The sequence below is a fragment of the Aedes aegypti genome, chromosome 3 (assembly GCF_002204515.2).
Source record: "Aedes aegypti strain LVP_AGWG chromosome 3, AaegL5.0 Primary Assembly, whole genome shotgun sequence".
Taxonomy (NCBI): Eukaryota; Metazoa; Arthropoda; class Insecta; order Diptera; family Culicidae; genus Aedes; species Aedes aegypti.
Window position 1 is genome coordinate 379576234 of NC_035109.1, and position 144179 is coordinate 379720412.

The window sequence follows — 144179 nt, forward strand, 5'->3', positions numbered from 1 at the left end:
CAACCCTGTTCTTATTCGGACCACCCTTAATTTCATTGTTTTTGCTATGGTAATTATAAAATAAAACTCCGATTTGTTTGGTATCAATGCTTATTAAACTTTTTCTGTAAGCTCAAGCATACAAAATAAACTCAATGCGTGAAAAATTTCAAGTTAATTCGAGTCAGAACTAATTCAAGTAAAATGTTAACTACTTAGAAAAAACAAGGGTGAAATCTGAAACTGGTTCAAAATGAGGTACAGTCAACTATCCCTAACTCGATTTTAAACGGACCATCGTTTATAGGAGATATAAGACAAAGAACACATATTTATTGTGCACACCCGCGAAAGCGTATTTGTGCGCCACCTATATGCGGAAACACATCGACCGACAGCATCAAGCATTTGTCGTATTGTAAATTTTGCACCTTATCGGACGCGACGATTTGTAATCGTCGCCCATGAAACCGTCGCCAAAATCGTCGCCAGCCAACCAGCCATTGCGAATTTGACGTTTAACCAGTCTTACCATCATAACGGAAAATCACCACCTTTGATTTATTTGGTGGCGACGATTTTGTCAGTCTGTTTGAAAGTTGGTGGCGCGTTTTGTTGTCCATGTAACAGACAATATCGATCATGACGCCCTGTAGAAATATGCGTTTTTCATCGATCTCGCTCTATCCGGTCAACCATGACAGAATGGACTAACCCACTATAAAAGACCGACGGGACTTCATGTTTGGTCTCTTTTAGCTTTACGACAACTCGACGTCATCGACCACCATCAGCATCAACGAAAGTGACACATCAACAAACCAGCGATAGAATTACCGCCCACTGTAGGTGATTAAAATATATGAAGTGAACTCGAATGAAGTAATTTCAGCTAGAGTAATAAAGTGAATTGGACTATTGAACTTACTTGTGCCGTGTTAGATACTCTGTGGTTCCTGAAAATAAATTGGAAATTTAAAGAGAACATTATTCTTACCTGCGGTATGAATTTCGTCCCCGTTGTGCGACGTGTTGTATAGTGTTTTAGCACAGAATCGCTTTTCTCGTCAGCTCATCGAACATTTATTTATTTTGGAGCTTTTCGCTATTTTAACAAAATTCATTCAAGAAAGCCATTTTAGCTTTGAATATAGTGAAATTTCAACACATTATTTGAACTTTGCATGATAATAAAGGGTAAAAAAGGTGGACTTGTAGGGAAAACTGAAATAGACAGCAAGGGACATGAAGGGACATCAAGTTGTAGAAGTATCAACTTACATTTCAGGATCAAAGTACGCTATATTAAAGTGATTATAAAACGAAGCCAAACTTCAAATTTTCAAGCTCAAAACACATTATATCGAGTAAGGAACTGTATTTTTCTTAGCACTCGTAACGTTTCTTGTATCGTAGTGTTAAAGTATTTTAAAAAGCTGTATCCAAAATAGGTTGAAGTAGGTAGTTTATTGATTCCTTTATATTTTAGTGGTCTACCGTATTTCTTGGATTTTTTCGAAGACTCTTTCTTGACCGCATCAGAAACAAAGACATCATCGATCAATATTACAACTTCTGTGATTTTCTACCAAGCCGAGAAGACTTTCAGCATATCAAAAACACTCAAATGTGGTTGAAATCAACACAAATAATAAAGTGGGTCTGAAATACACTCCTCATAAAAAGTACACAAAATGACATAATTGTAATCACAGGTTACAACCTACAACTAAGTTTTCAACATTTCGATTCACAAGATTTTGAAATCAGCTCATTAGCTTCCCTCAGTTGCCAAAAATCGAACATATCTGAGACATGTACCGCAAAGGCGGCCTATCAAAAATCTTTACCGAAAACAACTACCTTCTTACTAATTGGCATTAGCAGATATAAAAGTTTCAAATTTTCAATCTTCACTACCACCACTAGCTTGTTAAGTTCAGGACTATGTGGCAGAATATCGTAATAACACATAGTCCTGAAACTAACGAACAATTTTGCTGAAAACATTGGCTAAAAAGCTGTTTTGCATCTTGAAATATGTTACGTTCGCTAGTGCCTCCTACAGGTAGAATGTTTAACATGTTAGACATGCAATATATACCCGTTGACCTAAGTATAACTCTACCCACAACAACAGCCTTCTATCAAAACAACATTAACCAATATTTAAATTTTAAATTTTCAATGATCGCTAGCGCCTCCTAGTTAAAGAATATCCAACTAACCAAGCATGCAGCACACACCTTAGATCTAGTAACAGAACGTCATTGTGTATTAGGGTAATCAGAAAACCATGTTTGATAGCTAGCGCCATCATGCGGTGGAATTCCCAACTAACCAATGTTGGTTGGTTGGTTTGACTTTATTAACGAGATTTTTAGCCCTGGGCTAGTTCATCTCGGGACCAACGGCTTTACTTCCCTTCCGAAGGAAGTCGACACTATAACTTTTTACGTCAGAAGTGACTATGTCGGGGGATGGGATTCGATCCCAGGTCCTCGGCGTGAGAGGCGAGTGTTCTAACCACTACACCAGGTCCGTCCCCACACTAACCAATGTTTAATAAAGTGGCCCTTTCCCTGTTGCGAATCTTCACCAAAAAAAAGTATGATTTTATATTGAACTCCGTCTAAATTCGCTCTTTTTAGACCGTTTTTCACAAAAACCCCTCCCTTGATGAACCATCCCTCTTTTGAATATGTTTATATTTTCCAGTAAAACTCAATTAAATTTGTTTTTCGAAACTGCATAAAAATCAGAAGTCCGTTCAAATTTGGCGAAGCTATTGTGATTTGAATTTAGGGTCAATACGACCCCAAAATAAATACCACGTAATATTTTTTCGCACAGACAGAAGGTTAAAGTAGAGGTTTTGTTTCCGTTTTTGCTTCCAGTGGACGATATGCCCTTTGCCCTTTAGAGGAAGCACCACACTAGACAACGGACTAGCATGCAGCGACCAGTGGTACAAACGAAAATCGTTCCTGACGAAAAATTTTCCGGACTGAATTGAACACACACCCCTTCACTCGATGCGGCTAAATGCTTGATAACACTAACCGCACGACCACGAGGCCCACAGTTGAGTTGACGTATAGACCCATCTGAGAAGCTAGAGAGGTTAATCCTTAACAGGCTATATGGGGCTAGGTTGACCAGAAGCTAACAAGATAAAAACGGAACAAATATAGGCAAATAATTTTGGTCCATTCAAAATTTATATTTTTAGGAAAATTCTCATCAAACTTCGAATATTTATTGACTTTGTTATGCTGTGCCATTAATCAATTAGGACAACACCCCATAATAATTCCTTTAAAGGGTCCAAAATACGACCGTACCCCTAGTTGTTTCTGTAAAACAGAGTTTTTTAAAGTTAACAGAAAGAGCAGCCTTTACCATAATAGAAACTTCAACAAAAAGTCTTGCATTTACCAATCCAGTTGCCTGCGTAGTAGTGCATTGTTGACCAAATTTTCTTTGTTTGGTTTGCGAAACATCCCAACATTCATTTGCTTGTTATGAGAAATTAAAAATAAACATTCCTTGTTAGACTGACATTAACCAAAAGTGAAAATGACTTCAAACAAACATCGAAACTTTTTCATTTTGAAGGTGATTGATGTGTTAATTTTTGTGGTACCTTGTATGGAGACCTCTTTTGCAATGCTCCGTAAATAGAAGTCGATAAGATACTTTAAGCTGTTGTTGTTTAAATAATTCACTTTTAAAAGTAAATCTTATCACTTACACGAGGTTCTTGAGTTTTTCAAACATATGATCTTGTTCTATTAGATAAAACATTGGTAATGTTTCACGCACAAACAATGATCCACTGATTTTTTAACTTTGTTTCAATATAATTAGTCGAAATTTCAACTTTGAGTCTATTGAACAACCTTGATGTTTACTTCGTCGAAAATGTTTGTTTTTTCACATAAAATATTCCTTTTGACATTGTGAGAGACATACGGAGAATACAAACCACCCTAAATGAGAGTTTGATTCTATACATGTGGCACAATCCCAAGAAATAAAAGAAAATATTGTGTGGACTTAAACCAATGTATTTCTCAAGTAGTCGATAGCGTTTGGTTAAAAAACGTTAGGGCTTTACGACTCAATCGAAAAATAGTCGCAAACTTTTATATGATGACATCAAGAAGCGTTAAGAGGTAATTCTAATGATTTCATCTGCCAAACTTTGGAGGCAAATTGAGAATAAATTCTACTACCTACTAGGTTTCACTGAGAACTTAGTGTATCCGAGATTGATAAAATTTTATAGCCGAAATGAAGAAAATGTGTCAATTTCATGTCAAATTTTCATTGCAAAAATGTCAAATATACATTATTAAATCATATGCATTTTTATGCTCAAAATTTATGCCTATTCGAGGCAGATTTTCAAAACTCAGGTTTCATTGAACAAATGCCATGAACTGGACTTACATTTTGAAATCAACCACACACTAGCGAAAATTATATCTTGTTAGGAATGATAATAAATCTTCGAGGGGACAAAGCTGGTGTAGTGGTTAGAAAACACACCTCTCACGCCGAGGACCTGGAATCGAATACCATCCCCGAGATAGTCATTACCAATTTCAGTGACGACTTCCATCGGAAGGGAAGTAAAGCCGTAGAATACCTATAAGTAGATGAAAAAACTGAATTTAGTACTATACCATTTAATTCCACTAGAGTTTGTATCCTTTGACAGATACGCGTATTTCGACCTCAACTGTAAGGCCGTCTTCAGTGTCGTGTACTAGACTCGCAGTATGATCAAGACTCAATAATGACAAATTATCCTTATGTCCCATCAAAATGTGGTCTTTGGCGAAGTTGTAGCTGGGATGATTTCACGTGAGTAGCTTTTGATCACTTTTCCATAGATGATTATTATAAGCAAGGTTAAGGTTTGCCTTTTCTATAGTAATTTTCATTCAAATGATGTGTGCACAACCAAATTTCTTCCAATTAATTGACACCGTTTAAGCATAGGGGAGAAAAAACTTAAAAATTTGCATCAGTCTAATGGTGACATGCGTTCATGTACAGAAACAAACAAAAAAAAATCGAAAATATTTTTTTGCCCAAGAAATAATTCAAACCTAGAAAACATTTGGTCATTTGCCCTTTCGAACTTTTATACCTCAACCGTAAAAGTTCCAATCATTTGCCTGAACTGAAGTCAATACAAAAATACACTCAGATATCACCTTTGTTAAATGAACTAAGTCGATTGTGTGACCCTCTATCGAAATTTATTTTCTAGTGTGCAAAAACATACAAAAGTATTTTGTCCATATCTCTGTGATTACACGTGCAACTAAAACTCTCTATGGAGCATTCGATTTTTTTATCAAAAAGCACCGAAGAAATATGGCTTGTTTCCTCAGCAAAATTGTAAATAAGTACGTTATTAGAACCGTAATGTAAATATTCTGTAAAGAGTACATGTACAATTTTGGGAAAAAAATCTCGAATAAGTTTTTTTTAATAAAATATTATAAATAATACATTATTGTAATTATTGAATTATAGTCTATCGAATGTAAAATAAGAACAGTCCTTTAAAATTCCCCAAAACCTCTAAGAAGTGGCCACATTTGATGAGAATAAAACACAATTTGTGTTATGCTACAGCAACATAGTGCCAAAGTCATTCCATCAAAAACTCATATCGCACCACAAATCCCTTCTGACAGCTTTGGCCAGCAAACATCGGCTCTTGGCAACGACAGACAGGCTTACTGGCTGCAGCTGAATTAAATTATTCCTATACCAGCAGCCTGTTGTTGCAATTAATACTGTAAACTTAATAATAACACGGTAATAATTATTCCCTTCAAGACAGTTTAATGCCGAGTAATTAATTTTCAGCCCGGTTTCTGTTGATACCGGGGGACGAATAATGGGCTGCGACTTTGCATGCTCTTACAATGACTGCACTTCTGGTACCTTAGCTGAGTTGCAGTCACTACGGTCAGAACGGTCTTCGTTGTCGTCCGGACAGATACATGCTGCCAGCCAGGCCACCGCCCGTCAGGAACCAACAAGACATCGTCCTCAGTTCGCCGGTGTGCATCCATCTTTTCTTCCTTGTAAAGATATGCGATATTTCGAATGATTCCATCAAATACTGTTTGAAGCGGAATTCCTAAGAATAACGGGTGTTCAGTAAAAAATTAGAATGATTTCAATACCTATCTGTAATCAAAGTATTGTTCGTTTTTTTTAGAAATGGATTGTCGTGCAAATTTTCCACGTGGGGAATAAAATATTCACAAGTCAATTTCTATGGCAATTTAGCAGAAGCACGCACCTTGCATCAAATGTACAATCCAACAGTGAGCGTTACATATGCGTTACATGTGGGTTTTGTAGGCTGTTAACTCTACCAAAACATAGTCAACATCACTGCACAAGAAAATTTCTTCTGTTGATTTAACCAGAGTTGTAGTATTTTTGACTAGAAACATTCTTGATTTGAGAAGTTTAGCATCATACTTTTGACCACACTGTGTTGTACGGTGGGTGTCATGGATTGAAATACAATGCTTTGTAGTGGATGCTACTATGGACATAGTCAAATTTACTGCACTGCTCAGTGATTTTCACCAGATTATAGTAAACTAAACAGATTTTTGTAGTCGGTTGAAAATCGTTGGTGCAGTTCTTAATTCTACCATGGATTCAGTAGATTATACAACAAAATGTGTTTGCGTGTACGACGCCATCCAATATATGGCAAACATAGTGTCACAATATTTTGGTGAGACAAAATTTTTAAAGTGTGAGTCTATTGGAGGGCAAAATTCCCAATAAAGAGCAACTATTGAAATTAGAGCGGCCCAACTCATATTCGACCGAAATTTGGTTGAAATGATGGTTTACTACACGTACTGTGGACACTTGGTATGAAATGACCCATATCGCACACCCTTACTTCTTTGGATGCACTAGCGCGCGTTCTTACTCCCACACATCCAACAGCGCTCAACCCTCTCATCCGGAACTCCCCGGAGATCCACTCGGTTCGGCACGGAACATCAAGTAAGACACGCGATGTGAAACTCCGTACTGACCCTCATTCCACCCCCATCGGAAAAAGTTGCCCCAGTAACTTGTGAGTGTGAGCAGTGCCGTAGCGTGCGGTTGGCCAGGTTGGCACCCGCCAAGGGCGCCAGCCTAAAGGGGGCGCCAAAATGCTTGAATCACTTGGTCAAATTTTTGATTAAAGATGCATTTTGAATTAAGAAGCCCTTATTAGTAACAATTGAAAAAACAGACACAACAAAAAAAATATAAAACAACTTCTGAAAGGCTTTTAACAAAATATGCAATAAGCATATTGTTTTTTTAGTTTGAAGCTTATTGTTTTTTTAGTTTGAAGCTCAGATAATAACATATAAATTAAGTTTGTTAATGAGAAGAAGCAAAGATTTTTATTATTCAGATTTGTATGTATGCTGGAAGATAGACTGCATGTTCTGATCGCTCGACTTATTAATTAAAATTACAAGAAAGACCTTCCCACATACTACTCTTCAAGAAGATGACAGGCTAAATTGAAAATCTATTAAGCCTTGATCAAGGCTGCAGCATTATGACTAAATTCGTAGAACATAATCACACTGAATTCCTGCCCGCATAAACCGGAACAATACAGCCACAGTTTCCGAAACTATCCGCAACTATTTGCGACAATTTATGAACAGTTCTATATAACGTCCAAAATAACAATAAACCAACCGTACCATGAACGATTTTTACAGTTCGGGAAATGGTATTTGGGAAAATAACAATGTGGGAAATAGGCGGTTAAGTTATGTAACCATTTGAAAACGACGATTTTCTCGAACAAAATTTTTCATTTACTGTTTGCCAAGATGTTGAAATACTATCCATTTATTGGCCAATTTACTGTTATCAAAACAGTCGTGATAAAGTTGAACAATAAAGTTTAATTAGAAATGTACACTATACGTTATGTTGTTGATGTATGGTATGGTATGGTATTTTTAACGTATGCTGTACTGTTCTGTTGTGGTTATATCATATGAAAATAAATGGTGGATACAGATTCGCATAAAAAAAATGGATAAATCAAAGTGCAGAAAGTCAATTTTTAACTACTTTGCCACATTGCAGCGCTTTTTACAGTACTATTGCAAACATTAAAAAAATCAATCAAACATAAATTTTCACACTTTGATTAATCCATTTTCCTACGCGAATATTTCGAACTAAATCAATAAAACATACATATAGGTCGAAAAAATATCTATCACAATTTAATTATCCGATCATATTAAGTATATAACTGCATTTTATTAGGTTCTGTCACACGTTCCGAACGTAGCAATATATAGAAGTAGCAGTAATTAACTGACCGACACTGTCACTATTTTAATTTATATTACACTATTTTCACCACTCTATAGTGATAAAAACATCATAAACACTATTATTCATCACATGATCCTAAATTTATCATGCACCAGATGCACCATCACTGTAGCTCTTCGTTCGAGAGAAAACCTTCCACCGGGCCGGGCTCTCAGGTCGATGCGCGCATAAAACTTCCAGCTGAGCCGTGTAGCGAGATGAGCTTTGAACGACATCCGGCAGAATACATCACAAAAAGGTTTCCAGCTGGACCAGTCCTGCGGATTTGACAGATGGTCAGTTGTTACAAAAATCTAAGTTACCAAAGTGATTACCTGCCACTGGTTTTAGTTGGTCCAATTCCATTTTTCCTATCAACGATCGATTTTGTTGCTGACAGAGCTCATGCAGACGACAACACAAGTCATTTTGCAGGCTGGTTTTGCAGCAATTTGTTTGCTTCCAACGGTGGTACCTGCGTTGCATTTAAGATGAGGAATTCAGCAAAATACTGTTTGTCACGTAATCGTCCACAAGGATGTATTCAGATAACTTTAAACTTATTTATTCCATAATTCTACTAGGATTTGTAAAATCGACCGCAAAAACGTTCAAGCGGTTGATGTTTTGTTTTTTTTTACAGGCTGTCGAAAACATACACCCGCAAAACAATTAACACAGTTTCATATTCATTAAATGCATGAAATTTTTATTGCATAGAACGATTTTTTAAAGAAAGAAGAACAACGCATATTATTAATTAAAGCAAATGTTTTTTTATTGTTCTGAAATTTACACAGCCAATATGCATGTCATAGCCGTAATAATAATGATAATTTGTTGGTGAAAATTTTTAAGCGTTACATTGAACGCAATAATGTATGTAACAGTTTGCCAAACTGTTGCAAAAAAGTAATATATCTCGAAAACTTATTCATACAGACTCAAGTCAAGAAAGTATACAAACTTACTTTATCGATCCTACGTTTTTCGCCGACGAAATTCTACACGTTTTGCTCTGAACCAACTCGATTTTTCACTTTTAGAACGTTTAATTTCCGGATTTACAAAACGACGAAAGTAAGATTTTCAACTTTCGCAACCTAACCACTACTTTCGTCGCCCCACAGTATGGAGAGACAAAGTGACTTAACCACGAATCAAAACAAAACACTTCTTCAGTCGATTATACACTGGTAGAAAAACGTCGCAAGTAACTGAATAAAACGGCTTATAATCTTGTCATTAAATTCTCGTGTGAAATAATAGGAACTCCATAGTTTTTGAAAGCGAGCTCATTGTTTGCAAAATTTAAGCGATGTACACGGCGAAAAATTGTTAAAAAGGTTATTCATTTTAAAACAGTTTTAGAAGACAGGTTGTGATTCTTCTTAATTAATTTTCTCAAAACCGTATGAAAGTTACTTACGTCGATTTGAAAAAGTAATCGAGATATAGTTAAGTGTCCCTGAATTAGTATGTGACGAAAAATCAAGCCCAAACCGTTAGACAAACTGTGATCTTACATTTCAACTATACTTCGCGAATGTTAAGCTCCATATTATCCAACAATAAGTGGACATTGCAACAAAGGATTACTGTTTGGAATACGTTATAAAAATCATTTTATACAGTCAAAAGCTTTTGGTTCTATATTGTTCAACATAAGAGCAACTGCTTGTGATACATTAACATTTACAGTTAAAAGAAACATACTGTTTGGAATGAAAGACAAACTGTATTTTTCTATGCGGGTGGAGGGGTCTTGAAAGAATTTTTTTTACAGAATACTGAACAATAATCTAACATTATCCTAAGCGTGATCCACGAAACTCTGAACAGAATTTCAACAACAACAAAAAAATGGGCAAGATTCTCACAAAACCAAGGACAAGATTCTGCGCAGAGCTCTTGCTTTATCTTGATTAGTCTTTCACATAATTATAGGTGTGATTCTGACAGAATGTTGTGTAATTTTTTGAAAACTCTTACCATTTTTTCAATTATTTTGCAATAAAACTTGTAGAGAATACCTTGACTAAACCAAAATGAAATTTCTTGAAAATATTTCTTAATCTTAGTGAGTTATCTTTGATTTTTCTATGAATTTCCTAAAATATTAAATGGAAGAATTTAAACCATCCTATCATATCTCAAAATCCTGTCTTTGTATAAAATTCTTGATTTTGTAAAAAGTTGCTATGACTTTCGGATCCTATTTCAGGCAAAAGTTCCTAAATTCTTTCCAGTCTTCAGGACAAAAAGTTTTAAAATTCTGCCTGAAAACAAATGGTTGTGTAGGAGAAATTCATATTCGCCAAAATTTGCAACGAAAAACTTTGTTTGAAATATCTAGTAGATTCAGTAGATTTGTTTCTAGCTATATTAACTGTAAATTTCTTCAGAATTTTTCAAAGCTTCTTTCAGTTAACATTCAAAAGTTCTCACAAGGGAAGGTCACGATGGTGTTACACGGGATTTTCAACCGGACTATTTTTGTTAGATTCTACATGTCGAAATATGAAAAACCCCAAAGCCTTTCGGGTGATGGACCAGTGGTGTAGCCAGGAGGGGCTCTGAAAGGGGCAATTTTGTACGTATATTATATTATTAAGCTAATTGGAAATTTTACAAAAATATTTTTTTATTATCTATCGTGAAGGTAGAGAACAGAATTGACATTAATGTATGTTTAAAATGTATTTTCCATGCCATTGGCGTAACTAACATGGAATATGGACAGCAAAACAAATTTGGTTTTATTAGAATAGTATACCAATACTAAACCCATCCCGATTGCGCCTATGGCATGGAAAATACATTTTAAACATACATTAATGTCAATTCTATTCTCTACCATCACAATAGATATTAAAAAATATTTTTGTCAAATTTCCAATTAACTTAATAATATAATATACGTACAAAATTGCCCCTTTCAGAGCCCCTCCTGGCTACACCACTGGTCCATCACCCGAAAGGCTTTGGAGTTTTTCATATTTCGACATGTAGAATCTAACAAAAATAGTCCGGTTGAAAACCCTGTGTAAGACCATCGTGACCTTCCCTTGTCAGATAATTTAAAAATAAAAGACTAAACATATTTTCTTACAGAAGGTTAGTCAGTTATTTAATGTGTTCTAAAGTTAAGAAAGTATTTTAACTATTGATGACACTTTTGATGATTTTCATAAAAATTCTTGTAGCTCAAAATTTTTCAAAAAAAAAACATTTTAACTTTTAGGATATGTTTCGATAAGCTTTGACTAAGGGGCGCTAAAATGGAGGTTCGCCAAGGGCGCCATGAGGCCACGCTACGGCTCTGAGTGTGAGGTAAAAATATACGACTTCTGGTCGTTCCGGAAACGAAGTAGCAGCGTCTCGGAAGGAATTTTCCCATAACCGAAGCGGAACTCGAGAGGACCATCACAACGTTGGATTTATGGATCATACCAACAAGCACACCGTTTGTGCCTCCGGGGACTTTAGGCAGGAGGCTTTGGAAGCAATTTTCGAGCGGCAAATAATTCGACCGATTAAGCACCGACGATTTGGGTTCAGGGCCCGGAATGGGCCCAGTTGCTTACATGGCGCAATAAATATGTCGAGAAGAAAGTATCTGCGCAAATCTATTAATTTCGAGTTAAATCTTGCGGAGAATTTGCGACACTAACCAGCAGATGGGTTGCAACTGCGAGGGGTGCCCATTTGTTCAATGGCGACTGTTTAGGATTAGTGGAGGTGAACGTGATTTGTGTCAAACGATTTGATTGTGGTTTAATATAAGGATGCTGAATGGGAAAGATGAGATTGGGAAAAAACGAGATTAGACTGAATAAAACCAAAAGTGTTAAAATTTACGTTATCAAAGTCATAAGAAGAAGAAGTTAAATATATAAACATTTATTGTTAAGTTTTAGACAAAATCTGCCTAACTTGTTTGCTTCAAGTTACAATAGTAAACAAACTGGTTTGTTATGAATAATACTTTTTTTCGCTTTAAGATTTCAACTTCTACATAAAAAAAAACCTGATCAATTCACCTAGCACTAGAGGTGTCTCCCTATGTGGCCTAATTTATGATAACAAAGTTGATTTGACAGCTGCTACGGATTCGACTTTGTACATGGAACGAAACAAAATGCGCTGATGAGCTCAATACATCTTCTGGTTATCTGAGACACCTCTCACTCTAAGGACCTGGAATCGAATTGTATCTCCGTGATTCGTGATCAAACGTCAACATCCCACCGCAAAATCGCTAGTGTTTGGAGGTGATTTTAACCTCCAAATTGCGAAATCATCACCTCCAAGTTAGTTCTAATACCCTCCGTTATATGAATTATGGTGGCGCGTCGATCGTCGCAAGTTTCTCGTTAAACAGTCAATAGTAGCACAGAATTTATGTTACCCTGCGAATTCCTTCGGAAGGGAAGTAAAGCCGATCGTGCTAGCCAAGACAGAGCATCTCTTTAATAAAGATAATAAACGATACTATCGGTTTCCATTTCCAGTCTAAGCCACAACTTGATCATAGGTAACTTGAAATCATTTCAAATAAGTATAAAAAGAACAGCCAAATTGTGATCAACGATTTGACCATTGACAACACCTTTTCAACCAGCCAATCGCCAGCAATGACACATTGCGCTGATGCCCAAATCCCAAGAAAGCACATCCAATAAACAAATACCTTTATTCTTGTTGTCCGTTGCTTTCATTTGACCAACCGATACACCGATTTTATTGGCCATGTTGCTTACGTCGAATCCCTTTATATTTGATGGCTGTCCGGTCTGGCAGTCCAATATCGGAGTGACCCCGGGGAAACGATACCCATCTGTGAGGCAAATGGACAAATAAATGTTTACAACCTCCTCCTCTGTCGGCAAAAATGGATCGGGGTTTTTTCGATGACGTCTCGCAACCAACGGTACGCGAACGGAGGTAGGAGTCGGCGCATCATCTCCCTTTTGCTTTAGCGACATCGATGATGTGCCCTTATCCAGGGAGGGAGAAACCAATACAAAATTTCTCTACGTCACAGTGAGCCGAGATTTTGCTGTCACGAACTGTCACTGTGAGCCCGGATCTTGAACAATGGACAAACATGATAAAAGCGCGTAATTAGCCTAAGCATATTTTTGCATTTCATCAAAAGTAGCAAAAATCGAATTAGAATCAATTCATGCACATTCAAAAGTAACGTCACGAGAGCACCGTTTATTCTTATTGAATGTAACGTATTGGAATAAGGCTCTTTTTACTGTTTTCATTAAAACTGAAAATTAAACGCATAGAAAACTGTGGCCCTTTTTCAATGTTTGACCAGCAAAATCGAAGGTACACAACAAATGAAAACTAGCGATTTTCACTAAGCCTGCCTTGATTGTCGTTGGCAAACTGGAGTTATCTTGCAATTTGGAAAACAATTGTATCCAATTTCGTGTGTAGTATCGGTGCCTCCCTCCCAGCCCTTATCCAATCAACATCTCGACAGACGGTTGTGGGTTGTATTACACTGGGCACACCATTTACGTAATCGGTTGAGGGAAATTATATAGAATCACAACCTGTGTGAAACTGGTGTTACTAGAATGGAAGTCCCGCTCTCGGAATTCAATGTGTATGAAATTTCGGAGATTGATGTCGATTAGACTAAAAAAGAAGATTGTATTACATTCTATTTCTGTTCTGGGAAACAGGCATTCACATCTACAAGCTCAACCAGTGCTCTCTTGAGGATTTCTGAAAGCATTTATAGCTAAACAGGCTCTCCAAAATGTAAACTGTCCAGTTTTGAGTTCAACTACCATCAAATATAATAAATCTACGAGCTGTTTTATGGAATACCTATAAATGAAAACCAAATTTAGTACACCCCAACCTCTTTTTACGACCGTTATCGGGGGGTCGTAAAAAAATCGGTCGTAAAAAAAAATCAGGGTTATAATTATGTTTTTGAAAAATGCCATGTCTAGATGCGGAAATACTGATTTGAGATATTCGGCAAAGTTGAAGCATGGGTTGAGAACTTTCCAAAATGGCCGTTCAAGTTTTCATATTTTGGTAATAGATGGCAACACTGCTCGATTGTTATCAAAAGAGCCAATTTTATGGGGGTGTGATATGCAAATACCAACAAATTTTAAAGATAACGATACCGAATGTTCACCAAAGTTGAAGGAAGTGTTGCGTGCCATACAGTCGGCAGAATCACAAATGTTCATGCGGCTGGCAACACTGTTTAAGAAGAATAAAGAAGGGATCAAAACCATAAAACTTGAACGGAACAGAAAAATAGAATGCTTTGCAACATAGCAACACTTTTCAACTGTAATCCAGTTTTTTCATGAAAGGTTCAAAATTTCGTCGTAGCTGGCAACACTGCTTAAGTGAAATTGCATCACCAGGCAGTACAAGTGTGCATGCAACTTTTGTTTTGCGGATATCTCAGAATCCTGACCACTTAGAAAGATGGCGTCTTCGGCAAAGTTGTTCAGTAGCTCAAGGACTATAATTATTCTAGTCAAGAGTTTCGAGATTTTGCCACCAGGCGGCGCTAGTGAGCATAGAACATTTGTTTTACGTATAGCTCAGGACCCTAAACACTTAAAAAGATGGCGTCTTCGGCAAAGTTGTTTAGTAGCTCAAGGACTATAATTATTCTAGCCAAGAGTTTCGAGATTCGCTAGTGAGCATAGAACATTTGTTTTACGTATAGCTCAGGACCCTAAACACTTAAAAAGATGGCGTCTTCGGCAAAGTTGTTTAGTAGCTCAAGGACTATAATTATTCTAGCCAAGAGTTTCGAGATTTTGCCAACAGGCGGCGCTAGTGAGCATAGAAATTTTGTTTTGCGGATAGCTCAGGACCCTGACCACTTAGAAAGATGGCGTCTTCGGCAAAGTTGTTCAGTAGCTCAAGGACTATCATTATTCTAGCCAAGAGATTCGAGATTTTGCCACCAGGCGGCGCTAGTGAGCATAGAATTTTTGTTTTGCGGATAGCTCAGGATCCTGACCACTTAGAAAGATGGCGTCTTCGGCAAAGTTGTTCAGTAGCTCAAGGACTATAATTATTCTAGCCAAGAGTTTCGAGATTTTGCCAACAGGCGGCGCTAGTGAGCATAGAAATTTTGTTTTGCGGATAGCTCAGGACCCTGGCCACTTAGAAAGATGGCGTCTTCGGCAAAGTTGTTCAGTAGCTCAAGGACTATCATTATTCTAGCCAAGAGATTCGAGATTTTGCCACCAGGCGGCGCTAGTGAGCATAGAATTTTTGTTTTGCGAATAGCTCAGGATCCTGACCACTTAGAAAGATGGCGTCTTCGGCAAAGTTGTTCAGTAGCTCAAGGACTATCATTATTCTAGCCAAGAGATAAGAGATTTTGCCACCAGGCGGCGCTAGTGCGCATAGAAATTTTGTTTTGCGGATAGCTCAGGACCCTGACCACTTAGAAAGATTACGTCTTTGGCAAAGTTGTTCAGTAGCTCAAGGACTATCATTATTCTAGCCAAGAGATTCGAGATTTTGCCACCAGGCGGCGCTAGTGAGCCTAGAACTTTTGTTTTGCGGATAGCTCAGGATCCTGACCACTTAGAAAGATGGCGTCTTCGGCAAAGTTGTTCAGTTGCTCAAGGACTATCATTATAAAAGTTATGAGATTCGAGATTTTGCCACCAGGCGGCGCTAGTGAGCATAGAACATTTGTTTTGCGTATAGCTCAGGACCCTGACCACTTAGAAAGATGGCGTCTTCGGCAAAGTTGTTCAGTAGCTCAAGGACTATCATTATTCCTGCCAAGAGATTCGAGAAGACGCCATCCTTCTAAGTGGTCAGGATCCTGAGCTATCCGCAAAACAAAAGTTCTATGCTCACTAGCGCCGCCTGGTGGCAAAATCTCAAATCTCTTGGCTAGAATAATGATAGTCCTTGAGCTACTGAACAACTTTGCCGAAGACGCCATCTTTCTGCGTGGTCAGGATCCTGAGCTATCCGCAAAACAAATGTTTCATGTTTACTAGCGCTGCCTGGTGGCAAAATTTCGAATCTCATAACTTTTATAATGATAGTCCTTGAGCAACTGAACAACTTTGCCGAAGACGCCATCTTTCTAAGTGGTCAGGATCCTGAGCTATACGCCAAACAAATGTTCTATGCACACTAGCGCCGCCTGGTGGCAAAATCTCGAATCTCTTGGCTAGAATAATGATAGTCCTTGAGCTACTGAACAACTTTGCCGAAGACGCCATCTATCTAAGTGGCCAGGATGCTGTGCTATACGCAAAACAAAAGTTGTATGCTCACTAGCGCCGCCTGGTGGCAACATTTTGAAGCTCATAGCTTTTCTTATGGTTGCGCTTGAGCTACTGAACAACTTTGCCGAAGGCGCCATCTTTCTAAGTGGCCAGGATCCTGAGATATTCGTAAAACAAAAGTTTCATGCTCACTAGCGCCGCCTGGTGGCAAAATTTTGAATCTCATAGCTTTTATAATGATAGTCCTTGAGCTAATGAACAACTTTGCCGAAGACGCCATCTTTCTAACTGGTCAGGATCCTGAGATATCGGCAAAACAAAATTACGATGCTCACTAGCGGCACTTAGTGGCATAATTCGGCAATTCAGTGACCACCATTTGTTAGCCCTTGAACTACTGAACAATGTTGCTGAACATCATATACCTCTATTTTGAATACTTATTGAGATATTGATCATTTATAAAAACGGTCGTTAATCTGAATTTCGGTCGTAAAAAAGTGGTCGTAAAACGAACCGTCGGTAAAAAAACGGTCGTAAAAAAAGGTTGGAGTGTACTACACTTAAGCCTCCAGTTGATGTTCCCTCGAGCAAAGCTGGGTAACAAAAAGACAACAAGTTGTGGCAACATAACAAACGTGATAACAAAAGTTTATATTAAAGATATCATATACATATCTCATTGTGTCATCATTTGAAACACATTGATAACAAGTTGTGTTATACAGCCAATTCCCTTCATTGAGAACTCATTATATTATCAATTAGTTATAAAGATCGAATTATGATGATAAACATTAGACGTCATTCACCCGTCGATGGCATCCTCGATCTGACAACTAAAAATTCGTTGAAAACAAAAGTCTTTGTATTGATGGCTAAAAATAACAAAATGAACTCATGATGTATAATATCTTGTTATCACTATTTTATGCGGTAGTTATTCGACTTTTCTCGGGACCATGACTCGATATCGACTCATGGAACCATGCTTTGGTTTGACTGAATACCATTTAATTCCACTAAAGTTTGTATCCTTTGACAGATACGGGCGTCTTTAGGTGAAAATACATCGAAGCCAAATCTCGAATTTTGAAGATCACAAATCCGGAGAACCGGATAACTGTCGCTTGCTGGTGGTAACCAATCGATCACAATTTCAGCGCCGAGCATTGTTTGTTTGTTTTCTCCAGATTTGTGCTCTTGAAAATTTGAGCAGTGGATTAGATTAATTTTAATCTTCAGTGTCATGTACTAGACCCGACTTAGTCGAGACTAGTACATGACACTGAAGGCGGCCTCACAGTTTAGGCATAGGAAAATACGTGTATCTGTCAAATGATGCACTAGGCTTCGATTTCTGCAAAAAATCGAAATCGGTAATGTGCCTAGTAAAAATTATGGTAGGCAAAAATAAAAAAAAATCGTTTCAACAGTTCCGTATAAAAGTGATGCGAATACAGCTGGTTGGAACACGACTGCCTTCCATCTATCGAATCCGACCCGTTAGTTGGAACGACTGATAGCTGGTGAAAATGCTCCACACTAACGCATCTGGAGAGCAAATCGTCACGATACTTCAATGCGACAGTATTATTTTTTGCTGTGGAACGGATAAGTATATAATTTGTATTTTTTTATTTACTAAGGCACTCTGTGCTCGTGGCCACTACTGTGCCGGAATCATCTGATCTGTAGCTTCTTTACCGATACAGATCTATTTTCAACTTATCTATATTTACATCAACTTTCACTCTCTCCTGCTCTTTTACTCTCACACCGAGCAGGTAGGAGAGAGCTCTGCTGTTAGTGAGGCTAGCTGCCTGCGAAGAGGGTCAGTTTGTCTCAGTCACCATCTGATACTGACGGAGGATGGATGTGCTCTCCAAAGCACAGTCCACCGTGAGGCGTCTTCTGGTGGCTGGACGGGTTTTTTGTGGAGGGGCTGGGAATCGAACCCATGACCTTCCGCTTATGAAGCGAAAGCGTAACCTCAAGGCTACAGACCCCCCTAATGCGACGGTACTTAGACGTCAAAGTCAGTTTGGCATTTTCTGGTGACATTTGAGTGCTTTTTAGTTGGAATATTTTTCAACCAGCGAACATCCAACAATCGAGTCATTCCATGTAGTGGACCCCCAACGAGCGAATCCCCATTGTAAATGGGAGGAGATGTTAAAAATGAATTTTTACGTTACGTAATACGTCAACGCTCCCTGCGCCATCGTGTATCCCCTAAACTTGTCAACAACTCTCCTGAAGACACTATACATCTAAATCGTGAAAATCATATCCAAATTTTACATTAAAATTATTGACCACCCCTTTTTGCTCGAGACTGCTTGCGCCAAGTTGCCGAGCTAACAATCATTGGGCAAAGTTTTGTCGAACTTGAAAATTAAATAACTTCCGTACTATTGATATGATCAAATTCGTGTCTTCGACAAAAACTTTCGCAAATGTGTGCCCGATTTTTTCCAGGGGCAACCGGATTTTAAGCGTTGCTTTTAAATAATGCTTTTTGATGATTCTTGTAAATGCATCTGTTTCCATACTGTAAAATTGAAATTCCCATACTAATCTTCAAGTCGATAGCGCACAAGCTAAACGATGTTTTAGTATTTTTATATTTTGCAACGATTTTTTTTTTAATTTTTACCTATCAAAATTTACTAGGTACATTACCGACTTCGATTTCTCAAGAATTATGAGCCAGGTCGCTACCCATGCGTGTTCGTTCAATTATATTTTACCAAAATTTCAGTGCATGTATCCTCCTAAAATGTTTTTTTTTTAATTGTAAATATTCCCTGTAAATAGTTTTTTGTTCATTATTATTATTATTCTTATTATTGTTATTTATATTATTAGTATTTCGCTTATTGCTACTTGTATTACTATTATGACTTTTATTATAATTATATATGGCTGCTTAAAAATAATGAATTTAAAATTGAAATATTAAAAAAAAATAATATAAACTGAAATCAATAAAAAGAAATATCGAACGCACTCCCCTTGAACATCCCTATCCCAATCATAAGGCTTACTACCCACACACCTAGGGGATGCGGACTCGACGATTTAGTTTGTTCATAATCAACCCCATAATCAATTTTGTTCATACTTCATTCTTATGGGAGATATCATTGCGATGTTTCATCGAACGCGGTTGTTCCTTTCCTGGACCTTTCGTCGCACGGAATTTTGAGCAAATGCACGGTGTTTTATATCCAGCGGACCAGTCAATATTTAGCACGCAATAAGCGCTTTTTCGCGGATTTGCGTTACTTATAATACGGCATAACTGATAATATAAAAATAATGTATTAAAATATTTATTTAAACCGTAATATATAAAAATATTTATTTAAACGGGTTTCAATGCGATTGATTTTTTTTTTCATGAACTTTTAGATAAGTTTTCAGCACTGTTCTCAGGAGAAAGCATTAAAAAGGCCAAACATCCAGATTAACACTATTTTGAATTCAAATGTTTATTGATTAACTTATTTTGTCATGGAAATTTCCAATAGGAAAAGATCCTGAACTGACCGGGAATCAAACTCAGACACCTTTAGCATGGATTTGCTTTGTAAACTGTGGCTAATAAAGACCACGAATCATTCATTTGACTGAAACTTGAAAGATTATATTTGTTTGAGCCTGCATGAGCATTAACCTTACACCATGTCCAATACATTCTCATAGGGAAGGTGTACCGGTATTCGCCATGTACCAGTTATTCGCTACCCCCGGATTGTATACAGTTTTACGACATATATGGTTGCCAAATGTTTAGTGTTCGCTAAATTGCTTTAAGATGATACGGAAACATTCTTGGAAACAGCAACATTTTCTCAAAAAACAATAGATAAAAAAATTTCCTTAAAATTTTTGCTCCTTTGCACCTATTTTTCGCCATGGTGTTCCTGATTCGCCACCCTTCATAAGAAATCATCGTAGGTGGCGAATTCAGGAACCGAAATTAAAATCGTAGCCAATACTGGTGCAAATTGACTTCGCCACCCCCATTTTTAATACACAAACAAAGTTTCTGGTTAGTTTTTATATTTTTTCTACTGAGCATGGATTGAAAGCTTTTGTTTAATGTATTGACAGTAGCCAAAGGTCTTTTTATGTATGTATAAACAATATTTTTCCTTAGTGTGGCCAAAACTGGTACACCTCCCCTACACTTTTTTCTTTCTGCGTCGTCGTATAACGAAGGATCATTTATCATCAATGTATTGGTGTTAAGTTGCTCTACCTTTGCACCAATGAATGAGCACTGTGTATGCTTTTCTTAATTCAGTGTTCACTTGTTATCGACAATAGAAGAGTTTCGGGCTGACACGTTTGTGCCTGGGCGCTCTTTTCAAAAATTACTCGTCGAGAAATGTGTCAGACAGAGATAGGAACATTCCACGGTTTCAAAGCGCTGCTCCAGTGATAATTTGGGGAGGTATTTGTAAGCGCGGTAAATTACCACTCGTTTTTATAGATAAAGGTGTTAAATTCAATGCCGTGTATTATAAAACGGAAGTTTTGGAGAAAGTTGTGAAGCCAAATGATAAAAAAATGTTTGGAAGAGACCATTATGCCTTCCAACAAGATGGAACAACCTCCCGCCAGCAAATCTCGTTCAGAGCTGGTGCAGGGAGAACTCAACAGACTTTTTGGCGAAAGATGAATGGCCTCCCAGTTCACCAGGTCTGAATCCTTTGGATTACTTCGTGTGGTCATATGATGTCCAAGGTTAACGAGCACAAAGCGTCTAACTTGGCGCAATTCAAAAGCGTAATCCAGCGTATTTGGAATGAAATGCCCATGAAAGTCGTGTGTGCCGCCTGCGACACTTTCGAAAAACGCCTTAAGCTGATTGAAAGGGTTAAAGGTGGAGTTATTCCAAAACATTTGCTCTGACTGATCTACTGACTGCTGAAGCGCAATAATTGTGTTTTTCATTTGTATGAGAATATATTAGACACGGTGTACTTATAAACCTCCAAGAGGTCTCTGGCTAAATTCAAAGGACATTACTTAAAGAAGGTCGGTTAGTAGGTGGTTGGTAAATGCTTGGCATGGCGTACCATTGGTAACTCGCGTAGCTGAAGGAAAAATAGACCCCTTTGAGAGGTCCTTAGTCCTCTGCATAGCAACTCCTAACCTCACCTCCTCACGGGGCACTTCTCCGACTTTCTGGACGTCAGGAACTATCGTGGCGTTAACATCGACTATAACCACTATCTGGTGATGGCTAAACTGTGCCCAAAACTCTCCGTCATTAACAACGCACGGTACCGGCGACCTGGTGGCTTAAGCACTGGGATGCATACGCATAGCACCTCGAGGCTGCATTACCAGAAGAGGGTGAGCTGGATGAAGCCCCTCTTGAGGACTGCTAGAGAACAGTGAAGGCAGCCATCAACAATGCAGCTTGAAGCAACGTCGGGTACGAGTGACGGAGTCGACGGAACGATTGGTTCGACGTGGAATGTAGGCAGATTCTGGAGAAGAAGAATGCAGCTCGGGTGGTCATGCTGCAGCAAGAAACCCGGCAGAATATGGATCGTTTTAGAAGGAAACGGCTACAGCAGACCCGCCTCTTTTGAGAGAAAAAAAAACGCCATGGCAAGCCGCCTGGAGGAGACGGAGTGTGAGGAGATGAAGAAGCTGTGCCGGTCTCAAGAAACAAGTAAGTTTTATCAGAAACACATTGCATCTTACAACGGCTTCATATCGCGAGCCGAGATGAGCAGGAATACGGATTGGAGCATCTTGACGGAAGAGCGTGAGGTGATCGAAAGGTGGAAGCAGCACTTCGACGAACACCTGAAGGGCGCTGAGATCACAGGCAATGAAGGTCGAGACAACGGAGGAAATGCCTTCATCAGTATTGTGGACGATGGAAACCAACCAGCCCCCACTTTGAAGGAGGTTAAGGATGCCATTCACCAGCTTATGAACAATAAAGCTGCTAGAAAGGATGGTACCGGAGCTTAACTCATAAAGATGGACCCGGAGAGACTATCCATTTGACTGCACCGTCTGAAAGGCACAATCTGGGAATCAGATCAGCTACCGTATGAGTGGAAGCAAAGGGTAATATGGACCATCTACAAGAAAGACGACCAGTTCGATTGTGAGAACTTCCTAGCGATCACCATCCTAAACGCAGCCTACAAAGCTTTATCCCAGATCATCTTCCGTCGTCTGTCACCTGTAGTAAACAAGTTCATGGAAAGTTATCAAGGTCGACAACGGACCAGATCTTTACCGTACGGCAAATCCTTCAAAAATGTTGTGAATACCAGGTCCCAACGCATCACCTTTTCAACGACTTCAATATACATACGATAGTATCTGCAGCGTAGATCAATGGAAAATAATGGACGAGAACAGCTTTCTCGAGAAGCTCATAGGGCTAAAAACGATGGAAAGTATGCACAATTGCCTGACTATTTCAGGCGAACATTCCAATTCGTTCGAATTTCGCCGGGGACTATGACAAGGTGATGGACTTTTGTGCCTGTTGTTCAATTCGCGCTAGAAGGTGTTATGCGAAGAGCCGGGGTAAGATTTTCACGAGATCCATCAATTTGTTTGTTTCGCGGATGATATGGACATTGTAGGATGAGCATTTGAAACGTGGAAGACCTGTACGCGAAGGCCTGAAACCCGAGGCAGCAAAAGTTGGCCAGGTGGTGAATGCGTCCAAGACAAAATACGAAGGCGCATCACCAGTGGAAGTCAGGTCTACTATGGTCTCCACAAGAAGCTACGGTCAAGATTCATCCGCACTAATGTACCATGTACAAGACGCATATAAGACCAGTAGTTCCCGTTGGGCATGAAATGTGGACGATGCTTGAGGTGGACCTGCTGGCACTTGGGCTCTTCCAATGCCCGGTGGTGAAGAACAGTACCTAAATGGAGCTACAGACTTACGTAAATAGACGCTTCAGTGTAATGGTGGATTCTCACAAGATGTAAGGGCCTACATCTGTCCTTGCAGCAGCCCATACGCATTCCTCCGTGTAGGTCACCAGGGTATCATATCGGAAATAAATGAAAATCTATTTGGAATTGTGTCTTATGCGATGTGTGTGCGTGATTGTATCGATCCCGGTGCAAACCCAAGCTGTCTGGGGTAGTAAATGGGGACCGGAATAATGGTGATTAGATAAGTTTCCCTACGCCCCAGTTATCGTAGCCGTCGGAGGTGAACGTTTTGGAAATGGTTTCGATTTGCCGTAAAAATGGAATTCTGTTCCAAAGACAGAGCCCTTAGGTGAGGGAAATTTGACCTTACCGAAATCACCGGCAGCGTCGTCTTGTTTGGGTGGATTCTGAGAGAAGGTGGATCAGTATGGGGGGGACAACCAATGGCGCATTGATATCAATTTCCAAGCGAAAGTTAACGAATGAGCCAATTGGGAAGCACTTTGGGTGAAAGAAAAAGCTGGAGATAATTGAACTGAGCAACATCGGAAATTGAAGGCCATCGGAGCGTGGTGTGATTTTGATAGGTGAAATGGGTAGTTGATTTTCAATTTCGAGGAGATTTAGGCTATCGCAGTTGGGAATGGTCTTGGATAAGCAAAATTAAGGTTTGGGCATTTGGTTACTCAAGCTGATTGTGATTCTAATCATGTCCGTGTTACATTTCAAATATCCCATGAAGCGATTCTCAATCCCATCAGCTCCACTTTCAATTATTTTCGAGCCGACTGTAGTACATATGAAACATATATCGATGGTAATCTTCATGTTAACATACCTTTGTAAGCAAAACATGATATTGACTAAGCTCTCGAAGCGTCAACTAATTCCATTGTTGAAGCAAGAGGCATTGCAACACCAAAATGTGAAGTAAAATTCGAATCCGTGATTATAGACGATGATCCGTCTTAGAAACGTTAGGAGAAGGCAATTTCAACGCATTCGCGATCCTGCTATAAAAAATATTTGGCAGGATCTGCAAGAAACTTGGCATCCCTTAACCCTTTGGGGCCGGCGCGGTCATATATGACCGCAGTACAAAAAAGGCTTTTAAAAAAGAACCAATGAACAAATGTGTATACTGTCTTCGGCAAAGTTGTCCCAAATATACTCTTTTATCAGAGAAAAATATGAAGTATATGCCTTTATGACCTAATTGACAACCTAGAACACCCTGAACATCCTGAAGTTTGGAAAATTGAACTATAAGTACATACGAAGCGTGAAATGCTGTTTGTGAACATAAATGATGTTCAGGCTAGATAATACAGAATTACTCTTTTAACGAAAACACTATTTCACTTGCTTTGCTATGTCCTGGGATGTTCTAAGACGTCCAAACTGTCCTGAAGCACACTCTTTGAAATCTACAAGCGTAACAGTAATTGTTTGGGTTAAAAACAATAACATTACAAATTCAAATAGAATCTACCAACCTCTGAGAATCTCAAGAGCTATTTCAAGGAACGTTTGGGATATTCCAGGCCCTCCAAATTACCCTGGAGTTCAGAACTTCATGTCTACACTTGTTCCAGTAGTTATTCTCGCTAAACTGAGTGAAGTTATATAATCTACAATGTTTACTGAACCTTGTCACGGATCAAAAGGCTACTTCAAGAAACGTTTGAGGTATTCCAGGCCCTCCATTTACCATGGAAATCTGAATTTCATGTCTACATTTATTCCAGTAGTATTTCTTGCTAACTGGGTGAAGTTATATAATCTACCATGTTCACTGAACTTTCGCACGTATCAATAGGATGTTTTAAAGAACGTTTGGAGTATTCCGGGCCCTCCAAATTACCCTGGAGTTCAGAACTTCAGGGCTACACTTATTCCAGAAATTTATCTCGCTAAACTGAGTGAATTTATAAAATCGTTCCTGTTCACTAAACCTTCTCATGCATCAATAGGCTGTTTCAAGGAACGTTTGGGATATTATAGGTGCTCCAAATTACCCTGGAGTTCAGAACTTCAGGTCTACACTTATTCCAGTATTTTTTCTTGCTAAACTGAGTAAAGATATATAACTTACCAAGTTTACTGAACCTTGTCACGGATCAATAGGCTAATTCAAGGAACGTTTGGGGTATTCTAGGCCCTCCAAATTACCCTAGTGTTAGTAACTTCAGGTTTACATTTGTTTCAGTAATTTATCTCACTAAACTGAGTGAAGTTGTATAATCTAACATGCTCACTAAACCATCTCATGGATTAATAAGCTCTTTGAAGGAACGTTTGGGATATTCCAGGCCCTCCAAATTACCCTGGAGTTCAGAACTTCAGGTCTGCACTTGTTCAAGTAATTTATCTCGCTAAACTGAGTGAAGTTATAAAATCTAACATGTTCACTGAATTTTCTCACGGAGCAATAAGCTGTTTCAAGGAACGTTTGGGGTATTCCGAGCCACTCAGATTACCCCGGAGTTCAGAAATTCAGATCTACAATTGTTCTAGTAATTTTTCTTACTAAACGATGAGGTTATTTAATGTTCACTGAGCTTTCTCACGAATCAAATAGATATTTCAAGGAACGTTTGGAGTATTCCAGGCCCTCCAAATTACCCTGGAGTTCAGAACTACAGGTCTTCCCTTGTTCCAGTAATTTTTCTTTCTAAACTGAGTGAAGTTAAATAATCTACTATGTTGACTGAACCTTCTCATGGATCAATATGCTGTTTCAAGGAACGATTGAGGTATTGCAGATCCTTCAAAATTTCCCCAGGACTTCAGAACTTCAGGTCTACTATTTTTCCAGTAATATTTCCTTCTAAACTGAGTGAAGTTATATAATCTACCATGTTCACTGAACCTTCTCACAGACCAATTGGCTATTTCAAGGAACGTTGGTGATATTCCAGGCTCTCCAATTCACCCTGGAGTTCAGAACTTCAGGTCTACCCTTGATCCAGTAACTTTTCTCGCTAAAATGATCCCTTTGGGGCCGGCACGGTCATTTATGACCGCAGTCGGAAAATGGCTGTATAAAAAGAACCAATGAATAAAATTTAGTGTCCTCCGAAAAGTCCTTGCAAATATACTTCCCTGTCAGGGAAAAATTTTAGGTGTATGCCTAAATGTCCTACTTGGCAACCTAGAACATCCTGAACATGCAGAAGTCTGACAAATTGAATAATTAGTATAAAAGTAGCTTAAAATGCCTTTTGTAAATACAATTGATGTTCGTACTTGGTAATACATACCTATTATGTCAAGAAAAACGCTGCTTCACATCCCAAGAAACAATTGTAGGCGATTAATAAACTTGTCTGCTTAACTAAAGCTTTACAACAGCCGTGGTAGTTGAACAAAAGTATAAGTTGTATAAAGTGATGATCAAATGTTGCATATATTCTTAGCAGCGCTTTAGTTCCAAGTTCATGAAATTTTAATAGTAAGTAGAACTAAAGTTGAAGCAACGTTGGTTGATAATTTAGTTTGGTTGTGTAAAAGCCTCTCTGTTATAATTGAAGATGAGTTGTTTCTATAAATCCGGACTCTGTTGTTCCATATGCGACATACAATTGAACAACAAGCTTTTACAATTTTAGAAACACTTGTTTCGTCACTTTTTCAACAATACTTAAATGGGTCGAAACGGTAGTGGTGATATATTTACTTTGAGAAGCTTTGAATTCGACTTTTCAACCACCCGTAATATAAAAGCTCTTAAACACAGTTGTAGGCTCATCGTTGTTCAAAAATTGCAGAACTGCGGTAGTAACCATTATTACCGATTAAGATTCAAATACTTAATCACAAGTGTTGTTCAACTTACCAAGAAACAATTTCTCCCTTGAGAAAAGTTTCTGAGAGCTGATTTATTCAGCTATTGGTTGTTTAATGATTGACTTAGGAAAAATAAAACTGTTATTCAAGCTTCAATCGCCCAGAAATGGAGAATCTATTCAATAATAAACCATTTGATTAACGTAATACAGTAGATGTCTATTCAATGACCTTACATCGGCTGTTAAACAGTAATAACATTTTGAATAGACTCTTCAATGTGTATTCAACAATAACACAACTAGTTATCCATTGAACATTCAGAAATGCTTGTTCAGCGTTTGTCTAACAGGGATTTATAACGAGTAATAACTTAATAGTGGAAGAAAAGTTGAAGAAATCCTTATTACTTATAATCACCATCATTCCAAAAAAAAAACCTTTGTACAGTGTTAATTCAACACCATATTTTCATAAGGTGATTATTCATCTTCTATTAAACTGTAATAACGCTTGCGTTTGAGACTTTTTCACAAGCAATGTTCAACAATGATGTTTACATACACCGAAGGCAAGCAAAATACTTAGACAATGTTTAAACAACCTATGTACGATAATCTGTTCGATTATCTTATTATCTTTAAATACTGCACTTATCCTGCTGATCTATATAACCTTGGTTGGAGCAGTGGAAATGCATGCGCCTGTAAATCGGAAGGTCCTGAGTTCGAGCCCCGACATCGCAACAATGTTTGATTAATTGAAATTTAATAATGAAGCGTCAAATTCCTAGGCATCCAGAAACGAGTATTAAATAAAGTGCGCAATTAACTATCAATGTTTTTGCTGTTTACATTATAAAATAAATGTTGAAGAAACATCGAACAAACCTCTTTTTGTACGTTTATACAATTAATTCTATAAATAAATATGATGTCTAATTTAGTTGATCAAAACACTTAAACAAACTGTGCTCAGCATGTGTTGTTGTTGAACGAATGCTGAACAAAGTTTACTGTTTTGTACGCTAGTTATCATGAGTAATAATGGTATCTACAGCTTTTCTTCGACAATTTAGAAAAAAATAAAACGTCATGAAATCCTGTCAAACAAACGTCTAATAAGCATCTCTGGATGTGCTCTGTTTACTTGGTGGATTAAATGTTGAATAAACATTATAAAGTTTATTTATAATGTTACTACTGTTTAACAGCCGATGTAAGGTCACTGAATAAACATGTATTAGATTACGTTAATAAAATGGTTGTTGTTGAACAGATTCTCCATTTCTGGGCGAATAGGGCTTGAATAATAGTTTAATTTTGACTAAGTCAATAATTAAGAAACTAACAGCTTAATAAAACAGCTCTGAGAAACTTTGCTCAAAGCAAAAATTGTTTCTTGGGATGCCTTCTCATGTCCTGGGATATTCTACGACGTTCAGACTATCCCAAAGCTCAATTCTCGAAATTTACAGCAGTAGTTGCTTGCGCTAGAAATAATCAGCGATGCCAGATTTCTTTGGAAATCGTTCCGTAGACGAAAAGTGATAAGTGGGGGGAGAGATCCCCCGCATTGCAATTCCGTAGATTTCCGTTGAAAAAATCCGTAAATTACCGTAGAATAATGAGAATTTCCGTAGCTTTCTGTAGAAAATATACATTTTCCGTAGAATTATCTTACGGATCCGTAGAAAGTGCTCAATTCAGTAGATCTACGGAAATTTCCGTAGATCTGGCAACGCTGCAAATAATAATATTTTCAACTCAAACGGAATCTATTGACCTCTGAGAATCTCAAAAGCTTTTCCAAACTATCCTGGAGTTCAGAACTTCAAATCTGCCCTTGTGGCAGTGTTTTTTTTTTCGCTAAATAGAGTTCAGTTATATAATCTACCAGGTTACATAGGGCCCCCATAGCCGAAGCTGTAAAGACGCGGGTATTCATCATGACCATGCTGAGGGTTCCGGGTTCGATTCCCGGTCGGTCCAGGATCTTTTCGTAATGAAAATATTCTTGACTGCCTTGGGCATAGAGTAAAGGGTGTCCACGATGAAATTGCCACACACAAAATTGATTCGCAAAATTCGAGTTTTCATCCGATTGCCATCAAAAAACTTTTAACAAACACTGTTGTGACAGGTTGAAGTTTGTATTTACAAAGGGGCTATCTTTGGCCAGGACTTGCACGCTAACCCCCAGCTACCTAGTGGCTGGGTGAATCGTACCCATTTTTTGTTATTAGGAGTTGTAAAAAACTGCATAACGCTTGAACCCAGATTTGTTAAATTTAGGAAATCGACACTTTAAAAATATGGCGAAAGCATGGTAAAAGACATGAAAATATAAGAAACAAAAACATGATTATCTACTCGTATTTACGGATGCTTTGCAGTTACAGAAAATTTACTGTACAGCCATACAAATCCCAACTGTTTACTTCTTTCTTTCTGACTGACTTTTTTCACGCGTGTAAACATTAGTGCATTAGTGACATGCCATACGGCTTCATTTGATTCGGTTGGGAAACGGTTTGAAACGAAAAACGCACTACGATGCATTTTTCAGCCGAATAAAATGGAGCCGTTTAGCATCTAAACAAAGCCACCAAGTGCCCTATGGAAGACTCTCAACAAGATTTGGATGAGAGTGTCGTGAAACTTCTAAAGCCTCTCGGCTATGGGGCTCTGCACGAAAATCAGTCCCTCTTTTTCACTCTTCCTTGAAATTAGTAAACAACAAGGCCAGTAAACGTCAAAATCCCATAGAAAATCAAAACAGTGCAAAGCCCTATACGGAGCGACGCCGAATGAGAGAAAGAGGTGGAGATAAATAATGTCGTCACTGCGCAAGCTTCCATTGAAGTGTTAGCATATGCGTGCGAAAAAATTTGCACCCTTGGCAAAGAGTGTACCAAGTGCTTAACGGACAATAAGGCCATCCATGAGACAGCTGTGATCAGCTAAACTTTTTTGTTTACCATGAATTTTTGACAATCATCGCTTGGGGAACAAAGGAGATTGGTAAGCACTGATGACGCTTAACGAAATTTCGGTAAGTTTGTGTTCACTGTGCTTGCACTTTGAGCTGTCAATCCAATCGCGAAGTGTCCTCATGGATAGTCTTATAGTCCACACTGCTATCTGTTGCAAGAACCGTGCGAAGCACTGTCTGCCATGATGGATTTTTAGTTGACGTTTGCCTAACACGCACACTACTACACGAATTGCCTGTAAGTTTTGTTCGCATCATTCAGCAACGTGTACACTATCAAAAGTCAAAGCGGTCGAACACTAGCGCCTCTGGTGGAACGATCGCGTCGGTCAAATGAAATTCAAATTCATCGTTAAACGCATGTACCATGAGCTTCTCAAGAGTGTTACATCTGTTTGTCTGTGACAGTACAGTAGTGACGCCTCTACACGGATAGTCGTGTTGCACGATTGCAAAAAAGAAGTAGAGCTCGAGATTTGTATGACGATTACCGGATCTTTTCGTAAAGGAAAAAGTCTTGACTTCCTTGGGCACAGAGTATGGGCGCATGCCTGCCACACGATATATCCATGCAAAAAGGTCATTAGCTGAGAAAGATCTCAGGTAATAAATGTGGAAGTGCTAAACTAACACTAAGCTGAGAAGCCAGCTTCCTCCCAGTGTAGGCTGACCATAAGCCAACTAGATAAAAACGGGACAAATAAAAAACAAAAACGGGACAATTTTAAAAGACATAGATTATGCGATTGTGCTACTTTTCCCCGAATGGTCCGTTTCTCCAAAGCCATTTCCCCGAATGACCCTTTCCCTTGTAAAGCAATGCAGCTCAAAAAAGTGCAATAATAGACTTTACCCGAGCAGGCGAAAAAAGCTAAGTAATACCAAATTTTGATATAGACTTACAAAAGTGATATTAACTTGAAAGATATAAGAGATAAAAGATCCGAAAATAATATCTTAAATTTATTCCTAGAATACTATTAGCATATCATATTTAGCTTTTATAAGATCTCACCAATATCAGCGAGCTATTCCTTAGATCTTCCAACATCAAATTTAGCTATAGTTTAGAAGTTCCAGGAATAAAATTTTGATATTATCTTCAAATCTTTTATCTTTAATGTCAATCAAATCAATATCTCGATTTAATGGTCTGAACTTTGCTTCTGCTCGGGTAGTAAGATAGTGTTGAGTTAGAAAGATCGATAAGCTACCAAAGAAGGAGATAATTGATAATTGTCGACTAAATACATATTGCCAAAAATACATATTGTTCACCACCTTGAAATGCGAAAGGTTATGACAATTATGAGTGTTAGAACTTTTTGGAGAACTGAGCTATTCGGGGAAACGGGGTTTTTGGGGAACTAGCATTCTGAGAACGATATTCGGAGTACCGTCATTCGAGGGAAAGTAGCAGAACCAGATTATGCAATCCCAAGCTACATGTCTGTATGATTCAATGAAAATCACTTAAGAACCTTGATGCGCATTTTTTGATTTCCAAGAACTTTCCTAAAAAAAATCGTTACACTTTTCAATGTTTCCAACTCAAACGTAATTTTTTCTAATATGTCATTACCTTATTGAAATATCCACTTTTTAAAGAGTTAATTCAATCAATTGCGTATCAGAAGTAAACACATAGTTGTACTTTTTCATTTTAGGTATTATAGAATAATTATCTTATAAAAATCCGTATTTTGGAAATCCACCAAAATTTGGCATAAATATGAGTAAAGAAACGCAAAAAGTTAAGCAGAAGCATGTACGAATCAAGTTTAACTCTGTTTGAGAAACTAATGATTGCTTGGAAAATAGATGAGTAAGACAATAAACTCTGAAATATTCCTAAAAACTGTTGTTTGTTTTTATTGTTTTACTGAGGTTGAAAATTTTGTGCCAATTCTCCATTTCCTAAAATACGGGACAATTCGAGCATTTTCCATAAAACGACGGGACAGCCCGTCGAGGAGATGAAAACGGTACTGTCCCGTTAAATACGGTACGTATGGTCAGCCTATCCCAGTGGGAACGATATGCCAAGAAAAAAGAAGAAGATTCGTCGACAAACACATATATTCAAAACATGTTTCTACTACATGTTTTCACAAATTGTTCTCAAACAAAAGGTGAAAAGCAGGGGAGTTGAAAATAGTATATTTTTACGTGACATAATTTATGGATGCTTCCCAATAGATGTCGCTAATCATGACTGGAAACTTTGTCGAATACACCATGTTTCGGAAGTGCTTCGTTTCGTGGTTGTTAATTTATTACCACTAAATCCTGACTCTCATCGCGTTGTAGATCTTATGTACTGAACATCCCGACAAGTTAGATAATCTAGAACATTCGAAATGATCTGATAATATTTGCTGAACACTCAGAAGGTTCAGAATGTACGGTAGATTACAGTTCATCACCTTGTATGATGATTAAGGTTGTTATTACAAGCATAGACTTCAAGTTATAAACTCAAGAGCAGTTTAGAAGACCTAGCACCTCCCAAAAAAAATATTTGTCATCATTTCTTGTTATGTTTAGCATTTTGAGCACCAAAACTATTGAAAGGCGTTCAAAAAACTGTATAATAGTTCTTGGAAAAAATCAGGCCCCAATGGGTTAAAGAAATTGCTATATGATACCGACCTGATCAAACCCGCTCCTGTATTCAATTTGACCCCGGATTACGTTAGTTTATATTAACGTATACCAACAAATTAGATAGAGATTTGAAGAATCAAAGTAGGGTGAAGTTTGGGTCTTTGCCCTACAACAACATGATACAAGCTTCAGAATAATCTAACTGAATAGTAAAACTTAAATAATACTAATAATTACAAAGCAGAAGAATTGCCAGGGTATGATAGCACCTACCATAAACCATCTTATCCATTTTCAATGTCGATTTGACGCTCAAACGACAGCAAACTTAGAGCTATGCAATTGACCAACATCTCACGTTCATCGCATACCGAAAACCTTATCATCACGCGAATTGCATGCCTTCGCCTCAAAACACTGAACTGCAAAACGCTGTGCTCGTTTGGTGCCTCCTACCCTTACCTGGTTAGGATTTAGTAGGTTTGTTTCTACTCATGTCTGCCAATAAACCGCAGGCGTGACAGATCGCTTTACAACCATCTGTCACGGAGCGAGATTTTCGTTTCGTTTGGAGACCGTAAAACTGTCGTTTGATGATTGACGGTCGACCGGCTGGGATGCGATGTGAGATGTGATGATATTCCACGCCAGTGGCAACGATGGCAGTAAACAGAACTGCAATTCCACTGAGTTCCAGCCCACACCGGACCGAACAGAAGATAAACAGTGCTGGATTGAGGTAGGTGCTTGGTAGGTGCTCAGAGTGAATCTCTCTTATGGCCGAACAGCAATTAGCGTAGATGAGGATGCTAATGATGTGGGGATTTTTTTTGGAAATGCAACAATTTAGTAGCTATCAGTGCGAAAATTTTCCACTGCATCAGCTGATTACTCCTCAACTTTTCACTCATAGCCACATATAAACATGCATGTTTAATAATTGCAGAGACAGATAAATGAAATTTTGTCCTACTAGAAGCTGCAAAGACGCTCTTTAAATTTTAATATACGTCAATGTTCAGCATCACAAGTGCTTAGATTAGATTAGGTTAGTCAATGATTAGCATAATGAATTGGAATAATAAACAATTTAAGCAACATTTATTAGAAGTTTAGAAACGTTTGTATAGATTTTTTTACTAATGTTTTATTCATTTTATAATTGAACAAAAAAAAACATTCTAGGTATTAAAATCTGGTCAATGAGCTACGTATGTTTGTCTGTCATGCATGTTACAGGTTTCCATTCTGAATGAATAATCATTGCAATGTATTAAGTTCATTGTTCACACCACTGAAAATATCAGTTACAAGTTATATCATATGTTTTGTAATCAGTAATATAACGTTTATATGTATACATCGAAGAGAAACTCCTGATCCCAATAATAAAGGATACGACGCTCTGTATTGGAAAGCAAAACGAACTTCTGTTGATTTAATCTCTCTAATTAACTTTTTCCGTTTACGTGATTTTCAATTTCATTTAGCAGTTTATCTGCCAACCATCATCCCCTTCACTTACCAACTCGACCACCCCCACGGGATTTATACTTTTCGATGCAACACGAACACGAACGAAACTTCCATTCCAATCCGAGATCCGGGATAATCTATTTTGGGTTTTCGGTTTCCCTCAACCGAATAAGAAATTAAACGTTTTCAGGTACAGGCGGTCTTCCCTCGGAAAAGTCATACAATATTCACCAGCGGCGTGTCGGTCAAATCGAGTTAAAAGTGCAAAAGCTCCAAGAAGCAGAAACCAACAGTCAAAGAACTTGTAATGAACCCGTATTCCGGGCGTTCGAATTTTCCATTTATCATCCGCCGGGGCAGTTCGAGTGTGATCCGGTTTGAGTTGAGGAAGCCAAATTCCTTTTCGGTCCCGGCGAAGAAGCTCAGAGTGGCTTAACTGACCAACTCGACCGTGGGATCTGGAGAGTCTGCGAAATTGGAAAACTGTCTCCTTCAATCCGGGGGAAAAAGTTGCACGAAAGCGCAGAAAAAAAATAGTCAAGTGGTACAGACGAACAAAAATGAACAAGAATGTCCTCTTCAACGTGGATTGCCTTTTGTTTGGAAGGTACCGTAAAACGGTGTATTTTTGATAATACAGTGTGTTCAAATTAACTTTTTTGAGTGACTCAAGGATCAAATCATGTTTCTTGAATTGGGGATTGCTCAATCTGATGCCGCTCTCAGAAATTCTCCAGCACTCCACAAGCTGTACAAGGTGAATTTCATTCCGTTTATAAGTAGCGGGACCTAAACTGGTTACGTAGTCTGTAAATGTTTCTTGTTTTTTGTAGGTGTTTTCATCGGCTTTTTTCGGTGAAATTAACGTTAAAACTTGGCATTTACCAAACGTTTTGACCTACTTATGGATTCGGTCATCCTCAGCGGTTCCTTAAATATTTATTTCTTTAGCAAAAAATAAAATAATCATAATTTCCTTCTCCTTTAAATTTAATGTAGAATGTTTCCGCTATTATTCGTGTGTCTGTTCTCGGTATTTCGTTCGTAATTGAAGCAATGTCCTTCGTTAATTGCTTGTTGAACTAATCCAGTGCTTCCTATTTTTTTTTAGTTTTAACATCATTTTTGTGTTATTCTAATCGTTTACTTAAAAATTGACTTGTTTGACCAATATATGTTTTGTTTTCGCTCACTCCACCTTGTGGAAAGAGTTTCTTCATAATGTACAATAACACTGTTCGACAAAACAAGTCGATCTGAATGCACAGAGACCGGACACCCCGGGCTGGAAAGTATAAAAATAAACAAAAATAATGGCGTTTTCAGAATTTTCGTGTCTGCCCTAGGTCATTTTTAAAATATACTTGAACATTTTGCATTTTTTATTTAAAAATCTAATCTAATCAATAACATAACACAGTGTTTTATTTTCAGGACAGCAGAATTCAAATGCCATATTATGTTAAATTCAATATGAAGAGTTGTATTAAGACTTGCATGGACTCCACCCCCCCCCCCCTTTTTGTACCCTTCCCATTTTTAATGATGGAATATTTGATATAAATGGTTGAAATAAGCGATACAAGTGATTCTACCATCCACCATAAATATCGTGGTTTATGAACAACCCCTTTACTATACTATGGAACCGTCTATAAATTGCGTGTTCATTTAAGGGGGGGGGGTCTGTTCAAAGGTTACGGTTCATGTAAATAAAAATAAAAATTTAAAGTTGACCACAAGGGGAAGGGGGATGAAAACTACCAAAAATATAACCACGTGGTTCATGGAGGACCCCTTGCTGGTTACTTTGTTGCTTGTTTACAAACAAACAATACTTGTGCCTCCTGGCCAACGATTTACAGGTAAGATCAATTAATAAAAACAGGCTTCTGGCACCACAATACTACCCCATGGGAAAAAACGAGCCACCATCTCTGGTTCCCACTGGGAAGTGGTTCCTCAAGACAATTTAATGTTAGTAAACAAATAGTCGTTTCGGGAAAAAAAAACAATCTAGAATGGCGAAAAAAGTACGCTAATTTAAGCAGACACACAGTTGCAAACGCTTGAATTCAATACAGAGTCAGAATTAGGGCGAATGGGAAAATTTATACATTCTCAGTAAAATCGGTTTGAAGTTATAAGCGGATATAATTTCAATTCTATATTATGTATCTGATCGATTTAACAGCATGGTGCATTTTTGTATGATCCATTACAATATTACTTTAGTAGTAAACCATTTGATTTATTTTCATATTATGAATAACATGTTAAAATAAATGAAAATGCATCATGCGCCATTCATCAAAATTTAGAATGGTTGCGCTCCTTGATTTTTCGTCTCCTTCAGTTTGACAGCAGCGATTGTGCCTTTAGACCTCATCTTTCTGGTTTGACTATCATCAGCTTCGCCATTTTGTTACGCTCTTTCACACAAACCATCATCACTATCGCCCTTCTGCACTCTTAGTTTCAAATGCGCCCTGCTGCCACACTCAATCTCAAATGCGCCCGGGGAGAAGATGGGCGAAATTGACATCGTATGGAAAGAGAAAACGAAATCCGCCTTTATGTTTTTCTCATCTATTTCGTATAAAACGTTATTTTTAAGAAACAGATGTGCATTAAATGCTAGGTGAATAAAACTCATTTCAGGCCGTTATTCTAGTACTGTATTGAAATATGCAATGGACCGATGCACGAGTTCACTAATTTGACGTTTGAGCGGTGCCGAATTCACTAGTTGCCATGGTCACGTAAATAACACGGCACCGCTCAAACGTCAAATGGTGAACTCGTGCATCGGTCCATACTGAATAAAATTGTTTTTCTATGGTGAGCCTCGCAAACAGTTTGATGCTCACTACAAAAACATGCCTACTTAGCAATGGGCTGTTAAAAAACGGTTGATGTTTTTTGTTGTCAAGCATGCTTTTATCGAGTGGGTAGCTAAAAATCATCTTTTCAAACATCACCGTACATTCGGCCGTGATATGTTTCTTCATTCAAGTGAAAAACAAAGTGAAATATCAATGCAAGGTGAAAATGGATAATTCAAAATGTGATTTGGTTAGAAGTCTTTTGTGTATCATTTGTGGTTTTGACATGCCAAGATACAAGCAAATAAACTTCACTCCACTGGTAATTGAGAAGTACAAGCAGTACTTTAGAAGGGATCCACAAATCAAAGATTTGTCTAAAATTAATCATTGTGTTTGCGATTCTACCCCTTTACTCTGAATGCCGAAATTCTAAAGTGACGGAGCATCTGAAGCGACGGTTTTAAGGAAAAAAACGTCAATGTAATGGGAACATATTGTTGGGGATTAGTTCGACAAAAATATTCAGAATAACATAAAAAACAATCACCAACCAAAACGAAATATTTCGTTGTTCAATACATGTAGAAAAAAGGTTAACAAAATGTATCATGAAACATATGTTCCATTTTGTTTTCTCAATCCGAAATTCTAATTTACATTGTAGCAAAAGTATAAAAACGTGATGTACAAAAAATAATGCAGAAGATAATGTAGCTGCAAATAAATTCTACTGTTATCTCAAGGAATTGTAGATCTCCGTGGACAATAAATAAATTCGTTTTGAAAATGTATATTTTTGATATTTGTGAAAATGCTTAAAATTCCAATAATAATTAAAAGGCATTTTTTGTGACCAAATGAAGTATTATCAGTCATTATAGTAAACAATACACATAATAATCTGCAAGGTGTCCTTCATGAACCACGTGGTTATATTTTTGGTAGTTTTCATTCCCCTTCCCGTTGTGGACACTCTGCAAATTTTAATTTTTATTTACATGAATCGTAACCTTTGAACAGACCCCCCTTAAATGAACACGTACTTTATGGACGGTTCCATAGTATAGTAGAGGGGTTTTTCATAAACTACGATATTTCTGGAGAGATAGCTGGTGGATGCTAGAATCACTAAAATCGCTTTTTTCAACCATTTATATCAAATATTCCATCATTTGCAATACTTTAAAAATGGGAAGGGTACAAAAAGGGGGGTAGGGGAGTCCATGCAAATCTAAGTATAATTCTTCATATTGAATTTCAAATTTAAAACATAATGTAGCACATGAATTCTGCTGTCCTGAAAATAAAACACTGTGTCGGGTTATTGATAAGATAAGATTTTTAAATAAAAAATGCAAAATGTTCAAGTATATTTAAAAATGACCTGGAGCAGACACGAAAATTCTAAAAACGCCATTATTTTTGTTTATTTTTATACTTTCCAGCCCGGGGTGTCCGGTCTCTGTGCATTCAGATCGACTTTTTTTGTCGAACTGTGTAATTCGTAATGACGATTTGTTGTTCGAATGACTGTTGATCTCCGCCAGGAACATCTCATCCTACCATCCTCATCTGTTTCCTTATATTTCCACCGTCTTTGATTTCTAAGGCGTATCGCAATACGGTTCATGTTCTTTTGATAGCTAAATAAAATAATTATTTAAAATTTGTTTCAGACATCTCTTTTTTATTCTTATAATATTAAACAGTGAAACTTATTTTTTGTATTCGCCATCAATATTACCAACCAAACATTTCCTACAATATGTCTATGATTGTTTCTTGAGCGTTCGTCCATTATTCTTTCTTGAATGTTATGATATTCCTTTCAATTTAAGTCAAACATTTCAGGCTCCATTCAAATTCAGAGACTAAAGAAAATTAATTTAAAGGTATGAATATGATTTTAAAATAAATATTAGATGTGGTTGTAGTTCGATTATCATAGAATCACAAGGTTTTATATTCTAAAAATTGCAAAAGTAAGAATTTCATTCATTTCGCGGAATACTGGACATTCAAATGAACCAAGACAAGCCACCTACAATTGGGCTTTTCCTTGCCTGCAGTATAATTTTTATGGTTACATCTCAACAAACTGTGACAAGATGGAAAATTTATGAAAACAGAAAAATTTAAAACATTCTTCAACCTTGACTAAGATGAGTTTATTTTTACTGAATAATTTATTGTTTTTAAAACTTATACTTCATTTTCAGCGATAGAAGAGCTATTTATTATAGATTGTGAGGTCCATTATGTATTGGTTCATGGCCAATACCTGGATTTGACTGTAAGGCTTGAAAAACTTTTTTATATCTCGTCAACTGAATGTTATACCCTGCCAGCGTTCACGCATTTCTACATGAAAAAAAAATAGATAAAAGTAGCTTTGATTAATCCAGTACGTAGCAACTATAAACAATGTATTTTCAAACAAAAAATATCTAACAATTTTTAATATTATTCAAACAACAAGTTTTAACGACACACTTCTTCTTGGCATTAACGTCCTCACTGGGACACAGCCTGCTTCTCAGCTTAGTGTTCTCATGAGCACTTCCACAGTTATTAACTGAGAGCTTTCTTTGCCAAAGTTACCATTTTCGCATTCGTATATCGTGTGGCGGGTACGATTATATTCTATGCCCAGAGAAATTTTCATTACGAAAACATCCTGCACCGACCGGGAATCGGACCCAGACACCTTCAGCATGGCTTTGCTTTGTAGCCGCGGACTCTAACCACTCGGCTAAGGAAGGCCCTTTAGTACTCTACCATTTAATTCCACTAGAGTTTGTATCCTTTGACAGATACGCGTATTTCGACCTCAACTGTAAGGTCGTCTTCAGTGTCGTGTACTAGACTCGACGAGTCAAAAAATTACAAAGAAATCATGTAAAAAATTAACCTAACTCAAAAGCTGTCAAAGCTATTCCATTCTACAGTACCGTCATCCACGCGCTAATACCCTGCCCCTCAAAGTTGCAAACATTCAACCAACAGTTCGGAAATCGACTTTTAGGGGGGGGGGGATGCTGGAGTGGCTGGCAGAAAAGTTCGATTCTTTCTTTGCAATTTTCAAGAACCGGAAACCAATCCGTGTTTCGGATCTGGATCGACAACTTGCTGGCGATTTATCGCATGGAGCAGTGGATGGAAATGTGCGGGTTCATTTTCTATTCTGAATCAAAGTTTAGAGAGAGTGAGTTTTTGGAACGATTCAGTGCAGAGTGTTGCAAACAATGGAACGTGACCCATCGAAAATGAAATCGTATTTTTTAAATTTTTTTTATATATAACGAAATTAGATATCCAAACTAAAATTGTTCTCACGTTTCAACAAACGAATTATCAAAAAGCAGATCTGAGTATTTTTTACTATTTAATTCTACCCCAATTTTCGATCTTATGATGTAGAATTCTGGGCATGGCGTTCCATTAATAACTCGCGTATCTGAAGGAATAAAATAGACTCCATTTGTGTGGTCCTAATTATCTTGCCCAGCAACTCATATCACTACCTTCTCGCGGTACTGACCGGGGTTCGAGCAACCTTAAAAAAAGATCGGGTAACCAACCCCGGTGGGAACTTTGGAAACACGGAAGTTCTATCATAAGCTCAATGCATCCCGCAACGGCTTCGTGGCGTGAGCCGAGATATACAACGATGAGGACGAGAGCATCTTAAATTAAGATTCTTAATGTACCAACAGAGATGTTCAAAAGGTGGAACCAGTACTTCGATGAACACCTGAATGGAACTGAGAGCACTGAAATGCCTTCGTCAGTACTGCGAACAATGGAAACCAACCATTTACCAGCTCAGGAACAATAAAGCTGTTGGTAAGGGTGGTATCGAAGCAAAACTCATAAAGATGGGCCCAGAGAGGCTGGCCATTTGTCTGCACCGGCTGATAATCACAATCTGAGAAACAGAACAGCTACCGGAGGAATGGAAGGAACATCTACAAGAAAAGCGATTAATAAGAGCAACGAAAATTGTGTTAAGGTTTCAAGCGAATATTCCAGTTCATTTGAGTTCCGCCAGGGATTATGACAAGGTTATAGGCTTTTCTTGCCTTTTGTTAAATGTTGCGCTAGAAGGTGCTGTGCGGAGAGTCCGGTTTGGCAACCGGGGTACGATTTTCACGAGATCCAGTCAATTTGCCAGCTTCGCGGATGATAAGGACTTTGTTGACATTTGAAAAGTTGGCAAACCTGTACACCCGCACAACGTCACGCATATATCATTGAACACTATTTCTATTAAAGAAGCAATCGATCGGAATCCATCAGATATCAGTTTGCGAATCACTGCTCCAGTGAGAATAAAAATAGGCACTTACATAAGGAAAACAAACAAGTAACAATGGTAGTTTTACATTTATTACAGTTCACTTGTTCGTCCATACTGTGAGGGGATCCACAATCTTCAGGGTAGCTTGAAAGTAGACGCAAATGAAACAAAACATAAAACAAAACAGTTTTTAAACTTGACCGCTACCTTGACCCTTCCATTACTTCATAAAAATAGTACTTGTAGACATTATTTAATTCGTACTCTTTAAAATGCGTCGTAGGCTACTGTTCGACGAAAATAGGGGATGATTGCGAGGGGGCTTTTTTGCTGGACAATACTGCCGAGAATGGTTTGAATAATCACCCTCGTCCGAAAGCCTACATTGTAATATTAGCAGCCTCTTAAATGCAACCGTACAATACATGGATGCACCATGGCATGTTTAGGAACAAAAAAACGCTTATAATATCATAGAACAGTGTATTTTGTATGGTTCACATTGTGAATTTCAAACGGTTTAATTTTCCATCGAACAATTTTTAAAGCTCACTTATTTGACTGCCAAGTCCTGTAATTGTCACAAAAACCCTTTCCCGTAATAATCATCTGGTTGGAATAGTAATAATGGTGAACATAGGAGGAAGCCCCGTCAATGCGCTCGTTTCGATTCAGATGCAGTGCAAGTTTGCTATTTGCACAATGCTCGAAAGTAATAATGCCTCGTACCATTAGGAGATGAACTATGATTGAAGGAAGACTAACTGTGATTCTAATTTGTCCAGTCGGGAAAAATAAAAGTAAATGATATTCATCGAGAAGTTTTCAATGACAAATAAAATCGGATTGGATTGAATAGCTTTTGAACCAATACTGTTGAAAGTATAGAGTGTGAAAATGGCATGTCTTTATCTGTATTAAATATCCAGCAGCAGCTATTCTAGAACGAAGCACATAAATAAATACGATGACTCCAAAATCCTTAGCTTATCGTACTAACCCAATATCCCTTCCATGACAACTGCAGAGATGCAAAGGTAGGTATACTCGATCTCTAGTAGTAATGTAGTCGAAAGGGATTGGATCGCAATATCAACAAATGCTTTTGAAAACGATTACCAAATAATTTGGTGTAGGGAATAGATGTAATAGATGCATGAAGATGTTTTGAGTAACTATAGAATGCTGAAACAGTATAATCAGTCGACAGAGAACTCGTGAGAAATAGTTCAGAATGTATAAAGAGTAACTTATTTACACTATTGAGCATTTGTTAATCAGAGTGTAAAACCAAATAAAAGGCTTTTGGAGTCGCGAGGGTTTGAATGCGCACAGGGCCCATAAAGGGTTTAAATGCGCCAAAAGACGTAAACAAATCAGTTTTGAAACGGATTTACGTGAGAACGGACGCATCGAGTGGAAAGTAGGTGCTAGTTTATTGTTCCGGGAGCTCATAGTTAGCCAAATTCACGACAATTCGAAATCCAACTCTGGTGTGAGTTGGTCGATGGGTCGGAGAAGCCATCGGACCTTGTTGGGTCGAACGAACTTTGAAATCCAACTTTGGAGTGAGTTGGTCGATGGGTCGGAGAAACCATCGGACATAGTTGGATTAAACGAAATCAAACAATAGCATGACTAGAATCAGAGTGAGCTATTTGTAATGTGTGAGAATATGTGAAATGAGATAAATTGTTGGACATTTTCTGATTTTGCTGCTAAATGGATGCTTCGAGTCTGGTAAGCTCAATCCGGAATAACATGACTAGAATCAGAGTGAGCTATTTGTAGTGTGATAGAACATGTAAAATGAGATGATTTGAGGAAATTGTTGGACATTTTTCTGATTTTGCTTCTATGGAAGTGGACTAAGCTTCGAATAAATGCGAACATTGTAGTGTGATAAATTTAGATGATTTGAGAAAATCTTGCGAAATTTATTTTGCTTCTAATCGCGGAGCATCGAGCGGTAGCCAATCCAGAGAATGCATGTACTAGACATCAGAGATGAGCTATTGTAAGTAGTCGCCTGAGAGTAGAACAATGTAAAATGAATGATTTGTAAGTTGTTAGCCGCTCGGTATAGTATCCCCACCGAGCAAGGAGCACTGCCTCTCGGTGGAAGGCATATAAATATCGGATCAGGGATGAAGATCCTGAGAAATGAGGAGGAATCGCTCACGTATCGCTCTCTGTAACTATCATAACCTGCTGCACATTATGAGAGACTGTTTATCGTATGCTGCTACAACTTTGATCAGATTGGGGGGATAGTTGTGTATGATAAAACCCCTCTAAAATGCTCCAAGCCTGGGGGACACTATTGCTATTGGAAGTTCGTGGATTGTTTATCGTGCCAGTAAAGAAAAATACCTATCCCCAACGGTAAACAAGCGAGTAAAATGGGTTTTATCATCGCTCTTTCTTTGGGGCTCTCGCTCGCTGCTTCCATTTATCAGACTTGTTACACCTTGCGATACAATGACGATCGTGGACCGCAACAGATGGGATGTTTTTCTTTGCTTGCTTTGATCGTGCTTCATACTCAAATGAGAGCGAATTCTGCAAAGCCTGATCGCGATAGTACAAGTCAAGAGTTCGTTATTCGTCTGCCCCTTCGGGACCAAAGTAAATCACAACATAGGGCCTGGTCAACCCTGGACGAAACATTTTGTTGGACATTTTCTGATTTTGCTTCTAAAGGGATGCTTCGAGCGTGGTAAGCTCAATCCAGAATAGCATGACTAGAATCAGTGTGAGCTATTTGTAGTGTGATAGAACATGTAAAATGAGATGATTTGAGGAAATTGTTGGACATTTTATGATTTTGCTTCTAAAGGGATGCTTCGAGCCTGGTAAGCTCAATCCAGAATAGCATGACTAGAAACAGAGTAAGCTATTTGTAGTGCGTTAGAATATTTAGAACGAAATGATTGTAGGATATTGTTGAATAAGCTCAATCCAGAATAGTATGACTAGAATTACATTATTAATAAGAGTAGACGAGAAGGTGAATGTAGGAAATAGATGTAATAGTGTATAGAGGGAATAAAATTGTGCTTTTTGTATGAGGAAAGAATATACAAAAGTGTAGAGAATAGATGCATGAAGATGTTTTGAGTAACTATAGAATGCTGAAACAGTATAATGAGTCCACAGAGAACTCGTGAGAAATAGTTCAGAATGTATAAAGAGTAACTTATTTACACTATTGAGTGTTTGTTAATCAGAGTGTAAAACCAAATGAAAGGCTTTTGGAGTCGCGAGGGTTTGAATGCGCACAGGGCCCATAAAGGGTTTAAATGCGCCAAAAGACGTAAACAAATCAGTTTTGAAACGGATTTACGCGAGAACGGACGCATCGAGTGGAAAGTAGGTGCTAGTTTATTGTTCCGGGAGCTCATAGTTAGCCAAATTCGCGACATTTGGATTTACTTTTTAAAACAATAAAATAAATACAAATTTTAATAAGTAAATGAGAAACAGAATTTAGTACTATACCATCTAATTCCGCTAGAGTTAGCTTCCTTTGACAGATACGCATATTTCGACCTTAAGGTGAAGATGCATCGAAGCCAAACCTCGAATTTTCAAGAGCACAAATCTGGAGAACCAAACACCCGTTTGAGCTGAAAACTTAATCGATTGGTCACCACCAGCTAGTGACCAGTGAGTAGCATTTTCAGCACAAACAGTTGTCTGGTTCTCTAGATTTGTGCTCTTGAAAATTCGAGGTTTGGCTTCGATGCATCTTCACGTTAACTGTAAAGTCGTCTTTAGTTTCGTGTACTAGACTCGACATACTAGAGCTCGAAGATTAATTATCGAATTATTATGTTTATACTGTAAATGTTCTGTGAGCTATCATAGATTTTCTATAAAATGAATAAAACCTTTAATTCTCCCTACTAAATATACCACAACATTTACCTTCAAAACATTCACCACACTCGCCTTCCTATAGCATCCACGACCAGATGATCTAAGAGGGACACCAAAGGAAGCGTAAAATTGTCACTCCACCGCAGCTTTTCTTGGCTTCGTTCGCCAAACAGAAGTGAAGGAACATTCATAAAAAAAAACAGAACGAAACCCAACCTCATTCCGGCACAGTTCCACTGGAACTATTTTCATGCTCCACCGAGAAATTACCGCCAGCCAGCCTCAACTCTGTTCTGAAGCCAAAACAGGCCAACAGCCTTTCCTTCAGCCACCCCTTAGGGAACAACGCCATTCTGGACTCGGCACAATCGGAACGCAGCCAACCGTGTCATATTCTTGTTTTCCATTTTTATACACATATTCTTGGGGACAGAGATATTTCCATACCTTCCGAAAGGCGACGGTCGGTTCAAGTCTCCCTCCCACACACACGCTCCGATGAATCCGAGGACCAGGACGCCACCAAAGGACCCATTTATCTTTGGCCATCTCTCTCCGCTTCGCAATCGCGTGCGCAACTCGGTTCCAAATCGAAAGATTAGCTGAACGCCTGAACAGAAGAATTTGCACCCTGTAACCGATAAACGAGAAAACAGGGGGAAAAAAGATTCAAGACGGTTTCGGAAGAAACGGGTGCCAAAACGAAAATCGCCTGAAATAATAAATTTTGACTCCGGTCATAAATAACGGGTTTTAGGCAATCTTTCCGATGGGTTGCGGAGGTAGATTGATGGGGTGGATTACAAGAGTCCCATAGAAGGTAGAAGCATTTGGGATTGCGTGGAGATTAACAACAGGAAAATCTCATACAAAAGCAATACCCCTATCCTTTTCCTAACCTCTGGTTCCAAGTGGGTCAGATTCCACTAATGTGAATCCACAATTATTCATTGAAATTTGCTATGCAGTTCGAAATCGTGCACAATTTATATTTAGAACTCACTCGTCCAATCGCAAATCAAATTTCTCAAGATTTCGACATTCTTCATTCGAAAATCGGTATCTTTTTCGGGGCGCTGATTTTGAAGAAAAGATAACTTTTATTGAAAAATTCAAAAATATAAAAGGAATTTTTCACATTCCTATCCAGAAACTTACAGAAAATGGCTTTCATTCTTAGTTGTATGATTGCAGTTGGCATATTTTTTTTCCAAAATATAGAAATATGCTAAGGTTAGCACCAATTTCAAAATCAGACTTAAATAAAGTTTTACCAAATAGAGATAATAGTGTTGCATAACACAGAATAAAAAATAAATAAAATGATACAAGTTAGAATTTAAATATCTTACTTAAATTTCAAAAAAAAAAATTAGTAAACTAACAATAACTGCATTCAAATGGTAGGTGACATGCATTTTGAAACCAGTCGTCATTAGTGCTGCACGTGATGCACTACCTATCATCCTCTGCAGCTGCCATTCATTGATAAATTGTTTTATAACGCGGTCATCATCGTCGCCAGTCAACACCCGGCCCGGTTCGTCGGATTACAAGTCCGTAGTCTAACTAAGCCGTCTGATTGCCGTCCGACGCTAAATGCTTACGCAAGCAACTATTTCCACAAATCACAGCACGTCAATTGCGCCCTGACGACGAATCCCGGTCCCTGTGATCAGATCACCTCTTCTCCGGGGGGGAGACATACTTCCACACCCTGAACTGCGTTGCCAACACACGGTTGATAAGTCAGTTGTTTGTTCCGCGCTCGAAAATAGACGTAAACAGGCGGTGGCTGATGGGACACTAGGGCGATTCACTTAGGACATAAAACAAGCTTGAAAATAATTACTTACAATTCTCATGATAAAAATAGAGTTTTGTTGAAAACTTTAGCATTTTTTGTGGAGATGCAGAGGTATTATCGGTCTACAGTAGCAACAATCAATACAAACTTACATTCCCTTCCTATTCTAACTGTCAGTAAGGACTTGGCCGGCGCCGTTATTGATTAAGTATTTGACAACAGCTGAAACGTGCACTTTGAAGGCACGTATAAAGACCCATCCCTTATTTATTTGAATCTAAGTGCAATTTGTACCAGTTCCATACATTGTTTTACATCTTTGGGCACCTCTAAATTCCCTTAGAAATGAATCAAAAATTGACAGAACTTCATTATTATCACAAGGATGGGATCAAAATATATCAGATATAAACATATATGGCAAATGAAATGCTTTAACTCTTCGGAATTTGAATTGCCCTAATGAGGCTTACGTCCATCGACGTCTCCTCATCCCTCATCCATTCGACCAAGTTCCGTTGCGTTGTTTGTATTATGGGCGTCACTTATTTAGTCACTGATACCCGACGACAGAAAGTACGCAATCGCTTAAGATGACGAGACAGTCTAGAGCAGTGTTTCCCAAACTGTGGGTCGTGACCCTCTACTGACTTTGTGGAATACTTCATGGAAATTTTTCAACTGTTAACAGAGTGCTTCGTGAAGCCTAAGCAGGACGGTTCGATTTTGCGTCGTCGGATAGATTTTGCTCACTGTTTCGCGCGTGTTTTCGTTGCCGGAAATTTTTTTTTTTCCTGTTTTGGAGCGTCTTGCTAGGTAGTTCTTCGTTAAGCCCAAGCAGGACGGTTCGATTCTGCGTCGTTAGATAGGTTTTGCTCACAGTTTCGCGCGTGGTTTCGTCGCCGAAGTTTTTTTTCTGTTTTGGAGCGTCTTGCTGGGTAGGTATTAGGGAAGGCACAAGCAAGACGGTTTGTTTTCGGGACGCCAAGAAGTTTTGCTGTCAGTGTCAGTTTTGTGTTCAGTCGAAGTTTTTTTTTTTGTTTTTTTTTTTCTTTTTTTTTAACTATTTATTTCATTATATCTACAAAGTTCTTGACATTGATTAAGACTATTTACAAATACTTACAATAAATACATGTATTGTTTGAATTGACAATCGAACAGTTTTTTGTTATTCCAGCGTTTAACACTTAGTTGCTGTTTTAAATCTGCTATACAACCAGTTGAATGATTTTTAATACAATAGGTTAATGTTTCTATGACTAACCACAGAGCTGCTTTGAATTTACAATTTTTAGGTTTTATACCAAACTGCACTAAATCTATCGCGTCTTCTACATTTATTTTAAATTTTGATTTCATTACACCATTTAACCAGCTCCATATTTTTTCAGATCCCGAACAATTTTTGATCCTATGCTCAACAGAGTCGATTCTTCCGCAAGAATCGCAAGTTGGAGAATCAATTCCCCTCACTCTGTGCCTATATAGTTTAGATTTGCATGGAATTATGTCCCGAAACACGAGAAATAAAATCGACTTGGACTCACTGCATACAAAGTTTTGGTTAACATTTTCATACAAGGTTTCCCATTGCAAATGGGGCTGTTTATCGTGCTGTTTAATTTTTATATTTTTTTCTGTAATTAAGTCATCGTAAATTTGTTTGCTTGTTTTTAAATTCCGCTCTTCAAATTTAACTGCAAGTTTAATCCACTCTCTCGTGTTTCGATTCAATTTGTTATTCATTATTTGCTCATAAATTTATCAGTAGTGGCTTGTTTTCCGGATAATAGTAAGTTCTTAATAAAAAGTGCTTTGGCTTTCGATTCCACACATGTAAGCGAGAGACCGCCCTTAAGAGCAGGAGCATATAATTCATTCCGCTCCACTTTATAAAAATATCCTTTCCACAAAAAATCCTCACATTTTTTCCTCAACACCGCAATATGCTTATTTTCCGGTGGTATGATTTGTGCTACGTACCACAATTTTGACAGAATATAGGTATTTAAAATCCATATTTTTTGAACAACATTCAGTCTTCTTTTATACTGCAGAGATAAGCAGTAATTGATATTCCTAATTAATTCATTGTAGTTTGAATCGATCATTTTTTTATAATCTTCATCAAATGTCAGTCCAAGTATCCTAATGTCTCTCGCTTCACTAATAAGCTGAGGACCAAGAGAACAATTGTTCAGTCTCAAATAGTGTGATTTATTGAAATTTATTTTAATTTTTGAATATATACTAAAGTAATTTATCAGTTCCAATGCAATGCTGAATTCTTCGTCATTTCTAATGAAAATATTCAGATCATCTGCATAAGCAATGACTCTTACGAAAACATCATCAATAAGTACACCTTTAATATGTTTGTCAATCATCCTCAACAAAGGCTCAATGTACAGCGAAAATAGTGCCATGCTTAATGGACATCCTTGTCTTACAGAACATTTAATTGGAAACGAATTTGTCAAAAATCCATTGAACAGAACTTTGGAGCTTGCGTTCTTATATAACTTTTGCAGACACTCAATAAATCTATTCGGGATCTCAAAAGTTTTCAAAATATCCCAAAGATATTGATGATCAACTCGATCGAAGGCCTTTTCCAGATCTACGCACAATATAATACCCTTGAATTTCCTAGATTTGTTTGCTTTAATAATAATGTTTCTCAATAACGACAAGTTGTTTATACAAGAACTATTTTCAATACTTGCTGTCTGCCCTGGGCCTAGTAGTTTTAGGGGCGGCAGCAGGAAGGTGTGAGCATTTAAATAGTGTTAAAATTAAAGCTCTGAACCGTATTTCTCTTAGGTACGACAAGCGTTAAAAACAAAACGTAGGATGTACGGAGTATCATAATGGTTATATTATATTGTAGTTTATTGTACGAGACCTTTTAGAACAATAATTCGTCAAATTGGGAAATTCGGATATGAAGTGGTGTTGCACGAAAGTAACATCAGTAGCAACAGTGTTATCGTTTCATACAAGGGACTAGTGTGTAATGTTATTTTATGTTATATTGTGTAGCGTTGTACTATATCTACTGTTCATAGGTAATACATAGGTATACAAATAATTCCTTTGGCTCATAAAATAACAGATAATTCTTATTCCTTATAGCTACTAGTCCAGTGGAGGTGCACGAATTACTTATTTATAATTGTTTTGTTATACTAATTCATTGGCAGAAATTTCAGAAGCATCATGGAGTCATCGGAGATACTAACATAATCACTGCTATTAATATTTCAGCAGTTCTATTCCGAAAATTGTAATTCGTCCTTACTTTGGAGACTACCTAACGAGGTTCAATTCATCACAATTTAAGAATGGAAATTCTGAAACATCTATATTCATATCATATACAACTATAAATTCCATTTTATATATTTTATCATAGTTATTTCATTTATTATATGCTGGGTATTGAGAGGGTGCATTAGGGCATCAGAGAAGTCACAGATGGACGATGTAGTAGGGTGTCAGCCGAAATCTAGGAGAATATGCCGTAACATCCTTACACTACATGCTGCTACTTATAAAAATACTTTAATGTAATTATCTTTGTTTAGTACAGTAGGCTACAGAGAATGAAACGAAGCGTCGGATATATTATTATTTTGTTTGTACTCCATGAACATATGGAAGCTGGAATTTTGTTTTTGATGTATCCGGAAACTTTATCAACATATCCCTGATTTTTTTATTTTTATTCAAATTATTTGTTTATTCTTATCATTCTTCTGTCGACCAGCCTAGGAGCATCTGTAGCACAAATATTCAAAAGAAAATTATATGTCGGCCGATATAATACTGCATGCTGTGTCACTGCGTCATAATTTATTGTAACTACCATTTTATTTTCATATTTTATTATCATATTATTATATATATATATATATATATTATAATCTTATCTACTATATAACATATCAATATAATTGAATTTTTCATGTTTTGGAGAGGGAGAGAGCATCAGGGCATCATTGAAATTACAACTGGACAATGAAGTGGAGTGCCAATCGGAGTCAGGAGGAAAAGTGGTAGTCGTTCACGTCTAGTACTTTTCTTTCCAACAGTTGTGAAAGATTTGACGCGCCCTTCTTCTAACAAACCTTTCCGTGGAAAGCTCAACAAGTAAGGCGGCGTCCATTTATTACGTAACGCTAAAATTGGAAATTTTCGACCCCCTCCCCCCCCTCCGTAACGCTTTTTGTATGAAAATTTTAAAATTTTTGTATGAGTCGTAACAGATCGAAGTTATCTCCTTTTTTTGGAATCAAAGCGATAATTCCGGAGGAAAATAGTCCAGGAGGATATTCTCCATCAACAAAGTAAGAATTTATAATGTCTGCATATCATCTTTAAGTAGATCAAAAAACGTTGAATAAAATTCATAATCGATACCATCCGGACCAGGTGAACTGTTTTTGGATGCTTCTTTGATTGCATGTTCAATTTCAATCATTTCAATCGGTTTAATCAAACGCTGTTTATCGTTTTCGTCTACCCGCCTGTCAAGATATTCTAGGGTATTTCCACAGCCATTTCGCACATTATCATCGATCTTAAATTTTTCATAAAAATAATTAAAAATTTCTTCTTTTAGCCGCGATGGATTCGAGGTGACTTCATCATCCAATTTCAATTTCAACAATTTTGAGTCTGAAGATTTGTTTATGAATGATGTAACATGGAAAAAAGACAACTTTTCGTCCGAGTGCAAAGAATTCGCTTTTAGTTTACTTCTGAACCTGTTCAAACGACTCTGTTCCAGGTTCATCAGTTTAGACTTTGCCAATTTCAATTCTTCTGAAACATCTATGTTTAAAGCTTGATATTTTGCTGCATCATTGAAGCATTTGTATTAAAAACTTTTTTCACGAGATAGTTGCTGGTTCATCTTAAACGATTCACCCTTAAAAAAAATTTTAATCCCTCTTTTCAAATCATTATTCCACCAAAAGCTGATGTTTTGAAACGAATTTCTGGTTTTCAACTGGGCATAATAAGATTCAAATTTTTCTTTTATAAATTCATCCGCAAATAGGCTAGAATTTATCTTCTAGTACCCTCTACCATAAAAATTCATTTGTTCACTGTTGATTATTTCCACCGTCACAACTACACTGTGGTGGTCGGAAAATGGAACTGCAAGTATTTCAACTTTTCTTACGCGTTCTACGAAATTTTTCGTACCGTACAATCTGTCAAGCCTGGATTTCGAATCACCTCTCAGAAAGGTAAAAACGCGATGCGAATTTTTTGAAAGTTCAACATCTAAAAGATCGAGTTCACCAACCAACTTTTTCAGTCCGTTACAAATGTTTTTCACTGCGCCCGTAGAGTCCTTTTTATCAATTATACAATTGAAGCCTCCAAGAACGACGTTCTCTTTGAATTCGCCCAAGTGCACTAATATTTCATCAGTGAACAAATTATCTCTTTCTCGCTTGTACTTCGAACCGGAATGCGCGTAGACGTTGATGAAATTTACACCGTCAATTACAAGTGATGTGATTCGACCGTTAGGGTTCATTACAAGATTTGTGTAACTGATGTTGTTACGTAACAAAATCCCAGTACTTTTACCATCTTCACTGATGTTTACCACAGCTGTGTGTGTTGGTACAAATGAAAAGTTTTCAAATGCCACCTCCTGCATGAATACTACATCAAGATCATAATTCCACACAAACTCCTTCAGTAGGTGTTGTTTCACTCGACAGCTAATAGCGTTCAAGTTAATTGTAGCTATTTTTCGAATGTATGGCATGTTCACTCTACACTACGATACTCAGTAATAGAATGACTACAGTCTAAATAGAACTCCACCGAAACCATCGAAACCAGGGCTATAAACAATTCACCCAAAAACGTCCAATATTTTCACACATACCGTCACTATTTTAGTCGTGTTATATTCCATCAGAAGCTTCCACGAGAGTTACCACGCGAGCGGCTTCTGCTAGTATTCGATGAATTCCCGGTGTGCTGCTTCTTTTTACGTCCACGTCCTTTACCTTTCCCTTTCTCCACATCTGAACTATCGTTTTCGCTGGTGGTCGCCGGTGGTCTTTTCACACCGTTCTCCTCCGTGTGTGCGCGTGATGTATCATCCGTCTCCATCGAACCAGCATTGTCTCCGTCGTTAGTGTGCGAATCTTGCACATCGATTTGAGTTGGCTGGATTTCAGCCACGTTTTCAGCACTCACTTGCTCTGCACATGTCCCTATTGTTTCCCTTGGCGTCGCTTTTTCCCCTCTCTCCTGGATCTTACCTGCACTTGGGTGCCTCGGAACTTGGAGCACCGTCATCGACGAAGACGGCCTGCTCTCATTTTCACTAGAACTAGTTGCTATTCGTAGATTTGCTGGAACCTGACTGTACATCCTGCTGTTGGCTGGACCAGAGACTCCTTTTTCCTTGATTTCCGCTAGCTTAGGACAGTTGGCCTTATTGTGTCCCTCCGCCTTGCAGAAGAAACATTTATTCTTCAATCCCTCGCAATAGCATCTTGCACGAAAGTGGCCGATGTACAAATTCGCCGGAATTTCCTTTTCGATCTCAATGTGGACTCCTCTTACGCCACTGAACACCTGGTAGCCATAGTCTGCAGGATATCTCTCACGCACGTGTTGCCGAATCCTTCCGAACTGTCCCAGGACTGCTGCGATATCTTTGTCCTCTGTTTCCGGGGGCAAATTGAAAATTCGGACATACTTGAACTGTCTGCTTTCGAGTTGCACTCGGATCTTTTCCCCATCTGCATATTCAAACCAGTACTGTTCCTCCATTGTACTGCTGAACCGGTTAAAGCTGTTCTCGTCGATGAATTTTACGTAGAAACACTGATCATTTTCATCTTTGTACACCGAGTGTACATCGGTCGCCGGAATCTTCAACACGCGCATCATGAACCGAAGAACGTCCAGATGTATCGGAACCCTTGCTGACGTAGCAAAAACCAGTTTTACCGTATTCTTTCTAGTCTCCATTCTATCTATTCACTTAATAGATTCCGCTTTTAACAAAAGAAAAAAAAATCACACTAGGTGTGAGCAAAACGTTTATAACTTGACAAGCACTCTCGAGTACGTGTTCACTCTACAGCGTCCGAGTATAAAACTGAGAGGTTGGATTACCAACTGGTGAGTTTGTTTCATGCTTGTAATAAATCATTTTTTCTTGAAAGCGTAAATTTCGAGTAATATTAAAACAAACTTCGTATGGTTCGTTTCTATAAGTGTCGGCATTAGGCTTTTTTCTTCTACAATTTCAATATACATATATTTTTATCTTTTTGACATTATTAAAAATTATCTTTTGAATTGTTCGACATTGTGAATGTTGACGTATTTTTTAAAACTTCTAACATATCGAGACAAAATGCACAGTAATACTAATATGTAATTTTAAAGCAAACTATGTATAGTTCGTCACTACAAGTGTCGGCATTATTCCTGTTTCGTATAATTTAAAATATATACATGAAATTTTCAGTTTTCGTCATTAATAAAAACATCTTTTGAATGGTTCGACATTATAGATGTTGACGTATTTTTTAAAGCTTCTACCAAGCTTGTCCATGGATCGCATCATCGACCAGAGGTGACTCCCAGATCTTTTCCTCCCTCACTAATAAACACCCTTCCCGTGGTGATTGTGAAGATGCAGAGGTATTCTCGGTCTCTAGAAGCAACAATCATTACACCCTAACATTCCTTCTCCATCCCAACTGACTGTAAGGACTTGGCCGGCGCCGTTATTGATCAATAATATTAGATCTGCTAAAATTGCACTTCGAGAGTAAGCGTAAACTCCCATCCCTTATTAATTTGGATCGTAGTGCAATTCTTACCAGTTCCGATCAATCACGGAGTAGCAACCATTGACATGTACAGTCAGTCTTTGCTATGCTTGCTATGCTACTTCATGGAAATTTTTCAACTGTTAACAATTGTTACCATGGCAATAATAGTAATTCGATTTGATTAGGTTTAAAACAAAACTAAGCAATTCCAACAAGCATTTCCAACAAGTTCATATAGTTTTGACTGGTTAAAATATTCTGCGAAGGATCTACTCATCGATTAATTAAATTATATTTGAGAAATTCCCACATATTTTAGTGGGCTGATAAATTTTTCATTTATATTTTTAGCAATACATAACCAAACCAAAAATTATCCAAACATTTTGAGAACTTATAAGTTGAATAGGTTGTTCTTGCTGTTTAATATGTAGGATCACAAACAGTGGGTTAGGCAAGTGATGCATCCGGAAAGTTTGGGAACCAATGGTAAAGAGCAATCACTCACCCCAATGGACGAAACGTGATCAGCACGCGTTGTTCATTATTGGAGTACTTACGCTCGAGGATGAGTTCGCTTTAGACAGTGCGACTGCCAGCAAAAAATAGCCCGCCACGCTGTGTGCTGATTAGCTCTGATTTGCATGTTGGTTGGTTTGACTTTATTAACGAGATTTTTAGCCCTGGGCTAGTTCATCTCGGGACCAAGTACGTGTAAATGAGAGGGGGCAGTGGAGCAGTATGAGATTTAAAATTCAAGGCTAAGGGTTATCCCCTCTAAAGGTTCCTGTGCTGTACAATTCAAAAAATAAATTCTGCGATTCTGCGATCCCAAATTGTTTGATAAAACGTGTTTTTTTTAAATAACGCGATTGAGCGTGTTTTTGCTACTATTTTAGCAGATTTTCCCACTCAAATAACGGATACAACATATTTAAACTTTAAGTTCAATATTTAGTCCAAGTTTGAACCTTTAAACTTTTGATCATGTTTGACGTTCACTTAGTCGACAAAAACGCCACAGAGGATAAACTTTTTAACACTGGGGCTGTTCCTATCTGACATTTCGGAAGGGATACGGAAAGCAAAAGACACTGAAAGTTTGAGTTTTAACCAAGGGTATGACAAAATCTCAAAAATCAGGTAGAATGTTTTGTGGCCGTGAACCAACGAAAAGCATCCAACAATTGAGTAAACATGTGTATTTGGCCTAAACTTAAGCGTTTGGTACTGAAATTAAGATAGGGCTTTAGGACTCTATTTTCACAAATTATTGTTTCGTTGGCAAAATAAGATAAGATAAAATGGAATGGAGTAGTTCTGTGTTACAATGCATTTAAAAAACCATAGTTTATGTACCGTAATTTCGAGTGAAATCGAAAATTTTTCAAGTTCTGCTTAAATTTTGTTAAATTTCAAGAATTACGGGGAATACTATTTCCCAAGGAATTTCCTGATATCTAACAGAAATTCAATTATTTCAACCGTATGCCTAAATTGGCACGAGTTTTTAAACGTAAGAGCTACATTTCAATAGGACCTAGATAGTTTTGCATTAAATTTAACTGTAATAAAGACCAATCTTATTTTCAATAGCCTTTACAAGAAAACTAATTCCCAATTGGAAAATGTAAACAAACTTAAAAGATGGTGATATTTTTATTGTCAATCTGAGCATTTAGAATCCTGTTTCCTCAATTTTGTGAGTTTGATCTGTCTTGTTGTAGCCTTCGCGTGCTATAATTAATAGAGGTTATAAGTCACGTGTAAAATATGAAGTAATGCAGGGATTCTTCGTTATTCAAAGTATATTTACCTTGAAATCAATGTAACACAGTGTTTAAACCAGCAGCAGCTTCTGAAGTTCTTCACAACTCAAGCGGGCGCCATCTTAGGATTTGCGCTCAACACCGAACGTACGTACAATATGCAGATGTCAAAATGAACTTAGGCACCTACGTGAATTTCACGTAAGTGAGATAGGTAACCTCAGTAACAATTACCGATTCACTATTTGATGGTTATGAATGGCTTAGTGATCTTTATCTTAGTCAGGTGAAGTGGAGGCAAAATGAATTTGGAATGATCTACATGATTTTTACCGTAGCAATGACGTTTGGATTTTTTTGAGTGTATGATTCACGTGAGAGCTACGTAAAAAGTGCGATGGAAAAAAATCACGTATATTTTCACATACCAATGACGTTTGGATTATTTTGAGTGCACGAATCTGGAAACTGATAGCGACAGAAATAAAAACGATACGATGAATTGAGAATACGGCAAGATGCAGTTTCATTGCATTATTTACAATAAAACGATCAAGATTTATTAAAATCTTATTGTGCCAAAGCCGTTTTGGGAAAGAATAGTTTGGCAACGGTTTCTATCAGCATCATTCACTGCAATACTGGGAAAATTGCAGGTTCCCACTGATCAAAGCTTAATACGATGGATACTAGCACATCACTCTACCTTTAGTACGCTCTACTGGTTTCTACGCGAACCAGACACGATCCTGATTTCGTCGCTCGCCCAGTAGCAGCATGCAACAGATTCAACGGATCAAACACTTATCCCTGTAATATTGAATATCAACGACACCCCTCCTACTCGAGTCGCCTGTATACAACACTGAAAACTAAATAGCATGTCACTTGCGAATATTTTTCCCTTACAACTGCACGTCGATGACCATTGGATCCGGGTCCAGTTCCTGGATCCGAAGCGCATTCAAATGACCGACAACCGATTCGAACGTGGTTGGATGGCCGCTATATATCAACAACCTACAGTAACTGGGGCCACATTATGGGCCAAGATTTTTCACAGACCAAACGAACCAATTCAAAATCCGGACTCTCTTCATAGGAAAACTGCAAGAAGACCAGTTGAGTGGTCCGGGAATCGATTCCGGGCACGTTCCTCCTTACAGTCACTGTGTACACACAAGGCAGTTCGTTGGCCGACATCACAGAGCTCGTGTCCAGTCCTTCGTCGCTCACAGGAGTAACTGGAACAAATTTGTGGCCATAATTTCAAAATTTCAAGAATTTAGAATTTCGATCCCGACCATTGTTTTAACACTTGGTTTGATTGTATATTTAGAATACTTGTTGTTTTATTCGTAATCCTCCGAAACATCACTGGTAACGCTTGCTGATAGTCGTTGAACTCAAAACATGATCAAAAAACTTAACTATATAAGTCTGTAAGAATATTATCCTACACTCAGGCAAAAAAACTTAATGATTTCTTAAGAAATAATTATGATTTGGCGCCACAACGATTATTGTTGAATTTTATAAGTTTAACTTATGATTTTGGTGGAAAATGTTGTTACTAAATTTCAAAAGTCAATTAATTAAAATCTCTAACTAACGCAATGATAATTACCTACCTAATTGAATTATCAATCCATTAATAATGTTAGCCTTTTATTTCAAGCGTTTTCAAAAATTGACATGTTTTGAAAACATGTGGTCAGCTTTCGATTTGCTTGTACCCAACATCGAAAGTGGAGCAGTTCTTCTAGCGATTGCTATGGAAATCATTTCAAGTAATGGTTCTTAAATAATTCAAAGTTTTCACTTATGAAACTTATGCGCCCATTTGTGAAATGGGTAAGCGTTCTATGAAACCATAATTTGACTGGTTCATAAGTCATAATTTATGTAAAACCTTAGTAGTTTTGCCTCAGTGTAGTTTGCAAGGTTCTGAAAAGTCACTCTTTACGTTTATAGATCTGATGTTCTGTTTTTGAAAAGTTCTTTAGTAATCTTGAACAGCCGTTGAACTCAAATCTTGATAAAGTATAACTGAATAAGCCCGTATAGGTATCAACCTCGTTCATAATCCAGATCATCAAAGAAGATTCAAGCAAACAATTTTCAACATGATTGACCCAAATTACTCCTATGTGCATCGTAGAATTCAGATCAATGCGCTATGATGTACATGTGGGCCGACTGATGGTGTGTCCTTCCAGAATCTAGGGTTTTTAACGGACTGGAGGGACCTTGAGGTACAGTGGGCGGCGGGCAAAGGAATTGCAAAGTAAATTTGTCCAGCTTTGACATTCTCGGGAGGCCACCGGAATCGGACTGAAATAAGGGTTTATTTAAGGAGGAAGCCTGCTTTTCGTCGTCCACTGGTCGAATGGATTTGAAAGTACGGGCAGTGGATGATAGACGAATTTTAAAATTCTATCGTAAACGTTCGTGTGCTTTTCGTTCGTCCGTTCGCTCTTCGAAAGGGTAATTGTATGGAAAGTCTGAAAGGGTATGGTATGAGTTTGCTTCGTTTGAATTCTTTTTCCAGCAAATAGATTCTAAATCGTTGGTAATGTATTTGTCATCTCTTGACATCTTTAGATTGGCATCGACAGTCGAATGTTGAAATTTATTTGGAAGTTGAATTCTAATGCATTCCAATGAATCAATTTTGAAATGTAAAATATTTATCATAATTGTTGAATGCTGCAAATGTTGTAATAGCTGCCTGCAATATCTGAAGAAGACTCTACAGAACATTTAATATAAAATTCTGAACCTCCCTCCCTCGTACTAATTGCATATGTGAAAATATCGAAGCAAATATCGAATATAATTATCAATAATTTTAAACAAAATCTTCTATGACTTTATGTATTTAGGTTAACATTATTTATTTTTATTATATCTACATCTTTCAGCAACATGATATAGCGCGGTAGTTTTAGGTTACAAAGCTTTCCTAGAAATCGATTCGAGTAAATTTGTTCTTTCCAGATAATTTAACCTCCCATGGTGATGGCAAACATCTTGGCAATAACTTCCCCGCTAAAACTGATCACTGTCGATTCCATTTATGTTTCCCGGAATAGCAAGTAAACACCGCCGGTCCGATGGTCGCTCGATGAGAAAAGAGCGATAAGGCGGAAACCCACCCCGTCAAGAAAAACAAGCCGCACACAAGAGCCACTGCGTCTTCGTTCCGTTTTGCAAATAACACGTCTCCAGGAAAGATGTTTGCCAATATATCTTACCTAATTCCTGGCGGGGATTTGTGCCGTTTGACAACTTTGAATAATACATGGGAATCCTTGTGCACACAAAACCTGTCTCTCCGGTGGAGGAGCAAGACCGTTGCCGACCACAAGATGAGGACAACCCGATGGATGAAAGCCGAGTGAGAACCTGCGGCACTCTGACAAAGAAGCTTTCTGGCTTCCGGTCTCAGGAATGGAGCTGGCAACAACAGCATGCCAAAGAGATTAAATGTTGAGGATTTTCTTGGGAAAACGCTTCCCAGGGGAGGACTTACCTACAGGTTTGTTTAGAGATTCACACAATTAAGACTTTGAGTTTAACTATTGTTTGAAGGTTACTGTTAACAGTTTTTCAACATGCCCTGTAATAAAGAATTTCTTAACAATTCAACATAATTTAATTGAAAAATGGTGAAACTTTGATTTTATGAATACAAGAAACGATATAGAGTCTAGTACAAGACACTAGATTGTCCATCACGAGACATCACGGGACAAAAAATCCCGGAATTTTAGAACATTCGGGGTTTGCCGTTTCCCGGGATTTAATTTAGGGAATCCTGAAAATTGCAAGAATCCCGGGATGAATAAGAAGTTCAATGAAATGCAATGCATTATAATACTGGACAATTTCAATTTTTTGTTGAGGTCTGACATCGAAATTAATATACCTTCATAAAGTAATATTTAGATCGATATCCGGAAGACATTTTTTTAGTTCAATTTAGTCAGTGCCATATTTACAATACATCACACTTAGAAAATTTCACCGACTCCGGTATTTTTTACCGAAATATAAACCGCTGAGCGATCAGTAATGCTTTCGGTAAAGTTAAGAATCACCGAAAAATCAGTAATTAAAACCAAAACACAGCTGTCAAAATATTACAAACTGTTCGGTAATGGTTACCGAGCGAATTGTAAGATTATTACCGAACACATTGTTATTATCAGCAGGCAGTCTATATTCCTTCGGATGATTGAAAGTCATAAAAATAATGAAATTCATTTTGACAGTCGATACATTTATTTCGGTTCCGTATCTTTGTCTATAAAATTATAGAAATGTATGGACATTTGGTATGTATTTCCACAGCCACAATCTTCTAAAGCACAACAGGATTATGGAATCGCTTCATTCTTCCGACCATCCTTATACGTGACGTTGTAATTTGGAACGTGATTTGGCTCTTGCATCCTATAACGAAAACATTTTACATTTAAAATAAGCTGTTCAATGAAAATCCACAGGCCATAAGTACCAGATGCACTTCTTGCTGCGTTAGTTTTTCAAAGTATCCTTGAACACAGAATTAAAAAATAACATCGAAGACAATCCAAAGCGTCGATTCGCACTTCAAAACAAATATGGCGGCATGTTTGCTGATCTCGAAAATGCTGATCTCGAATTTATGCTATGTACTGTTTTTTCGGTAAAGGTAACGACGATGTCGGTAAAAGAAGATGAATATATTTTCTATCTCCTTGTCTTTTCAAGTTTTTTCGGTAATTTTCGTTTGCAATACTGAAACTTCAGTAAATTATTTATTCAGAGTTTAATTTCGGTAATAATATTTACCGAACAACGAAAACAAGTCTAAGTGTGATGGAGTTATAGCGATAGATAAAACTTAATGTACAAATTATAACAAACTCCAAACTCATCCACGCTCTTTTGTTTACGCTTTTGCGGTACGTACACAGAAATAAAAATCCATGCAAATTTAAGCGTAAAATCATGCACATGAAGGGAATGCCAGATATGTCGCAAATTTACACGTCACATCGTGTAAAATTACAATAACATCATATAAGTTTCCACTATACATCGTGTAATCTAGCATGGACTCTAACCGATTACGCGACAATTGGCATGAACTTACATGATGTTGATGTAATTATACATGATGTGTCATGTAAATTTGCGACAAATCTGGCATTCCCTTTATGTGCACGATTTTACGCAGAAATTTACATGGATTTTTATTTCTGTGTATCTCATGTATGAACGGACGGAAGGCACAGCAAAGCTATTGTCGGCATGCAGTCTATTGGTTTTATCATGTGACAGATCCGTCTTTGCACTTGTTTACATCGTGACCGGTGCTAACACGGGAATGTCATAAACAGACAAAAAAAATTTAAATTAAAATGTAGCGTAAACAGAAGAGTATAGTAACAGCAAATCAAATTCATCTATTGTTACAGCATCACGTTTAATTTTCAACTAAAGATGGTTGAATGTTACATTATCGTGTAAATTTAAAGTACATTCGATTGAAAAATAAGCGATTTTTCATTGACATTTCAGTTTATTTTGATGCTCCAAATATGTACAAGAAACAAACTGAAATTTACAACATATTTTTAGCTGTGTCGTCGCTCTTTGACAGATCTTCCCGATCAGCTGATTTGAAACGTCTTGTGAATAGGTCTATGGACCGATGCACGAGTTCACTATTTGACGTTTGAGCGGTGCCGTGTTATTTACGTGACCATGGCAACGAGTGAATTCGGCACCGCTCAAACGTCAAATTAGTAAACCCGTGCATAGGTCCATTGTCCATTCTTTCCTTCGCGTTATAGTAGTCCATTATCAGCATCCAAATTAGACCGATGCAGAAATTATCATTTCTACACTTCTCCTTAATTTCGCAATTGTAGACTCGCTATCATTTTCTTGGACTTAATCCTTGGTAATGGATTTTTTTCTTTTCTGGGTGCGTATGGTTCTCACCACATTTTCATCCAGCTTTCAGCTCTGGATCCTCCCTTACTCACTGACAATCGCCGCGTAGGTTGTTTTGTCACTTGCCTCAATGACAAGAGCATCGCCCTCGAACCTCTCACGAGGTGACCGTCGCTTTGCTTTCTTCCACAGTTCTTTTCTTTTTCCATTCCTCTCCATACGTGCTGCGTTCATCTCTTTTTGGCCTTTCCCGGTGCGCCATTCGCTGCCGTTATTCTGCTCGCTGACGCACTCATTGTCAGTGCTGGAAAAGTTCGCATCACGAAGCAGCTCACGAGTGTATACCAACGCATAACAAACATCACAGACTCGGGATCTGGCTAGGTGTGAGTAAGCCCGCACCCGTCTGCTCGGAGAACATGTCAAAAGAAGTAGCAACAAGTTACTCGCGAGTAACCGAGCAAGGTGTGATTTATTATGGTTTTGACAGACAAATTAATTGTATAACCATCATATCGACAGTAAACTACTCGTTTGTAGTCAAAAGTCCTTGAAAACCATAAATCTCGGAGGGTAAGCAGCTTTTTCCCAAAAGCACAATATGACTCTGAGCAGCTTCGAACACGATCGCGAATCACTTTTAGCTTCAGTTACTCGGGAGTCGACAGATGCGAGTAAGCCAGCGCTCTGACGCTCGGGAGCGTTTGGTTTTGTTTTTGTTCCTGATCAGATGAAGCGTTCGCCACTTTCCATCACTGCTCATTGTCGCTTTTCTGCTTTTTGGGATCAATGCCTTTTCGGCTTTTCCGCTCTAATCCCCAATTTCTGTCCGCGTTCTGCAGCTTTAAAGGCTGACTTGATGCAAGTGACCAGCAGCTTGATCCTGGGATGGGCATTGTTTTTGGTCTTGACGTACTCATAGAGTTCGTTGACATTCCACTTTACTTTCAACAACTCTGGCTTTTCATTTTGTCGATCATCTTGAACAGTGCTACTCCCCGACTTTGGTGTGAACACTTGACTCAGGAAGCCTGCATCCCGCTGGTTTCCCGGTGGCTCATTCGGTGTGCTGCATCTGCTAGTGATGGCTGCTATCGTCTGTGGTGTCACTGGCGATCTATGCAGCTTTTCGCTCCTTGCGAATACCCCCTTTCGGGACGCTATCTTCACTCGTTGTATATAGTCGCCTCTCGTGATCTCATGGTTGTCTATGCAAGCAAAGAGGCCATGCTAGGGTTGATGCAATCCTTCATGGTTTTTTTTTCTGTCTTTATTAACGAGATTTCTAGCCCTGGGGTAGTTCATCTCGGGACCAACGGCTTTACTTCCCTTCCGAAGCACGTCGTCACTAAAACTTTTTTGTCAGTGACTATCTCGGGATGGGATTCGATCCCAGGTCCTCGGCGTGAGAGAGGTTCATGGGAATTGTGTTCAGAGCCGAATCAGTGTCAGGACTGTTACATCTGAGCCTACTACTCATCGAGGTTAGTGACGATTTTCGAACTACACGAAGGCCTATCAGGAGGGAGGCAGTCTCTTCATAGTCCCAACTTGCTGGCCAGAGCATTGAAAAGGCAAAAAGGCAGCCTTCAAACTATATTTACCAAGCTGTGTTTCAACAAAAACACCTAAAGTTTTGAAGTTTCCTAGGGTAAATCCATTTGAATTTTTCTTAAACAGTGTTGCCAGCCACATGGAGGGATCTGAGATCTGGCCGGTGAGAATATCAGCTTTTTTCCTTTTTGTTTTCCACGTGTTTGGATCGCTTTTAAATAAAATATTGTGGAAAAGAAAAAATGGCAAACATCGACTTCGATCAGCTCAACGGACGACTGCGGAAGTGTTTGGATCCCACTTTGTGAATTGCGGCGGATTACAGAGGAGCTTCGAAAGAGGAATTTGGTGAGTTTGTACTAATCAGCAGCGCATGATTGCAATGCGTAAATAATTCATTTGTCTGCCAACGTCTACCAAACGTATCCCATGGCACTACCCTTTTCATCAACATTCCACAACATCCCGTAACACCTATGAGAGGTCGTAGAGTTCTCTGCATCTTTCTTAAGTAGGTGTTCAATCATTCATCCTTTCTCATTCCCCAGCTTTCGCAAGGTCGTGGCCAGGACAGCTCTCGATTATTGGAGGATACGTCAATCTTGTCTAAAAGTTAGAGGTTAGTCCCAAATTTCTGACTTTGGTAACGGACGAGAAGGAGGCAACCCTCATACAATGGTCTAGGACTGTACCACCTACGAATTTGTGCGAAATGCTTAATGCTAATGCTAAGGCTAACAGTGTTGCCAGCCACATAGACATTTCTACTTCGGCCGATTGTATGGCATGCAACACTTCCTTCATCTTTGGTTAACATTAAAATTCAATCGAGCAGTGTTGCCATATATTATCCGAATATGAAAATTGGATACTTCTCAAGCATTTTTCATAATTTTAGCCTTGTTTTTTACGGCCGATTCTTTTCATAATGGTAATGAAAAGGGGTCAGAGTGTATATATTAATCAAGCTAACGATGAACTACTCTCTGGAAGTTCCTTGAGAAGTATATAAAATACCATCCTCGCAAATGGCTCTAACATTTTTATTTGTTTTTAGTAATACTTTTTGAGGTTATGAAGCTTTTTTTTCAAAACTTTAGATAACTTCCGGGGTGTCAGAGTGAAATTGTAAAAGTAAATTTTTGCAATACCGTTTCATATAAGCCTACTTTTCATCAAGAGGATGAACAACTAAGGGGTCCATTTTGTAAATCGAGCAGATTCGTGTGACTCATCTGTAATCACTGTCGATCAAAGTAAGCATGTATATTTCAGATGTCACCCGTCGACTCCCATAGTAATCCAGTCACTTAGAGTGACAACAGTCGAAATAGGGCACTTGCAGCCTTTGTTTAGTGTGCCCAACGGACCCCTTTGATTTTGCTGGGAAACGTTTCGTAACGTGTTTTCCGTTTCAAACCGTTACCCAGCAAAATCAAAGGGAGCCGTTGGGCACACTTTTGTTTGCTGCAAGCGCCCTATACTCGAGTGACACACGCTAACTTTCAAGTACCCATTAAATGAGTTCTAAATACCCATTTTTATTATTAGTAGGGTGCAGAACCACTTGGGCACTTCCATGATTCACTTTGGCATGGGGGGTTTTTCTCGGCCGAATTGTCTGAAACTTTGCAATAAAGAGCATTTCTCTACGACGCATATTGTGGCCAAATATGAGCTTTGTAGTTTATAAAAACCCCCACTGCCGAAGTGAATCAAAAATGCCAAGAATTGGGTCCGACTCCCTACTGAGTTATCAGAAAAAAGGGTATTTTTTAAATGTAATAAAAAGGGTACTTATTCCCCATTATGCAATTTATATTCGTTAAACAATAATGGGTATTTAATACGCCAGAAGCCGGATCTATTGGTAATGCAGTGTAAATTCGTGTGTAATGTTTCAAGGTAAGTGCTAGTCTAAGGTTCAATATCTTCGTTTACAACAGATGAGACAACATTCTCAACAGTCCTTACCTCGAACATTCGCCCGTGTCAAATGATAGAATGGATTTATACCTGACGTGTTGGAGACTAAAACATATTTTGGAATAAAAGGCGCTTTTTTGGAGAGCTGTGGTTAAACCTTCAAATAAGTGTGATAAGCGACTCTATTTTGTTAAAAACCTTTGAGCCAGTATTTATCCAATTTGTATCTAACCAAAGAAATAAACATCTTCAAAAAACTCCTACAAACCTCTATATATGAGGTTTCTATTAACATATAACAAAATATAAAGGCACATCAAACCCATAAGATGCAAATGCTCCTGAACCTGACACTGGCAAAATATTTTACTACGATCCCGAAAAACACGTTCTATAAGATGTCTTCCATCCTCTTATATCAAACAAACTAAAAAGTGTGATATTCGAAGGTGGAAAGTTTATCACTAGAATATACGATGCTTTTTCTGATTTAAACCAAAGCTTTTTAGCTAGAACACGAGGTGGAAATACCTGTGCCCCATCTCTTGAAGACACGCGCATGGAGTGACATTAAATTTCTTAGCAACGTCGCTCCCAACCATTTAAAATTGGTCGTATCACTTGCTTACAGTGAATCCTAGACCATTCCCTTCCCTAACATCCAACTCTTTGACATCTACAGTACCGGACAGAATAAAGTACGCATTGGCCGTTTTTCCATACAAAATGATCAAGTTTGGAGTCCTACACACTTCGAAAAATTCTTGTAATTTTGTGTCATTGATGCCCGACATATTAAAGCGAGCATAATGACACAAAATTAGGTTCTATCTTATATTTACACGATGGTTTAAAACGATATTTTGTAATTTTACAGCAGTACTGATCGTGCTTGTAATTTTACTGTACAGAATATTTTGGAAAACATAACCTCAATCTAGTCGTTACCCACAATTATCCAGATCCCACCACAATTTCTTTACACTTCTCGGTAGAAATGAAGACACAATTGGATTCAATTTCAGTTTATTTATCTATTCCCGTTAGCTCACAATAAATATCCACCATTCAAACTTCATAATTACACGCAGAAATGTCCTTTCCTTAGAGATTTTTCAACGCCAGAGCACACGTCTTTCCATTTCTTCTGATGGTGGCTGATTTATGCTTCACTCGATCGAATTCGTTGCGTTAAGAAAACGTTGCCAATGCAATTTTCCACTGAGAAACAGAAAACATTCTCACTATTTGAGTGACTTACTAAGTAACATGATTTATTATGCGGTGCGCATCTTATTTTGAACAAGTTTGACGTTTCGTTAGCGCGTGGACTATGAAGGCGTCATCACGCTTGTAAATTTATGTCACTTCAAACCTAAAAACCTGTCATGAGTTATAATTTTTCGTGTTTGCGCTAGAAATCACAGAAAAACGTTTCAAGCTATAAAAAGACAGTGCTTACGTTCTTAATGACAGAAAAATATGTCTGTTTTCAATTTCAGTCTTGGTCAATTGAGTCAATTTATTGAATTACATCACATTTATTATTCAGATTTTCTTAGTGTGTATATCTCGGTTTCTAGTTGTCCGATTAACCTGAAATTTTCACCGCAGCTTGAAAGTAACCTCAAATTTACTAGGCTAGAAATTCATAGTTTTTCATTAACGATTTTTAAGTTATCGCAAATCTCAAATTTCGAGAAAAATTACAAAATTTTATAGTAAAAATAATTTTAAAATGAAAATATTTAGAGCAATATGTCCTTCTGTAAAAATGTACAATTTGATAAGACACACAAGTTTGCAGAACATCATTTTTCGGTAAAACTGATTGTTTTCAAAATATTTTCAAAATTAAATTTTGCAATTTTTGCAAATTGAGAGATTTTCAATAATTTAAAAGATTGTGTTTCAAATGCAGTGATATTTTAATTGAGTAAAATCTATGTTATATCTAGGCTGTGGTGAAAATTTCAGATCAATCGGACCACTAAAAGCTGAGATTCAGATCTCCAAACTTAACCATTTTGTATGGAAAAACGGCCAATGCGTACTTTATTCTGTCCAATACTGTATGAGGGCGCCGGTGAGTCGCTGGCCTCTCTTCAAGTAGGTGTCATATCATCATTATCCTTCCTTTCCTCGTAACACGAAAGATGGATATGGCCAGCAATGGAAATAGTCATGTCTTTTCATCTCTAACTCTAATTTATTCAACGTGGCTTGCCGAGTGCTGTAAAAATCGAGTTCTGTAACGAGTTGCGTAAAATATTTTTTGCAATTTCATAGAAGACCACTTGAGAAAAACAGAAACCGTATCATAATGCTTCTTCTTCTTCTTGGCATTACGTCCCCACTGGGATAGTGCCTGCTTCTCAGCTTAGTGGTCTTATGAGCACTTCCACAGTTAACAATCGAGAGCTTACTTACTTACTTACTTATTTGGCTTTACATCAATTATCTTGATAAAGCCTCGCCAACAATATTTCGCCAATTCCCTCGGTTCATGGCCGCTTCTCTCCATCCTCGACTGTGACCCACGCTCTCCAGGTCCTGGTGTACCTGATCAATCCACCTAGCTCGCTGCGCCCCACGCCTTCTTGTTCCGACCGGATTCGTGGCGAACACCATCTTTACAGGGTTGTTGTCCGGCATTCTTGCAACATGCCCTGCCCAGCGTATCCTTCCAGCTTTAGCTACCTTCACGATACTGGGTTCGCCGTAGAGTTGAGCGAGCTCGTGGTTCATCCTTCGCCGCCACACGCCGTTCTCCTGCACGCCGCCGAAGATCGTCCTTAGCACTCGGCGTTCGAAAACCCCAAGAGCTTGCAAGTCCTCCTCGAGCATAGTCCACGCCTCATGCCCATAGAGGACTACCGGTCTTATGAGCGTTTTGTACATCGTGCATTTGGTGCGGGGGTGAATCTTTCTTGACCGCAGTTTCTTCTGGAGCCCATAGTAGGCACGACTTCCGCTGATGATGCGCCTTCGTATTTCCCGACTAACATTGTTGTCAGCCGTCAACAAGGATCCGAGGTAGACGAACTCGTCCACCACCTCGAAGGTATCCCCGTCTATCGTAACACTGCTTCCTAGGCGGGTCCTGTCGCGCTCAGTTCCGCCAACCAGCATGTACTTTGTTTTCGACGCATTCACCATTAGCCCGACTCTTGTTGCTTCGCGTTTCAGGCGGGTGAACAAATCTGCCACCGTTTCAAATTTTCTCCCAATAATATCCATGTCGTCCGCGAAGCAAACAAATTGTCCGGATCTCGTGAAAATCGTGCCTCGACTGTTAAGTCCGGCTCTCCGCATGACACCTTCAAGCGCAATATTGAACAACAGGCACGAAAGTCCATCGCCCTGTCGTAGTCCCCGCCGAGACTCGAACGAACTGGAGTGTTCGCCCGAGATCTTCACGCAGTTTTGCACACCGTCCATCGTTGCTCTGATCAATCTTGTGAGCTTCCCGGGAAAGCTGTTCTCGTCCATGATTTTCCATAGCTCTATGCGGTCGATACTATCGTATGCCGCCTTGAAATCGATGAACAATCGAGAGCTTTCTTTGCCGAAAATTGCCATTCACTATGAGACATTCACTAACGAAAACAATAAAAACAATCCTTGTGTATGCTAAATTCATGATCAAATAATTTCCACATTTTTGTTTTGAAAGTATGCTGTATATGTCATAACGAAATGCATAAAAAGACTAACAAATTTTGAAAACTGTGAGGAACTTACTCATTCTCTGCTTAATTAAAGTTGAGCGTTTATACAAACCTGTATTTCCAATAGGGTTGAATGGCTTAAAACATCTGTGAGTAAATATATGATATCCACTCAGCAAAAAAAATGCATTGAACAGCTGCACTTCACAATGTAACATTACTATGAAGCTTCTCGACTGAATCGGATCACTCCAGCTGACATCGTTGAGAGCTTCCCATTCTCATGCTTAATGCATCAACAATTGCGTTTCGCCCGATATGGATACCTACCCATCTACACTCCGGAACATATTGCCAGTTAAGCTCCAAGCACAGAAGGCTTTTATTTTGTCAGAGCTTATCCTGGTGCAACCAGCACAACCTACGAAACATACTGCTTTTCAAATGGTGTCGTGCTCTTTCAAAACACTGAATGAAAACATTAGCACATCTCAATGCTGAACAAAAGCAAAGTGCTTCTGATCGAGAAATGTCGGTCTGCTGGTGTGTTGGTGTCACATGTAGACTGTCGCATGAATCATAGGGCTTGATATTATTCGAAAACTCAAAAAGATATTCCATTGAAAAACATGAAAATGACGTGGTTGTTTTTAGACGTTTTATTGGGCAGATTCTATACGAAGTAGCAGTTGACTCTCGATGCTAAACCACAAATTTATCAATAAGAAATTCTTTCGGGAATACAAATTGACATCAAAGAACTAAAATATCTTAGAGTATTTGGATTATCCGTGGAATCAATTTCCCAGTGTCCCCCTAAAAGAAGTTGTCATGAATATAGCTAGTTAGTTACATCCTTCACAGCAAACCAACCATTTCTCAGGTCGTAACTCACACACAATAGCGAAAATACCAAAGTTGATACACTTCATTCATTTCTGCCTTGCTTCCATTCGGGCAACTGCAAGTAGCAAATGCCACAAAATGCTGATGCACTGGGAAAAGTTCATCTTTGTTCGTTCAGCTGGGTGCAGACATGGGAGCTGTAACCTCAACTTCGAAACTGCTCCGTATGTGACGCAAGTGTGCCCAAGATTAGGGTGGTCCCTCCGAAGGACATAAATTTTGGGTACATCTCCCGCACTCGAACGGGGACACGAATTGAGGATTCTTCAACTTTAGGGCTTCCTTTGGTACCCCCTGATGGAAGGAGAAAGCTTTTAGCGATGGCATAACATCAACCGGCGAGCTCTCGACAAGGATTCTCGATGTTTGTGTCAAATGAATGCAACAGCAGCACAGTTGGCACTTCTCCGGGCGGTCGTCTGCCTTGTCGAGTGAGTTTGAGAGCGAAAACATATCCCTCCTCCTCCTCTGACTACCCCACACCAAGACAGCACAAACAGGATGATTAACAATGGCGGCACATTATAATGTGCTTATTTGGAGTTTTTACTTTGAGTTCTACAGAACTGGTTATGCGCTGGAAAAGCGAGTGAACGAAGCCACAAGTTGCAAGATTGAAATTCGTAGAATCGGTAACTGGTGCTTTCTACGGTATGATGCTTAGGAGGAACACTGTTCGACAAATTCTAATTTTTTTGCTCGTGCCGTTTGAAGACCAACGCCGTAGCAGCTACCAATATTTCGGATTGTACAACTAACTCCAAAGTTCACTTTTGGGTTAAATCTAATTTCTGTGAAACTTTTCCGCTGACTAAGAGAAAACTATGGATATCAACAGATTCTCTACAAAGTAACTCATGAATTTAACAACAACTAGAATGCAAGTTCCAATTCGAGAGGGATTTGCGATAAGGGCCTATCTGGCAAATCAATAACAATGAGAAAATAACCAATGAAATTTTTATGAGCAATTTTTAATCCCAATTGGAGAAAATATACTCAAACTTTAACCTTTTCACTTTAATATACATTTCATAAACCTAGTTTCAAAATCCTCATCAATACCACACGCATCTCCTACAATTTCCCTAGCTATTTCGTAATAAAAAAAATATTATAAGGTTTCGCCTTAAACGCACTCAAAAATGCCTAAACAAAACATGCAAAATCACAAAAACTGATATTACTATAGTAAAACTGCACGGATTAAGTTGAAATTTGGCGTGATTACTCTGCATTATATGAACTTGAAGATAAGCATGGTATATGGATTTTGAAAGTACTTCAAATCGAGAAAAACAAGATTTTCATAAAAAAAAATAATGATTTTGAAATCGATTTTTTTCTTTCCAACCCAACTAGGTCAAAAAACTAAATATGACGTTTTGTAGGGCAATTAATGAGCTTTCATTTGAGATATAATTCAGACTTGCCGTTTCAAATATTTTCGATTTTTTTTTTCTTCGGAAGATGTTTGAACTTGAGCCATTTTGCGAGTACTGCAACCAAGGGAGGTTGTATTGATGTTCTCCGATCGAGCTGAAATTTACAGGAGTTGTTTTCCTATATAAATGAAGATATTTCGCAAAATTTCAGAATTTTATATTAGGGGGAAGTGGTACAAATTAACCACTAATGATTTAATGCAAAAAAAAACATACAAAATCAATTAAACTGGTATAGCTATAGTAAAAATGCACTGATTTGTATGCAATTTGGCATCTTTACACTACGTTATATGAACTTCAAAATGAACATGATATTTGGATTAAAAATATGTTTCAAATTGTGAAAAAAAAACGTTTTTTATATTTATTTTTTCGAATCGACTTATTATGATGTTTTGTAGGGCAACTCAAAAGCTTTAATTTAAGGTGTATCATAATGAATCAAAATTGGAACGGTACCAATTACCGGACACTCTGGTAATCTTAACCAATAAAAATTGAAGGTCTATATGTTTATGTTTATACTAATTCTTTCCATGTATAAAGATGATTGATTATATTACACGCATTGTTTACCATTGACAAATAATTAACAGAGATAAAAAGGTTACTCCAGACGAACTTCTATTATCCGTGGTGCGACTTATTTTAGTGATAGTGCCGACGAATACGACCACAACGTTTACACAACTATATTGAATGAAAAATATGCTTTTTATGTAGTGATTGTAACATAATAATATACGAAGTTATAATTGAAAGGTTAGTGACACCACATCGCAAAAAAGTGCTGTAAATGCAGTTTAAAATAGCAAAAAGGGGCTGTAGGGAATTGGAGCTAAATGCTTTTAAATCCGGACATTGTATTGGAATCTTATGTATCGATGCCGTAAGTAAACAATTTTCAAATAAAACAGAAATAATACTTTGAACATCATCAACACATGAGTAATATGTAATACGAACAATACTGTGCGTCGTTCAATGCGGTTTCATTGAACCAATCAGTGATGATTGCATTTTAAACCACAAACTTGTCTGTCCAAACAACTAATCACAAACATTGCTTACATTTTTATTTTGAAATGAATACAGAACACATGCATTCATGATTTGCTACAAGTGTTCGAGTTAAAGGTCACGGTAATCTAGGAACGCAGTTTCAAGAAATACCTTAAACAAATAATTTTTCGTTGTAGTGTTTGAACTAAAACAGGTAACCAAGTTACAATAAGCACAACCTTGAAGCTTGTTAACTATCTCATTATAATCTATAGTTTTTACTATTAGTTCATTATTAAAAAAAAACATTTGGCAGAACTACACTTTTCCTAAGGAAAAAGTGGGTCAAAATTACCCCAATATGTTTGTGTCGGAAAATACACAACATCACGAGAACTACTGTAACGTATAAACGAATTTACAGAAAATATTTGTTTTGGTAAAAATGAATAATATTCGTGAAAAAAAAATGCAATTTTCAAAAATCTTTCTCTCTCTTTCACTTTTTCGTGAAATTTGCAAACATCAATGCCAGTAAAAGTCAACATTCTATTCAAGATATAAACAGTACAGTGTTTCATAGCAGCCATATGTGCAGTCAGTCTAAACTAAGCTAAACTTAATTATTTACAAAATGATCTGTAGCAATGATGATGATGTATATACAAGGTACACATACATGTGGCCCTCCCAATCGAACCTATAAAAACACAAGCCAAATAAAAAAAAACGCGGTAGTTGATTCCCAACCAAATTGCGTGAGAAGAAACAACACATACTACTGAATCGCCGAGGCTGCTAACGAAAACATTGGTGCAATGCTTTATTGCTATCCACATCATCACTTTTGCAATGAAGTGACATTTCTTTCAGATATGGCAGTGGCAACACGGTATGATATAATCGGTATTACAACTACCGGCAAGACGCCTCCAAACACTGCTTATACCGTCGGGATTTCCATTCACCACGATAGACCGCAGATGAAATCCCTTGAGTTGCCTACAAAACTTCATATTTAGTTTTTTGACCTGGTTCGGCTGACAAAAAAATAAGTCGATTTGAAAAAAAAAAATATAAAAAACAGGTTTTTTTCGATTTGAAACATTTTTTAATCCAAATACCATGCTCATTTTGAAGTTTGAAGAAAACATACCAAATTTCATACAAATCCGTGCATTTTTACTATAACTATTACAGTTTAATTGATTTTGCATGATTTTTTTACCTCAAATCATTAGTGGTTAATTTGTGCCACTTCCCCCTAATATAAAGTTCTGATTTTTTTTCTAAATATGTTCTTTTATATAGGAAAACAACTCCTGTAAATTTCAGCTCGATCGGAGAACATCAATACAACCTCCCTTGGCAAGGGGGTTGCGGTACTCGCAAAATGGCTCAAGTTCAAACACTACCCGAAGAAATTTTTTTTTTTTTAGAAAATGTTAGAAGCGGCAAGTCTGGATTACATCTTAAATGAAAGCCTATGAGTTGCCCTAAAAAACGTTATTTTTAGTTTTTTGACCTTGTTCGGTTGGAAAGAAAAAAAATCGATTTGAAAATCACTAAAACTTTTATGAAAAACTTGTTTTCCTTGATTTGAAGTACTTTAAAAATCCATATACCATGCTTATCTTCAAGTTCATATAACGTAGAGTAATCACGCCAAATTTCAACTTAATCCGTGCAGTTTTACTATAGTTATATCAGTTTTTTGTGATTTTGCATGTTTAGTGACATGAAATCATTGGGGGTCATTTGGTCCCGCTTCCCCCTAGTATAAAAATCTGAAATTTGGCGGAACATCTCCTTTTATATAGAAAAACAATCCCAGAAAATTTCAGCCTGATCGGAGAACATCAATACAACTTCCCTTGGAAAGGGGGTTGCGGTTCTAGCGAACTGGCTCTTAAAGATAGGGTTCGAGAAACCGGCCAGGATAGGCTGCATTCCACCTCAGTTGGTTGATGTTGATCTCGCGATACCCTGAACATCTTCCACGTTACACTGCATATCCAACTGATTAAAAATGTTGTTGAAAACATCCACATATTTTTCATCAGTAGCTTTGATTGCAAATCAGTTGATGCCCCTCTATTGTAGCTTGACGAGTTCGTAGTTCAGCTCTTCGATATGCTTTTCATTGGTTGTGCATGTACCGTTGATTTTGGTGACGTTCTTGGAGAGAGAATTTATCATCGATTTGTTATTGGAGATATCACTTTTGAGATGCTCAAATTCATTGGACAGGAATTCTTGTGATAATATTATGGACTCTACATCCGATTTCAGTTGCGAGACAGCATCGTATATTTCACTAGCCAGCCCAATCAATCGTGTTTGCAATTCTTCATTAGCATTCGAAATATCACGTTTAATGAGTTGTAGAAAATGATAAATATGAAAACTTTGTAGAACATAGTAGGCCAATAAAACAAAAAAATAAAACACTTAGGAGCAAAAAACGATTTTTTATAAAAATACTTAATTACCTCGGCTCTTAAGCAAAACCGAGAAAAAGTATGTTCGGCAAAGTTGTTTCTATGATCATTTGCTACAACTTTGCTGAACATACCAACTTACGATTCGTTATAATAAAAAAAGTTGGCGTATAAGTCACTTTTGCGATCACCGTAAATTTTTTTTGATCCGTACATTTTGTAGTACTGAAAATTCTGAACATATTCTAAGAAGAAACTATGGCTCTAAAATCAATAAATCTTGACGAAAACCTCATGTCCGCCTAAATTAGCTTCCTGGACCAGTGTGCATTGCTGCACCTGGCGCGAAAGATAGCACACACAAATCATGGCTACTATGTTTTACTGCATATATCCAGTAGGTTGCCAATGAAAATTGATTTTTCGAATTTCAAAACATGGTAGTGCTCAAAAGTTTTGTCTCCTCGAAAAAAGTCCCCACGCAAAATTTGAGCTCAATCGGATTTCATTAAGTGGACCCTCAAAGCGGTCAAAGTTTGGCTTTTTTGACCCATGAAATTTCCAAAATCGAAATTTTTTTTTTGATGCCAGATGTCTTAGAAATGCATGAAACGTCGAGATCTGGTGCTATTTGGAAATTTTTTTTTTTTTTGAAAAAATCGACCTTCTGGGACTTAGTAAATTTTTGAGTTGGGGGAGTGAATTGAATTTGAAATGAACGATTTGAATTCAATTGCTGAGAAATTCAAGGCAATAGTATTGAAAAATATCCTATATCATTGTTGGCCACTGAAATCATATTATATGTGATATTTCATTAGGGTGGTTCATTTACTTTCCATTAGGGTGGTCCTTTTTGTTAAAAAATAAAAAAAAAATAAAAAATAGAATTTTAATTGAATATTGAAGACAATAGTATTGGAACATCTCTCACATTATCGTAAGCCATTTTATACATTTAATATTTGGTATTTTATTAGGGTGGATCACTTATTTTCCATTACGGTGGGCCTTTCTGTCGAAAAATCATAATTTGAATGGGATATTAAAAACAATAGTATTGTATCACCTCTTTCATCATCGTAGGGCATTTCCTTCATTTGATTCGTGATATTTTATTAGGGTGGCTCACTTATTTTCCATTGGTGTTTGCCGAAAATTAAAAAAAAAATATCAAGAAATTTTGAATTTGATCCTTTTTTCTAGCACAATAGTATTTTAACACCTCTTTTATAATCGTAGGCCATTGTCTTCATTTTTGTTTAGAGAGGCTTCAAATTCCTCTGAATTCATGCGCCTCTAGTTCCATTTGATATGCGACATCATCGTAGGACACTGTTAACATATTTCATTAAGGAGTTTCTCTCATTTTCCATTAGGGTGCATCATTTTTTGTATAGTTTGAAACCATGATTCCTCGCAAAAGTCTCGTCCACTTTCCTTAATTATGGTGTCATTGTAAAAATTTCAACCTCAATATCTACAGACCGAAAGATTATAGTGTGGACTACTACATAATATTTGCGTAATGTTCGACGAAAAATGTAAAGGTAACTTAGTTAACAACAAAAGAGTTTTCTATAAAGCCTCTCATTGTTAGAAAGGTCCTTTTGAAAAGTTTTGCGTGATTTTCATTCGGAATGCAACACTTCACTAAGCTGAACCAGTTCGGAGTCCTCGTCTCATACAAAATCCGCTTGCTACTTCGTGATTTCAGATGCACTCATCTCAGAGATCAAGCATTGAGCCTCAGTGACCTTTCCAATTTAGTTTTGCAAATTCCGATGGAAATTCCAGAGAAAATTCTGAAGGAAATTCTACAGGAAATACCGAAGGAAATTCCAAAGGAAATTCCAACGGAAATTCCAGAGGGAATTACAAACGAAATTCCATAGAGAATTACGAAGGAAATTCCAGTGGAAATTCAAAAGGAAATTCCAGTGGAAATTCCGAAAGAAATTCCAGAGAAAATTCCGAAGGTAATTCCAGACAAAATTTCTCAGGAAATTCCAGATGAAATTTCGCAGGAAATTCTAGAGGAAATTCCGAAGAAAATTCCAGAGGAAATTCCGAAGGAAATTCTAGAGAAAATTCTGAAGGAAATTCCAGAGAAAATTCGGAAGGAAATTCCAGAGAAAATCCCGAAAGAAATTCCAGAAGAAATTCCAAAGGAAATTTCAGAGATGATTTCGAAGAAAATTCTAGGGGAAATACAGAAGGCAATTCCAAAGGAAATTCCGAATGAAATTCCAGAGGAAGGAAATTCCAGAGGATATTCCGAAGGAAATTCCAGAGAAAATTCCGAAGGAAATACCGAAGGAAATTCCAGAGAAAACTAAAATTACAGAGGTACTTCCGAAGAAAATTCCGAAATAATTTCAAAGCTTCAAAAGAAATTCCAAATCAAATTCCGAATCAAATTCAGCATGAAGCTCCAAAAGGAATTCCGAAGGAAACTCCAGAAGAAATTTCGAAGCAAATTGCAAAGTGAATTTCGACTAAAATAACGTAGAAAATTCCAAATCAAATCCCGAAGGTAGCTCCAAAAGAAATTCCAAACAAAATTCCAAAGCAAATCCCGAAAGAAATTCCAAAGCAAATTCAAAAGGAAATTCCATAAAAATAAATCCGAATGGATTTATGAAGGATGTTCCGAAGCAAATTCCAAAGAAAACTCGGACGAAAATTGCGCAGAAAATTCCAACTGAAATTCCGAAACCAGCTTTAAAAGGAATTGCAAAGGAAATTCCATAAGAAATTTCAAAGGAACTTCCGAAGCGAATTCCAAAGGAAATTCCGAAGGCAATTCCAGAAGAAATTCCGAAAGAAATTCCAAAGGAAATGCCGAAGAAAATTTTGAAAAACTGAAGAAGGAAATTCCGAAAGTAATTCCAAAGAAATCAAATATAACTTCCTGAAGCAACTTACTGAAAGAAATTCATGAAGAAATTCCAAAGGAAATTCTGAAGTAAATGAGATATGCAGTTCCGAAGAATAAAAAGGAATTTTAAAGGATACTCCTAAGAAAATTCCGAAAAAACAATTCGAAGGAAATTCCAAAGTAAATTCCAAGAAAATTCAATGGAAATTCCGATGAAAATTACGTAAAACAGTCCAAAGGAAAATTCCGTAAAAAATTCCAATCAAAACTTCTAAATAAAATTTCAAAATCTCTATAGGAAATTTCAAAAATTATTCCAAATGAAATTCCGAGGAAACTCTATAACAAATTTGGAAGTAAACTTCAAACGAAATTCAGAAAGAAATTTCAAAGAGAGTTTTGAAGGAAGTAATAAAGGAATTTCAAAGGAAATTCTGAAGAAAAAAATTGATAAGTAGCCTCAAAGAAAACTGCAAAGGAATTTTAAAGGATACTCCTAAGGAAATTCCAAGGTTAATTCAGAAGGAAACTAAAAAAAAATCCAACGAAATTTCCGAAGCAAATTTCAGAGGAAATTCTGACGAAAATTGCGTAGAAAATTCAAAAGCAAATTCCGAAAAAAAATCCAGAAGGAATTCCGAAGAAAGATCCGTGGAAAATTCCAAAGGAAATTCCGAAAACTCCATAGGAAATTCCAAAAAAAATTCAAAGAAAATTCCGAATGAAATTCAAACAGGAATTTCTAAGGAAATTTCGAAGAAAAAATCACAGCTCCAAAAGAAATTCCAAAGGATTCTGAAGGAAGCTCCAAAGATAATTACACAGGAAATTCCGAAACAAACTCTAGAAGAAATTCGGAAGGAAACTCCAAAGAAAATTCCAAAGCAAATTTCAAAAGAAACTCAAAAAGAAACTCCGAAGTAAATTTCGAAGAAAATTCCAATGAAAAGTTCAGAATGAAATTCCGAAGGATACTTCATAGGAAATTTCGAAGGAAATACCACAGAAAATTCATACGGGCACTTCTAACCGAAGAAAATTCCACAGGATATTCAGAAGCAAATTCAGGATAAATTTCCAATTTTGATGAAAATTCCGTAGAAAATTTCAAAAGAAATTTCGTAGAAAAGTCCAATAAAAAATTTTAAAAGGAATTTCTGATTAAAATTCCAAAGGAAACTCCAAAGAAAGTTCCGTTGAAAACTCCAACGAAATAATCCATATGAAATTCCGACGAAATTTCTATAAAGAACTTTGTTACATCTTTGAAGAAATAACGAGAACTGATTGTTAAAACTGGAATTGCCTACGTCGTCACAACCGAATCGGGTGTACTATAGCAAGCAGAAGGCAACGTACTTTTGTTTCGGGAATGAAGGAGCCCAAGGCTCTTTTGAAAATATAAACTAAACACTTTTGTTGCCCTTTATTGTCGCCCATCAATAGCTTGATCATAATTTGAATACGTCAAAAATTATTTCATTCCTTTTTTATCTGTATTTTGATTATGGCAGTTAGAGTTGTGCTTCACTGAATTCACTGATTATTGTTATTGGAACGTTTTATTTCAACTATTCAAAAGAAAACCTTAATAAAAATATCTTAACGAAGAGTTGCATGTCAATGAAGAATCATGATTCAAAACTATACAAACAAAGTTGATTTTTTAGATCTGTTGAGAATATTTTTTTTAAATTTACAAATTAAATGATCACCCTAATGCAAAACTGAGACAATAGCCCCAATGAAATATCACATATTATATGTTAACAGTGGCCTACGATGACATAGGAGATGTTTAATTACTCTTGTATTTACTATTCCATTCAAATTCTCAATTTTTTTTTTAAAGGACCACCGTAATGGAATATAAGTGAGCCACCCTAATAATATATCACGAATCTAATGAAGGAAATGCCCTACGATGATGAAAGAGGTGATACAATATTACTGTTTTTAATATCCCATTCAAATTATGATTTTTCGACAGAAAGGCCCACCGTAATGGAAAATAAGTAAACCACCCTAATAAAATACCACATATTAAATGTATAAAATGGCTTACGATAATGTGAGAGATGTTCCAATACTATTGTCTTCAATATTCAATTAAAATTCTATTTTTTTTTTTTAACAAAAAGGACCACCTTAATGGAAAGTAAATGAACCACCCTAATGAAATATCACATATAATATGATTTCAGTGGCCAACAATGATATAGGATATTTTTCAATACTATTGCCTTGAATTTCTCAGCAATTGAATTCAAATCGTTCATTTCAAATTCAATTCACTCCCCCAACTTAAAAATTTACTAAGTCCCAGAAGGTCGATTTTTTCAAAAAAAAAAATTTCCAAATAACACCAGATCTCGACGTTTCATGCATTTCTAAGACATCTGGCATCAAAAAAAAATTTCGATTTCGGAAATTTCATGTTCCCAGCTTTGGAGATTTTTCATGGGTCAAAAAAGCCAAACTTTGACCGCTTTGGGGGTCCACTTAATGAAGTCCGATTGAGCTCAAATTTTGCATGGGGACGTTTTTCGAGGAGACAAAACTTTTGAGCACTACCATTTTTTGAAATTCGATGGCAAATTTTTTCCCATACATTCCATTGGCACCCTAATATCCAGTGATGCCCGCAGAACAGTCCAATAATTATAGACAAAGTTTTACAACTCATTCAAAAATCAATAACTAATTACTGGGGCGTCCGATTTAAAAACGGTCGTCGGCAAAGTTGTAGCTGACCATTGTATCTCACAGTATCCACGTAGTTCTAATCCCCAAGAGCACATGGGCAAACACTATGACCGATTGAATGAACTGCTTGCTTTTCCAATAGTAATTCCCATATAAACTTCAAAAGGCTTGTGCATTCTTAGTTTTCATCCGAATGAGCTCAAATTTTGGGATGACGCTCAGAATTTGATCTAGGATCGAATGAGTGGTGTGGAGCAAAAACGATTTTTTGAACCACTCTAATGACATATATGACATTGCATCCACGTCATGCCTCGTTGCCAATTTCGGTTGATTCAGAATCTTAAATAATCGCGTCTAGTCACTCGCTCTCTTATTGACATGCTCCACCCGAACATCACCACATCCTCAAATAACGTGTAAAAGCCCTCTGCTAAATAACTCTACAAACAACTGGTCGGTGTTCAAACAGACTGAACCAAGTGCCTTTTATTGGTTTCAGGAAAAAGTACCACAGGCATTTGAAATGTAGAAATATTGACATCATTCGTTGTAATAATGTAACTTATCTATTTGATAATACATCTGTATCAAAACAGCCCCGTAAAAATAAAAATTCATGGAATCCTTAACGTATCTTTAGAACGCCAAAATATCATTTAGTCCGGTCTGTCTGAACACCGACCAACTATAATCATATTACGCGGTTTATTCGTTTCGCCTCTTTTATTATAGCATGTTTCGATTCAATTCAATTCTTCTTTTTGGAGAAACACAAATACAAGGTTTGTTTTTCCATTGACGTTTGCGAGGCAACGCCAAACTATCATAATGATTAATATAAAGATCTTTGGAGAAAAGAATTTCTTTTAGTATAACTTGAATGTCAGATATCATTTTCGTCGCCCAGTGTAATGTAGCTTACCCTTCAATTTGCAGACTCAGTACTTATTTTCCCCCAACATACATTCGGTTCGTTTAGGAACCGGCAACATACTAAACTGCGAACCGAAAGTGCAACAACAACAGAGATGCCATGTCGGATCCATGCCAGGCGTATCCTTTCCGCACTCCGGCAAAAGGCAAAAGAGTTAGAAATTCTAAGCGTTGAATTTTATTGAAATTTGTAGCTCGTTATCGCCATTGTCGACTTGCTTCCGGCCGGCGATGTGGCGAGCTTACCCGTAGAGCAATGCGGGGCAAAAATTTGCCCTTAACATTTCACTAAAGTCATCTATTGAACTAAGAGCGTTGAAGCTCCGGCTAGTAAGGCAAATTATATCGCAACATATTACCCCAGCCAAACAGGAGATACACTTAGAACAACATTCATTAAAATCGCCCAGTTTATTGTACGAAATACTGTTTTGTGCAACAAGCCCATCAGATGGCGGTAGTGTGAAATGTCAAACACGAAGAAATAAATATGTGCGCGCTTCTAGATGTGTGGTTTAAAACATAGCAAATTTGAAATGATCGTTAAATGAATAGTCGATGGAAATTTATACAGTGTGACTATATTTATCTGTGATATTACCTTGAAACGTATTAATATAACTTTAATGTTTTAAGAAATAAGTATACAATTTAATAGAACAAGTTAAACCTTTGTCCCACAGAGGAGACAAAAATTCACATTTTACGGGGTAGAAGTTCACACTCATTGAATGACAATGTTATGGGGTGAAAATATTTTGTGACGGCTATCATAAGACTCATCTACTTTCTTTGGCCACGGAACATCAAGAAGATTTTCTTGACATAACGACTCAACAGGGGCACAGGCTGGTTTTCGGCTTTTATATGCTATTGCTCAGGTACTCATGGAGTTTTTTCTCATGAAGCTGAAAGTGTTACATTCGTTATCACAAAGCCGAGATAGCAGCACAAATGTTTTCTACTACACACTCAATCTCAGTTTATCTGTTCGGTAATATTTTTTACGGTGTTGGCACTGTAAATTACAACAAAATACCGAACTTTCACCATTTTTATTCGGACTCACTGATGTTCAGCAAAATATTTATCACTTTACTGAATTCGGTAACCAGTTTAGCTGATCGTTCAGTGATATTCTAAAAATACCGTACGAACTCAGTGAGTTTAAAAAGTCAGTAAAATCAAAGTACTGACTTTCAGTGATAATTATTTATTACCGACTTTTTTCGTTAAAGTGCAAAGAAAACAAAAAAGCGCGAGAGAGAATTTGACACAAAAACAATTATGGATAGATTCTGAATCAGAAGTTGGTATGTGCGAGACTGATGAGCTGCTTCCAAATGAAAAGCAGTTTTACTTCCTGAATGCTGATTCCTGTGGGCTCGGTGCAAGGTAAGGAATTGCTTATCGGCAGTATATTGTTATCTATTAAGATAATAGACACCGAGTATTCATTGAGGTTTCAAAAACCTGTAAATTATGGAACTCAATCACAGCACCAATTTGTTAAGGTTGGGTAAGAAGCCGGGATGTTCCCGGCACAACCTATGACAAACAATTTGTTGACGATTTTTAATTCCTTTCAGAAGTAACGAGTTTCTACATATAAAATCATGATGGAAATGGTTTGGATGTTCAGGGTGATGAATTGGGACCAACAAAAATATGGAATGAAAAAGGGGACTCTGCTCAAAAGCAGAAAAAATCAGCAAATTATGGTAAACAAATAAATTTTATTTTCCGAAAAATCCAGTACATGGCTGCAGAAAGATGTACTGACTTAACCAGCATTTTTAATGACAGCTCGAGAATCTTGTCGATTTACGGAGTTTTCAGTTCTTATGGAAATTACCGAGAAAACTCTGCTGTTCAAAAACCCAGTAAAATTTTACCGACTTCGGTAATAAAATCTTAGTGTGTAAAAGCACTTAAATAATTACGTAAAATTGAAGATACCCCACAATCAATCATAATATAACAAATTTCTAGCATAAATAAATTATTATTGAGAAAAAAAATCAAATATTAGATCAGAACAGCCCAAAACACAACCTTATTGATAACTTCGTAGTACTTCGAGGAAATTGTTTATGTTTATATCTGTGAACAGCTGACCTTGTCAAACCCAGACAGTGTTGCCAGTTATCTTCCTCATGTGCTAGAAAAGACCCATTGTGCATTTTGCCCCGAATTACACTAGTGATGCTAACCAAGTTTCGAAGCAGCTGCGTTACCCTCCAGTTTTCATTCAGTCCTTTCGAACTACAAACCCGACTTGTATGGCTTGTAGTGGTTAGTTACTAACTGAGAAGGACCCGCGCATAAAACTGCATTCATGCCTTCTCAGCTGGTTTGTGTGTATCTCGGGTTTGTTAGATGTGGTATTGTTTCAAGTCGATGTGCAAATGCAATTTTCTCGCTCTCTCAGCAATTGGAGCACACGCTAGATGCTGCGGAAGATCTGTCTATGCACATTCATTGTTTCAAGCGAGATATACGAAGTGGTTGAATTATGACCACTGACAACAACGTTGCCTGGCAAATAGGTACCTATCTGGAGCTTGACGGTTGCTAAAATTGGCGTGAGAAGATCGTATCTAACTAACTTTTGAGGTTTTCCGAAAATTCGCTGCTAACGAGGGGCGTGAATGGTTGCTGAAATTTTGAGTATGAAACTATTATGGTGATGATATGTTATTTGGCAGGCATAAGCTTGTTAGTTATTTACTGAATTGGAACAAAGCTGGAAAAGCCCGATTTAAGCTGTAGTTGGATGTGATGTTGTCCTTAATTTAATGTTAAGAATTTATAATATTCTACTTGGTCGAATTGTGGATCATATTATATTATTTTTTTCACTTGCCCATCGATTCGACGTAGAAGATGTCGAAAAAATGTTCTGCTTCCCACTGTATTACTGGTTCATCTAGAAGCAGTAAAATAACTTGTGCAAACTGCAGAAAAGGATTTCATTTGAAATGCGTTGGTTTATCATCCAACCAGTTCAAAGCGATACGTGACTTCCCCGGCGCAGAATGGTTCTGTCCAGCATGTCGAAATTCGCCACTCGATCTTCAGCAGTCATCGATCAATCCGGTGCTCAATTTGATACTGGATCGCCTTGCGTCGGTTTTACGTCTGGTTGGAGTACAAATCGACGTGACTCGCTCGTTATGTCGGGCTCTGAGCGAAAATATCCGTCGCACAAGTATAAACAACAGAAACTCGGTACCTGCTCAAGCCTCCCAGTATAGGAATTTTGAGGATGCCCTAAACAACCTTCAACTCGAATTTTCGAACGTCTTCGGCTCTTTCATCGATGCTGATGATAACTCTGCTGCCAAACGGGATCGTACAAGCAGCCTATCGTCTTCGCACCTTGTATCATCTAATTCTGGAAAGCGAATGAGAGTTGATGTTCCGATAAGTACGTCCGATATAGCAAATATTATAGTTCCTTCAATTGCAGACGCCACTGCTGTGAATATTGCCTCCTCATCGGAACCCGTCGAAGCTTGCAGTTCTGACATCAATTGCATTACATCAACCGAAAATGCCTCCGCCGCCACCGTCACATCTATCACCACTTCTGCCACCCCTACCGCCTCCACTACCGCCTCAACTACACCATTTACCAGACTAGCTCCACCACCAGCCAATTCAAGCCACTATGCCACTTCCACTGTTGCTGTACTAAGACCCGCCACCGCCTGCTCTGCTACCCTCGCTGCTACGCAAGCTGTTTTTACAACTGCCACACAAACTTCGCCTTCGTCGGCTACCGCTTACAAAACCTCCGTCACCACCGAACAAAGCACGCAAACCAACTTCTCTGCATTACCAAAGCCACCACGCACCACTCAACTTATTCTCCAATCACCAATGATCTCTGCTCCAGCTTCATCAGCAACTTGTAATACAACCAACACGGTCTGCAAAAATGTTCTTCCACCAGAGGATCGTCATCTACCGCAGTCCAGGCCATCAGAGTCTGTCGACTTGACTGTCCCTCCTACCATGGTGAGTTCATCCGAAACGACAATCCCTTGCTATCAATCATCATGTTCTCTAGCTAGTATTCAAACTAAGAACAATTGTAATTCTTACACTAGACCGTCCCTAGCAATAGCTCAATCTGCACCAATAATCTCAGTCAATAGCAATGATAACTGGTATTACCTCACAAAATTTTTGCCACATGAAACAGAAAGCAAGCAATTAATTACATTGCTCATCATACGAATTGTAACCCTTCACATATAGTGTGCCAGAAACTGGTTCGAGCAAATAGTGACACGAGACCGCTATCGTTTTTGTCGTTTAAAATTAAGTTTCCTGTTGGAATTGAAAATGTCGTGCTTGCCAATGGATTTTGGCTACAGGGAGTTACTATAACCCCTTTTTTAGACAGGCGATCCAACAGCCGCAAACCTGTAGGAAGTCAGACACAACTACGCTCAATTCTTCGAAATCCACGTTTACTCAATCAACGTTCACCCTCGCTTCAGTCGAATTCATTGCACAATCTTCAACCGGTGAAATACCTAGCTCCAGTGCAACGGAAACAAATACCTTCGCCAGGGTTCAAAGCTCCGAATTACAGAGTAACTTTAGTTTGAATGGCCTACTTTGCTACTATCAAAACCTCGGTGGAATTAACACTTCACTTACTGAATATCTTCTTGCCTGCTCTGACGCTGCTTATGACATTTACGCGTTTACTGAAACATGGCTCAAGAATACTACACCTTCCTCTACAATTTTTGGTAATGTATATTCAGTCTTCCGTACCGACCGCTCATCATTGAATAGTTCCAAAAGTACCGGTGGCGGCGTGCTTCTTGCTGTTCGTTCAACGCTCAAATGTCGTTTACTGCAACCACCCAACTGCCATGCCGTAGAACAGTTGTGGGTGGCACTTCCTGTTTCTCATCATACTTTGTACATCTGTATAATCTACATTCCTCCTGATAGAATCAACGATCCTCTACTGACCTCTCAACATTCAGATTCTCTAGATTGGATTACATCGCAGATGAACTTGACTGATAAGATTTTGATCTTAGGAGATTTCAATATGTCTTCCATAAGCTGGACCACTGGTTCCTCAAACTATCTCTATCCAAACTACCAGCAGTCCAAAATAAACACCAGTCAGTGTCAGTTACTAAACGATTACAGTACGGCAGGTTTAGTCCAAATAAGCTCAGTTTATAATTCAAACCATCGACTTCTAGACCTTTGTTTTACCAGCTTAGAACATATTCAGGATATAACTGTTGTAAAAGCGGCCGCTCCTCTCGTTAAGGATTGTCGACATCATCCACCTTTACAACTTTATTTGAAAAACAGAGTCCCGTATGAATTCAAACCCATTTCTAGCGGTATCCACTACAATTTCAGAAAAACTGATTTTATCAAAATGAATCAGTTTTTGAGTTCAATTGATTGGGATGACATGCTACGAGGTCTAAGCGTGGATACAACCGTCGAAGTAGTAAGTTTCGCTGTAACTCACGCGATAGGTTTGTTCACGCCTAAAACTTCTCATAAAGATCCTTCTTTCCCGCCTTGGTCCACCAAAGCTCTTAAAAGATTAAAAACAACTAAAAAGTCAGCTCTGAAAAAATTCTCAAAAAAACGTAATGCTCTTACCAAAACACAATATCTGACCTGCAATAGTGAATACAAACGTCTGAATGATAGACTGTATCACAGTTACATCTGCCGCACCCAGCGCAACCTCAAATTGAACCCTAAGAAGTTTTGGTCGTATATCGATGATCAAAAAAAGGAGTCAGGATTACCGTCAACTATGACGCTTCGAGAAAAGAAGGCTTCAAGTCTCTCTTCGATTACTGCTTTATTCAGACAACATTTCTCAGCAGTTTTCACTTCTACAACATTGACACCCCATCATGTTCAAGAAGCCGCAGCTATGGTACCTCAACGTTCCGCTATTGGCCCTCACCCAAGGATTTCGTCGCTCACAGTTGAGTTAGCTTGTGACAGGTTGAAGTGCTCAACAAACCCTGGTCCTGATGGAATTCCAGCTGTTGTTCTTAAAAGTTGCAGCTCATCCCTTTCGAAGCCATTGTCAACTATATTTAACCGTTCGCTCTCTTCTGGCTGTTTTCCGAGTGCATGGAAAAATTCGTATATTTTCCCAGTCTTCAAAAAAGGCGCTAAAGGGGAAGTTTCGAATTACAGAGGAATTGCTTCCTTGTGTGCAACGTCCAAACTGTTTGAGTTGATTGTACTGGATTTTCTCAAACATCACTGCCTGAATTATGTATCTGAAACCCAGCATGGCTTTATGCCAAAACGATCCACTACCACTAATTTAGTCAGCTACACATCCTTCATTATCAAAACCATCGAAGCTCGTAAACAAGTTGATGCAATTTATACGGACTTTTCGGCAGCCTTTGACAAGATAAATCACGATGTCTTGTTAGCGAAACTCGAGCGCCTAGGATTAGCCGAACCTCTTTTAAGTTGGATGAGATCCTACTTAGTAGGACGGACGATGTCAGTTAAAATAGGAAATATAATTTCTGAACACTTTGCTGTACCATCGGGAGTTCCTCAAGGAAGTCATATTGGCCCGTTTTTGTTCCTACTCTACTTAAATGATATTAACCTTGTCCTCAAATGTTTCAAACTTTCTTACGCCGATGATTATAAGCTTTATTATGTCATAACATGCAATGAAGATGCCAGGTTTCTTCAGTTAGAACTTGATACGTTTACGAACTGGTGTAAAACAAACAACATGAGTCTGAATGCAGACAAATGTTCAGTGATTACCTTCACTCGAAAACACTCAATCATAAGCTACGAATATTCCATTAATGGAATACCTATTAAACGAGAATCTACTATCAAAGACTTAGGGGTTCTGCTAGATTCCAAGCTTTGCTTCAAAGATCATGTAGCGTATATTACATCAAAAGCGCTAAAATGCTTGGGTTTGATCTTTCGATCCGCCAAGCACTTCGATGACATATACTGCATGAAAACTCTCTACTGTTCTCTTGTCCGCTCTGTTCTGGAGTACGGTGTTGTAGTGTGGGCTCCATACTACGATTCTGGCATTCAACTAATCGAAGCAGTTCAGCATAAATTTGTTCGTTATGCTCTTCGTCGTCTTCCTTGGACCGATCCGCATAACTTGCCCAGTTATGTGGATCGTTGTAAATTGATCGATCTCGATCTTTTAGAACATCGTCGTAAAGTTTGCAAGGCTTCGTTTATTTCCGATGTTCTTCAATCTCATATAGATTGTCCAACTATTTTAGAAATGTTAAATGTTGATACTCGTCGTCGTGATCTTCGTTCTCATCAGTTCTTCCGTCTTCCAATATTTCGTACAAACTATGGCTATAATGAGCCTATAAGTGGTATGTGTCGCATTTTTAATCAATGTTTTCATGCGTTCGATTTTCATTTGTCCCGTGTCTCCAACAAAAACCAGTTCCGTAAAATTTTGTTATAACATTATGATTAAGTTAGTAGATGTAAACGATTAGCTTTAAGATCTGTATTGTTGTATAGTGTACTTTAGCGTTAAGAATTGTATCATTGGGAATTTGTATTCTGTTGATATGAAAAGAAGAGGAGGTTTTATGCCCATTTGAGAAAGAGCTTTTAAAAAAGCTCTACTCAAACGGGCTTTTCCCTGCTCCAATAAAGATAAAGATAAAGATAAAGATAATTCAATTAAACGACTCTGTTCAGTCTAGGTAGTCACATAGTGTCGGTAGCATGCCCTTCCAGCATCAAGCCTGAAGCTAAATAACGGTGGGACTATGTATATGTTGTTATTTAGATTTAATAATCGACTATATTATGCGATTTACACAGTGTATTCTGTGCTTTTCGACTTTGGCGACTTCTAAGCAGAGTTGCTTGCTGTCACTATCAACGCTTGAAATTTGCTGATTTGTACAGGCCGACTGCGATACAATTCGGATCATTCCATATCACATCAACATCGTGCTCTCTACTCCATCACCAGTGCATTGATGGCGATAGAGTATGGATATCACTGATGGGTCAAGTTTAGCCTTAAATTAAGCAAATAAAATGGCAATTTATCAGTACGATATTCTTGATAGTGCTGAAGACGGATTGAAACTGTGTGTTGGTCACTGAAAAACATTAATAGCGTGGGTAATTACCACGTGATCACTCATTCTGCAGTGATTGTGATCTAGAGTGCGATGTCGCATCACCGCTGTTGGTTGTCAGATCCAAGTGATATTGATAGCTCGCAACTGATATTGATAGTTTTAGTCCATCAGCCATCAGCTGATATGATCGATATTGTGCAACTCTGCTTCTAATAGATACCATTTTGTTTTTTCGCTAGTAATCTTTGCATATGTGATTATACCTCTTCAAGGTACCCCACCACTATTTTCTCCCAGAGCGGTTCCATTTGAATTCGAATGTCGGTTTACTTTTGTATTTTTTGATTTGGATGAAATTTTGCACATGCTTTCTTTATGCCCAAAAATGCCTTTTTGCATCATCGGCTCGCCATTTTGACTCTAGCCTTACTTTTGAGAAGGGCCTAAGAAAAAAATCCTTAATAATTTTCAAAAAATTATAACTTAGAAACGGTTTGTCCGATCAGTTTGGTGCCTTCCGTAAAGTTTTAGGTTATTGTTGGGACTATCAGGAAAAAAATAAACACTGTAAAAAAATGTTGTAATTTTTTATATATCGAATATAAAGCTTAAATATCAATTTTCTCAAAAATCGTATTTTTGATTTTTTTTTTTATTTTTTTTATATGTTAAAGTAGGCAAAAAATGAAGTCTTTTGCACAGTGGGTCAAGATGGAGAAATCATGGACAAAAAAGTTATGATTTATAAAAAGGTGAATTTGTTGAAAATGGTCATAATAAACTTTTCAAATGTTTCGGTAGCAATTAGCAAAATTTTCTCATATACCTTTTTTGTTGAAAATTTTGCGTACTTTCATAAAATCGGGTCGAAAAGCATTCAAAAAGTTTATTTAGACCATATTGAAAAATCAACCTTTTTTAAAAAAAATCATAACTTTTTTGTCCATGATTTCTCCATCTTGACCCACTGTGCAAGGTACTTCATTTTTTGTCTACTTTAACATATAAAAAAATAAAAAAAAAACAAAAATACGATTTTTGAGAAAATTGATTTTTAAGCTTTATTTTCGATATATAAAAAATTACAACATTTTTTTTACAGTGTATATTTTTTTCCAGATAGTCCCAACAATAACCTAAAACTTTGCAGAAGACTCCAAACTGATCGGGCAAACCGTTTCTAAGTTATATTATAATGACCGAAAATTGAAAATTATATCATAATTTTGTATTAAAATCGCTGTATCTTTAAAACAGTAAAAGTTAGCCTGATTTTTCCGTATATTTTTTCTTGTTGTAAATTTTACGTACTTTCATAAAATCGAGTTTAAAAATATTTAAAAAGTTTATTATGACCATTTTCAAAAATTCACCTATTTTCAAAAAATCATAACTTTTTTGTCCATGATTTCTTCATCTTGACCCACTGTGCAAAAGACTTCATTTTTTGTCTACTTTAACATATAAAAAAATAAAAAAAAAACATAAATACGGTTTTTGAGAAAATTGTTTTTTAAACTTTATTTTCGATGTATAAAAAATTACAACATTGTTTTTTACAGTGTATATTTTTTTCAGATAGTCCCAACAATAACCTAAAACTTTGCGGAAGGCACCAAACTGATCGTACAAACCGTTTCTAAGTTATAATTTTTTGAAAATTATTAAGGATTTTTTTCTTAGGCCCTTCTCAAGAGTAAGGCTAGAGTCAAAATGGCGAGCCGATGATGCAAAAAGGCATTTTTGGGCATAAAGAAAGCATGTGCAAAATTTCATCCAAATCAAAAAATATAAAAATGAAATTTGGGAAAAAAGTCGTCATTTTCTGTGGAACCGCTCCCCATCATTCCCATCGTTTAGATGATGAAATAGGCTTAAATATGACGATGGCATAAATCTCCCTATTGTCGGAGAACGTGTTTCTGGATCTGGCCTTCATCCCAGATATTATGCAGGGCTCTTTCATTCCTCATTCAGGTGGTAAGTATTGGAAATTATCTGGTAGATTTGATTTTATTTCTGGAACTTAATATCTTATCCAGAGCCGTAGCGTAGTCTCATGGCGCCCTTGGCGAACTGCCAGTCGAGCGCCCCTTACTCAAAGTTTAACTTTTTTAACATTGTACTAGTTTACATTCGAAAAAACGTCAACGATAATTTTCAAAAGTCTATGGTAACTTCATGATAAAGCTTAATAAATAATTAAGCATTAGAAATCATTCAATTATTTGTAAGGCTTTGCAAAAATGCATACTAAATGTTTCAACATTCTATTAAGGTGGAGATGAATCGAGATCATTCCTCAGATCTTTAGCAGCACAAATCTTGACAACCAAACAAAGGTTCCAGCTGCAGACTTGATCGTTCGATCACCATCAGTGGGTAACTAATCTATCCAGTTCAAGCTTGAATTACAGGAATGACTTCAATTTATCTACAGCTGAAATGTCTGTTAGTCCGGAGGTTATCTAGAAGATATATTTAGGTCAAGATTAATCGAAGCAACACCTCACCTCTACAAAAGCACAAATCTGCAGAATCAGAATGTTCAGAGATGTACTTGCAAAAAATCCTGGATTTATTGATTTAAACCTTCATTGAAATCTCAGTAAAATTCATATTCTTAAATGATCTATTGTAAACATTTCTGAATCATCATTTCTTACTCGTTGTTGCTTTGTTTCCTAAAACATTTGGTCAATATTGCAAACGAAATTTTGAGGAAATCTCTTAGTGAAATCTATTAACCATATATTGTTGACCTAAAAATCACGAGATAACTTTAGGATTTTTTAATTTATTCAGCAACTTTTCAATTAACAAATTTTTTTTTGAATGTTTTCACCTTGAATATTATTAAGCTCAGATAAGAAAAATAGAAAATAGTAAAAATAGAAGAAATTTAAAATACTCAAAGAGATCAAAATAGTGTTCTGATCGTAGAAATTTTACAAGATATCCTCTAGAACATTAGTGATCACGGGGAAACAGTTCACTGAATAGGGTAACCAATATATTTTGGACCTCTATATATTTTGGACCCCCTGGGCCATTTTCCTGCATGATTCCCAGTTTTAATCGAAAGACCAACTCAATTCGCATGCCATTTGGAAAGATAGGACTATTCCGCACTTGCATCAACCGTTTATACATAGAAAATGTGTTTATTTTATCTGAAATTAATTAAATTTAATCTGTTCATCCATGCAACAGTTACAACACGTTACACGCATAAATTGAAGCCGTCAGAAATTTTTCAAATGTAAACAAAAACCTTTTTTCAAATTTCTTCACTAAAACTGTAGAATAACTTCAGTTTTCCATTGTCAATTGATTGATTAGACTATGGGCAAGCATGTTATACAACCAGTGTCGTGGGCTTTGTCGCCAAACGATAAAAAATGCCAGGGGTCCGAAATATATACTTTGAGGGTCCAAAATGTATTGGTGTGTCCAAAATAATGAAAAACAATGATTTACAATTAAATTATTTTCGACGTTTTATGGATCATGACCGTATGGGCATTTTTATCTCGTAGAGGAAGTTTTTCTCTACATTTTGGTATGTGCTTTGACTTTGTTACGCTGTGCAATTAATTAAATGGGACAAAAAACTAAAATCACTTCCTTAAGGGGTCCAAAATACGACCGTTACCCTAATGCTCTTTTCAACGAGATTTTTATACGATCAGAAGTCCGAGGTCTCCCGACTAGGAATCATGGCTGCATTAAAAGGGCAGCATGAAATAAAATAGAAAATTCTGTTGTAAATCAGTAATATTACAACTGGTAAGAAAATTTTCCGGTTTGCGGTAGCCGCAGAGTTCTACCGCAGCTGTCAAAGTTCTACCGCAGGCTTCGAAATCATTCTATCATTGAAGCAAACAATTCAATCAAAGTATGCTTGAGAGAGAAAACGCTATGAAAAATACCAGTAAACAGCAATCATCACGACGGTATCCAAGTTATCATTGAAGCCTATGATGATTTACCAGTGCCAAATCAGTGATATGACAGCTGCGGTAGCTTTTCGTTGAACCGTAAAACGGAAAATTTTCCCTAAAATTGCAATACCTTTCTAGAAATGTTAGAAAGTTCTGCACGGGTTTTAAAGGAATTCTTTCTTTGAGAAACAAAACATATTGCAGTTGTTAGGAAGTATACCCAATTTCATGTTATAATTTTATAATTCTCTGAGAATTTCGTTCGCCAATAATTTAATGTATTCCGCTGTTTTACTTTCGATCAGACTATGAACATTCGTTTGATAGTTTGATTTCAAGATACCCACATGTTTTCTGCCACAACATGATTATAAATTATTGAAGAACTCTTTTAGAAATCTTTATTAAATTTACTGAGATGAACCAGCCTCGGTCTGAAAATCTCGTCGATAAAGATAATATTGATAAATATAAACTTATTTATTATATTCTCTAAAAAGTTTTCAATTAACGAATACTTTAACATCTTGTAGGTTGCTTTCAAAATATTTTGCTTAAGTCGATTCAGAAACTGTTTTAACTGTTCATGTCTCTGTCAACGATATTTTTCTCTAAATTTCGACTTAAGGGGTGCTCTAATTAAATATGCATTTCTAAAAAAAATACCAAATGGGTCCCACATTTTGGCGCCCCCTGAAGGCTGGCGCCCTTGGCGGTCGCCAACCTGGCCTACCGCACGCTACGGCACTGATCTTATCTAACATCATTAAAGGTTTACAGCTATTGACACCTTATGACGAGTAAGAAGGATTGCTACCAGGCCCATTCATACTCCAGTTGAGATTCACTCTCAGAATTAACTGATGATTAAAATTGCAACATTGCACCATTTTCTCCCATGCCCCGATTGACTTCCGATTTGGTGCAATGAAACCGAGCTCCATCAAAACGTTCCCCCATGAGCAAATTTGACTTGTACATATGGTAATGCCAGCGGCTCGTTCGTCAGTGAGCAGTAGTCGGTTCTGATGCCAATGATGGCGTTCACTTCTTGGTCGATTCCGAAAATGAAATTTCGAAAGCCACATTTCCGCTGGCGTTTGCAAATAAAATGTACGCGCGACCGGTACCCATTTGCCAGATTGCAGCCCAACAGAATGCAGCCACGCGTATAATTCAACAACCGGGATGATGTAGCACGTTGCCTACGCGTCGGAATTGGGAAAGAAACTTTCGGATCCATCATTTGGATGCACTCTCTCTGGATATACAGTATTGGACAAGACTTTTGGAACTTTTTCGATTTTTCATACAAAATGGTCAACTTTGAAGAGTTAGATCTGAGTTGTATATGAACCGATATTTGAAAAAAATCTCAGTTCTTCAGACATAATCTGAGTTTCAATTTGAACAACTTCCAAAAATTGACAAAACTCAATAAATTCACAGAACAGCTTTATGGTATATCTAGCAAAGTTGAAAATATATACGAGATGAACAAGTTTGCAAGAGACAATTTTATGTAGGGCTTCCATATTTTGAGATGAATCGTTAATAATTTTTCGTCAAAAATTTCACTTCAGTCAAATTGTTATTACTTGTGAACTAGTGATTGAAAAACTCACTTAAAATATATATTGAAATTTAAAGTTGAAAGTGCAATACTGTAGCTACCACAACGCGTATCCAGGAAGTTAGCCAACATTCACGTAATTTGTGCTAGTCACTCCCTCTCTCTCTTGCTGGGGTGAAAAACGTGGCTCGGAATATATATATGAATGAGATGTGGTTGCATGCTGAAATGCAACCTTCACCGCCGCCACGATTTTGAATGTGCAATTTTAATATCATTATTATTAGTGGGGATGTTAGTTGAGGCCCACCGAATTTCATCTGGGTGCTGCATTTGCAGCGCACGGTGGCAAATTTGCGGAAGTGGTTACTCATTTGCTCTGAACTGGAAACTCATATTTATCCACCTGGTGGTTGGGCATGCTTTTTCAATTCGGGTTTGAAATCGTGGGGTGGTGATTTTTGATAAATTAAGCTGAATCTTTTCCATACTTCATAAAAAGTCTAAGAAAAATTTGAAAATATAATACCCTTCAATCTCTATTACTATTGTACAGAAATTCAGATTAACGATCTTTTCAATAAACCATCAATTTCTTCATAAGATTATAAAGATTAAAAATGTTCCGCAAAAGTATCAGAAGGCCAGATCCAGAAGCCCGTTCTCCGACAATAGGGAAATTTGTACCATCGCCATATTTGAGTCTGTTTCATCTTCTACCCGATGGGAAAAATGGAAGAAAATAGTGGTAGCGTCCCGTGAAGAGGGAAAATCACTTATGCAAAGATCATCAGAGAAAAAAAACAGAAGATACCATTAGAAGTCGCCAAAGACAAAAAGCACAGAATACACTGTGTAAGACGCATAATATAGGCGATAATTAAAACTGAATAACAGCATATCCATAATCCCACCGTTATTTAGCTTCAGGCTCGATGCAGGAAGGGCATGCTACCGACACTATGCGGCTACCTAGACTGGACGGAGACGGTTAATTGAATTTCAGAGAGAACATGTAATATGATCCACAATTCGACCAAGTAGAACATTATATATTCTTAAGATTACATGCAGGGCAACTTTGGCAAAGAAAGCTCTCAATTAATAACTGTGGAAGTGCTCATAAGAACACTAAGCTTAGAAGCAAGCTCTATCCCAGTGAGGACGTTATTGCCTAGAAGAAAAAGGATGTTCCGCAAAAATGTAAAGAAACATGGAAACCTTTTTCAACTGTCATAAACGATTCACATGATGGCAACACTGTTCCATTTGATTCGAATAAATCAAACTTCCAGAGCAACTCCTAGGCAAACTTCCAGAGGAATTCGTTGCGGAACTCAAATGAATCTCCGAAGAGACCTCTACAAGAACTTCTGGAGAGTTTCATAGTTTAACTTCTATGGAGGCCTAAGGAAACTTCTGGATCAATTCCCAAAGGAGTGAAGAAATTCCTAGAGAAACTTTGAGAGGAACTTCCAGAAGAAATTCTAGAAGAACTTTCGGAAAAACTTCTAGAAATCATTCCGGAAGAACTGCAAGAGGAACTTCCGGAAGATTTTGGAGATCTACTTCTTCTGGGCATTAACGTCCTCACTGGGACAAAGCCTGCTTCTCAGCTAAGTGTTTAATGAGCACTTCCACAGTTATTAACTGAGAGCTTTCTTTGCCAAAGTTGCCATTTTCGCATTCGTATATCGTGTGGCAGGTACGATTATACTCTATACCCAGGGAAGTCAGGGAAATTTCCTTTACGAAAAGATCCTGGACCGACCGGGATTCGAACCCAGACACCTTCAGCATGGCTATGCTTTGTAGCTACTCGGCTAAGGAAGGCTAAGGATTTTGGAGGTAAACTTTTGGAATAAACTCTGCCACAACTTCCAAAAAAACTCTAACTCCTAGGGGAACTTTCTAAAAAATCTTCGAAGATTTTCGGAAAAACTCCTAGAGGAAATTCTAGATTATTTGCATCAGGAACTTCCGCTGGAACTTTGGCAGTAACTTCTGAAGAAACTCCTGCAGAAACTTTCAGAGGAATTTCTACAGGAACTTCCAAAGGAACAAGAGCTTCTGGGAATCAATTTTTGAAAGAGCTCCTACAGGAATGTTCGAAGTAACTTCTACATGCACTTCTGAATAAACTTATACAGGAATTTCCGGTGAAACTCATACGAGAACCATCGGAGGAACTCTTGCGGGAACTTCCAGAAGAACTCCGACAGGAACATTTACTTGAGCTTTCAGAGGAATTGCTACAAAAACTATCGGTAGAACTACTTTAGGAAGTTTGGAGGAACTTCTACAAGATCTTCCTGAGGAACTCCTACAGAAATTGCCAGAAGAACTCCCATAAGAACTTCCAGAGGAACTCCTACAGAAACTTCCGAAGTAACCCCTACAGGGACTTCCGAACGAAGTTCTACATGAACCTCTGGAGGAGCTTCCAAAGAAACTCCCTCAGGTACATCCGAAGGAATTCATAAGGGAACTCCTACAGGATCTTCCGGACGAACTCCTACAAGAACTTCCGGGGAAACACGTACAGGAAATTCCAGATGAATTCAAATAGGAACTCTCAGAGGAATTCGTACAGAAACTGCTACAGGAATTTTCGGAAGAATTCATGAGAAATTCATACAGGAACTTGCGGAGGAACTCCTACAGAGATTTCCCAAGGATTTCCCAAAAGATCTTCCGAAAGAACTCCTACAAGAACTTCCGAATTAACTCCTACATGAATTTCCAAACGAAGTTCTACAGGAACCTCCAGAGGAACTTCCAGTGAAACTCCCTTAGGTACTTCAGGAAGAATTCCCACAGAAAATTCCAGAAGAACTCAGTAAATTCCGAATGAACTTCTACAGGAACTCCGGGATGAATTCCTTAGGCAACTTTTTGCGAAAATTCTTGAGAATCCACTAAAAGCCATCCTAAAGGAACTTACGGAAGAACTTCCAGAGGAATTTCCGGAGGAGCTCCTAGCGCAACGTCCGGATAAACTTCTAGAGGAACTCCTAGCGGAACTGCCAGACGAGCTCCTGGGATAATTTGTTATAGGATAGGAATTGTTCAGGATTCTGAAGAGAATCCTTTTCAAGATTCTGAAGAGAATCCTTTTCAGGATTCTGAAGAGAATCCTTCTTAGGATTCTGAAGAGAATCCTTCTCAGGATCCTGAAGAGAATCCTTCTCAGAGTTCTGGAGAAAATACTTCTCAGGATCCTGAAGAGAATCCTTCTCAGAGTTCTGGAGAAAATACTTCTCAGGATTCTGAAGAGAATCCTTTTTAGGATTCTGCAGAGAACCCTTTTTCGGACTATGGAGATTATCCTTCCCAGGATTCTGAACAGAATCCTTCTTAGGATTCTGAAGAGAATCCTTTTTAGGATTCTGAAGAGAATCCTTGTTAGGATTCTGAAGAGAAAATCCTGCTCAAGATTCCAGATGAATCATGCTCAGGATTCTGAAACAATCCTGATCAAGTTAAGAGCAGGCTTTTAATCGAAATCTTATTGAGGATGCTGAGAAAATCTTGCTCAGGATTATTAGAAAATCCTACTTGGGATTTTGAGATTCTGATAGTATTGTACTTTTATTCTTCTGTTCTTCTGTTATTTTGTTCTTCTGTTCTTCTGTTCTAGGATTCTGAAGAGACTTCTTCTAAGGATTTTGAAGATAATCCTTCTCGGGATTCTGAAGAGAATCCTTCTCAAGATTCTGAAAACAATCCTTCTCGGGATTCTGAAGAGAATCCTTCTTAGGATACTAAAGATAATCCTTCGAAGAATTCTGAAGAGAATCCTTCTTAGGATTCTGAAATGAATCACTCTCAGGATTCTGCAGAGAATTCTATTCATGATTATGAAGAGAATCCTTCTCATGCTTTTGGAGAGAATCCTCCTCAGGATTTTGAAGAGAATCCTTCTCAGGATTCTGAAATGATCTTTTTCTGGATTCTAAAGAGAATTTCAAGAGGGTTCCAAGAGAATCCTACTCAGGATTCTGAAAAGAATCACTCTCAGGGTTTTCCTTCTCACGATTTTTAAGAAAATCGTTCTCAAGATTCTGTAAACGATCCCTACCAGGACTCTGAAGAAAATCCTGTTCAGGAATTCTATGCAGAATTCTGAAGAGAATTCTTGTCAGGATTCTGAAGAGATTCCTTCTCAGGACTCTGAAGAGAATCCTTTTCAGGATTTTGAAGAGAATCCTTCTCGCGATTTTAGAAAGAATCTTCTCAGGATTCTAAAATCAATCCTTTCCATAATTCTGAACAAAATCCTGTTCAGGATTCTGAAATCAATCCTTCTCAGGATTCTGAATAGAATCCTTTTCAGGATTCTGAAAAGAATTCTTTTCAGGATTCTGAAGAGAATCTTTCTCGGGATTCTGAAGAGAATCCTTCTCGGAGCTCTGGAGAGTATCCTCCTCAGGGTTTTGGAGACAATCCTTCCCAGGATTCTGAGGAGAATCCTTGTTGGGATTCTGAAGAGAATCCTTGTTGGGATTCTGAAGAGAATCCTTGTAAGAATCCTGAAGAGAATCCTTGTAAGAATTCTGAAGAGAATCCTTGTAAGTATTCTGAAGAGAATCCTTTTTAGGATTCTGAAGAGAATCCTTGTTAGGATTCTGAAGAGAATCCTTGTTAAGATTCTTAAGAGAATCCGTGTTAGGATTCTGAAGAGAATCCTTGTTAGGATTCTGAAGAGAATCCTTGTTAGGATTCTTAAGAGAATCCTTTTTAGGATTCTGAAGAGAATCCTTGTTAGGATTCTGAAGAGAACCGTTGTTAGGATTCTTAAAAGAATCCTTGTTAGGATTCTGCAGAGAATCCTTTTTCGGACTATGGAGATTATCCTTCCCAGGATTCTGAAGAGAATCCTTCTTAGGATTCTGAAGAGAATCCTTCTTAGGATTCTGAAGAGAATCCTTCTTAGGATTCTGAAGAGAATCCTTCTTAGGATTCTGAAGAGAATCCTTCTTAGGATTCTGAAGAGAATCCTTCTTAGGATTCTGAAGAGAATCCTTTTAAGGATTTTGAAGAGAATCCTTTTCAGGATTCTAAAAAAAATCCTTCTCAAGATTCTGAAAAGAATCCTTCTCGGGATTCTGAAGAAAATCCTTCTCAGGATACTGAAGATAATCCTTCGAAGAATTCTGAAGAGAATCCTTCTCAGGATTCTGGAATTAATCACTCTCAGGATTATGAAGAGAATCCTTCTCATGCTTCTGGAGAGAATCCTTCTCAGGATATTGAAGAGAATCCTTCTCAGGATTCTGAAGAGAATACTTTTCAGTGTTCTGAAGAGAATCTTCCTCAAAACTTTGAAGAGAATCTCAGATGTTTGAAGAGAAAACTTCTCAGTATTCTGAAGAGAATCCTTCTCAGGATTCTGAAGAGAATCCTTCTCAGAGTTCTGGAGAAAATACTTCTCAGGATTCTGAAGAGAATCCTTTTCAGGGTTCTGAAGAGAATCCTTTTTAGGATTCTGAAGAGAATCCTTGTTAGGATTCTGAAGAAAATCTTTGTTAGGATTCTGAAGAGAATCCTTGTTAGGATTCTGAAAAGAATCCTTGTTAGGATTCTGAAGAGAATCCTTGTTAGGATTCTGAAGAGAATCCTTGTTAGGATTCTGCAGAGAATCCTTTTTCGGACTATGGAGATTATCCTTCCCAGGATTCTGAAGAGAATCCTTCTTAGGATTCTGAAGAGAATCCTTTTTAGGATTCTGAAGAGAATCCTTGTTAGGATTCTGAAGAGAAAATCCGGCTCAAGATTCCAGATGAATCATGCTCAGGATTCTGAAACAATCCTGATCAAGTTAAGAGCAGGCTTTTAATCAAAATCTTATTGAGGATGCTGAGAAAATCTTGTTCAGGATTATTAGAAAATCCTACTTGGGATTTTGAGATTCTGATAGTATTGTACTTTTATTCTTCTGTTCTACTGTTATTTTGTTCTTCTGTTCTTCTGTTCTTCTGTTCTTCTGTTCTTCTGTTCTTCTGTTCTTCTGTTCTTCTGTTCTTCTGTTCTTCTGTTCTTCTGTTCTTCTGTTCTTCTGTTCTTCTGTTCTTCTGTTCTTCTGTTCTTCTGTTCTTCTGTTCTTCTGTTCTTCTGTTCTTCTGTTCTTCTGTTCTTCTGTTCTTCTGTTCTTCTGTTCTTCTGTTCTTCTGTTCTTCTGTTCTTCTGTTCTTCTGTTCTTCTGTTCTTCTGTTCTTCTGTTCTTCTGTTCTTCTGTTCTTCTGTTCTTCTGTTCTTCTGTTCTTCTGTTCTTCTGTTCTTCTGTTCTTCTGTTCTTCTGTTCTTCTGTTCTTCTGTTCTTCTGTTCTTCTGTTCTTCTGTTCTTCTGTTCTTCTGTTCTTCTGTTCTTCTGTTCTTCTGTTCTTCTGTTCTTCTGTTCTTCTGTTCTTATGTTCTTCTGTTCTTCTGTTCTTCTGTTCTTTTGTTCTTCTGTTCTTCTGTTCTTCTGTTCTTCTGTTCTTCTGTTCTTCTGTTCTTCTGTTCTTCTGTGCTTGTGTTCTTCTGTTATTCTGCTTGCTACGTTTCACGCTTGCTCCTCCAAAAAGTTTTTACCAGATTGAAATGCAATGTACAAGCAAAACGTCGACTACGAAAACAAATTTAGTTAATTTTCCGACTTTTATTTTTAATCCGAACAACTGAGCAGTTTTCTGCAACAAAATATTTATGTTTAAACCTTTATCAATGTGTTTGAATGGAATAACACATGAAGTATGATTTTTTGTCAATGTCATTCATATTCAAAAAAATCAAGCCAGCCACTAGCAAACGACTGCTAGTGACATTCTTCTCCATTCATCGAACGATTCGTTTCACTTTCGTCGTTAGGAGAAATACATGAATAAGTATCTAGTAAAATTCTTAGGAGATTGAAATCTCTCTGAGATTCTGAAAATACGCGTTTTTTTCTAAACATTATTAAATCAATCCAAAACGCATAACCATTGGGAAAACACGCTGTATGTGTTTTTCAACATTGATTTCTTGTTTCTAATTTCACCATCAATCGAGCATATTGAGCTACTTCTTCTCCTAGATTAATCGTGTCATCTCGCCATAGCAAAACATTGCCATCCCGAAAAAAGCATCGAAACAGTATATCACACCCAAGACGGCCATCAACCGACCGGACCACAAAGAGAGATAACCACCCGAATGAAACAGTACAGAAACACCAATGTTCGTATTCCGCATTTATTCGCCTTTGGGAATGTGACCAGCTCCGGGCAGCTTCATCTTTTTGTCAGTTCGGGGGCGCAAATTTTATGGATATGGATGGCAGAGCACTCTGGCTTCAGATCGGATGCCACCACCATAAAAGAGCTCCCCAGATGAGCTCCTGAGAGCTGGTCCACACATTATTGAACGACGCAGTTTATTACATGATGCATCCATTCGAGAAGGAAGCCTCAGGACGTGGCAACATGCATAAATACTTACACGGGAAAAAAAATGCGGCGTTCTAAACAAGAAAAATGAGTCATGAAGGGATTAACGGTGTTTACATCTTATGAAAATAAACCATGACCAAAAGTCATGACACCATAAATTGTTTTATCGTAACGCTGTAGTGTGTTTTGGATTATGAATGATAGAAAGTTTTAATTTGAATAGTTATATCATTAAGCATCTATTTTGGAATCATGAACAAAAGTCATGAAAACATAAGTACTATTCATAGATTAACCCCTCTACCGGCAGCTTCATATTTTACCGCCAAAAAAATATTCAACTTGCCATAACTTTTTTTTTCTCAATATTTTTGCACCATTTTTTCACAAGATCTTAAAAAACTCTTCTAGTTTGAGAATCCGTGTCGCTATTAATAATTTAAGATCTAGTTTTGAAGATTCTGATGTTCCTTGGCGGACCGACATTCTTCATATAAAATGTCTTTGACGGCCATTTTGTTTTTGGTCAATTTATCAAAATAATAAATGTGTGCTGTACAATACCAGATAATAAGGAGCTACCCTGTAAAAATCATAAAAATCAGTCCAGTATTCTTGGAGTTATCAGAAAATTACGATATGAGGTTTTTCAGAGTTTTCAAGATCTTTATTTGACCAGCGTGGTACCAGAAACATAAATGCTCATTACTCAAAGACGGCTGCACCAAATTGCCTCATTTTTTCACAACATACTCGCATTAATGTATTATTCCGAAGAATGAATATCCGAACAAGATAAAAGTTCTGTAGCCTGAGAAGTCATGATGTCATGAAACATATATTTTTTTGATTTCGTGATTTTATGTTCATGATCCGGCAACGGTATTTTTTCCGTGTACGTTTCATATGGAGAACAACTCCGAAGAACGATGGCCATGTGCTTTCAAGTAGATTGATCTTTGTCCAAAGCAAGGCACACGAAGAGTGTGTCTTCTCTTCTACACTGTAACAAGAAGTCGCCCTCCTTGGGGATGAGAAAAGATTCCCAATTCGATTGGCTATCGGGGGCTGGCTGAGTGAGTGGGTTTCTACGACCGGTCTTATTGATGCATGAGTGATGTAATCTTCTGAAGATATTTACTCGCATACAATATTGTTGCTGCAAGTGGGTATACCTAAATCCTGTTGGCTGCTAATATACTTCGTAGATATGGTTCGAACTGAAATGTCAATAGATATGGGAATGCTTCTATAAGTAACTGGGAAGAATATGGGAAATCCACACATACCGGGTGCACTCTGATGTGGAATTGGATCAGCTCTTCGAGTCAACAACATCGAGAAAGATGTTGGGGTGAGTTTGACATACATTGAAGTAATCTTACTTGGATGATACGAGAAACATTTATACCTTCGAGGAAATACACATCAAGGAATATGACTGGGTGATTCTAGGGAACCTCAAAAGAACGCTTTCGTTACTGGGCAAATTTTTGGATACCTTGTCACACGGGGATTGCATCCCACTGGCATGAGACAAAAAATTGAAAAAATACTAGTTAGAGAACACATGGAGAAATGCTGGTCTACAGAAAGACAGCTTGAACAGGTTCGCGGCTCAGCATAAAAGTCACTTTTCGAATCTAGTCCACGGAATCACCAGAGATAAAAAGAATATTGAAGTTTTACATGCAAAATCCCATTTATTTTCCCCCCAAATCAACTTAATTCTAAGGTTTGTACTTATCTGCTAGTGTTGTAAATATGTTTGTATATACGTGTATCCAATCGGCGACGTCATCGGCCATCCGGATGGCAAACCTTAGCCGCAGCCTGGCTCTACAGCGGGGCGAACATGCAGTGAATTGGCTGTTGACGACACTGCACCTCCCGCGAAGACACAATCGTTGGTATTTACTAATAGGCCTAGGATGGGATCAAGGTTGGTTTTAGGCACAGATAAATGGTACCAATAATTCTTCTCCTCACCGATCTCACTTTAAGCACTTCACGCCTACTCCATGCTCCACATGCTAAGTTCTGATTAACAAATTACACAACCCAAATAGGATCAAACTTTTTAAACGCACTTGCTTTTAGCCATGCACTTGTTCTTGTGTGCAGAACGGATTAGTCAGAACTGATTGGAGTTTTTGTGGGCATTTGGGTAAGAGCTTAGCTCTCATTCCGATCTATATTCACCACTTCACGATCGTAGGCTTATTCGGCAAGTGACTGGTATTCAGGTACCCAATGAGTACTTTAGTACACCCGATCATCGCAACTGGTACTGGTGAGTTGAATCTGAATTGGTCAGATTTGTGAGACCGGCCTAATGGTCATTTGAATGTGATCCCACCACTTGGGCAATGCATTGGTGTGCTCGTGCACTCGTGCGGCACACGATCGGTTGCTAATGCTCGACAACCGACCCTGAAGATGGGTTCTGTGGTTCTGTTGTTGAGTGTAATGATAAACATTCAAATTTGAGAGCCCCAATATACTTTTTAATCTGGTGGGATAATACCCATTCCAAGGCAAACGTCTACATGTCTGTCGCATGCTATCTTGTAGCAGGTGACAACCTGCTCGACTTTATTTCTTCGTAAGAAAAAGATTTTCTGTGGGGTTTGTGAATTACATGTTTTTAATTATGATAATTCTAAAAACATCTAATGTGTTCTACAAATTTGAATGATTGAACGATTTCGATAAATTGCACTTTTATTTCATAATTTGCTTAACAATTCAACATGCTTCCATGGACACCATTAAGCTTCATTATGTTTCATCTCTTAAACAAGCTAATGAAGTTCAGGAGAAGTGGTACAGTGTACAATTAGGTCTTCAAGGGTTATTTCATGCATGCAGGCTTCCAGTAGGAGCGTAAGTGAGGTTTGGGTTGATAATAAACTTTTCTGTATCACCTCCACATCTCCCATTTTATTCTATTCTATTCTATTTCATCTCATATCTCCTTAAATCCAGGAATATAATTAACCGGATAATTATACTCCTTTCGTAGTTGTTGTGAGGTCTTTTTTTCCTTTCGGTGTTTCTGTCTTCTGGTATTTTCCGTCTTTCATTTCTTTATTCATTTTGGTATTTCTATTTTCTTCTATTTCCAGCCTTCTGGTATTTTCTGTCTCTTATTATTCCATCCCGTGGTATTTTTTTTCCTTTCTGGTATTCTTATGGTTTCTGGTATTCTTATGGTTTTCCACTTTCGGGCATATGTGTAAATATTGAAAGCACTGACACCCAAGCTGTATTTAATTACAAGATTATGTTCAGTTTTGTTTTAGATCTAAGGAAAACTTCACCGGTAATCCAGTTTTGGTCCACATTTTCAACAAAAATGGACCTGTTAAAATTAATTAGACCAGTAAATTTGGTCTATAATCGTACGCGCATGCATCGGTGTTGAATTTTTTCGATCCATTTCGAACGGGATCAACAAAAACAAAAATGTTAGTGATGCTTGAAGAAAAGCGAAATTCAAGCTGAATCCTGGAAGAATTCTGTAGAAATTCACGTAAGAACTACCTTAGGAATACTCATTGGAACATATCACGAAAATTACAAGGGAGATCATGGCAAAACAGATGAATGATTTCATGGAGGAATTTCTGGTGGACTTCGGAATTCTTGGCGTCTTGCAAAGTCATCTGCGTAGTGGAACTCCTGGTGGAACATATCGTATACGGAGGAATTACGACTTAGGAGATGGATTTAGGAATACTTGAAGGAAATCTCAAAGAATTCTGGAATGAATTTCCAATAAAAATGTTAGAAAAATTCTTGGGAACGAAATTCTCGGAAATTCTTGGAATATCTCCTGAAGGAATTAATGGACGAACTTGGGGAACATTCCTGGAGGAAGTCCCGAAGGATTTCTAGAGCATTACTGGAAAAATCAAAATACATCTAAAACGAAAGTTTTGTCATTCGACAGTTCGGTTTTACCGCGACCAGTCGCATTTCCTACTCGAGGTAGAGTATTTTCTCCGTCGCTAGTGTTTTTTTTTTTTTTTTTTTTTTTTTTTTTTTTTTTTTTTTTTTTTTTTTTTTTTTTTTTTTTTTTTTTTTTTTTAGTTTTACCCAGTGAGTTTGGCTAAAAGTGCAGTTGGGATCGCGGACCACTACGGAACTGTGGGCATCCATCGAGAAATCGGCCAGGTGAGCTGTTTTTACAGTTAAGAAAGTGGGCAAATTTGTATTGAACAAGTGCTGGCGGCCATTGTGTCCACCATCACGTGTTTCGAGTCGTTGTTGGAGCACGTTCACAACTTGATTAACGAACGTTGGTTCGACTACCCACCGCTTGGCGGTGGCGAAGATATCGACATAGTAGGGTCCTTTGGAATTTGAATTGACGGTTGGTCATTCTTAAAAGCTCTGTGTGGCGCGGTAGAAGAATTATTAATTTAGGGTAAACAATATAAATCCATTGCCCGGGAGTGTTATTATTGCGGAAAGTTTCAAAGACGCAAACAAGTACTGGTAGTCTCCCGACATGATGTCGGGGGCCTACCCTCATCTCTCTCATCCCCCGGGGGACCCTGGTCCCTCCAATAAAAGGGATGGAAGACACACAGGACCAACCCTGCCAGGATGGGCTGATCCATTGGGCGACCACGGGCAAGTGATCATCCTACGGATTCAAGGGGCCGAACGAGATCTGCCGAATAGACCGACCCTAATCAGGAAGTCGGTCGAAGCATATCTGGGCGTCAAAATTACTGATGCTTACCCGGAAAGGAAAGGAATCTCCTACATGGTTAAGGTACGAAACCAGCGACACGCAGAGAAGCTGAAGGGAATGAAGCAGCTGAGCGACGGATTCCCAATCCAAATCATCGAGCACCCAGTGCTTAATCAGAGCAAATGCGTGATCAGTTGCCGCGAATCGGTTAACTATGAAACGGAGGAGATTCTCGACGAACTAAAGGAGCAGGGAGTTACCGCGGTCCGTCGTATCACACGGCGAGAGGGCAACGAATCCGTACCAACACCGACATTGATCTTGACGATCGACGGAACAGTGACACCGCAAAATATCGACTTCGGTTGGATTCGCTGCAAAACAAGGCCTTACTATCCAGCACCTATGCTATGCTATGGGTGCTTCGACTACGGCCACACGCGTGCCCGATGCCAGCAAAAAACTCCAACGTGCAGCAACTGCTGTGGTGAGCACACACATACACCCGAGGCCCCATGCCAGGAAGCAGTATTCTGCAAACACTGCAAAAAGAGCGACCACCCGGTGTCAAGCAGAAAATGCCCCACCTACGCTAAGGAAGTGGAAATTGGAAAACTTCGGGTCGACATGGGTATCGGATACCCAGCAGCCCGTAGAATCTACGAAAGTGAACACCGCACACAAACTGCCGCCTCCATCGTCGCTGCCAGAAATGACCAACGTTTTGCTGAACTGAATGCAAAGTTCGACCGGTTACTCATCGAAACTGGAAAAAAGACGCGAAACTAAGTGCCTTAATCGCTGAAAATCAAGAAAAGGACGATCAAATTAACGCACTTATCAGTTCGATTAAGGAACGGGACACAATGATCGCAGAAAGGGACATAAGAATAGCAGCCCTGGAGGCTGCGTTTACCTCGGTTAATGAAAGACTGCCGACCGCCACCGCAGTAGCTTCCTTCAAGGGATCCTCAAATGACCAAATCGCCTTACCCCAACGTACCAAAAAGGGAAAAAAAAGGCACAAAAGAAAACTGCTCCTCCGCCGATGCTACGACATCTGCCATGGACCGGCTGGAACTAACCCGAAAGCATGGCACGATCGAAGACCTAGTAGCCGAGAACCAGCTATTGAAGAAAAAGGACGTGATTCAGAGCCAGGTAATCGAATCTCTTCGAAAGGGGTCAGAAAAGAGGACGGCCACCACCATGCACAACGCTGACGATAGCCATTCGTCAACGCCAACCAACGGTAATCCTTCCCATAAAAAGTCACTCGGTAATAGAAATAGCTCAGAAACTATCACCAAACGGACAAAAACAGACCAAACCACGATGGAAATCTCAGACGACGAATCTCCGAAAACAAACTCCCAAACATCAGAACTATACATCCCTTCCGACTTGTTCTCGTCGGACGAGATGAACGATGAAGTCTGAAGTTATCACTTCTTAAGCCGCCCACCAAACTCTGCACACTGCCATAACATCCACTAATGGCTACCAAAAAACAAGAACATCGACCAAAGGATCAACGGGTAAAACAAGAAGGCTCAAGAAAGGAAAACTATACACCCCAAAGGCATACCACCAACTTCTCACGGTACAACTCCAGGCCGGTTGGCGATGGATGCTCTCCGTTGCCAATAACTGGCTATTCAGGATTATCAGCTTCATTCCACGCGACTCAAACGGCCCTGCAGTTAGCGGAGGGCTCACCGTTAGTTTCCACCGCTAGAGTTTTCTCGGGATCCGCCCTAACGACCAGTACCTACACTGTTACTCTTGCACCTTACCGTAACAACCTCCGGTCCCCTGATAGCATGACGTTAAAACGCTCACCACAGGACAATGAGGGAAGCTCAGAGTCGAATGATAACCTCACAATCCCCCTAAGGAACATCCACGGAATCGAGACTCTTGATAGGGTCCCGGGCAGTCGGAGCCCGTATAGTGTTAAGGCCATGACTCCACCGGAACTTGGGAACATTCCCCGGTATTCGGTGACAAGCCACATCGGAAATAAGAAAACCTATCTAAAGACAAAAGCCGTTGCTAGTTGCAACAGATCAGACCCACGAGGATCAGCACACCGCATCCCGGAGGATGCACTAACAAATGCACGGAAGTACGACCTTTGGAGGGCTGCAGCTGGTGACTTTCGGTTGGCAGTAGCCGGTCCTTCAGGGGTATCGTCCCTTTTAACAGCGGGTCTGACACCCTTGCCGGTAGCGGGGGCCTCACCGTCAGCTTCTACCGGTGGGGCTCTGTCGGAGTCCGCACAAACTACTAGCTGCTTCATCGACATTGCCGCATCCTACTATGCAAAAACAAATCCAACGAATAAGAAAGGGTCGCGTGATCACCTCATACTCCCCCTACCGAACCACGAGGGACCAAGAAACCCGGATAAGGCCTCGGGTAGCCGGGGCCCCCCTGATGCGGAAGTCAAGGCCCCACCGGAATCAGGGAACAACCTCCGGCACTCGTGGGCAAACTCCGGTAACGAGAACGACAAGGAAGTTACAGGGTCGAGTGATAACCTCACAGTCCCCCTAATTAACAACTTTAGAAACAAACTTCAGGATAAGGCCTGGGGAAACCGTGGCTTTTATAATGCGGAAATCATGGCTCCACCGTTACTTGGGTACATCTCCCGGAATTCGACGGCAAGCTCTATCGGAAATAAGAATATCTACCCAAAGACCAAAGACGTTGCTAATCACAACAGACCTGACCCAAGAGGATCAGAACACCGTATCCCGGAGGATGCACTAACAATTGCACGGAAGTACGACCTTTGGAGAGCTGCAGTTGGCGACTTTCGGTTGGCAGTAGCCGGTCCTTCAGGGGTATCGTCCCTTTTAACAGCGGGTCTGACACCCTTGCCGGTAGCGGGGGCTTCACCGTCAGCTTCTACCGGTGGGGCTCTGTCGGAGTCCGCACAAACAACTAGCTGCTTCATCGACATTGCCGCATCCTACTATGCAAAAACAAATCCAACGAATAAGAAAGGGTCGCGTGATCACCTCATACTCCCCCTACCGGACCACGAGGGACCAAGAAACCCGGATAAGGCCTCGGGTAGCCGGGGCCCCCCTGATGCGGAAGTCAAGGCCCCACCGGAATCAGGGAACAACCTCCGGCACTCGTGGGCAAACTCCGGTAGCGAGGACGATGAGGAAATTACAGGGTCGAGTGATAACATCACAATCCCCCTGGTTAACAACTTTAGAAACAAACTCCAGGATAATGTCTCGGCTAGTCGGGGCCCTCCTAGTGTGGAAGTCATTGCCCCACCGGAAGTAGAGAACATCCCCCGGCGTCGTCCGGCGGCAAACCCCTTAAAGGAAAAACCGATCAAGCCAGTTAGCAGCTCTAGGCCCTTCTATGGCCTTAACCCGAGTGATGAACCTCACCCCAGAAGAAACCCTATCAGAAATTGTCCAAGCAAGTATCGATCCCTTACAAAAATCCAAGACTCTTCGGGCACAACACCACGCTTCTCCCCACCAGCAACAAACACTGATAAGTACGATGACCTGTACATAACCCATTACGGTCCAGCGACAATAATCTCTGCGGACACCCCTGCCCTACCTCCTGGGCACCCCGGGCACTTCAACCCGGGCGGTAAGTCCCACTCCTGTGCTAACGACATGACACAACCCCTACATGCACACAGTACGGACCTCGGTCTCCCCGAAAACCCCAACCTGGGTGACGAATCCTTTGTTAATCCAACCCAAAATACCACCAGCCAGAGTACTCTGCCCTCGGCGGGTAACTCATCACCACCTTTGATTGGTGAAGCTCTGTCTTATTCAACCTCCGACTCCCACTCGCTGAGCACGAGCCCAAACCCCTCCCAGAACATCGCCTCCAATAGAACCCACCCGTATATGGCCCGCGGTGGCCGAATTGCCCTTGCCGCGCAGTGGAATGTGAATGGCTTCTTTCACAACCTTCAAGACATAGAAATGTTAGTGCGAGATCAGCAGCCTGTGGTCCTGGCTCTACAAGAGATCCACAGAGCAACACCTGCAGTGATGAACAATACACTAGGCAAAAAATACCAATGGTACACCAAGAATTACGCCAACATCTACCAATCGGTTGCCATCGGAGTGGCCGCCGAACTCTCCACTAGCCAGATCAAGATAGACACTGATCTACCGATTGTTGCGATCCGCCTCCCGTGGCCCTTCTCCGTCTCGGTGGCTTCCATTTACCTACCGAACGGCAAGCAGCCCAATTTAGAATCCCGACTCAAGGATGCTCTTAAGCAAATTCCAGAGCCAATGATGATCCTAGGCGATCTCAATAGCCACCATCGAGCTTGGGGCAGCCGCCGCAACTGTGCGCGTGGCTCCATCATTGTTAATGTTGCAAACCAGTTCAATTTAACGATCCTTAACGACGGTTCCCCAACCTTCTCCCGTGGACGAGTCGACACCGCGATTGACGTCTCCCTAGTATCAACTCAAATCACCAACCGCTTCCTATGGTCAGTGGAGAGCGATCTCCGAGGGAGCGATCACGCACCGATCATGTTAACCTTGGAAAACACTTCGGCACCCGAAACAACGCGGCGACCGCGCTGGTTGTATGAGCAAGCAAATTGGCCGGATTTCCAAACATCGCTCGAAACCGAGTTAGAACACCACCCTCCCATGTCCGTCTCGGACTTATCCGCCCTCATTAACGATGTTGCGTCTATTACCATCCCTAAAACAAGCCCCAACCCGGGACGTCGCGCGCTCCACTGGTGGACCGATGAAGCAAAAAAAGCAGTCAAGGCCCGCAGGAAAGCGCTCCGGGCCTTCCAACGCGCAAAAAAGAGACTTCCCGAAGACCATCCGGACTGGACCCTTGCCCAAGAAAGCTACCAGATTGCCCGTAACACCTGCCGTCAGGTGATTCGAGAGGCCAAAGACAAATCCTGGACAAACTTCCTGGACGGCATTACCGAAGAGCAGTCGTCATCTGAGCTCTGGCGGCGCATTAACTGCTTCAATGGCAAAAGACGGGCCAAAGGTATGGCCCTAAAAGTTGACGGTGTTACAACAAAAGACCCGGGTGTCATAGCCGACGTTCTGGCGGATGCTTTTCATGAGCTCTCATCAATTCAAAAATATCCCGAACCTTTCCTCAAACGCCACCCTCAACCAGAAACAGCGGTTCACCGTTTCCAAGTTCCTCCAGACAAAGGTCAACCTTTCAACCGTCCTTTCTCGCTCAAAGAGCTTGAGTACGCCCTCAAAAAAGCGAAGGGAAAATCAGCTGGACCCGACGAAATCGGGTACCCGATGCTGAAAAATCTTCCTCCAAGCGGTAAAGCCGCATTACTGGCAACCATCAACAATGAGTGGACCGCCGGTACGCTTCCTGATAGCTGGAAGCACAGCTATGTCGTGCCCATACCAAAAAGCTCCGGTCCCGCCAACGATGTTGGAAGCTACCGGCCAATCGCTCTGACGAGCTGCGTGGCCAAACTCATGGAAAGAATGGCAAACCGCAGACTGATAGAGCACCTCGTGGAGAAGAAAAAGCTGGACCATCGGCAGCATGCCTTCCGACCAGGGTACGGCACTGGCACTTATCTGGCCTCTCTCGGCCAAATCTTAGACGATGCTCAGAAGAATGGCGAGCACGCGGAAATGGCAGCACTTGATCTGGCCAAGGCCTATAACCGAGCGTGGACACCCGGAGTGCTTGACAAACTAGCCCGCTGGGGAATAACAGGTAACATGCTTTTGTTTGTCAAGAACTTCCTTGACGGGCGATCATTCCAAGTTGTTGTGGGAAACCACAAATCCAAGGTAGTGAGAGAAGAAACTGGCGTACCACAGGGATCAGTGCTAGCGGTTACCCTGTTCCTCGTGGCAATGAGCGGCGTATTCTTGGCGCTCCCAAAGGGGATCTTCATCTTACTGTATGCCGACGACATACTATTAATCGTTACAGGGAAACACCCCAAGAGCATCCGACGCAAGCTGCAGGCTGCGGTATCGGCTGTGACCAAGTGGGCACAGGACGCCGGTTTCGACATCGCCGCGGATAAGTGTGCAAGGCTGCACGTGTGCCAAAACAGGCACAAGCCACCACAAAAACCAATCACGGTCAATGGCAGACCAATGCCAACAAGAAAAACCGTCAAAGTCCTCGGTGTGAACATCGATCGGTACTTGACATTCCGCACTCACTTCGACCGTGTCAAAGAGGCCTGCAAAAACCGGGTGAGACTGATCCGTAGTATCTCAGGTAGACGTACCACAAGCGACAGAGCAACCCGACTGCGCGTAGCTGACGCCATAATCAACAGTCGACTCCTTTACGGAATTGAGCTAACCTGCCGAGCATTCGACACAATGGTGTCCTGCCTGTCTCCGACATATAACAGTACTGTGAGAACACTATCGGGCCTACTTCCTTCAACTCCGGCCGCCGCCGCTTGCGCAGAAGCCGGTATACTTCCTTTCCGCTACAAGGCAGCGATGACAATTTGCAAACGTGCAGTCAGCTATCTGGAGCGCACGGAGGGCGACGGGCAGGTTTGCTTTCTCGAAGAGCAGGCCAACTATGCCCTGAGAGCTGTGGCCGATTCCACGCTTCCCCCGGTGGCCGGGCTCCACCGTGTAGGACCGAGAAGCTGGAAGGCCAGAGAGATCACCTTCGACTCCACGATCAAGTCCCAATTCAGAAGAGGCGCAACCCCTGCAGCGGTTAAAACATGCTTCCGGCAAATATTGGAGGAACGATACAGTGACACCGAAGTACGCTACACGGATGGTTCCAAGCTAGCGGGCCGAGTGGGCATTGGTATCCACGGCACCAGCTTAGATCTAGCATACCGTCTGCCAGAACAGTGTTCTGTGTTTTCCGCCGAAGCAGCAGCAATCTACATTGCGGTCGCTAAGGATAGCCAGGCTCCGGTCCTTATTGTGAGTGACTCTGCTAGCGCCCTGTTAGCGATTGGATCATGTACCAACAGGCACCCCTACATTCAGGCCACGCAGACTAAACTGGACAACACAAGCGGACCAATAACGTTCATGTGGGTACCCGGTCACTGCGGCATAATCGGCAACGAACGAGCCGACGCACTGGCTAGCCTCGGCCGGCAAAGCCGATTTCGAACAAATGAAGTCCCGGGTGAAGACATCAAGGTCTGGGTAAAAACCACTATATGGAATGCATGGGCGACTGAGTGGACGCGTGACAGATCCTCCTTCCTCCGACAAATCAAGCCGGACGTTTTACCGTGGACGGACGTGCGTGACTGGAGAGAGCAAAGGGTCCTAACGCGCCTGAGAACAGGCCACACTCGAGCAACCCACAACATGGGAGACGGCAGGAATTTCCGGAAGTTTTGCGAGACTTGTAACACCAGGAACACCGTCGAGCACATCATCAGCAACTGCCCTATCTACGAATACCCCAGAAGGCAGTACGACATAACATCCACCAGCCGAGCGCTTCAAAATGACCCCGCCTGCGAGAGAATCCTACTTAACTTCCTCAAGGAAGCAGGTATCTTCAACGAGCTTTGACGAACTTTGACGAGTTCGAAGAATACAGTCAAACACCCCAATGGACAACTAACACAGCAACGGACACGGACACGAAAATGGCACTGAAACGGTAACACAAAAACAGGAAACGAATGATTTACGATGAAGACCTAGGATGGAACAAAAAACGGACTGAGAATTGGATTACGTTTAAAATTGTACAGCAACATTGGTGAGAAATACCCCTCGGGTACACTCATTTTTTCTTTTTTTTTCTTTTCTTTTATTTTTCACCGAGATGAGCCAGCCTCGGGCTGCAAATCTCGTTAATAAAGATAATAATAATAATAATAATAATACTGGAAAATATCCGAATAAAATCATATTCCTAGATTCCTAGAGGAACTCCCGATGCGTTCCTATACTCTAGAGCTCCAAGGTAAATACTTGAAAAACTCCGAACAAACTCCTGGAGAAAATCCAGAGGAATTTGTAGAGGAACTCCGGACGAATTTACTGGAGGAAACCTTGAGTAAAATTCTGGACGAACTCCGGAAGAATTGCTGGAGGAACCCAGAAATTTTGTTTTGGAGGAATGCCCGGAGCAACTCTGAAGGAATTTCTGAAGGAACTCTTGAGAATTTGCTGGAAGAACTCTGGATGAATTGCTGGAAGTGTTGAAAAGCTACCCAAGCAACCAAATAGCACTTTATTTCGCCCTGCGTGCTAATATAGTGCTATTATGCAACTGGCATGCTCTTTATTAGCTGTATAATAGCCCTATAAGGGTGATCCGCTAAGACCACGCCGATCCTAGCGAGGCTAGCCCGTCCACAACCGATTGAAAATCACGTAGAAAGACAATTCAGAAGTTGCATCAACTAGACAGTTACTGACCGATGCCTAAATCAGCGGCTGCAACTCTCTTTATTCAAACTAGGTATACATTTACAATTCAATCATACTTATCCAAATATATCACTTTTACTACGACGACACATTCTTCTCAACCAACGATACTTCTACCTGAGGTGCGACACTATCTCGATTCCAACAGGGAGAACTCCGGATGAATTTTTGGAGGAATTCATGGGGTAATCTGGAAAAAGTCCTGGATGGATTCTTGAAAGAAATACGGAAAAATTGCAATAAAATAAGGATAACCAAAAAAATTCAGGGTGAAACTCTGAAGGAATTTCCGGAGGAACTCTGAACAAAATCTCAAAGAAACTCCAAAGGAATTCCAGGAGGAACTTCGGAGGCGTTTCTGGAAGAACTCCGGAGTAATTGCTTGAGGAACTTTGGAGAAACTCCTGCAGAAACAAAGGAAAATAAATAATTAATTCACGATTAAGCTCCGGAGGAATTTTCTAGGTATTACTGGATGATTTAAGAGTAATCGCTGGAAGAACTCCAGAAGAGTTCCACGATAATTCCTAGTGGAACTCCGGAAGATTTCCAAAGAATTACTAGAGAAACTCTGAAGAATTCCTGTAGAAAACCCGAAAAAAAAACATAAGTAACTATGGAGGAAATCCGAAGGGATTCCCGGTGGATCTCCAAAAGCATTCCCGGAAAAAAACTGAAGGAATTCCCATAGGAACTCCGAAGAAATTACATGAAGAACTCGAAAAAAAAACTTTGGAGAAATTTGTGAAGAACCTCTAAAGAAATTCCTCTAGGGACTCCGAAGCAGTTGTTGGAGGAACTGCAGTTTAATTTTTAGAAAAAAGAAATTCATGGAGGAAATTTCGGTATAAAGTCTCTGAAAAAAAAAATCCTTGGAGAAATTTCTGGAGAAAATAACCAGACAAAATCCCCAGAGGAAGTCCTGGACGAAATCTCAGGAGAAATTGCTGTTGGAAATCATCGAGAAATTCCTTGAGAAAATCCCCGGAAAAGTTCTTGGGTAAAATCTCCGTAGAAATTTCCGGAGGAATTGCTAGAGGAAACCCTGGAGCAATGCTTTGGAGAAAATCCCCGGTTTAATTTCAGGAGCAAATTGCCAGAATTTGGAAATTCCGTAAGGAATTCCTGGAGAAAATCTCCGGACGAGTACTTGGAAGTATTTCTGAAGGAACCTATGAATTCCCGGAAGAATTCATGGAGAAAATTCCCTGTTGACTTCCTGGAAGATATCCTCGGAGGAAATCCAGGAAAAAATTCTGGAGTAAATCTCTTGATGCAAATCCCCAGAGAAATTCCTTGAGGAAGTCTCCGCATAAATTATCTGCAAAAAAAATGCCGATTTTTTATTTTTTTTGAGAAAATACCGGAGGATTTTTTTTTTAATCTCCGGAGGAATTCCCGGAAGAGTTTCTGGACGAAATTCTCCGGATAAATTCTCTGAAATCTTCGAAGGAATTTATTTTTGAAATCTCCGAAGAAATTCCAGGGAGAAATCCTCAGAGAAATAGCTATTGGAATACCCACGAAAAATGCTGGAGAAAATCCCCGGAAGAGTTCTGGAGAAAATCTCCGGATAAATTCCGTGAGAAAATCCCTGAAGGAATTCTGCAGGAAATCCTCGGAGGGATTTCTAAATGAATTTCTGGACAAAATCCCCAGAGGAATTTCTGGACAAAATCTGAGGAGTTCTTAGGGTAAATTCCCGGAGGAATTCTTGGAAAACTTCTCTGGAGGAAATCCCCAGAGAAATTCCTGGTGATAATCACCGGAAAAACTCTCTGGAAAATCCCCAACAAAAATTCTAGAGAAATTGCCCAGAGGAATTGCCTCGTGAAATCCCCGGAAGAATTTCTGGACAAAATCTCCGGATGAATTACTATTGGAAATTACCTGAGAAATTCGTGGAGAGAATCCCCGGAGGAGTTCTTAGTAAAATTCTCCGGAGAAAATCCCCGGTTTTGCTTCTAGAGGAAATCCTCCGAACAATTCCTGGAGGAAATCCCCGTGAAAATTTCCGGACGAAATACCCGGAGGAATTCTTTGACGAAATCCTTGAAGAAATTTAGTTTTAAAATCCAGGGAGAAATTCTCGAAGAAATAGCTATTGGAATAAAAAATTCCTGGAGGAATTCTGGAGGAAATTTTTGGATAAATTCTCTGAAAAATCGCCAAAGGAATTTCTGGAGATAATCCTCCGAGGACTTTCTTAATGAATTTCTGGACGGAATCCTCTAAGGAATTCCTGGAGCACTGAAGGAATACCTGAGGCTATTCCCCGGAGGAATTTTTGCAGGAAACCTACGGAAGAATTCCTGGAGGGAATTCCCGGAGCAATTGGGTTGTTTAGGGGTATCTAGATTCTCATATATTCTGAATCTACGTTAAAACTTGATCTAGAATCCAAAGCTTCACAATTTTTCGACAACTGGAACTATTTTGAAAACACGTTTGAAATTAGTATGGAATCACTTTTGAATCGCCCCTCGGCAAATTTTACTTCAAGATGAGCTGTCATTATGTAAATTGAAATGTCATTTAGTCGATGATGTTTTTTAATCATTTATAATATCAACATTGAGATATTGAAATGCAATAAAATCTTGTTATATTTAGAAAAATGTGCTGTTTGGATCAAGCAACAAAAATTGTGAGTTTTTCTACACTAAACAATCCAATTACTGGACGAAATCCCCGGATAAATTCCTGGTGCAAATCTTTACGAAATTTCTGGAGGAAATCCCCGATAAATTCTCTGAAAAAATCTCCGAAGGAAGCTTAACAAAATGCCCGTAGGAATTTAATAATGAAAGGAAACAATTCCTGGAGGAAATCCTCGGAGGAATTCTCGGAGGAAATCCAAGAATCAATTCTTAGAGGAAATCTCTGGTGCAAATCCTGTTAAAGACATCGATCGAACTTCGGTAGTTTGTATGGAAAGGCTCCTGGAGATTTCTGTAGGAGGACTTCAGATGTGTTTTAGTAGAAATTTGTAGTAGAATCCATGGACGAATTTCTGCAGGAACTCCAAAAGAATTCCCGGGGAAAACACCTGGCGATTCCTGTAGGTGTTTAATTATGAGTTCTTGAAGGGATTGCTGGAAGAGCAATATATGATGTTTAAAGAAACAGCAGCGATGGAATATAGTTGCTGTTTTAACTTCACTAGTTACCTTAAATGAGTAGGAGATACGATGACTGTTTCAGAGAGAAATATCCGAACTGATAAACAAACATGTGTCTAGCCAGTTTTGGAACAATTCAAATCTTGGTCCAAATTCTACCAAAAATGGACTAGGCAGTTAGCCAGTACCAAAAAAAATAGACCAGAAAACTGGTATATAATAAAATTGGAACAGTATTTGCAATACCGGTGCAATTTTTACCATGGTCCAAAAATTTGGACCAAACCAGTGATTTGGACCACTGGTTAAGTTGTCCTAATATTTTAAAATCAAATTCAGCAGTGTTTTCAGCTACAGTAGCGTAGCTAGGGGGCCCAGATAGCCGTAGCGGTAAACGCGCAGCTATTCAGCAAGACCAAGCTGAGGGTCGTGGGTTCGAATCCCACCGGTCGAGGATCTTTTCGGGTTGGAAATTTTCTCGACTTCCCAGGGCATAGAGTATCTTCGTACCTGCCACACGATATACCAATGCAAAAATGGTCAATTGTCATAGAAAGCTCTCAGTTAATAACTGTGGAAGTGCTCATAAGAACAATAAGCTGAGAAGCAGGCTTTGTCCCAGTTGGGACGTAACGCCAGAAAGAAGAAGAAGAAGCGTAGCTAGGGGGGTGCGGTGGGCGCGGTCCGCACCGGGCCCCGAGTTCATAGGGGCCCCCAAATCGTGGTAAGTGTTTCATTTACTATAAAGAATTTGATTTCTAGAAAACTAACATGTTACAAGCAGATGAAAACTCAGTTTGACGGTGACCTTGTTCGGCAATGTGTAGGGCCCCATAATCAATAATATTAGTGATTAGAAAAGCCCAAATACCTCAAAATTCATTTTCGACAACTCGGATTAATTTTGAAATTCATACGGATCTACCTAAATGTGCGGGGCCCATAACCGTATCTGAAACTGATTTGGAGGTATGTTACAGACCTCACCGTATTTCATTTCAATTATAATTTAGAATAGAAATCAGTAACCATCTTCGGGACATGGTTTGTACATATTCAAGGCTGGTAGAAGATCTCTTTTGAGAGGCTTAGCCTCTATTTTAATGCAAGGCTTTATTTTTAAAGGCTCTATTTTTGAGAAATCTTAAAAATAGAGACTTTTTTTAAGAAAGTTTTTTCACTGGTTCTTTAGGAATTTCTTTTCAGCTTCCTCGAGAAAAAACTTCATATATTCTGAATTTTTTTTCCATAGATTTTATACAAATTTACAAAACCCAATTGCCTCAGACGTCTATTCAATGGTTTGTCGATTCAAATTGATGATTTGACTTTCCTAACTACGATTTCCATGAGCTGTCCGGAATTCGAATCAAAGTGTCCGGAATACGAGGCGAAAGCGAAGAGGCGTCCGGAATAAGAATCATGAAAAGGCCACACATTTCCATTTATTTAAAATTATTCCTGTTGCGGAATCAAAATCTTCACCCAACATTCGAAAGTTAAGTATTTTGAAGGCTCGATAACGCAGAAGAATTATACATAATGATTTACTTTATATGCTTTCTGATGAGTTATACTTCACTGAGGCCTTAAGTGTCCGTAATATGAATCAGAACGGTATAGGAGATCTTCCCTAGCTTCATAAAGAAGCTCTTTAAAAAACACTATACTATTCATTTGCATTTGAGGATTTTTCAAAGAATTTCTAAGAGAATTCCTATGCCAGTTTCTCCAGTTTACCATACAGGACTTTTTACAGCAATACTTCGATATGACTTTACTCGATTTTTATATTCTTTACGTTACATCGAGGTTACGATATATCGAAGCAAGTTTTTTTGTATCTAAATTTCGTTCAACATGTATACTTTTATTGGAAAATGGATCATGAATTGATGTTATTGACCTAGCAAGCATTTTCAGTGTTTCTTACATATTTTTGCGTGTTTATTTTTTTATTTTTCTTTTAATTTTTTTTTTATTGTTACGCAATCTTTGAAGAAATGTATTCCAGAAATATCTATGGAGGAATCCTTGAACACTCAGAAAAACTCTGAAAGAAATTTATAAACGAGATCTTTCAGAAACCCTTAAAAAGTTAATGTTGAGCCGTCCATTAACAGTTCTAGTAGGGTCGATGTACCAATAACCGCATAGCTAAGAACAAAAATTCGTATAAAATCGAAAAATAACGCTAGCATCATTATTTTTACATCATCTGAAAGCTTTTTATCTTAGTTTTATGGGAAAAATATGAAAACTACGAAAACTCAAATGTTTGTATTTATTATCGCGTGTGCCACTATAGGAATACATGTGCCTATAGTAGCACCATTTTTAATTTCTGTTCCTATAGTAGCACTAGGGTGACGTCGTTGGCAAAATACTTATCAAAACAGATTTTTACTAAACTTCTATATTTTTCCTTCAAAGTGTGGATCAAAAGCTATCGTTTGATGTAAAAAAAGTTCTTAATTCATCAATTATTTCGTAAAACAAAAAATAGTTTCTCTCAGTAGTGCTACTTTAGGAACAATAGGTTTACTATAGGCGGAAGGGAGCTCAAATTTTAAGCAAAACTAATTATTTCGATCATTTTTTGAACAAATTCAATCTGTGTATCAATGGTACTTAGATAAATAGCTCCTGACCTTCATGTCAATAAATGTTTTGAAAAGATTTATATCAAAATGGCCGTAAAAATCCACTAGTGCGACTATAGGGGACTGTCCACTAAGAGAACACCGACCCTAGGCAATTATGGGACTTGAAGAATTTTGTTATGGGGAACTCTTGAAATAAATCCTTTTGTTATTTCTTGACAGAATTTTAGAATAAATTCCCCAAGAATTCTTTAAAAAACGTATCAGTAAATTGATGAAGGAATCACTAGAAAACTCCATTCAAAGAAGAACTACGAAGATTTTCCATGGAAAAGTTTCAGAACGAATACGTTGTGAGAGTATCGGCATTATTCCAGGAGAATTCTCTGGGGGATCTGGAGATCTTGATAAGTTTTTGGACGAATTCCCGAATATATTTTGTAATACAAAATATCAGTAGGATATTCTATAGACGAAAACTTTAAAGATTACTTGGAGAACCTACTGAAAAAATCCTGAAGAGCTTTCTTAAGAAATTCCTGATGGAATCAAATGGAAGGATTTCGTAATTAATTTACTGACGATATTTCGAGAAGATTGTTTTTTAGATTTTTGGACGAATACCTGTACAAGTTTTTAGAATAATTGCTAGGGCATTTCAAGAATCATTACTGGATAGCTCTTCGAAAGAGTCGCTGGAAGAATTCATGACAAACTGCTGGAATAATTTATAAATTTCTATACTCCGGAAAAATTAAAGTATCGTATAAAGCAGAATGGTTTGAAGAATTTATAGTTGAATCTTCTTTATATCCTGGAGAAATTGGTGAAATTCTTGATCAAATGCATAGAAGAATTCATAGATATATTTGAAAAAGGAACTATTGGAGAAATTCAAAATCCTTGAATTTAAAATCCCTAGAATCCGGAATTCTTTGGAAACAGTTCTTGGACATATTCTGGATAAAATCCTGGAGGAATTAAATTACAATTTTCTTATGAAATTTCTCAAGAAATCCTTGGGACGGGAATCCGTTAAGTCAATACTGATCAAATGTTTCTAGAATCTCTTGGAGCAATCTCTGAAATCGCTTTAAAAAAAAATCTGGTGGAATCCCTGGAATTATTTTTGAAGAATATCTCAGAAGTTTTTATGCATGCATTTTTATTAACTAGTGGAATTCCTACAAGATCACTGTCGCAATTAAAAAAAATCTCTAAGAACTCTATATTCTTTAATTCCCGAAGTAATCTTAGGGACAATCTCTGGAGTAATTCCTGAAGGAATTCACTGGTTAAAATCTGAACGATAATTTGAAATAAAATTCTAGAAAATCCTTTGAGAAAATACTAGTTGAAATCATAAAGATATTGTAAACGGGAATCTTGGTAGAAGTTATGAGAAAACGTAAAATCATTGTAAACATTCCTGGAGTACTTATTTTCTTGAACAATTCCAGGAAGGTTTTTTGAAGAAATTTATGCTGGAATATCTAAGGTAACTTTTATGGTTATCCTAAGGAGAATTCTACATTGGAGTTTTTTAGGGCTTATTAATTTTTAGGAAGTTCGTGAAAATCACAAAATGAACTCTTGAGAAAATCTTTGGTGTTCATTTTGTAATTAGTTGTAATAATTTGAGGCTTTTCTGCCATCAAGAATTTCAAAATCGAACAAAACACAAAATTCGGGAAATGTCAACATTACGCTAGAATTCCCAATATAAGCTATATATGGATCATTGCTTTCCAGAGCTACTCCGCCAGCTAATATATCAACTTACTTGGCAATTCACTGGAAGTCCTCTCGATAATTTTAAGTAAACTAATGTATTTTTGAACAAGAATTGAAAAAGAAGAACTGTAGGCTCATTAACTGACATTTTTGTCATTTAACGACTACAGCAACATTATCAACATATCAACATAAGTTCCATCATAATTCTATAAAAGCTATTTGGTCATCGTTTATTTCAACAGTTGATTTCACATTAGCGTTCGCATTTGAACGGCGTTCACATTACATTCTTGAGGGCCCCTAAATGGAACACCGCACCGGGCCCCAAAAACCCTAGCTACGCCACTGTTCAGCTACCAAAATTGTTGACATTATCAATTGAAAGCCCGCAAGTAATATACAGTACACTTTATGTGTTCTTAGTTTATAGGATGTCCCGAAAAGTGGGCACGACTTTCGTGACGGAAGTCATAAACATTTTTCACACGAACAAAATTTTTTTGATTTTTTGTAGGTTATTTTCGATGCTTCCTGTGATAATTCAGTTTGATTAATTGATTTTTCCCGAGTACAGTCAGACTACTGAATGATATTGAATTGATGACAACTTTTATTATTTATTTATTTATAAAGCATGCTGAAGTTGTCTGGATTCGATTTCCTGTCGGTCCAGGATCATTTCTTAATAGAAATATCCTTGATCTCTCTGGGCATAGAGTGTTATTGTACTTGCAACACGATATACGAATGCGAAAATAGCAACTTTGGCAAAGAAAATGGAAGTGCTAATAAGAACACTAAGCTGAGAAGCATGCTCTGCCCCAGTGAGGATGTAATGCTAAGAAGAAGAAGATGGGAGATATTTTAAGCTTTTGAAATTTGAACTACCCTGATATAATAGACTAGAGAGAGAGGTTGATTCAAAATGAAGGAACGTTAAGTAAAAGTAGACTATAAAAGTATATTGATTCATCCAATTACATGTTTTACAGCTTTTCCTTAGTTAGATTGGCGGTAGCTGCTCGAAATTTTCCAATTTAGTGATTTTTCTTCAAAAATCTCTAAGGACTCGCAAACAATACCTCATAAGAAAGTCCGTGCTGAAAATAATATCGGGCAAACATTTGTTCTATCGTTTTTAGTAACCATAAGCTACTGAAAAATAACAAGAGCTTTTAAAAGCTCACAGCTGTATATCCTTACCAACGCCGATCTGCCGAAGATTCTCCACACTCTCCCCAGTCTCCAGTCTACATAATTGACATATTCATTACACACATCTGCAGTCGTGCGAGAGCGTGTGCCATATCGCGCTCCGAGCTGCTTTGCATAATAAACGAAGTAATTTACTGTGAAACAGAAATCATTTAAGCGTCTTTTAGTGTTAAGATGTTTCCATCGTCACTCCTCATGCCTCCTCCATTTTGCCTCATCATCATCATCTATGAAACTATATGTATCGTGTGGATGTAGCACAGACAAACAGAATAACTGCTAAAACAATTCTTAGTTTCAAATACTTACATTTAAGTACTGAATTAGGGCATTTTTTCTAATTAATCATTAATCTTTGACTTCGCCTTTCTTGTTAACAATTTTACCACGTTTGGTTTTCCCACATTTGAAATTTGCATTTCAAACGCACCCAGCAATACCGAACAAACTTGGTTATGCAATCTTAACTGGTCGGATCACATGGTCAACCATGTTTGTTTTATTTCATATCTCCTCAGTCGTATTTTACCCATTTTACCACAAACAAGAGGTCGTTAAGGTAAATATATAACGAAGCCACACCTCAAATTTTCAAGAGCACAAGAGCATGAGCATAATTGACCACCCGCAGTTGCTACTCCGTTATTGCAAGAACAGCTGTACTTACACAGAACCAACAGACGCTACTCGGGATCAGTATCATCCTCAATGTGTAAATACTGGTGCTCTTATTATTATAATAAACAGAACCGGCGCCGGCTGCGTCCGAATGCAGGTCAATTTGGGAATGGGAGGGAAATGTTGACGTGTTACTTGCTTTACAGAAGCTGAGGAGTCCTCTGCACTTCCACAAGAAAACACTGGGAGTTTGGATATGGGAAAGGATTCGTTTTGGTAAACGATAAATATATAATTCGAAAAGAATACGTGAGCATATACACGAATGACCGCACTATCCAAACCAGACACGATACTGATTTCGTTGCTCGCTCGACAGGAGCATACAACAGGTTCAACGTATCAAACTCTACTGACGCGTTTTTTTTTTCACCGGCGCATTTCGTTTTTTCTTCCGCGCAACGCGAACCGGACACAATGGATCCGTATTCCGTCGCTCGCTCACAAGGAGCATGCAACAGATTCAATGGATGCAACACTACTTATGCGTTTGTTTTTTTTTTTCACCGGCACACTTCGTTTTTTCTTCCGCGCAGTGCAAACTGGACACAATGGATCCGGATTCCGTCGCTCGCCCACAAGGAGCATACAACAGATTCAACGGATCCAACACTACTCCATGACTTGCAGGAAACTGTAAGATTCCAAAAAGAAAATGACCATGACAAGCACACATTTTGGAAGGGACGTGGATCTGCGATGTACAGGGGCCTCTTGATTCCTCAAATTTTCAAGAGCACAAGACATAAGAACCAAATAGCGCTATGCGTTGAAAATTTATCCCATTGGTCACCACCAGCAAGCAAGCAATTTGATTTTGATCGCGAACTGTTGACAGATTCTTTAGTCTTGTGCTCTTGAAAATTCAAAGTTTGACTTCATTTTATAATCACCTTAAAGTTGAAATTCTAATTGCTGTACGATGTAACTTTTTACATACAAAGATATCGACCGTGATAATTTTATTGTGAATTTGTTTATCGGCATATCGGTCCATTTTGTTCGAAGTAAGAGGGAGCATGGAGAAGAAAGCAATGAATACTAGATGGATAGGTACCGTAAGGGAACGGCGAGAGAAATTGGATTAGATGTTGAAGAGGGCATTCCATAGTCATTCTCAAAACACACCCAAGCCGTTCCCATAGGGGACGTTAGCCACAAGAAAGTGACGTTTCAAGTAATACTGTTTAATATGGAATGCCCTCTTCAACATCTAATCCAATTTCTCTCGCCGTTCCCTTACGGTACCTATCCATCTAGTATTCATTGCTTTCTTCTCCATGCTCCCTCTTATTTCGAACAAAATGGACCGATATGCCGATAAACAAATTCACAGTACGATGTAACTGTATTCTAATTTAATGCTTCTACGACGCACAAGAACTAGCATTTTCGGCGCAGCACTAGTTAGACGCCAACTAACTCTTATCATTAATATTTCATTAATATAGTATCCTAAGAACTTTGTCCTAAAGTGAATCTAAATGCACAATATTGTGTTTTGCCAACTGAGACCTAGGTGGCAGTACTGTACAAACGTCTTCATCGAACATACGGCAATTTTGCTTTACGATAAAAATAATCCGAGTGCTACGTCTGTTTGTCCCTGCATTTAGCACCAACAACCACCACAACAGCCGCGCACAGTGCCAGCAAAATGTTCACGAGAAAATGCTGACACATTTCAACCCGGAAAGTGGGCGAACGAACGAGCGAGGCACAATCCGAAACAAATGGCCTGACAGAAAGCACACTTCCGCATCCCGCCCACCAAGCGGCTCCGTACTGATGGGAAGCAGCTGAGCCCCGAGAGTGCAACATGGCGCCGAAGCTCACTGACTACACCGAAATGCTAAAATGCAAATGCGTATCCTCGCAATGATGGCGTCGTCGTTGCGTCGTCGTTGCGTCGTCATCGCAGATGCTTCCCGACCGCAACCCAAATTCCTATTCCCATCACGGTGCCGCCCTCCAGTCGAATTCGAATGTGTTGTTGAGAACATTCTGTGTAGGTAGGTATGTGCACAAAACAAAAGACCGCACTTTATAACTCTCGAACTATAAGCATGGGAAATCCTAGTGCTTTACAGCCGATACGGGGCTGTTGTACGACTCGTTCCGCCGAGCAGAACCTTATTATTACATCTCAAGGCCTGATTCGAGTGCAATGAACGAGAGGTACGGTGTCAGCGGTAGTAATGGGAGCCGTTTTCACAGTGGATTCTAAAATCAATCGACGATCTGTTTTTTGTGAGCAAATTTCATGAAACAGCAGTTGTCAGTGGTACAGTTTTCTGGAAAACCGGGTAAACGCTATCGCCCTAGAATTCTTAGTATATTGTGGGCAATTACGCGAGACTGAAGTTGTACAAAGGTACAGTGCTTGTTCATTTTTAGCCTAACAATTAAAGCTTTCAACGGAATAAAAACATTGATGAAAATATTTATAGAATTGCTTTATTCAACAGGCGGGTGCCCAAATATTATAAAGTCAATAACGACTCCGGCCTAGGCCTCACGGTCATCGAGGAACGAAAGGAATGTTAGTGTGACATCCATTGTTACTGAAGACCGCGTATACCTCTGCATATTCATGGTTGTCACTGGAAGGATTTTTCGTAATTCGGAAAGATCCAGAAGCTAAACAATTTGGATTGACCTTGATAAGCGATGCAATTTATGTAAATAAATTTAAAAGTCACATGGGGACTTTTTTTTTATTTCCGTACAAAGTGGGCCGAAGGGTCTCAGATTTTCATGAAACTTTTTTCACAGGCAGGGCTCATCAATATATGAATAAAAAAATTGAGAAAAATTCAGGGTTGCTTATTTTCCCGGAAAACTCGGTTGGAATTTTTTTGTTTTCCTCTGACACCACTTACTTTGAAAAATCATAACTCAAGAACGAAGCATCGTAGAAAGTATTTTTATGAAAATGAAAGCAAATTTTCTCAGGAATAAAAAAAATAACTGAAAAAAGTTTTCCACAACATTTTCCACCGTTGAGAAAATTCGTAAAGAAAAGCCGGAAAAACTATGCTCCAACTCGTGGAGAATTTTCAAAAAAAAATATTATTGAGAAGATAATTTCATAAGCTTTAATCGCTGAAGTTTTTGAAATGTACCTTTTTTTCGTTTTTGAGTTATGGCCAATTTTTTAAAAAATATCTAAAGATGCTAGTATTAGAAAGTCAGCAGAAATTAATAACGCCAAACAATTTTTTGACTGGGCTGTGTCGCAAAAGGTGAAAGACCAATTTTAAAAAGATTGGGAATTTATCTATGCAACTGAAAATGACTATTCAGAGGCTGAAAAATTTCTTCAGGAAAGATTTTCTAACCTTGTTCCAATTCCTGGAACAAAAAAATATCATTCATTTATACCAAAAGACGAACGAAGCATTTTTGCTAGTGAATTCTCAGTTGCACATGAAGACCAAGAAAATACAGCATGCTTTGTTCTTAATAATACAAAGAAACGAAAATCTTCTGGTGTTAGCAACCAAAGACAAACTTCCCGGTTGAAAAAATAGATAGTATTAAGATGAAAATGTAAGTTATATACTGAATAATTGAATAAATAAAATAAAAAAAATAATAATAATCTTATTTGTTCCATAGAAAAGAGAGAATCCCTTTTCAGTGTAATGAAAAATTGAGGCAGAAACAGTTTTTTTTTTCAGTTTTTCTTAGCGGTGTAATTTTTCATGAAAAATATCATCCATGCCGACTTATACTTCATTAAAACAAATCGCATATCTTTTTTTCAGATGTTTTAGAAAATTTGCAATTGCTTTGATAAAAAATCTTTGTTTTTCCGATGCTTCGATTGAAATATGGGTTTTCAAAGAAAAGGCTTATATGGTCATTTTCCACAAAATTGGCCATAACCCAAAAACGAAAAAAGTACATTTCAAAAATTTCAGCGATTAAAGCTTATGAAATTACCTTCTCAAAAATATATTTTTGAAAGCTATTTGGAACATAGTTTTCCCGGCTTTTCTTTACGAATTTTCTCAACGGTGGAAAATTTTGTGGAAAACTGTTTCCAGTTAATATTTTTTTTTATTCCTGAGAAAATTTGCTTCCATTTTCATATAAAAAAACTTTGTTTCTACGATGCTTCTTTCATGAGTTATGATTTTTCAAAGAAAAGGCTCAAAATGGCACATTTGCATATTTTTTAAAAAAATGGCCATAACTCAAAAACGAAAAAAAGTACATTTCAAAAATTTCAGCGATTAAAGCTTATGAAATTATCTTCTCAAAAATATTTTTTTGAAAATTTTCCATAAGTTGGAGCATAGTTTTTCTCAACGGTGGAAAAATCCCCATATTTACATAAATGAAGACTATAGTCCCGGGGAGAAGAAAATAGCTGCTGAATGCCAAGCTGAGGTATTCCACACCAGGTAATTTTCAATACTTATTACCCGAAATAGGTCTAAAAGAGACCTGTATAATCATTTTCGGCATTTTCACTTTTAGTAAAAATAGTAATTTCCTTGCTTATATAATTTTTGCAACTCATATGAGACATTAGTGCAATTCAAATTTTAAAAATGTTTTAAAATCCGATGTTCCATATGTTCCTTACCATCAAAATAATGTTCTGTGAAGTTTTCACCTTTCTAGGTGCTGATTTAAAGGTGGGCCACCTTTACAATGTAGGTTTATATGGAATTACTAAGGAGAAATTTTGAAAAATGTTCCAAACACGCTAGTACTGTAATGTTAGTAGAAACTCATATCCCATATTGAAAACTCATTCTCAAACTTTAATGAAGGATGTTGCTGAAGAAATCCCTTTTGAGCTAATTTTGTTTGGGGTTTTTGTACATGTATGCAGGGCGATAAATCCATATTAAGCTAAATGATAGCAAACAAACTCACGAATATCTCTTCTGTTATCTGTCAAATTGAGTTTCTCTCTTCAGAATGAATGGTTTGAAGAATGAGTTTTTAATAATAATAATTAATAATAATTAATTAATAATTTTGTACTTACATTACTGTACTAGCGTGTTTGGAACATTTCTCAAAATTTCTCCATAGTAATTTCTATATAAACCTACATTATCTTTGGGCCACCTTTAAATCACCACCTAGAAAGCTGAAAATTTCACAGAAAATTATGTTTGTGGTAAAAATGGTAAGCAACGTTTGGGAGATTGAATTCTCAATTTTTTTTGAAATTTTGAACCTCCCTTATGAGACATGGGACAATCACAATCATTCAAATCTATGTTTTGAAAAGTTCAAAACTAAAACACGCAAACAAAACTAAATTATTGCGGAAAGTTTTGTTTCAATAAGCTTAACAACATTGAATTAAGATGCACCTTTCAGGTTTTCGTTATGTTTCAACCAAAAATATTTATTTCAACCTCTTACGAGCTGTGTCATTCCGACCAATGCTACCCCGCTAATCAATAATACCCTGTTCAACGCTATCCTTTCAAATTAGAGGCCCGAATCCCGGGATATTTTCGAAAATCCCGGGATCTCCCGAAATTGCATGTTAAACTAGAAAGTATTGTTGTATTATTTTCTAATAATGGCACAAAACAAGCTGCATGTTATTCTGATGACAGCTGATGCAAGAATGTATTTTAATTATTGCATTTAGCTTACTCAATAAGCGTTTTTATTGAGGTTTAACATCTGGTATACTAGTAACGTAATTTTCAACAATAATTTTGTGGTAAAATTTTTCATCAAATTAAAATTTTATCAATGCCATTTTATTTTCTCGTAACCGTTTTCGTTTACCCGGTGTTCCTTACACTTTTCCAGGACCAACATGCTGTCATGCCAAAAATTTAAAAGCATAAAGATTCTATATGACACAAGAATGTAAATGAGGTCATAAGAGTAGATTTTAAAAGATTTGATGAAATTTGAGAATGGTTGGTATCACCCTATACATTATGCATTACGTTTGATTTTCGTTTCAAATTAACTTTAATAAATGCCCATTGACTTCAACTGCAGATAGGTGAAATATTGATGAAAGAAATCTAAGATAGCATTGTTTTTGTCTATTATAATTCAACTTAACCTTCAAAAACAGGTTCGATTTTTATGAAACTGCTCTATAAAACTAAACATTGCTTCAATACCCGTTCCGGCGGTTCTATAGTCGTTTTGGAAGCACTTGATTTTTGTCCCGGGATCCCGAGATTTTTAAAAATAAAATCCCGAATCCCGGGATTTTTTCGAGTCCAGGAAACAAGACCCTCTATTTCAAATGATAAGACATTTTGTACAATTTAAGCGCCAAGATAAACCAGCCACAGGCTTCAGTTTCGATAATAAATATAATAATACAGGTTACAAAATTATCTATGTCAAATGCCGTGAAAGGTTTGTCATGAAGATTTTTTCAAATTTGGACGGAAAACTGATTTTTAATTTTGAATAAATTCTGATGATTGAATGACGGATACTTAGCTTTAAAGATCTTAATTTTTAGTGGAAGCCTTTTAAATCTATTGTTTTTATGTACGAAACATCCAAAATATTCGTTTTGATTTGAGCCAGAAATATCAAAAAGTAACTTCGGCGCCAATGGGACATTTATCCTACACTCAAGAAAACAGCTTCTTTAAATTCTCATGTGCAGATTCACATATCTTGCCCAATTTACTGGTTAATTAATTTAATCGTAACTTAAATAAATCATTTATGTCACATTCGTGGTATGTGCGAGCTTTATACCATTTAGGAGCACATTGTGCACAAAAAGATGGCTTCCGCAAATCTGATGTTTCTGGTTTTCTGATATATTGAGCACTTTTGAAGGTATTTTATAAAAAAAACATTACTTGAACATAATTTCATCTTCTTTTAGTTATTGCATATTTGAAGAAACAAACAAAGCTTGCAGAAATTGCACAATTTATGGAAATATATGAATCTATTCTGTTTGTAACAGGTGTTCGATGAAAAATGAGATTTTTTTTTCATTCAAATAGTAATATTTTTTTAACAATTTCAGTTGTTTTTTTTTTTTTCAAAAAAATATAATGGTTATAGAGCTTAGTGACATTTTAACTCACGCACATTCGCACATATTACCTAATTTGAAATATTTATTCCCTAGATTCTGGGTGTTTTTCGAGACAGAGTGTATATCGTTTTCCTCAGAGTTTCACAAACACATCTTTACTAGAGCACTCATACAGTTGAAAGTGATAACCACTTTTCTTAAAAAAAAAAAGGGCAATGATTATTGGAGAAGGGGCCCCGATCAGCCGTACGACGCAAGTTCTCTCACAATAGTGCTGCACGGCACTGACGTCCATCTTCCAGATACAATTCCGGATAACCGTTGGAGCTCCGAATCTGAAGTAATTTCTGGGATTCCCGGTGGAATTTCTGGAGAATTGCTGGAGGAACTCCGACGCAATTTCTTGAAGAAAGAAATTGCTGAAGGAACTCCGGAGGGATTCCAGGAGGAACTCTTAAAGAAGTCCAGAGGAATTCTAGGAGAAATTCACGGAGGAACTCTGGAGGATTTGAAAAAAAAATCTAGAGGAATTGGGTTTAGATTCTTATTTAATTTTTATCGTTGTTTCAGAATATGTAAGAAACTAGACAGTTGCCATTCTTTTACAACGAGCTGTACAGAATTTACGGCAAAATTTTTAAAAGAATTCTTGGAGAAATATCAAGGGGAACTAAGAAGGAATACCTTGAGAAATTCCGAAAGAATTCCTGGATAAATTCCAAAAGAATTCCTGGACAAACTCGGAAGCAAATCCTGGACGAACTCTGGAGAAATTCTTGGAGCAATGCACGGAGTAACCAAGTTACTATAAAGGAATTCCCGACGGAGCTCTGGAGGATTTCCAGGAGGAAGTCTGGAGGAATGCCCAAAACAGTTCTGAAGGAATTTCTGGAGGAATTCTGAAAGAGGATGTTCCAGGAGGAGCTTTCCAGGAAATACTGGATGAAAAGCAGAATTCTCAGTTGATTGAAGTTGATTTTCATTCGTCGCCACACCGTCGGAAGAAACGCTTCCTCAGTCTTCTTCGAAAATTTCCCCCTCTTGCTCAAGGCTTCCAGCATCAATTCATTCTGTCATCAGGAACCATCTCCATCGCCGCTTGATCTTCCATCATTGAATGGTCTAGCTGCCGGTTCCAAGAACTAGCGTTTTCCTCGGTGCACGTTTCATCTCCATATGACAAGTAAACGTCCATCTCGTACAAATCATCTCTAATGGGACACACGCCAATAGTATCGCCATTGAAACTTATCTCAGCCGTTGTTGCTTCAAATGTTACCTTCATTCCAGCTTTTGTCATCATCTTTACCGATAGCAGATTCGCTCGTACATCCGGAACGTACAGACGTTATCGATTCTACACGTGACTCCCCGACTGCTGGTTCCCTCAATTCGTCCTCTAAGCCATGCGATTAACGATTGATTGTTCTTCGCCACAGAAAGAACAACAGGTTGCTTCAATTACTCCAAGGAAACGAAATATTCCTGTCGATTCACTAGGTGATATCTAGCCCCGGAGTCCAGCTTGAAGGTAACTGTTCTTCGGCTACTGTTATCCATCGACTTAAGACTCATGAACGCCACTGCCTTTCTATTGACCGCCACATTCACTTCCGCTGGTAGTTCGCTTCTGCAGTCCTTCGCTTAATGGCCCTTTTTATTACATCGATGACATCGTCCCAGGAACTTATCGCTTCGTTCTTCATACCATACCTTCTGCTGATTTTCAACGAACGCGAACGGCTCCTTCTGATTGACCTCGGTTATTCGATCGGATTTCTTCATATCTTCCGCTAACAATCTCTCTCTGACGACATCCAAGGTCAGGTTTTCCTCTCCCAAGTTTTCTAACGCTGTAACCAAAGGATCGTAGCTCTCCGGAAGGGTAACGAAAAGCTGCGACACCAGATCACTGTCTTGAAGTGTCGCTCCTGCCGATTTGAGTTTCCGGATCAGCTCGTCAAAAATCTTCAGATGATCCTTGATCGATGCATCTTCTGCCATCTTGAGCTTTGCGAGTTGTTTGCGTATCAGCGTCTGCGAGGAAGCTGACTTCTTGGCGTAGATTCCCTCCAAAGTGGTCCAGATGTCCTTCGCTGTTTCCTTCTCCCGGAAACATCCAACAAGTCGTCGTGGATAAATGAAATTATCAGGTTCACAGCCTTCCCGTCCATTTCTTGAAATTTCGGAAGTTCGGCTTCGACGGTTGGCGCATCCTTCTTGACCGCGTCCAGCAATCCGGCTGACTTCAGTAACTTCTCGACTGTAAATAGAAATTTTCATTTTTTTCAAATTTTCATTTCGGTGAACTGCGGAATCCCGTGTACCAATAGAGCGCTGCATATGACGAGCCTAACCTCACCTATTTGACAGCTGCTGGTCCTATTGTTTACGTTTCGGACTTAGTCGTTTTTTTCCATCAATTTTTCATCTTCGTATTTATATCACCAGCATGCTGATGGTGACGATTTTCCACGGTAGGAAGATAAAATAATACGATCCGTGGGTATCTGCAGTGGATTTGACCTCTCCTCGCAGCAAACTTTCACGAAATTAAGATTGATTCGAAAAAAGTACTAAGTCCAAACTGTAAACAACAGGACCAGTACCTGTCAAAATTGATGCGTGACGTCACAGTGCAATGGAGTATTCTCTGCGCGTAGGGTTCATAACCAATTGAAGTGGTGATTGAAACGCAATGGTTGGAACCTGGGAGGGAGAAACCGATACAAAATTTATGTACGTCATGGTGAGCTGAGATTTCTGCTGTCACGAACTGTCAGTGTGAGCCCGGATCTTAAGAGTGGACAAACATGGAAAAGGCGCGTAATTGATAAAAGCATATTTTTTGCATTTCATTCAAGTTGACAACAATCGGAAAATCAATTCCTGCACGTCCAAAAAGCAATGTTACGATAGCACCTTTTATTTCGATTGAATATAAGTAATGGAACACGCATCTCTCCACTATTTTTAAATGGAAATGAAAATAAAGTGTACAGAAAACTATGGCCTTTTTCCTATGTTTATCCAGGAAGATCGGAAGTGCACGACAAAAGAAAACAAGCGATTTTCCTCCAGCCTGCCTTGATTGTCGTTGGTGAACTGGAGTTATCTTGCAGTTTAGAAAAGTTTTGTTTCATACTTTGTGTGTAGTATCTGTGCCTCCCTCCTAGGTTGGAACCAAGAAACTTATATTTGGGTCTTTACAGGACGAAGTTTGGATTGGGAATGAACATAATTTCGTCCTGTAAAGACCTAAATATAAGTTTCTTAGTTCCAACCATTGCGTTTCAATCACCTCTTCAAGACATACACAGTATGCAAAGTCGCAAACATTTAAAACAATGTCAAAATATTGGGTTGAACCTACAAACAATTTTATGATCAGAAATACTTTACAATGTATTTAAAAATGATGTGGTGGTGATATTGATTTAATAAAATGGCATTTTGCATGCTATTTTTTTTTTAATTACTAACTGATGTCGAAGAAAATCTTGCACACATCTAAGAAAATTGATGTGTTTAAAATGTGTAAAATTTCAAGAAAAATTGTTTTTTTTTCAATTCAATTCACTTCTCATGACATATTGTAAAAAGCATATTAAAAAATAATTATTAAGCATTTGAGGGCAAATTTAAAAAAAAACGGAAAAGGTGGATTTTTAAGGAACTGTTTTTTTTTTATTTCTACACGTTAAAAGCAAAATTGACCAATTGCAACGAAATAGAAAAAAAAAATTTGATTGGAAAAGTTTCTATGCATATTTATGAAATAACGTTATCAAAAAACGGCACTCTATATAATTGCCGCTGTATATGACAGATTTTTTGAATCTAATTATAAAAAGTGACTTTCTAAAACCGAAATTATTCTAATAATTTAGTTTTCTTAAATCAATAATATATTTTTTTGAAATACGTTTTAGGTGCTGTATGGAGTAAACATTTTTTTCAATAAAATGGACCCTTTCATCTTATTTCATTTGATATAAATTTCGTTCAATACAAATCATCGAATCTTCAGAAGACACTTTAAAAATGTAATTTTGTGCAAGATTTTGTTGTTTATTTATATTAAGACTGCAAAAGATTAACTGTACTCTGAGATATACCGTTTTGAATGTTTGTGACTACTTTACGATACTCTCCTTAGACCGTAAAATCGAGATCCCACTGTACATGAGCGAGCAACCGGAAACGGAACGTCTCTAGGTACGTCTGTAAATATGTCTCCTGTCATGTGTGTGTCGCTACTCCCATCATGCGCTTGCAAAATAAAGTGCTTCTCTCGGCATGCATTTGTGCAACATATCCACATAAGAGTCTCGTTTCTGCCAGCCAGTCAACCTCCTCTAGTGGAAGCGGAAGCAAGGTAAAGGCGTACCATCTCACCAATCCAGCACCTTCCGAGCGGAGAACCATTTCCTTGTGCATAAGGGGGGAGGGAATACTATTATTCATGCTTATTTTCATTTAGTTGGGTGTCATGTACTTATTTATTTTTCCTATTGTTCTACGTCATTCTACAGAAGGGATTTCTAGCACATGTTATTATCACTATTGAGGGTGAGTGGGCATGGTTTTGGGGGCTGGGGCAGAACAATCTCGTTCTGGTTGGCCGGTTTGGAATAAAGAGAACATGTATTACATATATTACTGAAGGTTAACTGACGGGATGCATGAGTAGGGTATTTGGAAAAAGAGGCAGTATGGTTTTGAACAATGTATCCTATGAGATTATTGTTTAAATTCAGAGTAAAATTTCTCAACATTACAATTTTTATTGATGCTGATAACTTAATCAATCTTGAATTAAAATAGATTTTTATCTAGCATAAGCTTTAGATACTTAACTTCATCTGAACCAATTTATTGGACAACATGTCTACTTGAATGTTTCAAATAAAGAGCTTTCGGTTTATTTGGGAATATTATAAGTTGAGTTTAAGTATTAGGAGAAATCTTCCATTATGGCAAGTGTGATGAAAAAATATCCAAACTTTTTTGCAATCTACTACAGATGACACGGAGATTAACTTAAAAATGAAAATTGTTGGAGAATCTGCCAGGAGAATCCTGGCTACGAAAACCATTGCCGTTCATTGGCCTGGCACGAGCCTCAAATATACGTTTGCGCGTGGGGCAATCCCAAAAGTTATACCTTTGGTTGTCCGCGCAATTTGCGCATACAAACTGTTTGGTGTTTTCCTTCACAGGAGAAGAATCTTTGCAAATCATGCATTTAGCATCCATGCGACAGTTTTTGGTACCATGACCCCACTTTTGGAACTGATTGGTGATTTGGAAGTTTCATCCAGGTTTCTGGAAATGCTAGATTGGATTCTCTTTTTCATAATGATTACTTGGAATAGAGAAAATCCAAGTAAATCAATTATTCCATTTTTGATCTCTCTACTTGAGAGACCTTTCAAGACGATTTTGAACAAACGTTCAGCTTTGTCGTCATAAGTAAAATCATTTCGGTGCAACAACAGTTTTAAAACCCACTGTTTTGGAAGAAAGTTGTGAATTCGGAGCTCTTCAAAATAATAATCACTAAGGCTTGCTCAGGGTCAGGACTATAATAAAACTTACAATATTCATTATGAAAGAAGTGCAATAGAGTTTTAAAAACCCTTAATTGATATCAGGTTTAAAATAACCAACGCATCTAGAAACATCATGAGTAACCATCAAGCAACCACTACCGTCCAAACCATTATTATTTATTACCGACACGACTCCGGCCGAGCCTATCCAACCGACAAGATTGGTCCATCCATTGGAGTACGTGACGCAATTTCCTGCTCAACAATTGTTATTTATGGACGAGCAAATAAGAAACAAGCCCCGTACCCGAGCAGAAGAAAATAACTACTGAATACCAAATTGAGGTATTCCATACCAGATAATTTCCAATACTACATACCTGAATGAGGTATGAATCAGCCCTGCATAAGAGGTAAAATACCTGAAATAATATCTCAAGCATATTCTACGAACAGCAAACTGATAACTAGATCAGGTATTGTAATACCTCAATAATACTTGATGGATTTTCATATAAAAACGAAATTTTTCAATTGTGGTTCAATACCTCCAGCAGACCTCAATAGCTGTTTAATACCTCAATGAAGTATTTTTAATTGTTTTCAAGATTTTTTTCAATACCATTATAATACCAAATTGAGGTATTGATAACTGAACAATACCTAATTTTGGTATGATACCAAAAAATGGTATGCATAAGTTATTGGGGAGTTATTTGTTCCTCCTCGGGTATCGTTGCTTGGAATGGCTCGGTTGGCTCACCCAAAGCAGAGGACAACTTTCTCCATCAAGAACTGCAAACTCTTCGAAAGAACCATCCTGGAGGCGATACCAGCTGCTTTTCTGTGCTACCACCATTCCGCATAGTGGTTGATAGTCCTCAGCCTGACTTGCAAGCCTTTCCTTTCCTACCCGAGGAGGAAAGAATAACTCGCCAATAACTTATGCATACCATATTTTGGTATCATACCATAATTAGGTATTGTTCAGTTATCAATACTTCATTTTGGTATTATGATGGTATTTGAAAAAAATGTTTAACACAATTAAAAATACTTCATTTTGGTATTCGATAGCTATTGAGGACTGCTGGAGGTATTGAACTACTATTGGAAAATTTCACTTTTATATGAAAAACCATCAAGTATTATTGAGGTATTACAATACCTTATTTAGTTATCAGTTTGGTGTTCGTAGAATATGCTTGAGGTATTATTTGAGGTATTTTACCTCTTATGCAGGGCTCATTCATACCTCATTGAGGTTGTAAGTATTGGAAAATAGCTGGTATGGAATACCTCAATTTGGTATTCAGTAGTTATTTTCTTCTGCTCGGGTAGCCGTGCTGGCAAAAGTCTTAACACACAAAGTCACAACGTTAAAAATGGGGATAATATTATGATGCGTTAGGAAAAGGATAACCATCAGTAGTTTATTCAAAAAAATCAATAATTTGCTATAAATTTACAATTAAAAATTGCGATGTTGAAATTGAGAAAAAGTCGCAATAAAAAGTTGAAAATAGACATTTATAAATTCCATATTGGCAATGAAAAAACTAAAAATAAAATTTACAACTTTTTCATTTTTCAGCACTTGTTTGGTTTCATCGATTTACCGATTCTCATTCAAACTATTGTTACGGAGCTGGTGGTCTAATGGCTACTGGTTCTGCTTCATAAGCAGAAGGTCATGGGTTGAAAGCCAGGCCCGTCCCTTTCCTCGTACTTCGTAGTTGGATCTTTAACTTGCTTCTATATTTCTCTCTCATTCCATCACACTTGAACTATTCGTTCATAGCAATCTCTAGAACCAAAGCCGGACAAGACACTGTTTTTCTACGCTTCCATTATACCATCATTATAGCACGCCATTTCTTACGCCTTATCATAGGCATTCTGCTAACCAAGAGCAAACCTCTCTGTCATAAAGTTTATCCTATCCCTATACCTTCTAGCATGAACTGGCGTAGATTCAGGGGTATATCCTTCCCCGCGTTGGTCTGCATTCTGACGTGGCAGGCGCCATTGATGCCTTAAAATAGAAGATCACCAGCACTTATACATTGAGGATATCTGTTATTCCCAAGCAATCATCTGATTGGTTCCTTGTTTAAGTGCATCTGATCTGGAGATACTGGAGTAGCAACCACAAGCTCAAGCTTAAGCAAACTTTATTCAAATTTTACTTTTTTATAATTATTTTATAGTCTTCTTAAAAAAAGGGATTATTTGCTTTCTTTAAATTCTTATCAATCTAGCTGCCGTTAAAAATGGTCAATTTATTTAAAACTGTTTCTTTTCCGAGAAACACTCGATTGCGTTCTCGAAGAATGGTGATCGGGTTTCGAAAGGGGGGTTTGCACGTGAGACCGATTTTTATCCTCCTCCTGCTAGCTCTCTCAAGATGCTATCGACAATGGCAAACAGTTCGGTGCATCTTCGTGTTTGAGGAGGTTCAATTTCCCTGTTTGAACGTTTGAAGTTTGGCTTCTGTTGCTTCTGTCGGTCATTGGGCAACATTCACCATTTCGGGGTGAATCTATGCGGAAAGGTAAACTTTGGCCCCCTATTAAACAACAACCGATGGGACATGAAGATGTTGCGTGTACGATGTCGTCGTCATGCTGAGGCAGAATGCATTTCAGTGCTTTTCGGATGCAGCAAGAACGGTTGTGTATCGTTCCGGAAAGCAATTTGCAAACAAAGTTTGATCGGTTGGGTCGTTTATCCGGTAGACTATTCCGACAAGATGTCCAGCCGATTAAGCTTTGATCACCAGGTGAATCGATGACAATATTGAACAAATTGCCAGTCTTTTGGGATGACAGGTTTACAGTTTTCCTATTTAAATACATTGATTTCCACTATTATATCTCTCTACTTGTGCATGATTGTGATCTATTCAAGAGTGGTTTGAAATGTTCTCATGTGAAATACAAAATTTATCTTGCATTTTAGTAGTATCTTAAAATTTCTTCAATGAAATCTGCTAATGATTTCTAACCAGAATTATCAAAAGATTTCAGAAACTCCAAAGAGATGTTTTAAGATATTCTCACAGGATAGTCCACTACGTCAATTCCTTGAAACTTAATAGCATTTCTTTTAAAAATCTCGGGGCAATTTGTTTCTTCCCAGGTGATTCCATCCAATAATCTCTAGGACACTTATTTCTAGACGATTTCTCCTTTTCTCTAGATGATTCCTCTTTGGATTCTCTAATGCAATATCCTATAAATTCTTCCCACTATTTATTATGCACCTCTAAATTTGAGACCTTTCCAAAACAACTTTGTGAGATTTTTCTGGAATCATTGAGAAGCATATCCTACAAAGCTTTGGAATGGGTGGGAAGCATTTACAGACACTTTGGAAATCTTCACAGTTTGGAAAACTTCTCCAGGTAACAACCGAAGCGTCTCCTAGGCTTATAAGAAAAAAATCCTCAAAAGCTTTGATACTCTAGAAAACATTGAAGAGTTTATACAAAAAGCGCGAGATAACTTTTTTCAGGCAGCTCCGAGAGTTTCTCCAGAAGTATGCACAACTAATAGCCTCTAAAATTGTATAGGGTGATGTGCTAATATCCATCGTTGAGCTTTGATCAGTGAGAATCTGCAATTTTCCCAGTATTGCAGTGAATGATGTTGATACAAATCGATGCCAAACTATTCTTTTCCTAGTTTTTAGCATTTTGTAATTGATTAAACTTGATCGTTTATTGGAAATGATGGAATAAACTTATTGCTTATCGTTGCCTACAATCGTCGTATCCATTTTCATATCAGTCGTGATCAGTTTTAATTCGTCTCACAACTAACGACTCACACATATAATGAGTGGTCAAAATACACCACTTCAACGTTATAATAAAATGATTAACTAGATTATTTAGTTCTTAGGGCATCATTCATTGGTACCATCAAAATTCAGCCTAAACATATAAGTATAATTAATTTTGACCGAACAAATGCATGACGGCTCACAGTGCAACGAGTACGATCACAATCAAAGGAATCGTTTTCTGCGCCGAACATCACGTACACATTGAAGCGTACAAGTTTTTTTCCTCAGTCCGGACGGATGAAAAACTTTGCTTACGTTCTCAATTATATGCAGTTGTTGAGGGAAATTCTACAAGTTTCGTGAATTATAGAAGTTTTACGGCGTGTGATTGGAACAAAATCTTTCAGTGGAGATGTAAGAAGGATTTCCATAATGTAAATAAGTGCCCGGTGAACTAAGTTACACAGGAGGGCGGTAAGAAATTTGAATCGTGATGTGATGTGGCTCAGTCGATCGCTAATCAGATTTCGCTCGGCATCTTCGTCCATAAGCATAAGCATTGATAACCGTACAATTCGTAGTTGCTACTCCGTGATTAACAGGAATAATCATAATTGCACAGGGAACCAACAAAGGTAGCTTGGGAGTAGCATACCATCTTCAATGTACAATTTCGAGGACTCCAAACTTAGTAAGTCAATAACGGCGCCAGCAACGTCCTTGCGGTCAAGAAATGTTATTGTGATGTCCATTGCTACTAGAGACCGAGATCACCTCTGCATCTCCATGGTTTTCACAGGAAGGAGTTTTGTTAGTGTCATGTCTACCTATCTCTAGTGATATTAATTATTCTACATTTTGACTCTGGTATGTTTTACTTGTTCGTACCAAGGGGATACCTTAGATATAAATACTGGTTGCTGTAGTTTCATAAGAGAGACTGTCCGGACTGTGGACTGATTAACATATTATTTTATTCTTTATTTACAGGATATAAAAGTTAGTGGGTGAGATTAAAAACTACATGTTTAGGATTCACCTTAGTAAGTGATGCGATTCATGTAGCCCCAAATTCAATGAGTTATCTATCGGTGCGTCGACAATTTTAATGTCGAACTGTTCAAAGGTTATTTTTAGTAATTGCGATAAATAAACAGATGAATATGTACGAGTAGCTCATTTTTTTTAACTGAAATTTAGGCTTATGCCATTACTTACAGTGACGAACCATCCATAGTTTTTTTTAACAATTAAATAAATAAAACATTGCCATGATACAAATTTGAAATTGCACAAGCATGAAACGAACTCACCAGTTGGTAAACCATCCTCAACTGAAATCACAATTTCGGCATCAACACGAAAAAGCTGGGAACCAGAAAAAAAACACATTTTACTCCGCTTACTTGGGTTTAACGAATTTACTGCCAACTGCTAAGCAAAATGCAGAACCGAAAAAAAAACAAATCGAGCACATGTTACTACGGTGACGCGAAAAACGAATCCGCTTGCTTGGGTTTCACGAATAGGGCGATATTCAAAACTGAAAAGGCAATAGATGGCTCTTTTTCAGTGGTAGTAAAAATAAAATCCTGAAGCAAAGAAAGCACCATGTAAGATAAACTAAATACAAAAAGTTATGTATTCACATTGCGCTTAATTTCTAATCACTACTTTTACAATCCAGTTTCATAATTGCTAGTAATTTACGTTTTTCTTTTTTTTTTATACAGGTTTGTTCCGTTTTTGTCACGTTCCGATTTTGTCACGCTTCGTTTTTGTTATGTTTCGATTTCTTCAACAAATTACACCCGATTCTGTTTTTGCACGGATTTTTTTTACACGGCCGTGTTTTTGCCTTATTTTTGCATGGAACGTCGAGAAATGGTGTTACTTTTTTGCACGGATTTTGAAATTTTGAACTGAAAACTTTTTTCCGTTTTCATCAACACAAAACCATTAAAAAAATATTTTTCTGAATGAT